This window comes from Pleurodeles waltl, chromosome 7 (genome assembly GCF_031143425.1).
Source record: "Pleurodeles waltl isolate 20211129_DDA chromosome 7, aPleWal1.hap1.20221129, whole genome shotgun sequence".
NCBI lineage: Eukaryota > Metazoa > Chordata > Amphibia > Caudata > Salamandridae > Pleurodeles > Pleurodeles waltl.
The window spans coordinates 989,679,508-989,823,686 of NC_090446.1; positions in this window are offsets into that span (position 1 = coordinate 989,679,508).

Sequence of the window (144,179 nt, forward strand, 5' to 3'; positions counted from 1 at the left end):
TGTATACATAGTTATGACCTGTAATGTGCTGCAGTCAATACACCAGGAGCCACAGGGGGGCACAAATATCTGCAAATAGACATGTTAAAGAGTACAATAAGGGGCCTTTGTAGTGGGAACAGCAGCCAGCCAGAGTAAATTCACTTAACAAAACAGCAATGGAAAGTGAGGTTACAGTGTCTTACCTGTGTGTCACTGGAAGTACTGTTGTATTATTGTTGCTCTGTTGTCCACATCCTCTTCCTCTGCCTCCTCTTCGTCACTGTCCACAGGCTCCACCGCTGCCACACGATCATCTCCAGCCTCATCCTCCTCCAGAAAAGGCACCAGGCGTCTTGTTGTGTAGCCATTTTAGTTGTACCTCCATGCACGTTATTTTAACACACTAGACCGCTGTGCACTTTAACCTAGATATGTTTTATTCAGCTTCGCTTTATTATTATTACAATAACCATTTTTACGGCCGTGTTTTATTCATCTATCTAACTGTTTTTGCTAAGCCAGCACTCTGTTGTCAAAAAAGACATTCTTGATCACTCTGAGCTTCGTTCAAGGCTACAGCTCGGTACATTGCAGGTGAACGTGGTAGAAGTTTAGTCTCCAACATTTGTAGAAAATACACATCATTGCATAGGGACATTTTCTCAGAACATCAGCTGTGTTATTATATAAACACTTCCTTCTCCCTTACACGTTAGAGGGAGATTCCAGCCAGGGAACCACAACTGTATGCTGATTGCTGAATGCTTCACTACAGATGTTAACGCAGACCACAGGCCTTTGCTCAGGTATGGGGGTTGATGTCTTCCCAGGGGAACCTGAAAGGCAGAATTAGAGCTTAACATGCTGTGCTCAATTATAACCTAGATAGGAAATAGTCAATCGATCATCGGGCCAATATGATAGCATTGTTTTTATGCTTCACTCTTCTCGTCACAATTTTAATACTGTCATGTTGTGTTGTCCTGGTTATTGCAGCTCACGCTTTGCTATCTAAGATGCTGTTGTTTTATTAAGCTCATTATTGAAACATATACTGCCTCTATTTGTCATTTGCATATGAGACTGAACTGTCAATGAGAGAACTGGATGCGACCTGAGTGACCACAACTTCCCTGAGAAGCCTAGTATGTCATGCGCTCAGTTGCCCAATCATCACTATCCTTTGGTAGAGATGAGACACTGCTGATTAGCCGGAACAAAACCCGGATTGGAGCGACAGGTGTCACCCGCAGTGGGTTGGACTCAGTCTCCCACACCAAGGGTAATTCTGCCGCTCAAAATCCAGTAGTCTCATTAGAATAATGAGAGTCTACACAAAAGTCTCGAGGCTAGGTTGTGCAACATGCAACATGCAACGATGATCTGGCAGACCTTCTTGGGTGAGTAGCACAGGGATCCACCTGTCAGATGGAGGTACCTGAACCTGGCCTTCAGGAGGCCAAAGGTGTGCTCAATGATCCTCCTTGTTCGCCTATGTGCCTCATTGTAATGTTCCTCTGCCATTGTGCTGTCATTCCTCACTGGGGTCAGTAGCCATGAGAGGATAGGATAACCAGAGTCACCTGCAAATATCGAGGTATACCTGTTAGCCAGACACTTACCCTTAAGGCCAACCCCACACCCATATACCAACATACACTGAGTGGGGACCATGGGCTCACCTATTAGCCACACCCGGTGCCTCTGGATTTGAGCCATCACATATGGGATGCTGCTATTCCTCAGGATATAGGCATCATGCACAGACCCAGGATACTTTGCATTCCCATGGGAGATGTACTAGTCCGCCAGGCACACTATCTGCACATTTATAGAGTGAAAGCTCTTTCGATTTCTGTACACTTGCTCATTTCTCTAGGGGGTGGGGAGGCAAAGGCAATATGTGCACCATCAATTGCACCAATAATGTTGGGGATATGTCCCATCGTATAGAAGTCAGCCTTCACTGTGGCCAAATCCTCCACCTGGGGGTAAACGATGTAGCTGTGCATGTGTTTGATCAGGACAGACAACACTCTGGTCAGCACGTTTGAGAACGTAGGCTGTGACATCCCTGCTGCCATTGCCACTGTCGCTTGGAAGGAGCCAATTGACAAGAAATGGAGCACTGATAGGACTTGCACAAGAGGGGGGATCCCAGTGGGGTGATGGATGGCTGAGATCAGGTCTGGCTTCAATTGGGCACACAGCTCTTGGATTGTGGCCCTATCAAGTCTGTAGGTAAGGATAATGTGCCTGTCCTCAATTGTTGCCAGGTCCACCAGGAGTCTGTACACTGGGGTATGTCTCCATCTCCTATTCATCCTCAGTAGTTGAACTCTATGGTGAAAAACGGTGAGCAGATCGTCATATTCAAACATATCCTCTGAGTAAAATGCCTTGCATGTTTTGACAGAAACAGTATGTTAACGTGTAGTCCTGTAAATGTGCCTATGTCTGCTGTGATGCAGTTAGGTGTCATGGCCTGTTCCCCACTGAAATGGCGGCCACCTGACCTGTGTGGAGGGACAAGTGGAAATTAGGTAATTCTGATGACGTTGTGCGCCATTGTGGGAGGCGGTCGAGGGCCGCCGTGCAACACCTCATTGGTTATCATTGGGCCCTATGGGTTCCAGTAGCCAATGGTGATGTATGCCGGCGGCGACGGTACGCACCGCAGCGGATGTCACCACCATTTTCCATCTGTTCAATCACTTGCTACCTGACCTTCAACAGGAGAGGACCTACACTGCAAGTGCTGCTGTGACCTGTGTCTGGAAGTGACCATGGCTCAAGTGTCTGGGAAAAGGGCCTCTGCCTTCACTTCAGAGGAGCTGGAGAGACTAGTGGATGGGGTCCTACCCCAGTACAGTTTTCTCTATGGTCCTCCAGACGAACAGGTGAGTACACTGTCAGCACGATGCATGGTGCATGAATGCATGGAATGCTGTGTGTGTAAGCCTCGTGTAAGGGGAGGTGGCTGATGGGTCCTGGGCAGAGTGCTGCATGTATGGTGGTCAATGTATGTGCGTAAGGGGATGGGAGGGATATGGTGGGCCATGAATGTAACAGGCCGGACGGTATGGCTGATCCCATTTCCTATGTATCATTGTCTGCAGATCAGCACCCATCAGAAAAAGGATATGTGGTGTGCCATTGCAAAGGATGTGCGGACTCTGGGGGTCTTTGACAGGCGAAGCACCCACTGTGGCAAACGGTGGGAGGACATGCACCTCAGGGCAAGGAAGACGGCGGAGGCCCAGCTGGGGATGGCTCCCCAACGATGAAGGGGTGCCCGTCGAACCCTGACCCCCCTGATGTTCAGCATCCTGGCGGTGGCCTATCCAGAGTTGTATGGGTGCTTGAAGGCATCACAGCAGCCACAAGTGGGTGAGTACAATTTCAGAATTTGAAAATTGCACGTGCTGAGGTGTTATGTGGGTGGGGGATGTGGGCCTATGGGTACCCCTAGGCCAGGACGAACATGGCAGGGTAGTTTCCATGTTGGGCAGGCTCTGATGCACTCCAGCCCCAAATATGCTAGTGGGAATCTACTACTGGGCAGGGTCCTGTGGGTTTCAGTTGTGCTGCTATTGGTGTTAGGCATTGTACTGCATGGCCTGGTGACTAGCATTGTAACTGATAGTGCATGGCCTAGTGCATAGGGCTGTTCCTTGTGTGTTGTGTATGCCAACGGTAGTGTTTTTGCTGGCATTGACCAAGTGTATCCTCTGTCTCTTCCTCCCCCCTTTTTGTTTTGTCACCCTGTCCTTGTGTGCATTAGCATCATCTGGTGGAGGAGCAGAGGCACCGGCGACGGAGGGAGCTGCATCCCATATGGCCCATGAGGCCGAATCCACCAACGGTGAGGGCACCAGTGGGACAGAGGGTGAGGGGAGCACCACGGCGGAGACTGGAGGGGACAGTTCTACCAGCGACACCTCCTCCGATGGAAGCTCCCTGGTGGTGGCAGACACCTCTGTGGCCACCCCAACTACCGGTTCAGTTGCCACCCCTTGTACCAGCACCGCCCTCCCAGTAGCACCTCAGTGTGTTTCCCGTGCCCCTTAACCCAGGATGGAGGGCATCTCCTTTGCCCCAGGCACCTCAGGCCCTGCACCAGTCAGCCATGCTGCCATAATTATGGAGTCTATTGACCTCCTGCGATCCATCTCTTTTGGGCAGTCAACCATAGTGAATGCCATCCAGGGTCTGGCAGGGCATTTGCAACAACCAAATGCATTCCTGGAGGGCATTCACTCTGGCGTGGCGGCCCAAGAGAGATCATTCCAGGCTCTGGCTAACTCCCTGATGGCAGCCATTGTCCCTGTCTCTAGCCTCCCCCTCCAACTTCCTCTACCCAGTCCTATTCCACTCAACCCCAGCCTATCCCAAGCACACCATCAGACCAGAATGCACCCAAATCAACACACAGAAGTGGGTCAGGCAAACACAAGCACCACGCTTAATCCCACAGGCACTCACACAAGCATCATCCAGATGCAGACACACCAACATCCACTGCCTCCACTGTGTCCCCCTCCTCCTTGTCTTCCACCTCCCTCCCAGTAGTGTCTTGACTCACACCTGCATGCAATACATCCCCATCCACTATCCCCATCACCATCACGCCTATCACTACACGCCCCTCACTGGCAGTCACCACACCCACATCCATGCACACGTCCCCTGTGTCCTCTCTCACTGTTTCTGTGCCCCCTCCTCCCAAGGTACACAAACGCAAGCACTCAGACACCCAACAGCCATCCACCTCACGACAGCATCCAGCCCATGCACCTGCACCCAAACACAGCAGACAGGCACCTCCTACCAACACTCCCTCTTCCTCCACTCCCAAACCTTCACCCTCTTCCATCCCCAGTGTCCCTAAAAAGCTTTTCCTCTCCATGACCTATTCCCTGCCCCTCCATCCCCGTGCCTTCACTTTGGGCCAGGGTGGTCAGGACCCAGGCTAGCACCTCAGCCACCCAGTCCACGGCCACTGTCGTTTCTGCAGCCACTGCAGTTGTGAGAGGCACCGAGAAGACACCCGTCCACCCAGCCAGTGTGCCAGCACCAGCTGCCAAGGGCAAAAAGGGAGCACCAGCTGGCAAAGGCAAGGAGGCACCACCACCTGGCAAAGGCAAGGCGGCACCACCAGCTGGCAAAATCAAGGAGGCACCACCAGCTGCTAAAAGCAAGGAGGCACTACCAGCTGCCAAAAGCAAGGAGGCACCACCAGCTGCCAAAAGCAAGGAGGCACCTCCAGCTGGCAAAGACAAGAAGGGGCCACCAGCTTCCAAGAGCAGGAAGGGACCACCAGCTGCCAAGGGCAATGACAAAGGCACAGACGCCGCAAGCAGGATGGATATGGAGCCTGGTGCTGGAGCAGCATCTGAGCAAACAACACCAGCCATGGCACTTCAGCTGTCCGAGGCTGCAGGGGAAGGGCTGGAGCCTCCCCCCACCACAGGCAGCACCGCCACCTGCACCGCTGCCAGCACTGCCACCAGCACCACTGCCAGCAGCCCCAGTGGGCAGCTGTCTGAGGCTGCAGGGGAAGGGCTGGAGCCTCCCCCACCACTGCCTGCACCGCCACCAGCACCGCCACTGCCACCACTGAGCAGCCATCACTGCCGGCGGACAGTGTGTAGTCGTGCCTCCATGGGCTGTAGTGCATCCTGGCCCCTGCAAAAACTGTAGGTGTGACACCCAGGTGAGAGACTCTGACCTAGCACTCCCCAAGACCTGCATCACAGGGCACAAAGCCCACTCCAGAACCAGTGGAAGAAGGCATCCACTCATCCCCTCCTTGCCAAGATGTAGCACACTGGGCACAAGGCCCCTTCCAGAACCAGTGGAAGAAGCCATCCACTCACCCCCTCTTTGCCAAGATGAAGCAGACTGGGCACAAGGCCCCCTCCAGAACCAGTGGAAGAAGCCATCCACTCACCCCCTCCTTGCCAGGATGAAGCACACTGGGCACAAGACCCCCTCCAGAACCAGTGGAAGAAGGAATCCACTCTCCCCCTCCTTGCCAGGATGAAGCACACTGGGCACAAGCCCCCCTCCAGAACCAGTGGAGAACCCATCCACTTGAGAGACTGTAGCCTTACACTCCCCAGGACCAAGCAGTGGACAGACTGCCCACTAGAGAGACTGTGGCTTTGCACTCACCAGGACCAAGTAGTGGTCAAACCACCCATTACAGAGACTGTGGCTTTGCACTCCCCAGGACAGAGTGATGGGCATGTGGCCCCCTCCAGGAGCAGTGGCGCTGTATCATCTTCCAACTGAGGTGCCCCCTCCCCTTCCCTCTGAACTGCCTGTGTATTTTTGATCTGATGCCCCAGCGGTGTTCTCTCCGTATTGAGGCAGGAGTAAAGTGGGGCCTTGGCCTATGTGATATGGCCCTGTGGCATTATGGACTGGGCAGTGTTCCTCCATTTGTATATATTGTAGATACTGTTTTGTGCTTTGAGGACGTATTGCTAGAACTCTATATTATTACACTGACTTTACTCACTTCCTTTTGTCCTTGCGTTATTCCTGAGAATTACGGGGTGGATATGTAATGTTGTTGCATCTGTTTGTGTGTATGTTGTTGGAGGTGGGGGTGTTGCATGTTGTGTGTGTGTCACTCTCTTTTTCCTCCCCCTCTCCCTTGTGTGCTAGGTGGGGTTCTCACCGTGGTCGTCTTCGCCGCCATTTGTATTCCTGGTGGAGGAGGACGTAAACCAGCATGGGGAACGCCTGTAGATTGGGCTCCATGGCGTTGTGGTTCTTCCTTGAGTGTCCAGAGGGGAGTTGTTTCCCTTCTGTGTACTGTTTCCGCCGTGCTTTTGATGGTGTTGGTACCACACCGGAAAAGCTGGCAGATTGGTTTGTTGTGATAGGGTGGGCGGTACATTATCTTCTGCCTGGCTGTTGGCGGTTACCGCCGCGGTGCTTGTTGCTACCGCTGTGGCAGTCAGTGTGTTAAAGTGGCTGTCTGTGTTGGCAGTTTCCGCTGTGGTCATAATTCTATTTTTTTTACCGCCGGCCTGTTGCCGGCATTACCGCCGCTTTATCACTGACCGCCAGGGTTGTAATGAGGGCCTTAATGTTATATTATTGGAGAGATAGGCATTGCAGTAGTGAAAAACTAAATCAAGAGTTTTTCACTACCAGGACATGTAAAACCTAAGAGTGCATGTCCTACTTTTTAAACACATTGCATCCTACCCTCTGGGTTGTCCAGGGCCTACCCTTCGGGTGATTTATACGCATTAAAAAGAAAGGTTTGTGTCTGGCAAAAGGTTTATTTGGCCAGGTTGAAATGGCAATTTAAAACTGTACACACAGGCTCTGCAGTGGCAGTCTTGAGACATGGTTAAAGAGCTACTTAAATTGATGGCACAACGAGTGTTGTAGGTCCCCTAGTAGCATTTAATTTACAGGGCTTGGAAACATGTAGTACCACTTTACTGGGGACATATAAGTAAATTAAATATGCTAGTTGGGGTAAGCCAATATTACCATGTTTAGAGGAGGGAACACAAGCACTTTAGCACTGATTAGCAGTGGTAAGGGCTCTGAGTCCAAAGGCCAGCAAAAATAAGATAAAAGAAAATAGAGGTGGAATGCAAAAAGTTGAGGGGAAGACCACCCTAAGGCTGATATTTGTAAAAGAATGACTCTCTTAATGATCTTCCAACTTGAGCAACTTTGTTTTCTTTGTCTGTTCAGCAGATTGTTTTAAAATGCACTTGTGAGAGGGTGGCCTGCTGGGCAATGTTCCAGAGCACATGCAACAGACGGTAACAGATTCCTATTAGTATTCCTTAGTGATAGAAAAAATGCACTAGAAGCTTTGCATATTACCGCAATCAAAGGACATTTCAATAATAAAAAACATTTAAAGCCACAAGCTGAGAATAGCTAATAGCTAATACTTTACAAACATACAAATAGGATTAAAGGGATGAAAAGTTATAGTAAACATGAAAAGCTTTTTTTATTGAAAAATATACCAGTGTACAGCGATGCTCTGACATTGATTATTGAAGGGAAAGCTGCCAGCCACATGAAGATCAGAAGGGCTGGAAGAAGACATTGCTCTCTGTCTCATACTGTTCTCTTATCGTGACAAAATAAGGTTTCTGTGTTTTCAAGGTTATGCAATTCTCCGAAAAACATCAGTATCAATTCTGCAGTTCTCATCTATCATAGAAAAGTGAAGTGGGGCACTCAACAGCCACACAGTTCTTCTCTGTTTTGACAGCAGCTGCATAGGTTGCGTCCAGGAAAGCAGGAGTCTTTTTAACTTTATAGGGCCTTCAGATCCAAACGCGCAAATTATGACTTTATTAACAACAGGCAGTTCATTTGCCTCAGGGTTCCCTGTGATCCCAGAAGAGACGGTTCCAGGTTGTCAGTGGACCAGACCCAGAAACCGTCTTCCCCAATTCAAGGGTTGACCTAATCTTTCTGCTGTTTGCCTGGTGGGTAGAGAGTTTTGTTATAGAGGAAAGAGGGACTTTTTTTTACTTCTTCTACAGAGACACGAGCAGATTCTAAAGCTCTGTCGGCCAGACATGGGCTTTTTAGTGTTTTAATAGATGTAGTGCTTAATTTGTGGTTGTTGTTTCCAGTGCTGAGCACCGGCACTTATTTGTGAGGGCCGGGCCTTATTCTTCTGCCTCACGCATTTGCTGCGAGCAAAAGACACATATGGGAAAGAGGGAGGAAGGTTAAAACGAAAAAGCGTCTCAAAGGGAGAAAGTAGAAAGCTGCAAGATGAGCTGAAGGGGCATGGGTGGCCGTAAATGGATTGAAGAGGCCCGAGATTGCTTCAGGATTATGCTGCCTCAGTATTCAGTGCTGGGAGATTTAATTACAGCAGCCTCGTGTTTAAAAGAAGGGCTATGAGGACCTGCACCTCTTTATTTACAAATAAAGCACTGAATAGATGTACTCAGAAGGTGATATCTATGAATCAGCATGCTATCTCAGTTACAAACTAGTTCACATATACATAAAATCATAATACACACAGCAGTATGCCTTTCAAAAATGGATGTTAAAAATGAAATACTATACTGAACTGAAGAAATAGTCCCTCCAAATTTACTATTTCTAACTAAAGTGCTTTAATAAATGCATCCTTCTTATTTCATTGCTTACATTGAAACGCCGTTAACAGCTCTCACCGCTGATGGCATCTGAAGAAGACGTTGATAAAGGACAGCATTAATAATGACGGCTTTAGGTATCGCACGTTTTGGATTTTATAATTGGCAAAAACGAGAAAAAGTACATTGCTGTGCAAAGAGAGGTGATATAACAAGACGAAATTTTAACATCAGCGTAGCCTCTCTTCGTGGAATCCATTATTAACTTTTACACAATTCTACTCCCTCTAAAGCAGGTCAGCAGATGTCTTCCATAATTATATTTAACTTCCACTATGTATTTTTCCATGCCTAACCCCATTTTAATGAGCAAATAAGCCCCTGCCAATTATCTTTTGAATTCACTTTGCTCAAGCATATCTACACGTCTGCCCATAAATCTTTCCCTTCATGCCGTTTTTTCCTTTCCGGTGATAGTAGTAGTGTCTTTGAAAACAACACCTCTAACTATCATAATTTTGTATATGATTGCCAAGGGATAGCAACATCCAGAACATAAACATATACTACTGTATGAATTAATTTAGCTTTTGTATTCAATGGAATTGTTATCCACAATGCAATAGGAGCACAATCAGCTAGATAGCTGATTTATGGTGAGCACTCTATGGTGAATAATGTTGCTAGATGAGGACTTGTTCACTTTTTGTATTTATTGACAGAATATTAAATACAATTACTGAATTGTTTGGAAAGAGACAATGAACATCAAATGTTCCCTCTCTTTTATACAACATATTACCAGTATTTATCTAACTGCTTCCTTAAGTCTCAACAAGAAGGTAACAGGGAGTGCGGCCGACACAAATATATTAGATGCTGTTATGTTCGCCCACATGATTGTCGAAACCTATTCGTGGCTGTGTCAGAGTTCTTGGATTTCTTCTAGTTATAGATGTCCAATAGTTAGTCTGATTACCTCTCATAGAGGCAACTTCTGGATAGAGAATATAAAAAGTCAGGACAACGGGTCAAAATTCAGTACAAAAAGTCAGTTTTACAGACACATCTGAGGAAATCACACAATAATATAAAAGTTGGTAAATAGATGGCCATGTAGAAGCCAAAATAAGCCTATATTTTATGGTTTGTATAATATATACCAGTAGTGAGCGAGCATTCACATGTAGCTGGACTTTTTTAATGGTGAAAACAGACACAAAGCTCACTGTCAGCTACACCAATCATGTGATCAGAAACAGACTACCGGCACTAACTGGCTAGGGTCAACTTTCTAAATATAGCATTTTCAGAATTGCAATTATAAATCCGACTTCACCATAAGTTAGGATTTTAAATTGTGATTCCAGAGACACCAAACATGAACTGGTTACTGCTTTCCGTTTGGAAATCACACATAAACATGTAACAAGGCAACTCTATTCCATTTCACTATCATGACATGTAAAACTGAAGAGTGCATGCCCTACTTTTTAAATATAAAATAATTAGAAACTGCAAACAGACATCTTCAAGTATGTTATTATCTAAAACCGTGCATGCCACAGTATGTGGGAAGTAAGTCCAGCCTCACCAGCACTCTGACAATTCTGATGTGGGCTACAGACAATGCAACTCATTTCAGGGATGTGTAGGCTGCAATATCAAGTCCTGAAAGCTACCACGGCACCCCTGCAAGTTAGTATTATATGCAGTTGCCTCAGTACCAGACTTTCCTTATGAATAAACTTCAATCAGTGGTACATGAGTTTTCAAATGTCCTTGTATTAATTTATTGAGGCAATCAAAACCCAATCATGTGTAAGTTGATATGTTTAGGCAGGGATAAGGGACAGGATAGATTACATTTTGCTTTCATTCCAGTCTGCCAACACAATGTGATATTTTTCTCAAATACAATTAAAAGTCAGGAGGTTTGTGTGCCAGCACTGGCTGCCTGTTTTTTAGGATAACCTTGTTGCTGTTATAGTGCCATCATAATTCACTGTTTATCTGGTCACTTTTCCAGAATTCCAAGCTAGGACACAAGTTTGAACATTTGGATACGACTGTCATGCATGGTTTTGATTAAAAAGCCATTGAGTGTGTGATTAGCTTGCTTTCATCCTTGTAAATAAGTTTCTAACCCAATTCCGAAGTTAGTACACGACTGCACTCTGCGCAGCCCATTGAATTACATACTGGAACACATTTCTCAAGTTATTTCAGGTGCAATATTAAAACGCAGGGGGTGTCGTCCTAATTCTTCTGATGTACAGAATGTTAACTGTCCTTGATTCACTATTTTCTTCATGTTGTGTGCGCCGTGTCTCTTAGTTTTTTGCCACATATCTATTCACTGCACAGATCTCTGCTCTCTCAACATCGGGAAGAGAAGAACATGAACTTTCTGATATTGTGGAACTCAAAAGGGGTCTAAAAAAGGTATGTAAAATGTATGTGATGCTTATTCGCTTAAAAGTCAGTCATGAGTGATCTGAACATGTGCTGACAATATTAATAGGACATTTTGTGACCTTTAACTCTTCCAAAGTAACCAGGACCAATCAAAAAGGCAGTTTTCAGGACTGCCTGCCTTTTCTTCTGTTCACACCACCAGTACTGCATTAAATCCACTTCTACCATATTTGTATCTAACAAGTCCCTTAGCCACACTGCAGTTGAACCATTAGGTCCTTTATCAAGTGGAAAACTGGCTCTTTTCTGGCGGTAAGTGTAAGGTTGAGTTTTAGGATCAGGGTCTAAAGCAGGATCTTCATATCTGTTTAGACGACGTTTGTATTGTGACTCCCTGGTTGCAAGTGTTTTGACCATTTGACCACTTTATGGAGAGTTTGCACGTGATTGCTTGACAATGTCATCTATTGGTTTTAAGAGTCACTGTCTCCCATCTGTGCAACCAGGAAGGGAAGGCTTCCTACGTTCAGGCTAACAGGAAGTGCATCAAGTTGATCCTTGATGTTAGAACGCTACATACCACCAGTGAGGGATCAAGGGGTACAGTATGTCCTAAGACCCATGTTGTGGAGGGTCCTGCAACAGGTTCAGTTACACTACAATCCACCAGTTGATACAGTAGCACAGATGCACTGATCTCACCTCATCATACTTGTGCTGTTTGATTGAAAGTAAAAAAAAAAATGAATGACCTGTTGAGCTATGCATGCAGGACATATGCTGAGGAGTGTGTGGGGGCAGAGGGATAGGACATCATGAAGGGCACTACTGCAATGGGGTAGAGTGCATTAGCATATGTAATGAAGTGGTATTTCGAGTGTGCAAAGCTAGAAAATAGTGGAGCGTTGAATAAGACAAGTATTTTTCATCGAATGGCATGAGTGCTAGCATACAGGAGGAGACTGAGCATAATGAACAAACCAACAAACCTTCGAATATTCCCTCTTCTTTCTTTCTTTTCAATGACCCTGTCATTACTACCCATCCTCTTCATGTCTCTTCTCTCCGAGATATAACCTTCCATAAGTCATACACTGTCAACCTTAATCTCAATTGTTGTGTTTCTGCAAATTGTCCACACCTCATTCCACAAACATCTTTCATTTAGTGAAACAATGCCCCTGCATCTAAACAATACCTAGTCTGCTGTAGCATATCTATTCATCCCAACAAACAGGTGCACGAACTCATGTATTCCTCCACTAATGATCACACTTAACTCCCATTAATTTAATCTACAGCAAAGCAACTGGAGTAAATACATGGAATGATTTCCCGAGCTCAAGTCTAATCTCAATAAACAATAATTACCAATAATTACTAACCTTGGGTCCCAGAATGGAATGCTTCTCACTTTAAAGTGCTTTAGTGCTGCGTGTGGTAGTGTAAAAATGCAAGTATAATTCTATTATTTGATCCCCAGTTAACGCACAGACATCTGTAGAGTTTGCATTAACCAACTTAGATTTCATAACATGAACAAGTGCATTTTCCACTGTTTAGTTGAACTAGCATTTATTTTTCTTTCAAAGAGTATATTTTAGATGCCCATACATTTTGTTTGCCTTTCACCTGAAGGTGAACAGCCTCAAAATAGTTACAGAGTATTTTGATTTATTTAGCCATGGGTTTGATCCCCTTCCTCACAATCACTCACCCCAGCCCATTGCACTCAGGATCACATTCAAATCAAATCAGGGTTTATAAAGCGCAACTATTCACCCGTAAGGGTCTCAAGGCATTAAGGGGGTCTGTCCTCTGAGCTCAAGTTGAAGAGCCAGATTTTAAGGTCCTTCCTAAATTGGGGTAGCAATGCCTGAGTTGCAAGGGCAGGGTGTTTGAGCTCTTTGACACGAGGTAGGCAAAGGATTTCCCACCAGACAAGGTCTTCCATATGTGGGATACGGTGGCTAGTGATTGTTAAGTGGAGAGGTCTGGTGGATGTGCAGAAGGTGATATGGTGGTTGAGGGAGGTGGGTCTTAGATTGTGAAGGGCCTTGTAAGCGTAGACAAGGAGCTTGAAGTTAATTCTATTCTTGATAGGGAGCCAGTGGAGGTCTCTTAGATGATTGGAAATATGTTTGCGGTGGGGAATGTCCAGGATAAGTCTGGAGGAGACATTTTGGATGTGCTGTAATTTCCTGAGGTTCTTCTGGGTGGAACTGGCTTAGAGGGTGTTGCCATAGTCAAGTCTGCTGGTAACCAGGGCATGGGTCACGGTTTTGCGGCAGTCCTTTGGGATCCATTTGCAGAGCTTCTGGAAAAGTCAGAGTGTGTGAAAGCAGGAGGATGTGATTGAGTTGACTTGGTGGGTCATGGTGAGTGATAAGCCCAGGATGACGCTGAAGTTGCGTGCATGGATTGTTGGGGCAGGGAGATGTCGAGTGTTGATGGACATCAGGAGTTGTCCCAGGCTGATGTGGATGGTCCCATGATGAGGATCTCTGTCTTGTCAGAGTTGAGCTTGAGGCAGCTGTCCTTCATTCGGGCGGCGATGGCTTACATCCCATTGTGGGAATTCTTCTTGGCAGTAGTGGGGTTTTCGGTCATTGAGGTGATCAGCTGGGTATCGTTGGCATAGGAGACTATGTTTAGTCCATGGTCCCTGACGATGGATGCGAGAAGGGCCATGTAGACATTGAAGAGTGTGGGGCTCAGGAAGGAGCCCTGTGGAGCTCCACAGCTGATCTCTCTAGATTCTGACCTGTAAGGTGGGAGTCTGACACTCTATGTTCAGCCAGACAGGAAGGAACGTATCCATTGTAGGGCCTTTCCGCAGATGCCATCTGCATGGAGCCTGGAGCAGAGGGTGAGGAGTGAGACCACGTTGAAGGTGGCTGATAAGTCCAGTAGGATGAAGGCTGCTGTTTGGCCACAGTCGAGGAGTGGGCTGATGTCATCTGTGGTGGCAAGGAGGGCGTCTCCGTGCTGTTATTGCTCCTGAAGCCTGATTGGGAGGTGCCCAGGATGTTGCTGTCCTACAATGTGCTTACAGAGCTGAGTGTTGATGGCCTTTTCAATGACCTTGGCTGGGAAAGGCAGTATAGAGATGGGGTAATAATTCTTGAGGACTCAGGGGGTTGGCCGTGGTTTTCTTCAAGATCGGGCAGATCTCGGCATGCTTCAAGTCCTCTGCAAAGGTGGCTGTCTCTATGGAACAGTTGAGGGTATATCGGAGCTCAGGTGCGATGGATGTGTTACCTTGTTGAAAATGTGGTGAGGAAAAGGTTCCGTAGGGGCTCTGGAGTGGATGCTGCTCATGAGGGTGCAGGTCTTGTCTGTGGTGAGGGAGGTCCAGTGGTGCAGAGTCAGTGGTGGTTTGATGGGACAGATCTGGGGTGTTGTTGGAGGGCTCGGAGGGTCCTGGGAACCAAAGCTGTTGTATATGTCTTAGATTTACCAGTGGAAGAAGTTGGTTAGCCTGTCATAGAGGTCTTGAGTTGGAGAGATGCTTGCTGTTTCTGATTGGGGGTTGGCAAACCTCTTTGACCACATGAAAAGCTGTTTGGTGTTGTGAGCGGTGGCGCTGATGCGGTCCTGCAAGGCAGCTTTCCTAGTGACTCTGATGAGGTGGTGGTGGGATTTGGTGGCCGCTTTGAAAGCCTCAAAGTCTTCCAGTTGGAATATTTTTTTTTATTAAATCCAAATCAATGCTGGAGAGAGAGAAAAAGAGAATTCTTCTAGTGGGTAATGGCTGGCGAGGACATGGGATCCCGATCAGGCCCAATTGCTAGCCTTTGGTGCTGAGAAACGTGTGCTGCTTAATGCTCGGAAATAACGCACAAATGCCGTCCGTAAATTTTTTTTTTATGGACAATGGATATCTGCCCCAAATAACAGGGAGTCCATATAAATAACTTACAGTTGTACATCCTACCAATAGTTCAAGTGCCCAGGCATTTATGGTTGGTGTGCTCGGGCTGTTCCGCATTCGGGCTACTTGTAATCGTGCAATCAAAATGACAGCAAATGTAAACAAATCTGAAATAGTCATGTTAGGAGTAATCCATTGATAGTTGTGCTGATCCGACAAAACACTCCCACCCAGAACTGACCTAGCACCAAACACCCAGCACACATATGGGCCCATTCAGTTTCCAAAAGTTAACATCTTGAACACAATGCTCAACTGATGCCCACCCCACTTAGCAGCTTTGGTAGGAGTTGTACAAACATCAAACAAATTCTAATACCGTTGGATTTCATACTTAGCAACTAAAGGTACTCATACCTAATGATTGAATCAGTATTTCCTAGGTGATCACCTTCCCTCCCACCCAGACCGTTTTCTATGCTCCACTTTAACGATAAAAAAAAAGTGATGATTGTCAGCAATATTTAATAGTCACTTTTTCTTAAAGGGCTACACATATGTCCAGGGAGGACTTCAGTTCCAGGCTTTCTCGTGTTTTAATTAAACAATCTCAAATTTGTAAGTAGGGGAAGATTTCAGTATGTGAAATATGAACTCATTTCTGATATGCTGAATGGTTTGAAAGGTACATGCTTGTATAACTGATAGAGAAACTGTATATCAATCCATTGTGAGGTACGAGGGATTTGGATAGTAGTGTCTAACACTTACCAGATGAGATTCTAGCCGTGGAATTTCCGAATCCTAAAATGTTTCAACATATCTTTTCACAAACTCTGCAGCTCTAATGTACATTTATATCTGATGTATTTGCTGTGCAAAACAGGGTGATAGGGTTCTAATAGCTTAAAGTGCTTGATCCACTAAGACTTCAACAAACATTGGTTCATGTTCCAGTAGGTTAAGGAGCTTGGGTCGTCATCAACACATTACTGCCCAAACGTCCCCATCCAACTCTTTGACCCAGCAGTTGAAAATACCTTAAGGCCCTTTGGGGTCTATGTCGTCCTTAGATAAAGGAAACAATAATACCATCTATTTGCCTAAACAACGCTGGTGGAAAAGAAATAGGTAAATCCTTAAACATATACAATAGTTTTGGCAAAATAAAGTGAAATAGCAAACCACACCCATCTATTTAATATTTTTAAGGCATCCATCCTTCAGCATTTAGTCAGCACTCTAAATATTTTTGTAAGTGTCTAGTTCTGCTGTGACAATAGGTCATCTGTGTAGTCCAGAAGTTTCAACTTTAATGGAGCAATTTTAATTTCCAAGTGTGAAATTAGTAGCCTTAAGAATGTTTTCATGTAGAGGGTGTATAGCCAAGGTGACAGAGGGCATCCCTGCCTGGTCCCTTTAGTAACTGTAAACACATGTGAAGAGATTCCATTACCTGACACCATCCCCAATAGACAGTGTGAGATAGTCGGTATCCAAGTGCGGAAAGGGGTCAAGACTGATTTGCATATGGCTGGGTCCAAGCTGGGGTGGCATGGTGAGCAAAAGAACAATAGATTTAACCCACATCTGTGACTGGGGGAGTGAAACTTTTCAGCACTCCGTATATCATCTTGTGTTGCTATGTTTTCCCTTGTAGAGACAGGATAACCACTCCAACAGATTAGGAGGTGGTGACTGGTGTCTCAGTCCCCATAGAAGTTCAGCTTTTACATTGCAGAAATGAATATTGAAAGAGCTAAACTTTGCCTGTGAACTGGCTCGATGTAATCTATAAATCGACACAACTCTGTTCAGGGGCTCAGCTCTATGTATACAGGGACTCTGCTCTGGTTCAGTGCAAGAAATAAACTGCAAAGAAACTGAACATTAGATCTGAAAGAGCTAAGCTCCACCCACCCTTGCACAAACTCTGATGTATCTGTACAGTTGTTCTGGACTGTGTATGCAGCAACTCAGATGTTTTGTTAGGGCAGAGCTGCCAACTTTGTAACTGAGGAACTAGGATTGAGAACTGATGCCAGCTCAACATCTCTGATTCTGGGAAAATCCGTTAAACTGCCAGTGCTAAAAAAAATTATGTTACCTTGTTTAAGGTCACTGGTGCTCCTGTGAAGTGCTCCATTACCTTCAGGTCGAGTTTGTGCTTTTTAAAACTGTCTAAAAAGGTCAATTCTATCTTTGAATATGCTCCAATCTTCAATAGGACTGTGTCTGTTTATGACAGAGACCCACTCTATCTACATGTGCAGGAACTAATTTTATTGGTGCAGGAACTCACTCATATCTTCCAGGCATTCCCCTGTACCTCTAGAAGTGGCAACCAGCTTTAGGTTTGGGTTACTGGGAGCAGCAACAATGGAAGTGGTGTATGGAGAGCATGACTACAGGGACAGAGAGTAGTATGAAATTATAAACAGTGCTGAAGCCCAGGTGAATGTCTATGGATGATGTGGTAAAAGTAAAAATACACTGTGGTACATGGGAAGGAAAAAAGTGGACCTGGGCAGAAAAGCAAAAGACAAAGAACTAATATGAACAAAGGCGGTTCCATGTAGGAGCCATCGGCATTTAGGCAAGGGCCAGTGGGAGGAGGGAGGTGGTGGCCAATGGCAGTTCTTGCCATCCTATGTGAAATTCAAGCTTTCAGCAGGAGTAAGAGATCAGGCAACAAAGCCTGATCTCTATTAGGTCTGGTGAATTCCTGATTTGGCTTTAATTATTACCCCATAGAGGAGTAGTGGAGCAGAGGTCTGCAGTCGGCTGCAGTTTGGGTGCTATAGTAACTATATTTTGACTGCAGATAGGTGCTTCTTTAGCATGCCTAGGGGTGATTTAGGAGATGGTCTAGCACAGGGGACCAGGCTGTGGCCAGTTACAGAGGTACATCTTTCAAGGGTGCGAGGGGAATCCAATTGTGGGCTGCTTTGGAATGGTTTAGGGTCCAACTTACTTGTTGACCCACAAGGGCTTCACTGGTATGTGGAAGTGAATGAGTTCACCTTTTTGAGCACTAAGTTCGGGATCATACTGGAAATCTGGGGTTACCAAATCACATTTTTTGGGGGGATGGAGCTTGAAAGGCCAGTCAGATGGGTAACCCTTCAGGTGTTGTATTGGAATGGATGTTCAATATACATGATATCAATATTTTGAAGTGTTTCAATATCAAGAAATGTAAGTTATGTATCTTTAGGAAAATAAATATGGCCCAAGAATGTTTGATTCTCAAAACCAAGTGTTTTGACCTCAGGTACGTCATTACTTCATTGCAAAAGATTGTTTAGTAATCCATGAGGATGGAGTATCCTAATATGTCTTTGATGCAGCCAAGAGCTTCTTTCCAGAATATAGTGATATGTGAGCAAGCCCACCATGTACAGAAGAAGTCCTTGGCTGCGCTCCACATCTCTAGCAAGCGGAGGATGCCATCTGATAGATGGTATGTAATCGGGTGGGGGTGTAGTATCTTTGTGTCATGAGCTTAGAGACTGTTGCTTGTTGGAGAATGCTGCAGAATGTCTTAGGTCATGCCACAAGTCTTCCCATTGTTTCTCTGTGATGCCTTGGGTGTTGGTGAGCTCCCATTTTCTCTGGTACAGGTGACTTGGGACTGTACAAGACTGCTGTAGCACTGTATATGTTTTGGATACGAGGCCTACGGTACCCTCAAAGTTTTGGACCAGAGTTTCAAAGTGGGTGAGAGCATGGGTAGCTGCCTGTACGTTGGAAGGTTGTAGTGACCAATGGCATAATTGAAGAAACAGCAGCTGTGTGGTTCCATGGAGACATAAGTCTATTTTACATTGCTTGAAAGACTTGATTGTGGCAAGGATTCTGTTCACTGCTATCTTGTCACTTATTTTGAGTACTGTCTGTGTTGGAGTTGCTATGTAGGTGCTTCGAGGTTTCAAGTGCCTCGGGAGCCACAACAGGTCCCATAGCAGCCTACAAGCCACCACCCTTTACATGTGTACCCAAAGTTTTTCGCTTTCTCTAACTGCCCACTCTGAAATAAATTGGAGATAGGCTGCCCAACAGTAGTCTTGAAGGTTAGGGCATGCCAAGCCGCCTCCAGATATTGTAGGATTGTCTTGTAGAGAGGGGGCCAGTTCAACCGCATCCAAGTTGAGAGGTCATTAGCAATGGTGAGGTCAAGATATCTGATGGAACATTCAGCCCAATGGAATGATGCTAGTGCTTGGAGGCTTTGAAGCATGGCAGAAGAGAAGGTAAGATTGAGCTCTTGTGACTTAAACATGTTAACTTTGAAGCTGGAGATAGTTTCAAAGGCTTGAAGTGCGTGGACCACAGTTGGAAGGGAGATATCCGGGTTGGTCAGGGCCAGTGGGGGGCCATTTGCAAAAAGCAGGACTTTGTGGTCTTGTCCTCCAAAAGGTTCGTCGGTTATTTCCATGGCCTGGCAAAGATGGATAGCTAAGGGTTCTACTGCCAGGGCAAACAGCAGGGGAGATAGAAGACAACCCTGTTTGGTGCCCCTAAAGATAAAAGGCCTGGGAGGAATTACAGTTAATTTGGATCGATGACGTGGGTGCACTATAAAAGGCCATAGTTCTGCTGATCATATTAGGGTCTAGGCCTAGTTTGACAAGAACCGCTTGTCCTGTCAAAGGCCTGTTTGGCATCAATGACAGAAGTAATGCTGGAATGCTATGTCTGTGGTCTTCTCTCCTATGTGGGCAAGCTGACAGAAGTTATCTGGGATTTGTCAGTGTTTTTTATAAAGCCTACCTGATCAGGATTTATGAGGCAGGCTAAAATGGCCTAAAGACGATTCACCAGCAATATTGGAATATATGTTTTCAGTGGTGTTCAGGAGGGCTATCGGGTGGTGGGAGGAGCAAAGGGAAGGGTCCTTGCCCAGTTTTGAAATTAGAGTGATCTTGGCATGTGACACTGTTGCAGTAAGGCCAGTGGATTGGGAAAAGGAGTTGAAGAGAGTGAGTAGATGATCACACACTTGAGGAAAAAAAGATCTGATAAAATGTGGGCATGAGACAGTAATGGCCAGGTGTTTTCCTCTTTGGAAGCATTTTGAGGGCCCGGCGTAGTTCCTCCATACAGAAGGGTGCCTCTATCTCATGGGCAATCGTGGTTGTCAAAGGCTACCACAGGCAATCCAGAAGGTAGACATTTATTACAAGGCAGTCATCTTACCCTTCAACATATAGGTGCTGGTAAAAATCACTGATGGCTTCCTGCTTTTCCTGCTCTCTGATAGCCCAGCCATCCCCCTGAGTACGAACCTTAGCAATGTGGGAACAAGCATGGTGTTGCCTAAGACTACGAGCCAAAAGGGAGCCCATCTTGTCCCTGCCTTCATAGAATTTCTGTTTAAGCGATAGGACCGATCTCTCTGCCTTGTTAGTGCAAAGCGTCCAAAGTTTTCCCCGTAGGATAGCCAATTGTTGCTTTCCACACGCAGTGTGGTGTTGTTTGTTGATTTGTTTGAGGGAGCAAATTTTTCCTGTAAGGTTAGCCTTGAGGAGAAGGACTTTGGGGGCTCTGGCAATGGAGATGGTGGACATAAAACCCCAGATGGTTGCTTTAAATCCATCCCAGAGCATGTGAGATGAAATGTGGTAAGGGTATTGTGTGTAAAGTAATCAGTGATAGCCTTTGCAATAGAGGCTCTATCTACAGGATCACGGAGGAGTTGGAGGGATAGGTGCCAGCATGGAGGGGTGCAAGGTTTTCCTAGGTGTGGTGTCCAGGTAAACTCTATATGTGCATGGTCTGAAATAGAAATGTTGTAAAGTTTGGCAGAAGTTACATTTCTGAGGAGGGAGTGAGACACAAACAGGTAATCTATAAGTAAATAAGCCTGGTGTACATGGGAATAGAAAGAGTGGTCCTTTTTGTCAGGGTGGAGATAGTGCCAGGTGTCTATCAGGCCAGCATCATTGAAGTCCTTTTTAAGTAAGGCGGACATAGCTCCCCTGCCTTGGAGGTGCGATTTATTCCTGTCTAATGCAGGATCCCAGGCTAGATTAAGGTTACCCCCTACAATGAGTTCCCCTGTTGCGTGTTGGGGTTGGTCTCTAAGGACTTGTTTAATATAGGCAACTTGAGAGTAATTCAGGGCATAGAGGTTGAGAAGAGTCAGCATGTTTTCACCTCTTTCTACTGTCAGCCCTAGAAATCTCCCCTCTGGATCTCAAGTGGCCTTTACCAGTTTGGAGTAAAAGCCCCCCTCACACAACAGATGTGTCTCCTGTAGAAAGATGGCATCTGGGTCCTGCTGAAGTAGGTAGGCTGATGTGTATCTTCAGCCAGTGGGCGCTATTTCTGCAGAAAGGAGAGACTAATTTTGTACCTGAATAGTACCTAAAGCAGTACACCTGACAATGTCTGGATAGATCTCCTGGCATTGAGTTGCCATCTCTGAATGCACTAGGCCTAATGCAGTGGAGGGTGTGGTCATAGACATCACTAAAAAGAACAAGATATTATGTGACTATTTGATTAGCCTTTTACGAAATATAATGGATGCAGTTTAAATGAAAAATAAATGCAAGTTAAGTTAGTCTTTGGGAAATGCTTTGTTCTGGTAGGAAAGCTTAGTTGATGAACATTCACCCAGAGAGCCACTGATTTGAAACGTCTATGGTGCACTGAGGAATAATGACATTAATAAAGTGCTATGAAGCCCTGAAGTCCCAGCCTGTCGTAGAAAGCACTTTGAATATGCAAATCGATAATTAAGAAAACAGAATTACACACAGCATAAGATAGCTGCCATTTAAACAATGGATTACAGACAGTGTATAATAATAGGATCCTCAAAAGCTTTTGGATGTACTGATTAACTTATTGCACACATTTTCATTTCTTTATCCTAATACACATCTAAGAGAAACGTATTTCTTCTTAGCTGTATGTCCCTCCTTTGCTTCACAGTACAGGAGACCTTCTCTTTCCCTTTCAGGCTGAGGCAAATCAAGTGCAGCATTACAAACTCGAGAGTAGTTGTTTTTCTAACACAAAGTATGGGACATCAGTGCAAGACATTCAAGAAGAGTTCTTCACAAATATCAGCAACATGTGCCTTGTCCCTGGACTTTCCCAAAAGTGTCTTTTTGTGATTCAAACCTCACATAATTGCTGTGCTCACTCCATTTGCAATCTCTTCCTCTCTCACTTTCTGTTTTTTCTATATTTTCCCTCCTCTCTACTACCCTTACAACTTGTCTCAGCCTCACTCTCCCACGTGCTTCCTTTTTTGTCTGTTCCCTCTACACTGCTTTTTCTGGCTCTTTGTTAATCTTGTCATCCTTCTGTCACCCTCAGCATCTTTCTTTCTGTTTCATTCCTTTCCCTGCCACTATCCTCGTGTGATGCTCTCTTCTCTCTCTCACTGTTCACTATCATCATTCCAACCTTCTCTCTCCCTCTATTTAAATTTCCCTTTGTCATCTTTTCTCGTCATTTCTCTCTCAGATTCACACCTTCTTCCACCCACCACCCCATCTTCTCCACTCTCGCATTTCTCTCTCCTCTCTTGCAGTGTCTTTTACCGTGCCCGACCCAAAGGTATGTTCACTTTCTCTCTGTCCGAGGATGCTCTCCACCATCTACACCCAGGTAGAAGGAGTAGCAGGCACAGCTGCAGGTGATGCTAAAGTGCCCTTGAGTACCATTTTATGAAACAGACATCAGCTCTCACGGTCCTCTGAACAAATCTGATTTTGGACATAACCACACGTAATCTGGAAACACAAGGCATGTTCAGCAGTGAATACCTTCTACCTGAGCAAGCCGGGTGTAATTGTGTGAGTATCTGTGTGTGGGGGAGGAGCAAGACATCAAAGTCTCCCAGCCTACTGCACACTAAACCCTTCACTCTCACACCCAACATATTCCAATACACAGTGGTGCTGAGAAACAATGTAGGTGTGAGCTGTAAATGTTGCATCATGAGATGAGCACTCTCACATGCTACGTTGTCAAAAAAGTGCTCTCTCATTACAAGCACTCGTAAAGAAAAAGCATTTAAATTTGGACATCGAACATTTTCACAATAGCACAGCATTCGGGCACCCAGCACTTTGGGCATGCCATCGCTGTCCAACATCAATACTTTCTGAAACATAACACCTGACAGCAACTGCACTATCTCAAGGTCAGCTCTTTCTCAACACTATAGGGGTCATTACAACCCTGGCGGTCGGTGTTAAAGCGGCGGTAAAACCGCCAACAGGCCGGCGGTAAAAAAATGAAACTACGACCGTGGCGGAAACCGCCAACATAGACAGCCACTTTAACACTCCGACCGCAACTGCGGTACAAACAAACACCGCGGCGGTAACCCCCAACAGACAGGGGGCGGACAATGTACCGCCCACACTATTACAACCCACCAATCCGACACCTTTTCCGGGCCGGATTCACCGCAAACAAAAACACGGCGGAAACAGGACTTCAAAGGGAAAACACTCACCTCTACACACCCAACGAGGAATCAGGACGCAATGGAACCGGAGCTCCAGATTCTGCCAGCCATTATCTTCCTGCTCCTCTACCAGGAGCACGAACGCCGGCGGCGAAGACAACGGTGAGTACTGCACCTACGACACAGGGGAGGGAAAAAACAGTGACACACACACGCAACAAGCAACACCCCCACCCTCACCCACTACAACACACACGCTAATACAGCATGATACATAACAGTTACACCCCCAAGCCCCCCTGAAAGAATGCAAGGACAAAAGGGAATGAGTCGAATAATTGTGATATATTCAATTACCTACATCAAAAATATTTACAAATATATGTATTTATACTATATACAATTATATACACCAAGAACACAAGTCCAAGGGATTCCACCATCATAGTCCGTGGATCACTGGACCCAAAAGGCATGGGCGAGGCCCACACTCAATACCCGAAGAAGACGGAGAGAACACTGCAGGGGCATCAGTTGGAAATAAAACAGGCACCTCAGGGGGAAGAGAAGGGGGGGCACCTCGGCTGGTTGAGTGCACGACGCCAGATCCACGAGGGGGCTCCATGCCCTCTGTTCAGTCCTGGGGAGTGCAAAGCCACAGTATCACAAGTCTCTACAGTGGGTGGTTTGTCCACTGTTCAATCCTGGGGAGTGCAAAACCACAGTCTCAAAAATCTCTACAGTGGGTGGTTTGCCCACTGTTCAATCCTGGGGAGTGCAAAGCGACAGTCTCACAAGTCTCTACAGAGGGTGGTTTGCCCACTGATCAATCCTGGGGAGTGCAAAGCCACAGTCTCTCAAGTGGATAACATTCTCCACTGGTTCTGGAGGGGGCATTGTGCCCAGAGTGCTTCATCCTGCCAAGGACTGAGGTAGTGGATGCTCTTCTCCACTGGTTCTGGAGGGGGCATTGTGCCTAGAGTGCTTCATCCTGCCAAAGACTGAGGTAGTGGATGCTCTTCTCCACTGGTTCTGGAGGGGGCTTGGTGCCCAGAGTGCTTCATCCTGCTCGTGGCGGCCTCAGTAGCGTCAGAGCTTTTGGCGCTCATTGTCCTGCGGTGCTGGTGGTGGCGGTGTCCTGTTCAGCGGTGCTGGTGGCGGCGGTGTCCTTGGCAGCGGTGCTTGTGGTGGTCTTGTCCTGTTCAGCGGTGCTGGTGGTGGCGGTGTTCTTGGCAGCTGTGCTTGTGGCGGCGGTGTCTTTGGCAGCAAGCCGTTCAGCAGGTGGCGGTCTTGTCCTGGCCTGCGGTGCTTGTGGCGGCAGTGTCCTTGGCAGCGGTTCAGCTGGTGGCGGTCTTGTCCTGGCCTGTGGGGCTGCTGGCGGTCACCTCCTGGGCAGCGGGTCTGCTGCTGGCGGTCTTCTCCTGGGCAGTGTGGCTGCTGGCGGTCACCTCCTGGGCAGCGGTGCTGCTGGTGGCGGTCCTGTCTGTGGCAGCGGGGCTGCTGGCGGTCGCCTCCTGGGCAGCGGGGCTGCTGCTGGCGGTCCTGTCTGTGGCAGCGGGGCTGCTGGCGGTCGCCTCCTGGGCTGCGGGGCTGCTGCTGGCGGTTCTGTCTGTGGCAGTGGGGCTGCTGGCGGTCACCTCCTGGGCAGCGGGGCTGCTGCTGGCAGTCCTGTCTGTTGCAGCGGGGCTGCTGGCAGTCGCCTCCTGGCCAGCGGGGCTGCTGCTGGTGGTCTTCTCCTGGGCAGTGTGGCTGCTGGCGTTCGCCTCCTGGGCAGCGGGGCTGCTGCTGGCGCTCCTGTCTGTGGCAGCGGGGCTGCTGATGGTCACCTCCTGGGCAGCGGGGCTGCTGCTAGCGGTCCTGTCTGTGGCAGAGGGGCTGCTGGCGGTCTTGTCCGCCGTGCTGATCTTCCCAGACTTGCAGGTTTTTCTGTGCCCCTTCCCAACCTTGGATGGTGTTGCGGCTGTCTCCACACTCCCAACTGGACCCCTGGGAGCAGCTTTGGTGGCTGATTTCTTTCCCCTCTCCCGCCGGGCACTGGGCAACTTTTGATGCTTGACAGGTGGGGGACTGTACATGCTGTGGCTCCCTGCCACACTGGCTGCCCTGCTGCCTGGTGCACTCCATAATCCGGTGACTACTGGCACCACTGGTCCCGCCGATGTTGTGGCTGAGGTGCTAGGTTGGGACCTGAAGAGTCGGGCCCTAGGAGACTGAAGGGGTGGGGGAGGTGAGGGAAAGAGGTCAAGGTTGGACAGGAAAAGTTTCTTAGGAACACTGGGACGGGTAGATGGAGGGGGTTTGGGAGTGGAGGAAGAGGTAGCGGTTGTAGGAGGGGTACGTTTGGTGACTCTGGGTGAAGGTGCATGAGCTGGAGGCTGTTGTGAAGTGGATGGCTGTTGGGTGGGTGTGTGGCTGCGTTTGTGTACCTTGGGAGGTGGCCTCACAGACACACTGGGAGAGGACACAGGGGATGTGTGAATGGCAGTGGGGGTGGTGACTGCACGTGAGCGGGGTGTGGTGGTGTGTGTGCTGGTGATGGATGTAGTGGCTGAGGATGTAGTGCATGCAGGTGTGAGTGGAGACAAGACAGGGAGGGAGGAGGGAGATGGGAAGGAGGGGGACACAGTGGAGGCAGTGGATGTTGGTGTGTCTGCATGTGTGTGATGCTTGCGTGAGTGCCTGTGGGATGTGTGGTGCTTATGTTTTCCAGAGCTTCCCTTGTGTGTTGAGGTGTGTGCATGCTGGTCTGATGGTGTGCTTGGGATAGGCTGAGGTACAGGGGTGTGGGTCTGGGTGGAGGAAGTTGGAGGAGGAAGGCTAGAGACAGGGACAAAGGCTGCCATCAGTGCTGAGGCCAGAGTCTGAAAAGCTCACTGAAGGGCTGCCTGACCAGAGTGAATGCCCTCCAGGTATGCATTGGTTTGTTGCAACTGCCTCTCTACACCCTGGATGGCATTCAAAATGGTAGACTGCCCAACAGTGAGGGACCTGAGGAGGTCAATGGCCTCCTCACTGAGGGCAGCAGGGGTGACTGTGGCAGGGCCTGAGGTGCCTGGGGCGAAGGTGATGCCCACCCTCCTGGGTGAGCGGGCACGGGGCAAAAGCTGAGGGGCTGCTGGGAGGGTGGTGCTGGTAGGGAGGGTGGTGGCTGTACCTGTAGATGCGGGGGGCACAGATCCAAGGGAGCTCCCATCAGAGGAGGAATCTGTCTCGCTGGTGTCAGCTCCTGTCCCCACCGTGGAGCTACCCTCGCCCTCCGTCCCACTGGTGAATTCGGAGTCCATAGTCTCACCCTCCAGGGCCACCCAGACCCCTCCACTGCGCGCAAAATCAGCAGAATGAGAGTGTACTCACCCCCTTGTGGCTGCTGTGATGCCCTCAAGCACCCATCCAACTCCGGGTACGCCACCGCCAGGATCCTGAACATCAGGGGGGTCATGGTGCGACGGGCACCACTCCCACGTTGGGAGGCCATCCCCAGCTGGGCCTCTGCCGTCTTCTTGCTCCAGCGGCAAATGTCCTCCCATCTTTTCCGGAAGTGGGTGCTCTGTCTGTGGTAGACCCCCAGGGTACGGACTTCCTTGGCGATGGCACACCAGATGTCCTTCTTCTGGTGGGCGCTGACCTACAGGAATTGTACAGGGTAAAAAGAGTAGTAATTACCAACTGCACCGTCACAGTCATTGTCCCGCATCCCTACCCTTGCCATGACGCACATGCACTCACCGTTGTTTCATGCATACCTCATTCTCACCCCCTATCTTTCATCCACCCCAGTCCACACATGCATTGCCCATACAGCATGCTCACAGTGTACTTACCTGTTTGTCTGGATGACTGTAGAGTAGCGTGTACTGGGGGAGGACCCCATCCATGAGTTTCTCCAACTCCTCCGTGCTGAAGGCAGGGGCCCTTTCCCCAGACACACAAGCCATTGTCTCTTCCACACTGAGGTCACAGCAGCACTTGAGGTGTAGGTCCTCTCCTGTCGAAGATCAGGTATCGAGTGATTGAACAGAGAGAAAATGGCGGTCATGTCTGCGGCGGTGCGTACTGTCACGGCCGGCGTATATCGTCATTGGCTCCTGGGACCCATAGGGTCCAATGTTAACCAATGCAGAGTTGCGCCGCGGTCTTCAACCGCCTACCGCAACGGTGTACAACGCCAGCACAGTTACCTCATATCCCCTTGTCCCACCTTACAGGTCAGGCAGCCGCCATTTCAGGGGCCCACATGGCTTTATTTTTCACTGCGTCACACATACCTAGGTGTTGCTGCAACACTATTACAGGCAAAATTCAATTTATAAATATTTTCAGAGTAAGCTGTGTTTACGCACCTCAGAGTTGGTTGACTCTCTGCTTGCTGTTCTCCTCCATAGACACCGTCCGCTGGGGCATGTGAGGAGATGGCGGCATCCTCCGGTGTACAGACCGCTGGTCGACAATGGAGGAAAGACATGTGATCATCACCCACAGGCTTGATCGTGCCACAATCCAGGAACTGTGTGCCCAGTTGGAGCCAGACCTGATGTCAGCTATCCGCCATCCCACAGGAATCCCCCCTCAAGTGCAGGTGCTGTCAGTACTCCATTTCCTGGCCAGTGGGTCTTTTCAAACAACAGTGGCCATAGCATCAGGGATGTCCCAGCCTATGTTTTCCAACGTGTTGTCCAGAGTGTTGTCTGCCCTGCTGAAACACATGTGGAGCTACATTGTTTTCCCTCAGGTGGAGGACTTGCCTACAGTGAAAGGTGATTTCTATTCCCTGGGACATATCCCCAACATCATAGGTGCCATTGATGGGACACATGTGGCCTTGGTCCCCCCCGCAGGAGTGAACAGGTGTACAGAAACCGGAAGAGTTACCATTCCATGAATGTGCAGATGGTGTGTTTGGCAGACCAGTACATCTCCCATGTTAATGCAAAATTTCCTGGCTCAATGCATGACACTTACATCCTGTGGAATAGCAGCATCCCTTATGGGATGGGGCAACTACAGAGGCACTGGGTGTGGCTATTGGTGAGAACACATACCCAAATCAGTGGGAATAGTTGTCTGGGTCTGTGGATGTCCCTATGAGTTAGTGTGTGTCTAACAGTTGTCCTTCGACATTTGCAGGTGACTCTGGTTACTCCAACCTATCATGGCTACTGACCCCAGTGAGGAATCCCAGGACAAGGGCAGAGGAACGCTACAATGAGGCCCATGGGCGAACTAGGAGGATTATAGAGCGGACCTTCGGCCTCCTGAAGGCCAGGTTCAGGTGCCTCCATGTGACAGGTGGTTCCTTATTCTACTCACCAAAGAAGGTATGCCAGATCATCGTGGCCTGCTGTATGCTTCACAACTTGGCTTTGCGACAACAGGTGCCTTTTCTGCAGGAGAATGGTCCAGGTGGAGGTGTTGTGGCAGCTGTGGAGCCTGTGGACAGTGAAGATGAGGAAGCAGAAGAAGAGGACATCGACAACAGGAACACGGTGATCCTGCAATACTTCCAGTGAGACACAGGTAAGAAGACAAACCTGCCTGCTACATCTAATTTAAATCTACTACCTCTCTACTGTCTGTCATTTTCACCCAGTGTATGGTCACTGAGTTGTCACTTTCCCTTACGATTTCACAGATGTGGGTCCCACTGTGTGACATCTGTTTTGTTTCCTCATGGACTAGAGCTGTGTGACATAGGTATGTTGACATTACATTTGAAAGAGCATTTTGGCACTGTAATTGCTAATACACTATTTCGAAATCACCAACAGACTCCAGATTGTTTTGTGCTGTAAGGGTGTTTATTTAAGTGCTCAATATTGGAGGGGGTTGTAAAATGGTGAGGGGTGATGGTGCAGGAATGTCCGTGGCAGAGTCCAGTCTATTAGTCTCACAGGTGCATTGTCCAAAGGGGCATAGGAAGTGGAGTTGGGGCAGTTTAAGTATGGACAGGGTGACAAGGTGGGACAAATGGATGACAATCAGGGTGGTCTCATTTCTTGGCGGGGGTCTTGGCATCGTTCTCTGTCTTTGTCCTCGATCTCAGGGACCGTTTGCAGGGTGGTTCTCCCTCTGCAGGGGATGGGGTGCTGGTGTGGTGGTCCTGTGGCGGTGCCTCCTGTCCACTAGCGCTGGCGGAGGTGGTGGGCAGTTCATCATCCAGGCTAGTGTCAGGGGCCCCTTGTTGTGCCACAGTGTCCCTCCTGGTGTTGACGAGTTCCTTCAGCACCCGTACAATGGTGCCCAGGGTGGAATTGATGGATTTGAGTTCCTCCCTGAACCCCAAATACTGTTCCTCCCGCAGCCGCTGGGTCTCCTGAAACGTGGGCAGTACCATTGCCATCGTCTCCTGGGAATGGTGGTAGGCTCCCATGATGTTGGAGAGGGCCTCGTGGAGAGTGGGTTCCCTGGGCCTGTCCTCCCCCTGTCGCACAGCAGCCCTCACAGTTCCCCTGTGTTCCTGTGCCTCTGTCCCCTGAACCGTGTGTCCACTGCCACTGCCCCCAGGTCCCTGTTGTTGTTGGGGTGGTGGGTTATCCTGGGTTCCCTGTAGTGGTGGACACACTGCTGATTGACGTGTCCTGGGGACAGAGGTATGGGCCTGCTGGGTGGGTGCTGTGCTGGTGTTACCAGAGGAGGAAGCCCTGTAGTGGCTTGTGCCAGTGTGAGAGGAACCGACGGTCCCGAGGTCCCAGATGGGCCGGGCTGCTCGTCTAGATCCAGTTGGACAGAGCTGCTGTCATTACTGTGGGCCTCTTCTGTGGGTGGAGTGGACATGTGTGGACCCTCCTGTCCGGTGACGTTGGGTAGGGGTCCTGCAGAGGGTTAAAAGCATGATTATTGCATCTGTGTGTGCCATGGTGTGCAATGGGTGGGTGAACGTGTACCCCAGTGCTTGCATTCTTGTGTGGGACCTTGTGTGATGATAGTTTAGGGGGGTGTATGGGTATGTGCAGTGGCCATGCTTTGGTGTTGGGTGTCCATGCTTTGGTGTTGCATGCAGGGCTTGGTTTTGGGATGGGTGGGTTGTGATATTGGGACATGTGTGAGGAGTAGGAGTGATGAGGGTGAGGGCGAGGGTGGGGGTATGTGACGGCATGCAGGTAGGGTGGGGGATATAGTAGTAAAGATTTGACTTACCAGAGTCCACTCTTCCAGCTACTCCTGCGAGGCCCTCAGGATGCAGAATAGCCAAGACCTGCTCCTCCCATGTTGTTAGTTGTGGGGGAGGAGGTGGGGGTCCGCCACCAGTCCTCTGTACCACAATGTGGTGTCTTGAGACCATGGAACGCACCTTCCCCCATAGGTCGTTCCACCTCTTCCTGATGTCATCCCTAGATCTTGGGTGCTGTCCCACTGCATTGACCCTGTCCAAGATTCTTCGCCATAGCTCCATCTTCCTAGTTATGGAGGTGTGCTGCACCTGTGATCCGAATAGCTGTGGCTCTACCCGGATGATTTCCTCCACCATGACCCTGAGCTCCTCCTCAGAGAACCTATGGTGTCTTTGCGGTGCCATGGGGTGGTGTGTGTGATGTGTGAGGTGGTGTGTGTTGTGATGTGTGGGGTGATATTTAGTGGTGTGTTGTGTGAGGTGCGTGGATGTTATGTGGGTGATGGTGCTGAGTGCCTGTGGATGCTCGTTTGTAGATGGTGGTGTCTCTCTCTGGCCTTTTGTCACCATTGTTGTCATGGGGGTTTGTGGGTGATGTGGGTGTGTGTTTTATATTGTATTGGGTGTGTTGGAGTGGTGTGTGTATGTGTATCAGGTGTGTGTATTTCGAATTGTCCAATGTGGTAGTGTTTTGTAAATGTGTGTGTATTTTGAGCGCGGCGGTGTGTACTGCCAATGGAATACCTTGGTTGAAAGACCGCCACGTAGATTCGTGGGTCGTGATAGTGTGGGCGTATTCCTGTTGGCGTGACAGTGGAGGATTTTTAATCGCCAGTTTATCACTACCCTTTGGTGTGGCAGACTTGTGTGGGTGTCTAGGTTTTGGCGGATTCTGGCCTTTGGGTCATAATGGCCGTGGTGGAATTCTGCAGCCGCGGCGGTGTGTTGGTGGTCTTATGCACAGGAGGAAGCGGCTTTTACCAATCAATCAATCAGGGATTTGTAAAGCGCACTACTCACCCGGAAGGTCTCAAGGCGCTCGGGGGTGAGGGGAGGGGGACAGCTACTGGTCGAACAGCCAGGTCTTAAGGTGTTTCCTGAAAGATAGAAGGTCATCGGTCAGGTGGAGGAGGAGAGGTAGGGAGTTCCAGTTCTTTGCGGCGAGATAGGAGAATGATCTTCCTCCAGTGGTCGTGCGGCAGATGCGAGGAACGTAGGCGAGGGCGTGGTTGGCAGAGCGAGGGTTGCGGGTCGGGGTGTGAAAGGTGAGCCTGTCGTTGAGGTATGTTGGACCCGTGTTGTGGAGGGCCTTGTGTGCGTGGATGAGGATCTTGAAAGTGATCCTCTTCGATACTGGTAGCCAATGTAGGTCTCTGAGATGACCAATGTTGTAATGACCACCTATATCTCTCTCATCCCAACTACTCTCACAACACTTGAACTCTCTGTCACACAGCTTCTCTTGGGAATAAAGAACTTGTTAAGTCTGCCAACTCTAATAAAATGTAGACCTTCAAAAAAGAAAAATTAAAGGTAGTAGTGCTACTGCCTAGGAACTCCAAGGACATGTGCAGTTACAGAGCACTGCTTCTGGCACTATTGTTGATGGTAAGGGGTAGAATTGAGACACCTGTCCCTGATGGCGGCTGTCAAATTCTGCTTGGAGCGTTTACACATGATAATTTTCTCAGCTTTAAATGAATTTAACTCGTAACTATTTTGGCCCTCTATTTTAGAATTGCATAATCACCTCAGCTGTTTGTAATGGTTTTTTTTGTCCTGAATTTTTGTCATGACTTTTGACCCTTTGTCCTGAATTTTTACATTTACTGCTCAGAATGTGCATTCTTGTTTAGTTGCCCGGGTAGAAAGCAACCAAGAGACAAACACATTGTGAAAGTATCTGTGTGAAACAGGTGAACATATGATGAAATGTCCAGAAATGATGATCATATCACACTGACTGAGTCCACCCCAGAATTCCATGGAATCTGGCGGAATTTTAATATCATTTAGCTTGATTCTGCGGAATAAAACTCTATGAATTCCGCCAACCCTTTGGTAAGAATCATTTTAGTAGAGTGTTACTTTAAGATATGAATATTTAAACTTATTGACATGTCACCTTTTACCCATAAAGTGGGAGAGAAAACAGGTCCAGACACTAAAATAAAAGTGGATCCCAATAGTGAATAAGAAAGTTAATAAAGGGGCCCACATTTGAACATTGGGGCAGTATGGAACTTGTAAAGACAGGCTGCACAGGAGTTTTGGAAAGCATGAGAGACTGCATGCATTTGTGGTTGCCGCAGGAACAGTTTGCGATAATATCTAGGAGATCAACAGTAAAACCGGCCCACCAGGCTATGGAATAGGACCACAAACAGCCAAAAACTATGAAAGACAGTTTTTTCAAACCAGCCTTTTTGCACTGCCAACATTCGTAAAGGCCAGTCCAACCTTGACTAGTTTAATAATGGATTTGTATCTTCAGGACTGGACAACTGTAGTGCTTTATACATGAGAAGGAGAATCGTAATACCTCAAGTGCTTCAGATTAATGTAGAAAGATCCTTACTGAAATTCAGCTGCTCAATTAAGATCCCTCTGGCTTAGTATGTCCGCATTGATTGCTGGTGTCTCAGTGGATAACATTGAAATACCAATGTCTCGTTCATAAATCAATCTGTAGTGGCATTGTGACCTCCTTATCCATACATTTCAAGATCTGTCAGCCTGCCTGCAAGTTACGCTCTGCTCGTCTTGGATATTTAATTGCGTTACAGAATATGGGTAAGATGGGAGAATGGGTTTTTTCAATATCTGAGGAAAAGCTTTGGCCCTCCCAGTGAAACTTTGCTTAGAATAAAAATTATTCAAATTTGAGTGAGCTGCGAAAACCTGCTTGTATGGCTACTAATTGCTGTCTTTTCGGTATTTGCTCAACATACAGTGATTTATTCAGTGACAAAATGGCCGCTGGCGAACGTAGGTCCATGTAAGAAAGCAAAATACAAATAAGCCAGAATGACAGAGCCTCACAGGATGCACAACAAAGTAAAAACAAATCACGTAGGTCTTGAAATGATGAGCTAAAATGCGTTTCATGTTAGAACTTGTCTGTATCTACGTAAATATATGTTTTCGATTTATTAAGCGCAAACCTAGCTACATTGTACGGAGCACCAGGCAGGAGTAAGCGTTTCATTACAGGGTGGGCCTGTGGTAAGAAGATGAGAGGTTCTTGGGAACGATGGAGGAGAACTTTCTTGACTCTTGGGGGCTAAAATAGGAAGGACCAATGAAGGGAATGAAGAAATGGAGATCACAGAGGAGGGGAGCAATTTAGAAAGGGTGTGAATGGGGAATATGAAGCACAAATATGCTGACCATATGAGTTGTGATGACGCAGAAACTAAGGTTTTACATTTATTAGCGCATAAACGTAGTGCCGCGATAATCAAGTGTGACTTTAACCGAACTAATAAAGATTGTACGGGGACAAATGTGCCCTCAGAGTAGTTCGCCAACATTTATAAGCGTGCTTTATATAACGTGATGTATTAGAATTGTACTAATCTGACATAACCATAAACGTGTGCCATGATTTGCTTGTTTGAAATGTTTCAACTTAGCATAACTTTAGTGGAGGCTTCGGCCTAGTTGCCTTGTCTCACGGTTTAGATGCTTGTGTTTTTCTAATGTGCTAATAAAACGTGTATTCTTGCTTGAAGCTGTACTTTTCCAGTGAGATCGGTTCACATGCTTATCTTTAAGGTTTCGTGCCAGCCTGGCATCTTCTTCTTTGCTCCAAGGTCAATCTGCAGGTGCAGACAATGGAAGCTCTGAAAGTGAGTTAGTTGGTAAAATATGTTGCAACTTACGTTCCCAACTCCAAGGATAATGTATGCCTAGGTAGAAGCTTGTGAATTGTTGTTTTTGATTGGACAATTTGAAGCCAACCTATGAACCCTCCAATGGAAGACCCTACTGGATTTGAACTGTTGTTTATTTAAACCTGGTGCACAAGAAGAAAGCAGCCATTAGCCATTAGCCATTAGCCATTTGCCATTAGCCATTAGCCATTAGCCATCGTCCATTACCCATTGCACCCATTGAGGACATTAGACATTGCAGACATCGCAGCCATTATGGCCCATTTTGCCGACCTCGTCATTTTGCCATCTTCTACGATGCCAATTGATGTTCGACGCCATTTTGAATGAGACTTTGATGCTTTCTCTAATCGAGAGAAAGAGACTTTAAGTAATTCTCGCCCTAGAGACTTTAACTTCGATTTGCCCCTTTGCATGAAGTAGTAGTTTTGTCCTTTTATCTTGCCGCTGTGAGGCAATTGCCCCGTCCACCCTGCCCCTTTGCCCCGTCCCATGCTGATCGAAACCGGTACCTGTGAGACGAAGACTTCCTTGAATGCTGATTGAATTTGGTAAATATGAAAGGAAAATGTACAATTGCATTGTGTTTCTTTTTAGGTAACCAACTGCTGATTTTTGATAAGAGCCCTAGTTAGGAGTTTTTCCAAATTAATGTTGCTAAATTGTTTTTGCATGAAGTCCCACATGCAGATGTCAATTTGAGGTTAGATGAGGATTCATTTGTTGCACGATGCAATTTGAGACCTTGTTATGCTGACTAATGTATGCAATTAGCCCATTACAGATTATAGTTTTAGTGGTTTGCGTTGCTATCATCGAATGCATTGTTATTTAAATGCTGCATAGATTGCATCTTTTTCGCCGTTATGGACAGCTATTAATGTTCATTTACATATATCATTTGGTGTTGAGACACATTTATATCGTGCTAGCTTTGTTAATATAGGGAAATAAATTCATTAACTTTGAATAAACTGGTGTGGTTATTCATGGCCGGAAGGTCATGGTTCGCCGAAATGTTTTCTGGATTAATTGTGAAGTGTTACGTTGATCAGGGCATTGCTTATGTTCGTTATTGATTATTGATTTGATTAAATTGACTAATCTCGGGTGAAGAGAGCCCCACTTGGTCAAAAGATTCATCGACACAAGAGCATCCAAATACAGGCAATTTATTAGGACGGAACGCTCTATCAGTAGATGGTAGCAGAGGACGGTTTCGCCCTTTGGGACCCCACTCGAGAGGGAGGTAACGGTTACGCCCTTTGGGACCCCACTCGAGAGGTAACGGTTTCGCCCTTTGGGACCCCACTCGAGAGGTAATGGTTTCGCCCTTTGGGACCCCACTCGAGAGGTAACGGTTACGCCCTTTGGGACCCCGCTCGAGAGGTATATGGTGTTGAATTAGATTTTTCTTGGGTAAAACAGATTGAGAGAATGATGATGCCCTAAGTCCCCCGCGACTTTCCCGGGATCTCGGAGCTTGGGAATGGAGAGAATGGAGGTGTGAAATCGGCGTTGGCGGTACTAGTGACGGTATGAGTGAAGTCAGGGTTTTGCGCTTGCACAGCTTATTGCCGCAGATTGTTTGAAAGGGTTGCGAGGATTTTAGAGAATAGCGGAGGTGCGACTCCGAGTGTGAGAGTAGGGAAGTCGTCGAACTTCATGTGCATGTGGCGCTTTGTGCAGAAAAAGGTCCACGTGGTTGTTGTTGTTGAGACGGGCCCTGCGAGGTCAAGAGACTCCGGAATATGTTGAAAAGTGTATGAGACACTTGTTTTATGTTGTGGTCTGGTCGGTTTAATAGGTTGACCGGGCGTGGTCAACGAGTCGGTACGTGTGTTAAGGGAGTGAAAGAAAACTTCGACTTCGGGCTTTGACAAATTCTAAGTGCACTAGAATAGATCATTGACAAGTTGAGAGCAGAATCTGCGGGTCAGCATTTGCTTGCGAAAGTGGGGACCGAGAAAGATGGAAAAACTGCTGAGGCTAGTGAAAAATCCCTAAGGTCCTGAAGCGGTTGTGTTACCCTTCCTGTAGTAAACCGACAGATCTGTTTTATTATTATTTGGTTGCTCGCGATACATGCCAGAAGTTGTCACGAGAGGAGCTGAGTGAAGGAGGACTAGCCGCGAGGCTTTGTCAGCCGCAGTGTGTGTGAGTGTGACGTCACTAGGAGCCGCGCTGGGATAGGTTGGTTGCAGAGAAGGGTCGCGCACGGATTGGACGCAGTCCGTGGGGCTCGATTGGAAGGGGAAAGGCAAGCGAAGAGTATTCCGGGAATTAAAGTCACTTATTGATTACAAATTTTGTGAAATAAAAGACGAGAAAATGAAATTTTTGAAAGCATTAAAGAGTGCGATGAAGGGGGAGTCTTACATTAAAGCGAGCGTAGGAGAGGAGACGCCACCCGAAGGTACACCAGCTTACATTGTAATGGAGGAAAGGGGGGTAGCTCCGTGCCTTTGGCTAAAGCAATGGCACAAGCTGACAGAGAGACATGGGAACGTAGCGTTCCCGATCCATGGGACATTCAATATAAGGATCCTAGAGAATTTGAGATTTGCGATGTACGACATGAAGGTACCTCCAAGGCCAGCACAGTTTGAGGCTATAGCGATTTGGGAACTAATGGCTAGACAGCAACAGCAAAAGAAGTTCGAGAACAGGATAAGAAAGGTAGAAAAGACACTAGCGGACGCTAGGTGGGATAATGCACAGAAGGTGTGGAGGTCAGATATATTGCAGGGGATAAAATTGTTTCCCGCAATTGCTAAGGAAGAAGAGGCGACAGGCAAGAAAGCTACCTGTAAGACAAACAGGAGGTGTTCCAAAGAGAGAGAAGACGAGTCAGAGGATGAGGAGTTCATCATGCAATTGCTGAACGACCGTCCACCACCTTATGTAGAGAGTGAACGAGGTCCAAGTACCAGTTCTGCCCCTCCGGCACCGGTACAGAATAATGAAACTCCGAATTCAGAAACGCCATCGGGATCTAAGGACCCGAGTTTACTGTTCACCCCGCAGATACCGCAGGTTAGGAGAATATATCCAGATGTGCCTATATTGAAAACAGCAGAAAATTATCAGCCGCAGGTCCCAAGGTACTACAGCAGTGACAACAGTACGGGAATGATTCTAGATCCAACCGTAATGGGAGTACAGAATGGTCGCAACCCAACATTGGCACAAGCTGAATCAACCCAGTTTTTGATGCCTCAAAAGCAGATGCAGGGGGGAACCGCACATGCTCAGATGACGGGGAGTCAGACGGGCATGCCGGCAATGATGACCCATAGTGTGGGAATGAACATGCCTCAGAACATGGGGAATGGACAGAACCCAGATGCGATATCCCTACCCATTACTGTAGGTCCACCGGTACCTTTGTACATTCAGCCTAACTCAGGTATGAGCGGTCAAGGATCAGTGGTACAGAATGGGACGGAAAGGAGGTGCATAGAAAACACTCCAGAGACAACTCCGATAGCGGCTCAGCCAACTGGATCTGGGTCCTTGATGGAGTTTAGTCCCATATGTGCTCAGTCAACAGTGGTGAGGTCGAGTTCCCCACTGATGATACCGCTATCATCGAACACTGAAAAGTTGCCGCAACCATCAATGGCAGCCGATGTGAATGCTACACTGATGGGGTTGAATGCGCAACAGCTAACACAGTGGTTCAACAGTCTGAATTCCACACAAAGCTCAGCCGGTGGGAAGGGAGAAGACTATCTGAATAGGGTAAGGTTGAACATGGAAGTAGAAGAATTGGTGGAAGGGACTATGGGTTTGAATAGGTTAGAGTCCTACTCGGAAGAAGAGCTGAGGTATCTATGTCCCAGGATTACGAGAGAAGTGAACAAGGTACATAGAAGGTTGCAAGAAATAGCTGACAAAAACGGGGTTGAGATAGACAAGACAAAACACTTGAGCAGGAGCTATAGATTGGATTTCGGGACCACAGACTTTGAACACATGAGGTCAGCAGGCATGAAAATACACCTTAGAGAATTGCTGCAGAGTGCACAAGTGTGGAGGTGCTTAGACAAATGGGAAAGCAGATGGGCAAAGAAAAAGGAAAAGAGGAAAGACAGTGTCCCAGAGCATAACGAGAAAAGATCACAGAGTAGTAATGCAATAACCATGTTACCAATGAGGGAGACAGCAGGGGGAAAATTAATACATGTACCGTGGCACAGAAGCGACATTCAGTCTTTTACGGATGATTTTCCCAAACTGAGAGAGAAACCGATTGAATGGTATCAACAGACTGATAGGTTTGTGAAGCTTGCAAAATGTCTTTGGGAAGACCTGAACACCCTCTTTGAGATTGTGGTTCCGGCAGATTTGTGGGAAGACTGCAAAAGGGCTGTAGGTTGGCCGACAAGTGAACCAGAGAGAGACAGGGATACGGGTGCACCATCACCTATGGTAATGAGCTTGTACTATAAGGTGATTGAGCATTTGAAGACGAAGGTTCCCGCGAAAAATGTGGATTGGCAGAAGATTGATCGAACTGCCCAAGAGGCTAAAGAGTCGATTCATGGTTACTATGAGAGGTTGTTTAAGGCGTTCAAGAACTACAGTGGCACGGAAACAATAGAGGCGAAGGAAATGCTTCATTTTGTGTTTAGATTCGTGGAAGGGCTGAGACCAGAGATAAGTCAGATGATAAAGACGCATTTGATTTGTTGGCAGTCGAAACCTATTGATGAGGTGTTGAATTATGCGAAATACTGTAGCGACGAAATTGAAGTGAAACAGAAAAGGTTGAAAGAGAAAGTGATGGTGATGCAACTTAAAGCAGCTCAGACAGGGTTGCAAGGGTTGCAAGGGTTCCCACAGCAGATACCGCAGCCACAGCCGCAGGGAAATATGGTGTTTCAGCCACAGGCGAGAGGCAGAGGCAGAGGAGGCTTTGGGAGTAATGGTCCGGATTTGAACACTGTTGCGATTCCGAATGGTGTGCAGGCAATGAAAAGGGTGATGCCGTGTCACGTGTGCGGAATCGTTGGGCATTGGAAACGCGAGTGCCCGATGGTGGTGCAGGAAGGTGCAGGTGTTGGTCAGCAAAACTATGATGTCAATGCATTCCAGACAATGAGGGGACCGAAAATGAGAGGTCCAAACGCAAATTTTCAGACCATAAATCAGCTGCAGGGATTACAGCCCATGCAGCCGCAGCAAATGCAGATGCCCCGTATGCAGATGACGCCAATGCAGCCAATGCAACAGCAGTTTCCTATGGTACCTAATCAGCAAATGCAAATACCCTTGGCACCAGTGAGTCAGCAGCAAGTGATGGTTCCTCCACAGGTCTCGGGTCAGGTGATGAGTACAAATGACACAATACAACAGTTCCCATTACACAGTGAGAATGGAATAAACAATGTATGGGAGAGTGAAAGTTCAGATGAGGAGGAAAATTGTGTGCTTGCAGCATCTTTGGAAGTTGATCAAAAGGGTCCATATGTGGAGGGAAGAGTTATGGGTCATAGTGTTTCATTCTTGGTTGACACAGGAGCCACACGTTCAACTGTTAGGAGCATTGAAGTACCAAATTTGCCACTCTCAGGGAGAACAGTTCAAGTAGTGGGAGTAGCAAACAGGCACCTGACGAACCCAATCACAGATCCAGTACAAGTCAGAATTGGTAACTATCAAGGGTTACATAATTTTGTGGTATGTGACTCAAGCCCGATAGCACTGTTAGGGAGAGACCTATTGTGCAAGTTGGGATGTTCGATTATGTGTTCGAACGATGGAATTAGAATTCAGACGAGCAGTGATGGGGAAGAAGAGGACAGTGTAGAAGGGGATGAGATGGAAACTGTCGATGAAGAATATCCTCTGATTAACCTTTTTCCGATGATAACTGAAGCAGATATTCCAGCTGAATTACGGGAAACAGTCGGAAAAGAAGTGTCGGATATGACAGAAAAAGAGGTGGGATTGGTGAAAGGAGTGGAACCAGTGAAAGTGACAGTAAAACCCAATGTAACCTTTCCCCAGACCCCACAATACCACATGTCACAAGACACCCTCATGAAAGTCGCCCAACTCATTGACGAGTTTGTAAAACAGGGAGTATTGAAAGAAGTGTTAAGCAGTCCATGTAATTCACCAATCATGGGACTAATAAAGCCGAGTGGAAAGGTCCGAATTGTGCAGGACTTGAGGAAAATAAATGACATCATAATTAAATGCTGCCCTGTAGTACCGAATCCAGCTGTGATAATGTTTCAAGTCCCTTGCGATGCCGAGTGGTTCTCAGTCATCGACTTGTCACAAGCATTCTTTTCGGTGCCTCTTCATGAGGATAGCCAATTTCTCTTTTGTTTCAAATTCTTAGACAGAGTTTACAGTTGGTGTCGAATTCCTCAAGGGTTTTCTGAGTCACCGTCAATTTTCAATCAGATTCTAAAGAAAGACTTGGAAGCGTTAGAATTGCCATTCGAGTCAACCCTAGTACAGTACATTGATGACTTACTGATTGCATCTAAGACAGAAAGTGGCTGCACAGCCGACACCATTGCTCTGCTGAACCATTTGGGAAGGAATGGACACAAGGTGTCTCCTTCAAAGTTGCAGTTCTGTCAGAAGAAAGTGAAATATTTGGGTCATCAAATAGAGAAAGGGTCACGGAGAATAATGAAGGAAAGAATAACAAGTGTACTTCAAATGAGTCCACCAAAGACGAGGAGGGAGGTGAGGACGTTTTTGGGGATGGTGAGCTACTGTCGCCAGTGGATTCCCAACTTCTCAACTCTAGCAAAGCCTTTACTGAAACTGACCCAGAAGGATGCCTTGGATGAAATTGAGCTGAAAGGAGATGAGATGGATGCTTTTATTGAATTGAAAGAATGCATGTGCAGGGCTCCAGCTTTAGGTATGCCTGATTACACAAAGCCTTTCACATTGTTTTGTCATGAACGTGATGCATGTTCTTTGTCTGTCTTGACCCAAGCCCATGGTGGCATAAACAGACCAGTAGCGTATTTTTCAGCTACTTTGGATCCGGTCGCAGCAGCACTGCCAGGGTGTTTGCGCGCCGTAGCAGCAGTTGGTATCAGCCTCACTCAGAGTGAAGGAATAGTGATGGGACACCCATTAACAGTCATGGTCCCTCACTCAGTTGAGATACTTTTGACCCGCTCCCGAACGCAACACATGACTGGAGCAAGACTCACAAGGTATGAAACAATAATTCTGGGCTCACCGAATGTGCAGCTGAAAAGGTGCACTACGTTGAATCCAGCAACCTTGCTTCCCGGTGAAAATGCTGAAATTGAGAACGCTGAAGACGTCGAGCACGACTGCCTTCAGGTGACTGAATTTTGCACAAAACCCCGACCTGACATTAAGGATACTAAGCTTGATGAAAATGACCAAATTGTTTTTGTTGATGGGTCATGTTTAAGAGATGCATTGGGAATATTGAAAGCAGGATATGCTGTTTGTACTGTAACAGGTGTCTTGGAAGCGTCCTGGCTTCAAGGAGTCTATTCCGCACAAGTAGCAGAGCTTGTAGCCCTTACAAGAGCATGCCAACTGTCTACATTGATGAAGGTTACCATTTACACTGATAGTCAGTACGGGTTTGGAATTGTGCACGACTTTGGGCAACTATGGTCACAGAGAGGTTTCCTGACCTCTTCAGGGTCCCCAGTGAAAAACGGGGAGAGAATAAGGGAATTGTTACACGCCATTCAGATGCCAGCCGAAATTGCAGTGGTAAAGTGTAGTGCTCATACAAAAGGACAGGACTATGTTTCCCTGGGAAATGCATATGCGGATCAGGTCGCAAGATTTTGTGCCTTGAACTGTATATTGCTCAGGGATGAATGGAATTTGATAAATGAGCCAGAGCTCGAACCAGCTGAAGCATTTGCCTTGAAGGTCGTGGATACAATGGATGAACTAAAAGCATTACAGAATAGCGTCAGGGAGGATGAAAGAGCTTCCTGGATTAAGTCACAATGTACAAGGAGACCAGATGAGTTATGGGTTTCAAATGAAGGAAAATTTGTTTTACCAAATAGTCTCTTATCGCAGCTAGCGCGGTTCTATCATGGGCAGGCTCACCTAGGGAGAGATGCCATGATAAGATTGTTCAAAACTGATTGGTTTAACCCCAGATTCCGTCAAGTTGCAGAAGCAGTTTGCCATCGTTGTGTCATTTGTCAACAGATGAACCCAGGAAAGGGAACGGTTGTGAACGTGAGCCACATTGGCAGGGCGGGTGGCCCGTTCAGCAGAATGCAGATGGACTTTATTGAGATGCCTGTGCATGGAGGTCTGAAGTATGTGTTGGTGATTGTGTGCATTTTTAGTCACTGGATTGAAGCATACCCCACACGTAGAAATGACAGCCTTACAGTTGCAAAACTATTGTTGAGGGAGTTGATACCACGTTTCGGATTCCCGATCTCTTTAGAATCAGATAGAGGAAGTCACTTCAATAACGAGGTGATAAAGTTACTTTGCGCAGCGCTGAACATTGAGCAAAAACTGCATTGTAGCTATCGCCCTGAAGCCTCAGGACTGGTGGAACAAATGAATGGTACACTGAAATCAAGAATGGCGAAAATATGTGCATCGACAAATTTGAAATGGCCTGACGCATTGCCTTTGGTGTTAATGTCAATGAGAAACACCCCTGACAGAAAGACTGGATTGTCCCCGCACGAAATTCTCATGGGCAGGGCCATGAGACTTCCTGCAGTTCCCGCGAACGCGCTTTTGAATATTACAGATGATATGGTGTTAGACTACTGCAAAGGTCTGGCTGACGTGGTTCGCTCTTTCTCTCACCAGGTGGAAGCAACCACCTTGTCACCGATCCAAGGTCCAGGACACACACTGAAAGCAGGTGACTGGGTCGTGGTAAAGAAGCACGTGAGGAAGTCGTGTCTGGAACCCCGTTGGAAAGGCCCTTTCCAAGTGATCCTGACGACCACTACCGCTGTGAAGTGTGCGGGAGTTCCCAACTGGATCCACGCCAGTCATACAAAGAAAGTGTTGTGTCCCACAGATGAGGAAGTTGAAGCGCTGAAACTGCCAGTACCTGATAACAAAGTGCCAAGCGCTGAGACAGAGCAAAACAGAACTAGAAGCGAACAGGCAGAAATAGAGGAGAGAGAAATATTCTCTGAGGACGAAACAACCGATTCACTTGGGGAAGACCAAGGAGAAACCTCAGACAGCGACGAAGCAGCTGAAAGTGACAAAGAGCCTGAAGAAAGTAACGGTGACAAAGGGCTCGAAAGAGGTGAAGAAGCAGGAGAGCCTGATCAGAGGAGGGCTTTCCCAGAAGCAGACGGTACAGAAAAAGAAAAGGAAAACCTGATTGACTCCCCAGAAGGAGGGGACAAGGCAGAACAGAACGAAACTGTTCAAACTTCTTCAGAAGAGATCGCAGGTCCATCAAATGGACACAGTGCAAAGAGAAGACCAAGTATATCACCAGTAAAAGTAAGGACTAGAGAAAGGTTGAACGACGGTGAAGGGCCAAGAGTGAAAGAGAAAAGAAAGGAAGTGTCTGTCGTGATACCAACATCAAGTGAAGAAAAAGACTTGGCCAAAGAGGAAAGTACCAGTGAGGCAGAATCAAAGAGAGATGCAAAATTGAAAAGGAAAAGGATACCAAACAGGAGATATTCCGGTCCAGAATGGGCATATGTAGTCAATGACGATTGGACCGGCGAATTTGTATCTCTTAGCCTCGAGAACGAAGAAGAAGAGATACCAATAGAAAAGAAAAGTTTTATGGACACTATTGACTGAAAAACTGATAAATGACATTGCTTGCTATAATCTAACGTGATACAACCAGCTGAGACATTGCTAAACCGGATGAGACATTTGCTAACTTGATAAGACTTTGATAACCTGATTGACTCTTAAACCCGATTTGAGACAACGTTGCTAACTGATAAAAGACTGAGTTAATGCTGAATTGAGACAAATGCTGCTAACCGATAAGTGACTGGGCTCCTGAAGAAAACTGTGTGAACATTGCGCTCGTTCAGCTTTGTAACTATTTGCTAAATCGTTTCTTTTTTTTTTAGTGCTTCTAGCTCTCTGATTCTATACAGATCATGACTAAGTACGCTACACAAAACAGTAGAGTGAAATATTGTAAATATGCGTGTATAGGCTTGATAACTGCATGTGTACTAATAATAATGGCAATAGTGCTTGCAACGCGTGGTAAGGGTGAGAATGAGAAAATTGATGCTTCTACTTCTGCTCCTGTTACTGTCACTGAACTAACCGCATTGAAAAGACTAGAATTAGATGAGAGACACTTGCATGATAAGAAGGAACTTTCGTATAATGTTTTCTATCGCCTGCTAACAGAATATGTTGAGACTATGGATGCGAAAGATTGTTATGTGTGTACACAGATACCGACATCGGTAACGGAAGGGGTGACTTATCACCACATGCCTCTTACATATGGGATTACATGTAGTTTAGTAACTTCTAGATTTTATGGTCAAACTAACATACAGTATTTTTACTCAAATTATGATGTTACCTTTGCATATGTTCCTATAATAACGCAACTAAGCCAGATTGCTAAAGATTGGGATGCTAAAATAATGAGGGAATTTTTCGAGCCAATGCAACCTTTTGAAACAGCTCACGCTCATAGGGAAAACCTTACCTGCTCGCTCTCTGCAGTAGAAATAAGCTTCTTAGATCGCACAGATGATAGAAGGGCACAAATGAATGCGAAATTAGAAAAAGAGCTAAGTAAGAGGACTTCAGTAGATAATTATGCTTTTGCCGCAATAAAAACACAAGGAAAAATAGCTTTAGACGCTTGGAATGTAGGGAAATTTTGTATATATCGTGGTGAATCTTATTATGATAACATTTTCGTGGGAGCGAGTGAATGTAAACATACGTTTATCTTTAAGGCCAAATGGACATTCATGCTGAACGGACTTGACCCTGTCATACCTGGTGTATATTACATTTGTGGGCATAATGCCTATTATCGTCTTCCAAAGGGATGGTGGGGGAGATGTTATTTGGGTATAGTGTTCCCAAAGGTTTATCAACTGGATGACCTATCGGTGATTACAAAGACGCCTGGATCTCATCGTATCCAGAAAAGAGAGACCGCAGCTGCTGTGGTAGGAGATATATTTGGAGCCATGATTCCTTCATTGGGAGTTGTGTTGAATTCCATCAAAATAAGAAAGTTGTCTACTATAGTGGATAACATGTTGACAAAGTTTTCAGGTGCTATAATCCTGATGGATGCTGAACTTGCAGCAGAAAGAGCTATGACTCTTCAAAACAGGCTTGCCCTAGACATTCTTTTAGCAAAGGATGGCGGCGTTTGCAAAATGCTTGGTGCGCGTCACTGTTGCACGTATATACCAGACAACAGTGTGAAAATTAAAACAATGCTTGCAAATCTAACAAAAGAGAGTGCAGACTTGAAGGAATTGAAAGAACCAGGAGTTTGGGAGAAGGTTGGAAAGGGAATTGCTTCAGTGGGAAATTGGCTTGGTGGCATTTGGAATGGAATATTACTAAAAATAATACAGGGAATACTAATAGTACTAATTTGCATCTTTGGGATTTGGGGAATAAAGAGGGGAATACTAATGATCATGGCAAGAATTAAAAGAAGGAAGGAAGAGAAAATAATGAAAAGAATGGCAGAAGAATACAAGGCAAGAACAAGGGGAACTAAAAGGCAAAGAGAACTGACAGAATTTTAATGGAATAAAATTTGTGGGAATGGTTTTGTGTGATGACAAATAGTCATCAGAGGAGGGATTGATGACGCAGAAACGAAGGTTTTACATTTATTAGGGCATAAACGTAGTGCCGCGATAATCAAGTGTGACTTTAACCGAACTAATAAAGATTGTACGGGGACAAATGTGCCCTCAGAGTAGTTCGCCAACATTTATAAGCGTGCTTTATATAACGTGATGTATTAGAATTGTACTAATCTGACATAACCGTAAACGTGTGCCATGATTTGCTTGTTTGAAATGTTTCAACTTAGCATAACTTTAGTGGAGGCTTCGGCCTAGTTGCCTTGTCTCACGGTTTAGATGCTCGTGTTTTTCTAATGTGCTAATAAAACGTGTATTCTTGCTTGAAGCTGTACTTTTCCAGTGAGATCGGTTCACATGCTTATCTTTAAGGTTTCGTGCCAGCCTGGCATCTTCTTCTTTGCTCCAAGGTCAATCTGCAGGTGCAGACAATGGAAGCTCTGAAAGTGAGTTAATTGGTAAAATATGTTGCAACTTACGTTCCCGACTCCAAGGATAATGTATGCCTAGGTAGAAGCTTGTGAATTTTTGTTTTTGATTGGACAATTTGAAGCCAACCTATGAACCCTCCAATGGAAGACCCTACTGGATTTGAACTGTTGTTTATTTAAACCTGGTGCACAAGAAGAAAGCAGCCATTAGCCATTAGCCATTAGCCATTAGCCATTAGCCATTTGCCATTAGCCATTAGCCATCGTCCATTACCCATTGCACCCATTGAGGACATTAGACATTGCAGACATCGCAGCCATTATGGCCCATTTTGCCGACCTCGTAATTTTGCCATCTTCTACGATGCCAATTGATGTTCGACGCCATTTTGAATGAGACTTTGATGCTTTCTCTAATCGAGAGAAAGAGACTTTAAGTAATTCTCGCCCTAGAGACTTTAACTTCGATTTGCCCCTTTGCATGAAGTAGTAGTTTTGTCCTTTTATCTTGCCGCTGTGAGGCAATTGCCCCATCCACCCTGCCCCTTTGCCCCGTCCCATGCTGATCGAAACCGGTACCTTTGAGACGAAGACTTCCTTGAATGCTGATTGAATTTGGTAAATATGAAAGGAAAATGTACAATTGCATTGTGTTTCTTTTTAGGTAACCAACTGCTGATTTTTGATAAGAGCCCTAGTTAGGAGTTTTTCCAAATTAATGTTGCTAAATTGTTTTTGCATGAAGTCCCACATGCAGATGTCAATTTGAGGTTAGATGAGGATTCATTTGTTGCACGATGCAATTTGAGACCTTGTTATGCTGACTAATGTATGCAATTAGCCCATTACAGATTATAGTTTTAGTGGTTTGCGTTGCTATCATCGAATGCATTGTTATTTAAATGCTGCATAGATTGCATCTTTTTCGCCGTTATGGACAGCTATTAATGTTCATTTACATATATCATTTGGTGTTGAGACACATTTATATCATGCTAGCTTTGTTAATATAGGGAAATAAATTCATTAACTTTGAATAAACTGGTGTGGTTATTCATGGCCGGAAGGTCATGGTTCGCCGAAATGTTTTCTGGATTAATTGTGAAGTGTTACGTTGATCAGGGCATTGCTTATGTTCGTTATTGATTATTGATTTGATTAAATTGACTAATCTCGGGTGAAGAGAGCCCCACTTGGTCAAAAGATTCATCGACCCAAGAGCGTCCAAATACAGGCAATTTATTAGGACGGGACGCTCTATCAGTTGATAGCTCTTTCTGATAATGAGGATGTGAGATGGTCTACACTGGTGTTCCATATTCGGGCTGGGCTGCAGGCATGAAAAAAAGCAAATTCCTCCTTTCAATTTCTCATTGCCAGCCTGCAGATTGTGCTACTGCTACTACATATTGTAGGTTTTCCCTTAGTGCTTAAACTCCGTTTTGAGGCATCAAGGGGTTTGCAGGCCCTGAAGTACATTTCCTAAATGAAAGACTTCACCTAACAGAGAAGAGGCATTGCTGCCGGACCATCTTTATCTTGTGTGTGATTGGAATGTTGCAGCTGAGGTTGTGTTTGATGAAAGTCTCAAGTTCAGGCTTCTTCTGAATCATTTTCAGGAAGGATTGAACATTCCTGCTTTTATGGTGAGGCACTCCTTTAGACTCAGTATAGTTTGTAGTGGTCGAAGATTGAATCTCTTGTCTCACTTCATCTCCCTTTGCAGGCATGTCACACTGCCAGAAGCATCACCAGCTTTGCAGAGGGGCTCAGTGGCCTACCGTATAGTGTGTGGACACAGCTCTGAGTGCCCATTTCCCATCTGTTGATTCTGAAGGATAGGTCTTTCCAGTCTGTGTATACCCAGTCATTTAAGATGGTGACCTGGGCTGCCTCATTATACCCTGACATTCGGGAGCACTATGCTCACTTCAGACTTGGATCACTGTAGAGTCCTCATTGTGATTTGAGGTTGGCCGTCTGTCCATAGCAGCATTCTCACAATGGTGGCCACCTGGGCAAAAAAGGTCTTCGGACCAAATGTGGACTATTTTGTAGGACTTCAAACACCTGGGGAAGCATGATCATTTTAAACATTGCCACTTCACCCAATAGGGACAGCGGAAAGGTGCTCCATCTTTTCATCTCTCTTTCCAGCCCTTTGACCAGTGTCTCTAGTTTTTTGTCATAGTAGGATGCAACCACTCTAGTAATCCAGATTCTTAGATACTTGAACTAATGGAGGTCCACCCGTAGTGGCAGTGGCAGGTCCCCTTCCTGCACTCATCCCTCACAGGGGAACAGCAGGGATTTCTCCTAGTTAATTGCAAAGCCTGAAAATTCAACAAAAACCCAGAAGACATCTGGTACCTGGACGTGCGCTTGATCAGTCTTTGTCAGATAAAGCAGGATGTCACCCACGTACAGTGTTATCCTCTCTTCAAACCTCGAGCCTCCAGTCCACCCCCAGATCTGGATGTCTACCTTCTTCCATTCTGCCAAAGGTTCCACCACTCAGGCAGATAGGATTGGTGACAAAGGACAGTCCTGTCTGCCCCCTCCCCATGCAGAACTCTCTAGAGAGGCAGCCATTGAGTTTCAGTCTAGCTTGTGGTCTTTCATAAAGCTGCTAAACCCACCTGATGTATAGGGGCCCAAACCCCAACTTTGCTAAAATTGAGAATAAAAAGTGCCACTCCCCTGAATCAAAAGCTTTATTGGTGTCCAGTGAAATGATGTCTAACTTTCCAGGTTTATCCTCAGCTTCATAGATCCATTTATGCTTGGTGAGGTAGTTGGTTCTTCCCTCATGCCTTGCCACTTCACGGTATTCTCCTAATTTCAGATCGAGGTCAAGCTTCAGCTGTGACACAGGGGCTGCAATGTACTCTCACTCAGTCCTCTTCTAGTGCTGTCAATCTCCTTCAACACTTTTTCTCCCCTTTCTCACCTTTGACATAATTACACCCCTGGTCATGGCCTTTTAGTCTTCCCACAGCATGATTGCACTTTTCACTGTACTCATGTTTTCTTGGAAGTAGAGCTTTGTGGCCTTGTAAAGCATCTTCACCACTTTTGTATTTGTGAGGTGTCAGGTTGACATTTGCCATTCTTTAGGCTCCCGTGCTCTAACTGTGATCAGAGTAATATGTAGGTGTGGGTAGTGATCTGTGATTGCCCACACCAGATATTTGGCATCAGAGAATCTGACCAGGGTCTCTTGTGGCGTGAAAAAATAGTTATCAGGACAGCATGTCATGCGCATGACAGTAAACACAGACCATGGTGCTTTAGCCAGTTCCATGCTCTTGTGCAAATAGCTGAAAATAAGCCTTTCCTTATGAACAACTAACAGCTTCTCTGGAAATATGAGCATATATTTTAAGCCCAGCTGGCACAGCACTATTTTCACTGACACAGATGTCCCTCTCTGTCTTTGGACCAGGGTTGTGTAGTCCGGGCAAACATTAACCTTCAAGCGCATCTGTGCCCCATGGGGCATGTTTCTGGAATGTCTGTAGGATATTATTCTGGTTCCTAAAGTTCATCAATTGAACTATGATCTGTCAGAGGGGTTATTCCCAGGGACTGGGCCTGTGCTGGCATCCTTTGGGCCCTTCCCACTGAGAAGAATTGTAATGGCTTGCCCTGTAACACTGTTTTCACCAGGCAGGCCTCCATGAATAGTTTGACATTTGTGCCCTCTGTCCTCTCTAGGACCCCCACTACCCTTACATTATGTAATCTAGACCACCCTTCTGTGTCTGCCAGGTGGCCAGACAACACTTTCTGGTCCTTCTCCATGGTTGCACACTTCTGTGTGATGTGCTGCACTGTCAGGTGAATTGGGGCTTCCTGGAGTTCTGTCTCCCTGACCTGCTTCACCAACTTCTTGTGGTCATCATACAGTAGTCACACTTGGTTCACCACTGCAGCAAACTGGGCCTCAAGGGTCATTTTAGTGTCTTTAATGGCTGCTAGGATCGCAGCTGTGTGCGTGGCCAAGGGTTCTCCCATCTCTGCTGTCTCCACCCCCTCACGTGGTCAATCCATGCCCTTCTCTGTCCTGTCCCTTGCCAACTGGTTCTTCCCCATATTTCTCAGCACAGACTGTGGACCAGCCTTTTGTGAGGATTTCAGTATCTATCATACTGCATATAGGTATATAAGCCCTGATTTAGAACTAGGCGGACAAGTTACTGTGCAGTCCTCTGAAACCTAAATCCCATAGAACATAATGAGATTTAGATTTTGGTGAGCGGGATATTGGCACCATTGTGACGGAGTAACCTGTCCGCTGAGTTCTAAATCAGGCCCATAATGTCTACAACAAAACATGGACTGGTCCCCACGTATCGCTAGCCCCTATTTCTTCTGGGCTCCTTTTCACCTCTTCAGTGTCCTATGAAGGTAAATTGTGACTGCTCCCGGGGGGCAAAGATGACAGTACACCCCTCCCGGATGTCACCGTAGCGCCAATGACCTAGGTGCTTTGTGGGCCACAGACTGGTCAGCGTGAATCCAGGTACAGCGCTCCCTGGCATTTGGCAGCATGCCATCCCCGCGGTCAGCTCTACAATATGCAGTCTGTCGGTGGTTGCTACACCTGGGATAACCAAGGCAGGCCACAGAGACAGGCGCACTGTTTCCTGGCAAGTTTCCCACAGAAACAGCGAGGCTTGCTCACCCACCCACGTGCCACCCTGGCTGAAGCCGTCCAGGTCTCCACTTCTCCAGGGCAGAAGATCCCACCTCCAGTATCGAGCGCTGTGCCCACAGGGTTCACTGACCCGTTGTTTTGAAGGTCTGCAATTCCTCCTACCAGCAGGTGCTTCAGGTTGGTCTCTTTTGGGGTACCGGCATACCTCTGGATTCCTCTGACAATCGAAGTGTCACCACAACTCCAGGCCCCCATCTTGGCTGTCCCGGGCAGTCTCTGCGATCACCACTTTCAGCTCCCCAGGCATTTATTTCCTGTCAAAGAGGAGCCTGAGCTCCTGTCAAAGAGAAGTCTGAGCTCTAACCCACCATGCAGACTGGCTCATGGTGGCTCAGGACATTTGACTCCGGGGCCTCATCACTGACTGGAGATCAGCAGAGCGCATCAACCTCTGTTGCCAGTCAGGCCACGCCCCTAGAACATGTAAAGTTAAAAATTATTCATGTAACTCCCAAAATGTGAAGTCTGAGGTGGGGACGGAAGGACTCTGAAATGGAAAGGAAAATTCAGGGATGCTGCCCATAGGCTGTTATGTTGGAAGATATTAGTTGGGTCCGAGCCCCCTCATGAAGGACTTTATGTAAAAACATAAAATAAGTGGAAAGTAGAAATGAAGGAAGATACTTTCTACAGTTGTAAATTGGAATGAGATCATGTCATTTTGCATACCCAGATTGTAAGAAAAAGCTTATAAAGCCTCTTGCTCTTTAGCCTATATGTTAGTGACGATGTACCATTCAGCCAATTGGGAATCGTGTGAACCCATCAACGACACCTGGAGTTGCGTGTCTTGCCAAGTAGACCACAAATTATTCTCATCATTCACAAATGAATCTTAGGGAACATTCGTTCAAGGTCAAGGAAAAACATACACAAATAACATCCTTGATAATTTTGCCCTGTCACAAACACAATAAAACATCACTTATATGCTTAATATTTTTCTCTAAATAGTCATGCAACTAAAAGTTATTTTTTCATCCAAGTAACCGTTTTTCCCTTAACAATTCTAGGTAAGTGACTAAGGAAAATGTCCAGAAATTCTATGACAATCAGCAAGCAGTTGAACAGTAGATGGGTGGCGTTGCTCTCCCCTGTAGAGATAGAGGAAAGGCTAATGAACCGATGAAACATATAGAAATGAAGGCATGAAAAGGTCCAATATTTGATACAAATTGTACCTGGTTAATGGTAATAACCAACACCACTCCATATCAATTTCCAATAATGACTTAACCAATCTCGTTTGGTATGTAGGCATCAGATTCCTCAAATTAGGCTGTTCTGAGAATATCCTTCTTGCAACCCTTCCCTGACCTCGTCCAAACTGCAAATTTGCTATCATTTCCTGAACGATCCATATCACTGAACATGTGTACAACAAGAGGGCAAAATACATGATACAGACATGTAGGAAGTCTTCTACCGTCTAGATTTACCAACAAAAGAAAGAACATTCCTGTATCAGAAGTTAAAGTAACTAAGTTCAGCCTGCCCAATGTTCATATGGTCATTCTTTAGAATTAGTTAATGAAATGGCAAATAAATAACAGGCACAAAATGGAATCCCACATGCCACACTTTTATCTAAGCCTGAGGTCATCATGAGGCACCATGATTACGGTACATTTAAAACTTTTTAATGAAGTCGGTCCATAACTGTTCTGCGCCTCACTATTGTTTGCTAAATAATATAGGTTGAACTTTTATAAGGTACCTGGACCTTAACAAATCACGCTACAAATCGTTTCTAAAATGACATAAGATGAAAAGCCGATCAAGCACTGACACTGTTGCCATGGTGACAGCTACCACTTATCCTATAGCTGGCTCCTTGAGATAGGTTCTATCGTGTTCAACAATCAAGAGAAAATAAAAGGCAAGACACTGTGTGCCTGCCATAGATTTATAAAAAGTATTCTAAATTTCAGTGAGGACAGTTTGGTCACGATAATTTCAGGTATGCTTTTCATTTCATCTTGAAAGATTCCGTTTTTACCACCAACAGAAAGAAAAAGCATCGAATGAATATTTTAAGAAAAATCCAGTATGATTCATACTGTCATTGTTGTGATTTATTGCGGCAGTTGCACTTTAAGAAATAGTACCAGGGGACACTTTTGATTAATTAGGTGGGTCTTAGTTACATTTTTTCGATCAAATGCATTATTGTTAAGGTTTCTTTCAATGCAAAAATATTTTTATTGCTGAAAGCTGGATGCTTCGGATGCCTTCATCATAGTCACCTGTCCTTACTCCTCTCTGTGATATCATTGTTAGTAGCTGCCACACCTCACTTAGGCCCTCATTCTGACCTTGGCGGTCTTTTCGCAAGACCGCTGAGTTACCGCCGCGGTGAAGACCGCCGACCGCGGCGGTGTGCCGCTGTGCGCATTCTGACCGCTGGGAGCGTTCCGCTGGAAAACCGCCAGCAGCCACACTGGCGGTCGGCGGGAAAGTGGAGACTGGTCAACCTCCACCGCCACGCCAGCAGAACACCGCCCACAGAATTACGACCCACATTTCTGTGTGGCGGTCTTCTGTTGGCGGTCTTCTGTTGGCGGTCACGTCCCTATGGCTCCCGTCGCCTCCCGGAGGACCAACGCACAAGGTAAGTTGATCGTCCGTGAGGGGAGGGGGTGGGGGGGTGTTGTGTGATGTGGGCGTGCATGGGGGTGTGCGTGTGAGTGTGTAGAGGGGGTGTCTGAGTGCGTGTATGCGGGCGGGGGGTGCTGCTGTGTCTATGGGTAATGTGTGCTGTTCGGCAGGTGCGCATGTCGGCATGTATGTGTGCGGGTATGTGTCCCCGTTGTGTATGTGTGTGTAGGGGGTGTGTATATGTGCATGTTGGGGGTGTGTGCATGTCGGGGTACATGTATGTGCATGTCGGGGTGGGGGTGGGGAGGGGGTTCGTACCACCTCTGGGGGGTGGCAGGGGGGTGGAGGGTGTGGGGGGAGGACTCGGGTGGGTAGTGGGGGGTGGGGGAGACCCCTATCAGTGCCAGGGAAGGAATTCCCTGGCCCCGATAGTGCTTACCGCCATGGTTCGCACGGCGGTTCCCGCCCGCAAGAAACCGCGGCGGTAGGCAGGGTCATAATACCCTTGGCGGTCTTGGGACGACCGCCGGGCCGGAGTGCGCAAACTCCAGCCCCGCGGTCATGACCGCCGCGGCGGTCGGAGTGGAGAAGTAGCGGTCGGTCGCGGCGGGGACCGCCGCGGTCAGAATGCCATTTTTAATACCGCCGGTCTGTTCGCGGTCCGACCGCCGTCTCTCCGCCGACCGCCAGGGTCAGAATGAGGGCCTTAGAGTTTATCTTGTCACTTTCAACCCCATTTCAATTATCAAACGGCTTCAGTTATTCTCGCTACATTAGGGAACAAAATGTAGGCATTACATGTCATTTGACCAGTCATACTGGGAGAAAGACAATTATGAAAAATGAATTTAACTGGAAGAGGCATTTAAAAAATAATGATCAGGAAACCCAAGATTTTTTCTACACTTCCACAACACCCACATTAATAAATACAATTAAATGACCTGCCAACAATTGTTTTTCTTTTGTCCCTATTTTTTTATGTTTTTTTAATGAAATATAGTATGATACTTTGAACAGACTTCTACTGGTGTCAAGCAGTTCCTTCTAATGAAACTAAACACTCCATTGTTTCTTTCTACTGTATTGTTACTTTGGTCTCCATAGGTGGACAATGTCTTACCCCTATTGTCATGGATACAAGCTGTCATTGTTAACACAGCCAATTTAAGACCTTACTAACACATCTAGGGCATTTTAGATTTGTTTTACCTACTGTAAGTGGTTATTTACTGTTTGGGGAAGTGGCAGATCCTGCCCCGCCAAACAGGTAGTTAATCTGCTTCACTTAGCAGCATACTTCTGATGTTGGGGACTCAAGTGGTTCCACATCCTGAAACATTTGACCTATGGGCAAATCCACCATAAAGTCACCAGGTCAATGTGCATGAAGGTCTGTGCTTATTTGTCCAGCCTGAGCCGCTATGAAAGGCATAACTGTCGAGGACAAGAAAAACAATCCTTTCCTCTGGATCTGAAAGAGAAGACTTGAAGCTACGGATTGAGGCCACACACAAGAAATACTGTTGCACTCTTTTTATGTAGCTAGAAAACATTTCTGTGGAATAATATCAATAAATCAGTTATAGCAGATTATTTAAATACTCCAGTCAATTCACACAGTCGAGAACTTCACAAGTTCCATACTACTTAGGCAAGATTTGCCACAAATATAAATTGACTATGTGGGTGCAATCAAGCATGCTGTCATCAGCACACAAAAAGGTCTGAAAACTCTAGTTTTACATAATTAAATAAATCCATCATTTTCAGGCCCGACTCAGCATGACCCATGACCAATTTTGTCTAGTCATGATACAGATGTGGTGAAGAGAAATAATCACTGGGGTAACCTCCATTCACATATATGCTATACTGTAAAGCCTCAACATATTGCACGTGTGTTTACAGTGGTGTTGAGTAATCAGGAAACCCTAACTAATTGCTCAAGGCTAGCTAGGTAACTGAATGCTTGAGCCTTCATCCAAGGACAGTGTGGTGTAATATCTCAGCTAACCAAGGTAACTACATTAGGGCACACTTAGGGGTTGGACCTAACAACACTATCTGTAACACAGCCAGTGATGACAGTGCATTGATACACACACTGAAAAGACCTTCACCTCCCCCCAACAACATTGAGGAGCAAACCAATGATTAAAAGCTGGGGTGCATCATAGGGCACATCTGTATACCCACTGGTTGCTCCTGCGAGGTGTCATCTTACATTTTATAGGTACCAATATTAGCACACCTAATGTAAGCTTTGCAGCAGAGATAATACACCAGAAAGTTGCAGGGTGAAGACACAATCATTAATTTAGTTATCTAGACCTGAGTAACTAATTGCAATTTCCCAATGAGTCAGCACCACAGTAGACACAGATGTGTAGTAAATTTGGGCTTAATAGTATAACAATATTTTGTGGTGCCTGGCATACCACAATTTTTCTATTTATATCTTCTGTCTTATGAGGGATAAGGGGCAAAGACTTTCAGAGTATACCTACATACCTATGAGGTCCTACTCATATGACTGACACAACAAACTCTGTGCTCAGCACTATGGAACCCCCTCTCAAATGCTTGCTCGTTAGGTTCTTGTAAAGGGAAGTCTTTACACATGGCTGTTGAATTTATTTTGCATAGCCAATGATATCTTAGGTACACATAGAAAGAGTTCAGCATGTGGCACACTGAATCTACAATTCCCAGCAATGCTTTCTTGATAGTTGGATTTCGAAAATAGACCTTGAATAATAGGGGTTTCTGTTCCACCTTTGTGGTTTCTTCTTGTGACTCACGTAGCCAAGCATAAACCTAACCCAAGGCCTCATGTCTAACTTACCTGACCTTAACCTACACTGTCACTTACTTGCCCCATAGCCGAGATAAAAATTATTTGTAGAGCATTATTTGGGATGAAGGGTGTAGTATGGAACTCACTCTGTAGTCGTACTGAGGGTGGGACTCAAGAGAGAGTGGAAAGAATAAGCACAGAGCCATTGGAATTTATAATGACATGCCACTAGCTGTCCCAAAAGAAATGCTACACCTCCATTAATGTTCCACATTATAGTCAAGTAAATTGTGCACCATTAATTGAATGTGCCATATTCAACAATTACAATATATATATTTTTATTTGGCACCTCATGCATGAGGTAACAGGCGTTAAGCATGTGTTGCAGGTGTCACCAGATTAAATATTATTAACTTTTCATTATTTTTAGTAAAAACATCTATTTTTGATTATGATGGTGATCATGGATTAATTCAAACTGAGCACTGCAACTACATTGTGGGCTTATGTATAGGGAAAAATGTGCCCTCTGACCAAGGATCATATCTAAACAATTCAAATGGCCCTAGGGGAACGGCATTGTTGTAGATACTGAACAATGGGTTGAGTACTACAATTCATCATCTTTTTTTTCCTCTTAGGATCATCTTGCTACTCCTGACAGAAGACCTGTTACTGAGGTCAACTTCCGGCAGGACACGCCTCCTGATAATGGAGGCAATCGTGGAGGACTACCATTGGTTGGAAGTGCTCCAGGAGGAAAAGGAGGCAGCTGCTTCCGCCTCGGGCCACCAGCTGTAGGGACACCAGAAACAAGATTGCCACAGACGCAGGCAGCCGAGGTCCTCAGCCACATATACCAGCACCCACCACTACCAAGGGCTCCAGCAAATCGTGCAGCACCCGGGGGGAGTTAAAGCACCTCCAGAGGAACTTTTGCATGGGGTGTGAGGGTATGTTGGCTTTGAGTAAAGGGGTGGCCCTGTCATGGGTGGAGAGGTTGGGAAGGACAATTGGAGACCAGGTGTTATTGAGGCATGGTGGGTTTGGGTAAGTGTGTGGGCCTGTTGTGGGAGGAGAGCGTTCGACTTATATACATTTTTGTTAAATTAAATCATCAGATTTTTGTTTCTCATCATGAATATCTGTTTTTGCACTACGGGTTAGAAGAATAGCATTATACACAGTTAAAGTTAAAGAGGAAGCGCTACCAAAGCAGTGACGACAGAGGCTGTTCTTCTCAGCACCTGTGCCATTGCAAACCAATTGTCCCATTTTTTCCATCACTTTCCATATCATGTTTTGAAAATCTCACTTCTTGATTACCCTTTTCATTGATAGTTTTATACTCTACTTACCTCATCCAGTCCAGAACCACCCCTGCAAACAGTGTTGTAAAACAGATTATGAGTGTCCATATACAACTCTCCCACCCTTGCTTGATGTGGCTGAGTAGCATCCACCCTCCCAGTGTCAGTAATATTTTTATACTACTTACTGCCATTGCCCTATCCTCTGTAAATAATGAATGTTAATGAGGTCGGTCAACTTACAGCAAAAAAATGCCTCCTTCCAGAAAGCTTGTTTTCTAACCTGAATAGATAAAGCAATAGGAACTAACTCTCCTATAATTGGTCCTTACCTCAATGCAGGGTTTTGAAAAGGGTACTTCTTAAGTGACTGCTAGTGACGGTGAGCCAATGGCATTAACAGAGACAGCATTACTGGGTTTGCAACAGCTCATCGTAAATCAACCTGGTGAGGTGAACTAGTATAATACAGCCACCATCTAGACTAAAAGAAAACAGAATGAGTAGAAAATGTAGGACTACCATGATAAAACAACTATTAGCAGCACAGTGTTGAGTTAGTTACTGAAGTACACATAATCAGTCTCTCATGCCTCAGGATGAGTCAGGAGGACTCAGTAGAAGGTTACTTCAGTAGAAAACATGAAACCTAGATTGCAGGGAAAAAAGTGTACCTATCCTCAGACACACATTGATACAATTAAGCCTCTGCACTATGATGTCGATGTTATTGCTGGATAGGAGGGGTAGCTTGGGCAAATGTCAATTTTAGTACTAACCAGCTACTGTAACAGCAATGCTTTACCTACATCTGCTCTTCAAGTGTGAGATCTGTTAATGGTGGGAATTAACACACAACTCAATTGAGCAGACAACCTGGAGAAAGGCGTTTAGAAGTTTTATGAATGGAAGGGTAGGAGGAATTAGGGAAAAGTGAGAGAGAGAAAGAGAAAGAGAGAAACACAACATTCATCAAGCCAATGAGCTCATCACATCTGTTATGGAAGGAAGAGGATAGTTCAGTTACTAAAAGCAAACAATCCTCAAGACCCAAGACTCCCAAGTTATCTAACTGATTTTTTACCTATGGCTTGAACATGCAAAAAAGCGAGAACTTGAACAGTTAAAAAACATTGCATACTTGTAAAAGAAAAATGATACTGTATACAAATAGATGGTGCATCTGTATACTTCTGGAATTATGCGTCTTGTTTGCAGGGCTGACCGCAAAGCTGGAGTACTGTGGAACATTCTTCTTATAGACAAGAAGGCATTTGGAGTGCAAAAATAATCCGTCAGTATTGGAGAACCAAGGTAAGCACAATGGTGCCTGAGGAGGCTGTTGCAGTGCTATGCCACTAACTAAGGAGTGACCAGAACCAAACTCTTACAACCAAACAAAGACAACTAGCTTGATGTAGCTGGCTAATCACTGTAACAATAACAACATGTTGCTGTCTGCAAAGTAACACAGACAACAAGTTGATCACTTAATTAGAGTTTGCCATTTGAGTCACTGCTCTGCTTTCTTCTAATCAACAATCAAGTCTGCAGTAGTAGTTATTTTTTAGTCATCTTGTTTCCCATTGAAACAGGTACTAAGCAATGGTCTTTCTTCTGGTCATTGTCAACTGATATTTAAGATTTATTTAAACCAAAAAATCTAGATCCATATTGTTGACATGAAAATGAAAGGATTTTGAGAATGAGCATAAATCTAGTTTTGTAAATAAACTGACTGGCCTTGGAAGAACCTAAAGGTGATGGACTCAAGGGGCCAAATGTAGGTACAAAGCTCGAGTCCGAGCGACTCGCAAATTGCAACACGCAATTTGCTATGCAGAACGGTGTCTCAGACACCGTCTGCGAGTCGCTATGGGGTCGCAAAGACCCACCTCATTAATATTAATGAGGTGGGTCGCAAATTGCAGCCCCATAGCGACAATGGGCACTCACTGACATGGAGGCTTGCTGTAGTCAGCATACCTCCATGTCCGTGACTGCTTGCTAATAAAGCAGTTTTTTTTTTCAAGTGTAGCCCGTTTTCCTTAAAGGAAAATGAGCTGCACTTAAAAAAAAATCCGAAACCTTTTGTTTCGGTATTTTTTCAGGGCAGGTAGTGGTCCCTTGGACCACTACCTGCCCTGAAAAAATATTTTGGGGCCCATTCACAAAGGGGAAGGGGTCCCATTGGGACCCCTTCCAATTTGCGAGTGGTTACCATCCACTTCAAGTGGATGGTAACTGCGACTCCATTTGCGACCGCATACGCGGTCGCAAATAGAATTGCATACCACTGCGAGTCGCAAATAGGAAGGGAACACCTCTTCCTATTTGCGAGTCGGAAATGCATTTTGCGAGTCGGTCCTGACTCGCAAAATGCATTTCTGCATAGGAAACTCCGGTTTGCGACTCTCAAACGGCAATTTTTGCCGTTTGCGAGTCGCAAACTGGTTCCTACATCTGGCCCAAGGTAACTAAAGGAATATGAATGTTTAAATCCCATCATGTAAAAAGCATGCATAAAAGCAGAATTAATCCCAAAGCAATGCATTATCAATTGTAGCGTACATGCCCTCCCATCCACTACAGCATGTTGAATGATTTATTTGATAACAATTTGGCATGACACCTGTTCCAAGTGTGTAATGTTCCTTTGTCTCTGCCTTCACCGTGGATGCAATATGCAATATACGGCAGTCTCAGGGGCATATTTATACTCTGTTTGTGCCGAATGTGCATCAAAAATGTTGATGCACATTCGGCGCAAACCTTGCCCCGTATTCAAACTATGACACCCGACTCCGCGGATGTCAAAAACCTCCGTGTGTGTAATTTTTTGGATGCGGGAAACCGCCTTTCATTAATGACGTGCAAGGTAGGCATTCCCGTCCAAAAAATGACTTTAAGGCCTGTGCGCCTTATTTATACTCCTGCATAATTTTGACGCACAGGAGGGGGCGGGCCTTAAAAAACGGCGCACAGCCTGATGTGCGCCGTTTTTTAATGCCTGGGTGAGGGCAGGCGTTAAGGGACCTGTGGGCTCACTTCCATGGTCTCAGACCATGGAAACAGTCCGGAGGTGCCCTCCCTGCCCCCAGGGACACCCCTTGCCACCCTTTCCCACCCCAGGAGGACACCCATGGATTGGGGGACCCATCCCAGGTAAGTACAGGTAAGTTGAGGTAAGTATTATTTTTACATTTTTTAAAGTGGCAGGGGGGGCCTAATCTGGGCCACCCTACATGCCACTGTGCCCAATGGCCATGCCCAGGGGACAGAAGTCCCCTGGGCATGGCCATTGGGCAAGGGGGCATGACTTCTGTCTTAGCTAAGACAGGAGTCATTTCAATGGGGGTTGTGGGTCAAAAAATGGCGCAAGTCCGGTTTGAGACATGATTTTTGACTCAAACCTGACTTGCACCATTTTTTGACGCACATCCCCTATTTTCCCCTATGCCGGCGCTGCCTGGTTTGAGTCTTTTTTTTTTTTTACTCTGACCAGCCCGCAGCGCCGGCTAACATCAATCCTTAAATAAGGCACCCGTATGGCGCATAGGAATGGCGTTAGCCGGCGGTACATTTTTTGATGCAAACCAGCGCCGGCGCTGATTTGCGTCAAAAAGTATGAATATGGGCCTCAGTTTTTAAATCATTACTGTCAACCTAGCAATGGATTGAAAGAAGTATAGGGATGGGAGACATTGTGGGGCATATTTCTACTCTGTTTGCGCCAAATGTGCATCACAAATTTTGACGCACATTTGGTGCAAACTTTGCCCCTTATTTAAACTTTGACACCTGAGCCCGTGAACGCCAAAAGTCCGTCATGTGCATCATTTTCTGGATGCGCGAAACCGCCTTGCGTTAATGACATGCAAGGTAGGCGTTCCCATCCATAAAATGACTTAAACACCCGTGCGCCATATTTATCCAATTGGGCAAAAATCCAGCACGGCCGGGAGGCGGAGGCGGAAAATGACGCACAGCCTGATTTGATTAAAAAAATAATGTCTGGGTCAGGGTAGGCGTTAAAATGGGGCAAACACACCAGTACTTAAGGAAAACACACAGACGCAACAGCAGAGCTCCAAAAGGAAGACATGGAGGTGCTATTCATCCAGCATGCACGCAGACACAGAGCACAGGACCAACAACAACAGCTTCTACAACACCAGAAGGGACCCCAAAGGCAACGCAGAAGGCAGGAGAGGATATTCAGCACCAGGACAACCCTTCTGAGACTCTGGCAACAAGACATCATCCAGAGAAACAGGCTAAACTGGCAAGCCATTCAGCAGCTGCTGTGCAACATTGAGCCAAATTTGGCACCCAGCTTGCAGACACCCCACACCATTCCACCAGAAGCCAAGCTGCTAGCTGTACTCCACATGTTGGCAAGTGGCTCCTTTCAAACCACTGGTGCCCTGGTTGCCGGGATCTCACAGCCCTCATTCTCTGCCTTCCTACCTAAGGTACTGGATGCCATCATCTCCCTCACACCCCGTCACATCAGTTTCCCCAACACACAGCAGAAGCAGCAGGAGACCAGGCAGGGCTTCTACCAAATCAATGGCTTCACACACGTGCTTGGTACCATTGACTGCACACATATACACCTTGTGCCTTCTGCTGCAACCAAACATCTATACCGCAACAGGAAGCACACACACTCCATCAATGTGCAGGCCATGGTTGATCACCGGGGATTGATCACCAACATCATGGCCAAGTATCCTTGGAGTGTACATGATTCATTCATCTTCCGCCACTGCACCATCAATCAACACTTCCAGGATGGACGATATGGAAATGGCCTACTTGTTGGTAAGTACAGAAACCTACTTATATACACACTGCACAACAACTCTCAAGGACAAACAACACATACACCACTACATTGACACGTGGCCAGGAACACACTGAGGTTGTGACACCGCTAGGCATGTTTGATATCCTCACCCATTTGGATACACACCTATGGATAAATGACAGAACCAAATAACAACAGATGCCACTCCACGGACACAAAGGAACAATTTAAAACAACGCAATGACAATGACATGGCCTCTACTGGCAGTACAACTTGGAAGATTAATCTTTCAAGGTCACATCAAGAACACTCAATCAAACACCCTTCCAACCAATAAGTACTGTGTTAGGGGTGTGTAATGTGTTTTGCTGCAGGTCAAACACCATGACACACATAGCATGATGATGACTACAATGAAGGTGACATGGAATCATTGAGGCTGTACCAATATATCACATCACTCCTGCTCTCACATTGCCCACCACCAATAAGCAAGTGGACTGTGCTAAGAACACATATTGATGTGACAATATTGAAAGTGCACATTCCTACACATACGGATTGAGACAATTTCACACACACACAACAGATGTACAGGCATACAGACCTTCTGACACTCAAAATGACAACCTCACAACCAAGTTAGCTGGCTGAAATAGAATATGTTTAGTAGTATAGGTACACGTTAGAACCGGAGTCGACTTGGCAAGGGCAGAGAAATAAGTCTGCAGAGAATTTGTCACACGTGGGATATTTGTGCATAGTCGATTGTCAACACGTCAGTGCTGACAACGTATGGAGATGTGTTGTACATTGTCACCTAGCCAAATCTAAGGGCCTCACTGATGTTTAACTAATTCTATTGCATATGTTAAATTGGATGTGATGTCGAGGCCATATAGACGCAGCCATGTTACCACCACTGTGGAATTGATTCGGTGTATGGAAGTATCATGTCACCGCCAGTTAAGACACATGGACACCTCTTGCACATGACATAATGCAAGGGAGTACACAATGTACTGCAGCTCTACAAAAATACTGCTGACATCCGATCAATCAGCCAAACACCAGTACAAATAAGGAAACAACCCAACGCTGATGGTACATCCTAGAAGCCTAGGATTCCACACAATAACACAAACACAGATGAGTCACAGACAACACAAGAGAGCAACTGCCATGCAAAGTGATATTCATGGTGCAAGCAACGTCAACATTTTCTCACTCATTTTCTCTTTCAGCTGATCAGGGCTATGGGATCCAGCCATGGATCGGAGACAACATATTGTCCAACATTTCTTTTAACTCTACTCATCCATCACCACTGTCTAACCATATGTCAAGAAACACCTATCCTATTCATTTTATCATGGTCTGGGTAATCATTTTTGAATAACATTATCCCTAACAATCAGAATCAGAGTGTAGCCTCATGGAGCATTGCAGAAATACAGAATAGGATACAGAAAAATCCACATCATATTTGATGGGTATGAATGTACACCCAACTTCACACACACTGACACCTATCCTGTCCATTTCACACTTGAAGGGCAATATCAGAGGAGCACAGCTATTTAACACATACATGTTGGCAACATAGTTCATTGCAGCATATGGCACACAACTAAGACACCATCATTCAATAAGGTAACAAAATGCCTCACACATGAGGCAGTGGATGTGCTATTGCATTGGTAACAAGAAGGTATGACCAGACCCTTGACATCAGTAAGTGTTACATCAGCTATCCTTGCAAGGAGTATGTGTGACAAGAATTCCATATTAGAGCAAATGGATGGCACGAGTGCCCCTGGTATGACTAGCATTGCTCACAAGACATCCCCTGCACATGCCATCACAGGTCATAAGTCCTGCCACTGCCATGTTCCCTGTCTCACCCCACCCTTCTTCAGAGTGCCTAGGAAATGGAATATGTGTACCTAGATAATCGCTCATCTACACACACCCAGACTCACATTCTGAATCCAGTGTGCTTCCCACTTTGAATAATGCACTGCCTTGTAGTCTGTAGGGCCTGTAATCACCTGTACATTGCTTCCCATGTGAAATGTACTGTTTGCCCTCTTAACTTGATTTTCACCTATAGGACTAGTGAGAGACTGAAGCTGCACACACCTGTGAGCACCTCCATGAAGACCAGCCATTTGAACATCCACTGCCCTTGCACCTGCCTGGAATGGCATAGAAACTGCCATTATAAGTATAGCACTGTACTGCATTGCCGTATAAATCACTTGTGTAACACAGGCCTTGGGTTATTGTGTTACGTTCCAACACACAGGACAAACACAGTTTTCATTTTCCACAGTGTTGCTCCAGCTTTGACCAGTCTCAGTCTGCTCACTGTGTATTTGCTTTGTTAAATTTTTGTTCCTGATTGACCCTGCATCCTGTTAGCCTGACTGGTTCCTGTCTTTGTGTTACCATAAAGGTTCCCTGTGGATACATTTGTCTCATAGTTGCTTTCCCAGCCCTTACTTTCCTCCTGGGGTACTGTGTCAGGCAGGTCTACAATGAATACTCAAATACATTGTATAGCGTAATCAGTTTACTTATCGTATCATGGGGTGGAACTTGTCTTTAAATAGCCTAATCATGGCCCATCCCTTGTCTGGGTTTCATGTATGTATGAGTGACAAATAGTGACAGTGTACCATGGCCGTATGCATGGATTGGGTATGGTGCCTCCAGCACAACAAACAACATCAGATAATGTGCATGAAATGTCAACACATGTTAGTATCCTGACAGTCCACACGCTGATTCACATTGCCCCCCAACATATTGATGAGGCTTGCTTGGTAAATAGCTGTGAGATTAATCAGCACAGAGGCACTGATGTTCCCGGCTGCAGTGGGAGTTTTAGAGGCCACCCTGTGTACAAATGCTGTGACGAAACCTGCCGGTTTAAAATTCCTGATCCATTAACTTTGTCAGCACACCAAGGTTGCCCTGTTGTCAGTCTCATAACACGTCTGCAGTGCCAAAGAAAGACTATCCCCATGTGTGTTCTCAATTCCTCTTCGGCTTTCTTTCAATTCAGCTGTGAAGGATACTTTGTAAATGCAGGAAATGGCTCCACAGACTCATGACTAGACCTGCATGTAACTGTGACAACATGGACCCCAATCATGACTCAGACAACACATGGCCCCCACACTTGAACCGGACACCTTTGTGCAAATAACCACTGGAAATATGTGCACACATGCTGCTTTGTCTGCTGGCACTCCTCTGCCACAGGAGAAACATGGCTCCTTTATATGACTCAAACTGTGGCGTAACATGACATTTGTGGATTGTTTTTGGGACTCAGTGTCACAATACCGTACCCACATAGCATTATCCAGTGCTTGACTCATGGGTAGTATACAAACAAGTGCCTAAGAAGTAGTATCCAACTTTCCAGGACATGTGATGGCTTAGTCTTGGAACATTGCAATGATCAACCGTCTTCTATCTATCCTGTGCATGGTTTGTCATTGGTGATGCTTATGTCCCAAACAACCTAGGAATTTCACACAGCCTTTGTTGCTACGTATATGGCAAACACATTTCCTTTCTCATTTCCACACTGAATAGCATCTGATGGTTGGACACATTGACTCCACATGCATACAAGCAGATTTGAGAAAATGTATCTTGTGATGTTCACACGGTGGGACAGCTACATTAGTAAGAGCCAATTCACACACATTGACATGTAGGCATTGAGTTACTGTATTGAGTTACGTAGCCTTGCCATCCTCTATTGACGCGAAACATGCTCAAACTGGGTAATACCTATTTGTATTCCACACGTTTGGCCATCTATTGCGTCAGTGAAGAGTGCAAATCTGGTACAACAACTAGAGGATCATGGTCCGCAGTAGTATGATCTGTATGATCTGTCACATGTGCCCATACACCGGAATGCACAATGTAGGTGACAACAGCCTATCTCTGTATTGTCACACCTGTCATGTACTATTACAAATGAGAAATGACCCAAACCCAGTCAAAGACAGAAATTTTGATGCCTACACGTCAAAAAAGTTGCACATGTGTCAAAAAACGACGCATATGTGTTGAAAAATGATGCTCATTGCCATGATACATCCATTGGCCCTGAGCGGTAATTCTCACACTGTACCCCATGAAATTGGTAAAGTATGAAAAATATTTGAAAATATGGATCCGGGGTAATTTCTAAGCATGTGCGTAAAAAAAAAAAGATTCACAGACTGTAAGCGTTATGATATTTTGATGCATAAGAATAAAAACGCACCACATTTGAGGCAGCAAGTGATGTAATAGGATATTTTGTTTACATAATTGGTACAATGGGTGCACTTTCACTTTCACTTTTCAGTCTGTTATATGTCTTGACTGTGTGGCTGTGTTTTGACTTTTCTCTCTGTGCATTTTGTGATTTTGTCTCCTGTGTGGTCTTTAAATTGTCTTTTGGTGTTTCCTAAGTGTATGTGGTATCCTGTGTAAGTGTATTTTTTGTCATTTCTGGTGTATAAATTTTCTTTGTACTATTGGGAGTCTGATGTGGGTAGTGTTAGTTTGGGGATAGTTGGGCTGTTTTCTGTTAAAAAAAAATTTATTTCCCTCTCCTACTTTCCCTTCATTCTCCTCTGTACCCTTGTATTCCCTTTTTTTTTGCAAGCATGTTGGGTAGGCCTCGTCTTGGCAGGATGGGAGAGGAGGAGCTGGGGGTATTTATTTTTCTGGTGTGCCACTTCCTACCTTTAATGATAGAAGCAGGTGGGCGTGTGATACAGGGGTATCACACAGACTCAAGGAGGCTCCAGTGGGCAAAGGTCCTGTACCATCTCAAGAGAATCTACAACACACTGTGCAATGACCACCAACTGAAACACCGTTGGGCTGACCTGGTTGCCAGGGAGCAAGACCTGCTGGACTACCTGGGGATTATGATTGGTGGCCCTGTGGTGAGTACAATTCAGAGTAATGTGCACATTTAAGTGCTTTGTAGTGACAGTAGCAGATTTGTTCAAATGCTGCAGGCAATGTTTTTGGACATGTGGAATGCAAGTTAAACATACAGTTGCCGTGAGTTATACAATAATTCCTACACATTACCGTCATTTGTTGACGCAACAGCTGCACTAACTTACAAAACACAACAGGAGCCTGTAAATTAGTGCTGCCTTCATGTCAATAGATGATGCAAATGTGGCTCTAACATATGTTTTATGCATGGTCTGTGAGTGTACCAGGAAAGACATGTTTTTAATCCAGATTTTTCAAGAAATAATGTGTCCCTCAATTATTTCTGATACATGTCTGAACTGGATTCTGACACATACGTCACAAGTTATAGCTGACCTCAGGTAACATCTTAGACTGATATTTGGTCTTTGTTGTGCCACAATTAAATTAGGGATGGATGCCAAAAGTAATGCACACAGGTTCATATCTAAATGTTTGGTGCAACTTACCATAGCTGTAACACATAAGATGAAGCAAATGATACAAAATGTGGGGTAACAACTATCCCTGGACCTCTGTACATTGTACCTGTGTGTTTTACATTGATCTTAATCACAATAGCTGGGTGACTGGTATTGTAGTCCTCCAGGAAAGTGGCTGTGCATGTCTCTCATGGATACACATGATGAGAGGAATACACTCCATGAATGAGTCTGCAAACAAATGATGGAGCATGCTTCCCACCACATGATAGTTAGGGCCACTGCATGTGTGCAGATATGTGTGTATCATTCACTGGAGTGCCCGGGTCTGTACATGTTTGAAGTAGTAGGTGAGATGCAGTATCATCATGTCTGAGAGGCTTGACTTACATTTACACACAGTAATTGTATTTGGAAGTGTTGTACAGTGCACAGACTTTGAGCACATTTCTCCCTTCCATGCTTTACAGGTGGACCTGCCCCCTACACTATCGGAGAGGTGGCTCGATTTGCGGACCCAGACATCTCCATTAAGTTTTGATATTTCTGTTCTGTATTGTGTTTGCTGTTGTTGTGTGATTGACTCCTGTGTGTTGGACACACAGCAAGGTGTGATGCGCTGGTCAATGATCGGATTTGTTCCTTGAGTGGAGTATCATTTTTTTCCCAAGTTTGAGTTGGGCAATCATTAGCGTATAGTCATATTTGGGGATTGTAGGGCAGCCCTCTAGGCAAGGCCATGTGAATAGGGTGACTTTTGTGGATCAAACGTAAATTCAGAAAATGTAGCAGAGGACCATATTTGTGATTTAGTCAGCAAGTCAGACCCTGATTCTCACAGAATAGGGATGCCAAAGTCTTACCCACAGACTTCAGCTTCCCTATTCACTAATGAACATGTTTGACTGTACATGTGACTTCCTAGCAGCATGTAGCTACACATGTTGTGCTACGTGTATGAGGCACTTGAATACAGTGGCCTAGGTGTGCATGCAGCTCATGGCCAGATGTGTGCTTGCATCTATCTGCTTGTTGTAAGTCATGTGTTACTGGTAGGAAATGATGTTGACAATTGTCAGCATTTCCAAACATAAGTGTGGATGGGATTGTCCAAGGTTTGGGTGTATCCTAGTTGGACATCCACCTTACCTGTGGTGGACTGCCCAAACCCATGTACAGCTGTCCAAAGCTTCCTGGGTGTCCTTGATGTTTGAAAGTATTTGTTGCTTGTCCACCCTCCCCCCCCCCAACTCAGGCACAGGCGTAGGGTTGTGAAACGTGTACCTAGGACTGATGATCCAAGTTTAGTACGCAGATATGTAAATCTGTAAGTCACTTGTCCAAAACTAGGATACCCACTCATAATTTGCAACTGCATTCTATCCTGACAATTCCATTTACAACTCGCAGATCTTGTGGCCCTTGATTGTCATCCAGAAGGTAATCATTAGGTGGCCTGTCACATATTGAGGACGTGCAGCATTTCTTTATGTGACAAATGGCTGAACAATGATGCATAGGTCATTTAAGTTGTTAGCCATCTTTTGGAGTATTGCTGTGCTGTTTGATAGGACATGTGTAGGCTGCATTGGCATATACTTCCTCAGGGACAATCAGTGATCTGTATGATGATATGTGCTGTTTCTGGTACATTAGATGTATTGTCTGATTTACTTCTGGAGCCATATCACACAATGAAGTACCTAATGTTTGGTTTTAATTTATTTTAACAGCTGCCAATATGAATCCCATCCTGATTCGAGAGTTTCTGCGCAGGGCTATGCGTTATCGCCACATTCTGGATGTGAAGTCTGATTTCCGCAACATGGCAAGGCGTTATCGCCATGAAAGAACCTCCGGAGTGTGGAGAGCATTTGCCCAAGGGGGCCCTTCGGTGTCCACCACAGCCGCCACCACCAGCACCACCACTACCACCTAGGTGGCACCAACCTTAGCAGGCACCTTTGCTGGACCGTCAACCTCCACTGCTCCAGGACCTGTCACAGCACCACCTGTACCTCCTCCTACAGGCATGGCACCGACAAGGGGACACACTTCTTCAACTGGCACCCAGACCACCCCTGCTGCAGTCATTGCCCCAGCAGATTTTCAGCGGATGCAACGGAACTTGGACCGTATGTTGAGGAAAAATGCCAGGCTGCAGCAGGAGGTGGCACAAGTGAATGGGAGGGTGTGTGCCACAAAGAAGACCCTGCGGAGGGCGAACTTGTAAACATTTTACCCTCAGCCATGATTCCCTCCCCTCCCTCCTCTTTCCTGGTTCTTTTCATTAGTGGGTTTAGGGGGCTTAGTGTTAGGTTAGAATAGGCTGTTAGTTTAGTTAGTAGTAGTGGGGGTTTGATACTTTTAATGTCGTTTTTTTATTATGTGTGTGTGGTGATGTTGGGGTTTTGGAGTTAAAAAATGTTTTATATATAAAATATAAGAATATTAAAAAATATATATTTGTTTAGTATAAGATAGTATGTGTTTAGGTTAGTATATGTTGTCCTCCATGTGTCCCGTCTTATAAGGGGGACAGGGGGCTGATGTTTAGATCGTTTTGTTAAATGTGATAAGTAAGTTGAGCTTAGGTTAGTTAGGGCCAGTTGTGGGTAATGTGTAGTTAGGATAGGTTAGGTTAGGTAAGATGTTTCCCCTGGTTTTAGCTTCTATTTTTACTGTTTAATAAATATTTAGGTAACCCTATATAATATATCTCACATGGTTGGGGATCAGGGCCTTGGCATGGGTGAACAGTGTCTCTTTAGTATTAGCTTTTGTGTCCCATCCTGTAACCAAATCCCAATTGAGCTGTTACATTGGCAGGTACACCAAAGCTACTTTGCTAAGATTCTGCCATCCATTGCACCCACCACTCAAGGTTAATATGGATCCCAAAGTGTTGTTAATGTTTTATGTATGTTTTCAATCTCACATACTTTGCTACCAGAATTGGTACTGAGGACACTGTGTTAAGTCTGCCTGCAGCCTGATGTCCAAGCAAATCCTTATAAGGTGAGTGGTAGTATGCTCTCATGTAGTATGGTATACATAACTCACACCTATCATTTGTTACAATGTTCAGCCCGGTTACATATTTGTACGTACACTCATACACATCCATTCATGCAGTATGGTGTGTGTTAGGTACAATTTGGGTCAAAAGTCACATACGTAAGTTTTGGCTTGAAGAAAAATTTGAAGGCAATAACGTTTGGCTTAGACATCCCTCGAGGAAGCGTTATTCTGTCCAACACAGCATTATGGTGTATGGTTTCTATTTTCCTCAGAATTAACCCTTAGGAAGGGCAGATGATGGTACAATCCAGACCACTGTACATTATCAGCCAACATTCTTTCAGGTCAGTTGTATTGACAATCTATAATCATTGACCTGAGGTAAACATCACTGATGGCCGTCATGGTTGATATGTCACATTACACAGAGACAAAGTTGTAGTGCTATTTATTTGAAAGTGCTGCAATGCTATATTTACATTGTCCATGATTGTTAGTCCATTAGTATGACACCTTCCATTGTGATCCTACACAAGTACAAAAGGACATTCCATTGGACATGCTGGGGTGAAGTGTCAGATAGTGCAGAGGGACAGGATTTGCCAATGAGTTAGTGAGAGACAATCACAGGGCAGGGTGTCAAGATAAACAGTGGGCTGAAGAACAGTGCTTGAGTGCAGTTGTTGCAAGACTGGCATGTTACAAAGCACAGGACCTTGGTAATAGGTGGCCATGTGGCAGGGACTAGTGCTACCGGTTACTCTTACGGGTGAAGGTGATCTGTTCCACGTCTTCATCTTCTGATGTGTGTGTCGTCTCCTGAGCCCTTGGTGGTGGTGGTTGTGAAGGGGCAACACACACCTCAGTGTTTGAAGATGTGGAGTCAGACATCCCGGTAGCTGCCAACTGTGGAGCTATTAAGGGCAGTACAGCAGCAAGGAGGAGCTGCTGGTTCTTAAGTATAGAAGCCACATCACTGTGGTAGGCAGGCAGGTCGGCCCTGAGGGATTCAATATTGCATTCGTGCACGCGTTGACGGGATTGTTGTTGTAGAGGGTGTGTCAACTCTGCTACAGCTGTGCTGATTTCCTTCAACCTTTTTTCAAGTTCCTGCAAGATTGATGTTCGCCCTTGCATGGCTGCAGCCTGTTCTGCAGTTGACATCATGCACGAACACACCCCCTCTAGGCTGGCTGCCATATTTTCCATCCCCACCCGCACCTCCTTGGCCAGCTCCCGCTGTACTCCAACTACAGTTCTCTCAAAGCAGGTGCCAGTGTTGTCAGAGTCCTCAGCAGGGTTGGAGCTGACAGGACGGACGATTGGGGTGGTGGGTGGTCCCTCTGTGATGGCTGCTACTTCTGTGCTCCTCCTTGTGACTGAAGGTGGGGTCTGGAGGGTTCCAATGACATCTTGGAGGGTCTGCTGGCTGATGTCTGTCAGCTCGTCATCCATGTCATCAGGGTAGTCTTGGAAAGGCATATCCGCAGGAGACCCATCGTCCTCTGCAATGAGATATTGTACAATTACTGTGTCTGTGTTGTGGGATTTGTAATGTGATGTGCCTGCCTTCCCATTAGTTTCACATTGTGATATAGGCTCCTGTTCATTGTTCCTGTCTTTCATATTAGCATTCTCCCAGGCCTATACCCCACCTGCATGTCACACGTATTGTGGTCAGTTTGAGGACTTGTCAGCATCACATCCTCTAGGTGTAGGTTCTGGCCTATTTGTGAAGTGCCACCTTCTTGTCCTACTCAACCCCCTGTCTACTTCCATTCTCATGGTGAGGTCTTTTACTGGCTGTGGGTGTTCTGATGGCACTTGCACCACACTGAACAATCTGGAACTGACCCAGTCTCAGATATTTCACATCCACCTATATGTTGCTGAGACCTAGCATATACTATGTATTGCATTGGCATGGCACAATACGGGTGTCAGCATTGGTAGTGTGTACTGCTGATGTTGGGAAATGTGTGCTACATTGGATTGCACTGATGGTCCTAGCAGTGTTCCATTTCCTCCTCTGACTGTGCAGGTGTATTTCACTAGCCAGTTACATATGTCCTCCCCCTCAATGCTGTTGTCTGAGCAGTATGACATTTGGGATGTTGCATGGTGTCATTGGAGCTATTGTGACCCAGGCATAGGGTGGACCCTGACATATGCAGCATGGGTATGACTTTAGTGCTGTGCATCTCATAATGATTATGACAATGGCTGATGTTTGTAGCAACTATGGACATTCACATTTGACAGGATTGGAACATTTGTACTGATTTCAGGGGATTGATAATGTTGTCATCCTGAACCCTCTAATTTGGGTGTGTTTGATCCAGGGGGGTGTTACTGCCATTAGATACCTGACCTGCACACACAGCAGAGGTGGTAGTGGCAACTGTTGTCAATGTTAAATTCCACTTGCAGATATGGCCTGAGATTGTTAATTGGGTCCTAGTTCGTGTAGGAAGAATACTAGCTGACATGTGACAGCAGGCCAGTTTAACGGTGTACCCTACCCTCCTGGCCTGGCTTTACCTTTCCAACATCCTTGGCATGGCAGCATACACCCATGCAAAGGTTGTTGGTGTTGTGTAGTACTGTGCCCCAGGTTTCCTATGAACGGGCCATGCCCCGTACCGTGCCCCTTTACCCATGCCACTCCCTGAATATCATGACTTACATACATTGCAGTTAACAATTAGGCATTTTAGTTCCCCATGAGACTTACCCTGCATCTGTGTTGTCTCCTGGTAGTCTGAGCTGTCCTGTCCTATCACTGTGACAATCTCCTCAGGGATGACGGCTGCCACCATCTCCTCCATGTGGTCCAGGGCCTCCTGCGGTGCTGGACTCCCACCTCCAGTCTGCAGTGCTGCCTTCCTGTTCTGGCCATCTTTTCTTTGGTCCTGCGCTTGCAGTCATGCCAGCGTTTCTTGCACTCAATGACTCTTCTCCGTACTTCTGCCACACTGTTGATCTTGTCAATAATTTGTTGCCATATTGCCTCTCTCCTACCTAATTGGCAACTTTGAGGTGACAAACAGTTGGTGCTGGTGGTCAGTCACCTCTTTCACCAGAATTTCCTGCTACTCTGCACTGAAGCGACACTTCTTTTCTTCTTCTCCCTGTCCTGGGCCTTGTGTGGGTCCTCCTGGCTGGTTCCTGGTCCGTTGTCATCTTCCTGGGGTCTGTGCAAGCATCTGGGATCCATTTTGGCTCTCCTTAGCACATTTTGCTGTGTTTGCGCTGCTTTTTGACGCAATTGCGTAAAAAAACAGCACATATCCGGTTTTCGACGTCGTAAACCAGCTCACAGTCATTTCCGCTGCATTAACGTCATTTTTCTTTATGACATGACGCATTGGTTTGAGTAAACAAAAATGACTCACACCTGTGGTTTGCGGTGCTGTGCTACAAAGTATAATTTTGACGCCCGAATGGCGCAAATAAATAGCGTTAGCCGGCAGTAAAAACATTTGCGCAAAACTGCGTCAGCGCAGTTTTGCATCAAAAAGTATAAATATGGCCCTTTGTTCTTTAACTTTCTTTCAGGGAAGATAGGCTTACTATTTCAGCAGACTGTCACTGTTTGCTCATTTCAAAGCCAAGTGTTGAACCAAAGGTTGAATTAGACTTTCTCGGATCTCACATCTCAGCCAACCTGGGCCAAATAATTGATGTGTTTACCTTGATTGACTATCTGTGCCATGCACATTTAACCTTCAATTTCAGTTTAATATTTACAGTAGACACTTGCTGTGCCTGCACCGCTGCACATGACTTAAGTCTTGCTGAATGAAGCCAACCAAAATTCCTGTTGTTCTTCTTCTACATCAGTTGCTTTACTGATGATCCAAGTCTTGTAAATTAAGAGATCCATTTCAGCAAAAGGAATGAAAGTGGCCAAAGTAGATCCAGTATCAATCAATCAATCAATCAATCAAGGACTTATAGAGCGCACTAATCACCCGTTAGGGTCTCAAGGCGCTAGGGGGGGAGCTACTGGTCGTAGAGCCATGTCTTGAGGCATTTCCTGAATGTCAAGAGGTCTTGTGTCTGGCGAAGGTGGAGCGGTAGGGAGTTCCAGGTCTTGGCGGCTAGGTGAGAGAAGGATGCGGGGGATGGAGGCGAGGGCGAGGCTGGCAGAGCGAAGATTGAGGGTGGGGGTGTAGAAGGTGAGTCTGTCATTGAGGTAGGCTGGGCCTGTGTCATGGAGGGCCTTGTGTGCGTGGATAAGGAGTTTAAAGGTGATCCTCTTTGATACTGGTAGCCAGTGAAGGTCTCTGAGGTGGGGGGAAATGTGGTCGCGGCGTGGGATGTCCAGAATGAGGCGGCCGGATGCGTTCTGGGTTCTTTGCAGCTTTGTTAGGAGTTTGGTTGTTATTCCTGCATATAGGGTGTTTCCGTAGTCCAATCGGCTGCTGACCAGGGCGTGGGTGACAGTTTTCCTGGTTTCGGTGGGAATCCACTTGAAGATTTTGCGGAGCATGCTGAGAGTATTGTAGCAGGAAGAGGAGATGACATTGACCTGCTTAGTCATGCTGAGTGTGGAGTCCAAGATGAAACCTAGGTTCCGTGCGTGGGTGGTGGGTGAGGGCGCGGTTCCTAGGGAGGTGGGCCACCAGGAGTCATTCCAAGTTGAGGGGTTGGTGCCAAAGATGAGGATTTCTGTCTTGTCTGTGTTTAACTTGAGGTGGCTTGATTCCATCCAGCTGACGATGGCGTGCAGTCCGTTGTGGAGGTTTTTCTTTGCAGTTGTAGGGTCTTTCGTGAGGGAGAGGATGAGCTGAGTATCACCTGGGTAGGAAACTATGTTGATGTGGTGGGTTTGTGCGATGTTGGCGAGGGGGGCCATGTAAATGTTGAAGAGAGTGGGGCTGAGCGAAGATCCTTGGGGAACGCCACAGATGATTCTGGAGGCTTCTGACAGGAACGGTGGGAGGCGGACTCTCTGGGTTCTGCCTGAGAGAAATGACGAGATCCAGTCGAGTGCCTTGTCGCGGATTCCAGCGTTGTGGAGGCGTGTGCGGAGAGTGTGATGACATACTGTGTCGAAAGTTGCGGAGAGGTCCAGGAGGATGAGTGCTGCTGTTTCTCCTTCAACCAGCATGGTCCTAATGTCGTCTGTGGCAGCAATGAGTGCAGTCTCGGTGCTGTGGTTTCTGCGGATTGGGAGGGATTGCTGTCTTCCAGGAACTGGGATAGTTGGCTGTTTACGATTTTTTCGATGACCTTGGCTGGGTAGGGGAAGAGGGAGATCGGCCGGTAGTTCTTGGGGTCGTCTGGGTCTGCCTTTGGTTTCTTCAGCAGGGCGTTGATTTCTGCGTGCTTCCATCTTTCTGGGAAGGTGGCTGACTCGAAGGAGCTGTTGAATGTTTTGTAGAGTTGGGGGGGCGATGATAATGTTTGCCTTATTGAAGATATGGTGTGGGCAGGGGTCCGATGGTGATCTGGAGTGGATGGAGGCCATGGTGGTGGCGGTGTCCTCTATGTTGACGGGGGTCCAGGTGTGGAGGAGGTGGGTGTTGTTTGAAGCATTGGGCTTTCGGGTGTTTGTAGTCAGCTGGTGGGTCTGGGGTTTGAAGCTATTGTGGATTTCTTCTATCTTTTGACGGAAGTGGGTTGCCAGTGAGTTGCAGAACTCCTGTGATGGCGGGGGTTCGTTGGAGCAGGTCCTGGGGTGGACAGCTCATTGATGATGCCGAAGAGCTCTTTACTGTTGTGAGCGTTGGCGTTGATTCGGTTTTTGAAGTGGGTCCTTTTGGTGGTGCGGATCAGTTGGTGATGTTTGCGTAGGGCGTCCTTGAAACCGATGTGGTTGGAGTTGGTAGGGTCAAGGTGCCAGGTTTTTTCCATTCTGCGACATAGCCGTTTGGATTCCTGTAGTTATGGGGAGAACCAGCTGGCCTTGATTCTGTGGGAAGTATTTGGGGGTTTTCTGAGCAGTGCGAGAGTGGTGGCGCAATCTTCTATCCAGTGAAGCAGGTTGGTGGTGGCTGTGTTGGGGTCTGGGGTCCCATGGGGTGGGGCATGGGCGAGAGTGGAGATCAGTTGATCCGTTGATATTTTGCTCCAGTTGCGTCGGGGGGGGTTGTATGCGGTGGTGGTGAGTGACTGGTTTCTGGTAGGAGAAGTGGATGCAGCGGTGGTCTGTCCAGCTGAGTTCGGTGGTGTGGCTGAAAGAGACGTGGTTGCTGGCTGAGAAGATGGGGTCGAGTGTGTGGCCTGCGGAGTGGGTGGGTGTAGTGACGAGTTGCTTGAGGCCGAAGTTGGCGGGTTGTCGATTAGGTTGGTGGTGTAGATACCGTTGTTATTTTCTAGGTGGAGGTTTAGGTCACTGAGGAGGATGTAGTCTGTTGAGGCGAGGGCTTGGGAGCTGATGGCGTCGGCGATGTCATCGCAGAACTGCAGTCTGGGTCCAGGGGGTCTGTAGACCAGTGTTTCTCTGAGTGTGTTGTTAGCTTTGATGTGGTTTTTGAAGTGGAGGTGCTCAGCGGAGTTGATGGTGTTGTGGGAGTTGGTGGAGACTCTTATGGTGTTTTTGTGGACTATGGCGATTCCTCCTCCTGGTCTGTTGATTCGGTCTCTCCTGGTGATCTTGTAGTTTTCTGGTATGGCTATGGCTACGTCTAGTTCCGAGATCGAATTCATCCAGGTTTCGGTGAGGAATGCGACATCGGGCGAGAATGTGGTCAGGAGGTCCCAGAGTTTAATTGCAGGTTTGTGGACGGAGTGGGTGTTAAGTAGGATGCATCTTAGGCGGTTGTCTGTTTTGAGTTGGAGTTTGGAGGTTAGGTTGCAGGTGAAATTGCAGACTTTGCAGGAGAAGGGACTTAGGTTTGAGAGGTAGAGGGAGTGGCAGAGGGTGATGTCCGTATGTATGTTGATGGTACAGCTGCCTGTGGGTCTGGTGTAGGTGGTGTAAGGTTTGGTTTGTGTTTCTTTCAGGGTTTATGTTGTTTGGGTCAGTGTGGGTGTTTGTGTACACTGTGTGTAATGTCTAATGTATCTGTGTGTGTGGATGGTTGTGCTGTGGAGGTGCTGTGTGCAGTTGTGGTGCCTGCGGATGTGCTGGTGCATGTGTGTGGTGGTTGTTGTGCACATTTGTGTGGTGGTGAGTGTGGTGTCTGCAGGTGTGGTGGTAGTGGTTGTTCATGTTTGTGTGGTGGTAGAGCTTGTGTCTGCAGGTGTTGGATCTGGCCCTTTGTGCAGGGTTATCCCCAAACGTTTTTCCTTCTTCCTCCTATTTTTTCTAAACTGTTTTTGTTGGCTTTAGGACTGTTGGCACTTTAACACTGATAACTAGTGCTAAAGTGCATATGCTCTCTGTCTAAATTTTATTGGTGATTGGTTTCTCCATGATTGGCATATTTGATTTACTAGTTGCCCAAAGCAAAGAAGGTGCTACCCACATGAGTAGCCCTGTAAACATGTCTCAGACCTGCCACTGCAGTGTCTGTGTGGGCATTTTTAAACTGCTGTTTTGACCTGGCAAGTACACCCACTTGCCAGGCCCAAACCTTCCCTTTTACTACATAAATGTTACCCCTATGACAGGCTTACGGTAGCCACATGGGCAAGGTGCAGTGTAATTAAAAGGTAGGACTGGTACTGGTGTGTGGTACATGTCCTGATAGTGAAATACTGCGAAATTCTTTTTTGCAAGGATTATCTCATTCAAATCTTAACAGAGGGATTGCCTTGAAGTAGCTTTAAAGTGCAATTTCCATTTAGGAGCAAATAGAGATCTAAGTTTGGGGGTCTCTGAACTTTCAATTTAAAAATACATCTTTTTGTGAAGTTGGTTTTTGAATTGTTAGTCTGGGAATGCCACTTTTAGAAAATTGGCATTTTCTTGCTTAACAATTCTGTGCCTCTGCCTGTCTGTGGAGTACATGTCTTGGTCAGGATAAGAGTTGGGCTATATGTGAATTCACTCATGAAGTCACACAAAGGGAGCTGAGGTGTGCCCTGCATTTCCTGATGGATGTTCCTGAGCTAGAGGGTGGGAGGAGCTGACACTTGCACCTGAATAGGGCTGTACCTGTCCTCACACAAAGCAGCCTCCAGCCCCCTGGAATGTGCCTGGGGCTAGGGCAGGAAAAGGCAGGGTCTTGTGCCCTACAAAGACTTCTATTTGAAGTTTTCCTACTTCAAAGACAGAAATGGGTATACGTACTGGACTTCTGATATCACATCGTTGGAACCCTTCTGGATTGAGAACATTCTGCCAGGAAGAAAAGCTGGATGCTGTAGGGGGGACTGCCACTCTGCCTATTGCTTTGCTGTGCTGGTCTGCTGCTTGATGCTTCTGTCCAGGGAGTGAAAGGACTGAACTTGCTTTCTACATCCTGTTTTCCAAGGTTCTCCAGGGGCTTGAACTGAGCTTGCCTCCTGTTCAGATGCATCTGGGACATCAAAGACTTAATTTGCCAGTGCCTGGGCTTTTCTGCTGAGAACTCCCACTTGCCAAGTAGGCCCTTGGAAGTGTGAACTGGTGACCTGGAGGAGAAAATCCACATATGGATGTGCTACTGCTGAAAAATAGATGCAGTGCCTGTTCCACAGCTGGAGAATCAATGCAGCATCTGTCTCGCGGCTGCAGAATCAATGCAGCACCTGTTTCACAGTGACTCCATCAACATGTCATGTTAGGATTTTCCATGCATCATCCCGGGGCATCGATTTTTCATCAACTCTGCACCACAGTAAGGAACCGAGGCTGAATGTACAGAAACCAACACATTGACTTTCCTGCGAGGAAAGAATCTAAGCATCACCGCCCCTCCCAGTAAGGAACCACCTTTCGCTTCTCCTGTGAGGAAAGAATCGCTGCATCACCTATATAAGAAGTAAGGAACCAACGCATCATTTTCCTTTTTGTCACCTCACCTCCCCTGTGACCTCCCCTGTGGCCTTCATTGCCTTTATTTTTTATGCATCCCAGATATTTTGTGCTAGAAAGGTGGAACCGTTGATTCCTATGTATTAAGACTCATTTAAACCTTTAAAGAGTGATATATTTACTTGTGGATGTTGGAGTTTAGTTGTTTTTGTCTTGTTTGATTCCGATACATAATTAAATATTTGCTATTTTTCTAAACTGCCGTAGAACACTTTTGTGGTGTTTTCACAGTGCTATTGTGTGTGTGTGTGTGTATGTACAAATGCTTTACACATTGCCTCTGAGATAAGCCGGACTGCTAGTGCCAAGCTACCTAGGGGTGAGCAGTTGTTGTCTTAGTTGTCTGACTCTCTTACCCTGACTAGAGTGAGGGTCCCTACTTGGACAGGGTGCAAACCACTGCCAACTAGAGATCCCATTTCTAACAGCGGGTGTGGTGGTTTCTGTGCATATGGGTGCGATCGTGGGTGTGATGTCTATGGTTCTGCATGTGGTGCTCGTGAAGGATGTGGTGTCTGTATGGTTGTATGTGTTTCTTGCTGTGTCTGTTTTTGTGTGGATGTGCTGCTTGCGTTGTTGCAGTGGATGCATGCAAAGGAGTGAGTGTGCTTTGGACAGGGCTGGGAATAGGGATATGGGATCGGGAGGGATGGGAGTTGGGTCAAGACGTTGGGGTCAGTGGGAGGCTGTGGCCAGTGAGGAGGCCAGACCTTGGAATGTCTTCTGTAGGCCAGACATGGACCTGTGTATGCCATTCAGGTAATCCAGCATTTGTGTCATCTGGTCTCCTAGTCCCTGGATGGCATTCAGTAGTGCAGTCTGGCTCACAGATAGTCTGCAAGAGGTTGATAGCCTCCTCACAGAGTGCAGCCTGGGAGGCAGAGGTGGGGGGAGGTGCCTGCAGTGAAGGTGATGCTACCCCTTTTATGTGGGTGGGTATGGCCAACTGAGGAAGCAAGAGGGAGAGGGTGGAGATGGGAACATAGGTGTCAGACAACAATGCAGGTAGCACTGTTACGGTAGGATCCACCATCAGTAGGGAGAATTCTCCTGTGAAGGCCTCCGAAGATGACGATGTATTGCTGGTGGCCTCTATACCAGTCCCCTCACCCTCTGTGCCACTGTGTCCCTCGATGTCTGTGGTATCTGCACTAGAACGACATTGGCCTGTTTCTTCCCCACTGACATGGCCAATGTCACCTTCACCTTGCCCAGATGATGCTGAAAAAAACAGATACAACAGTTTGAATATTCGTGTAAAATAGAACTAAACATGAACTTTGCACACAAAACATGTACCAAGTACACATATTTAAATGGTTTCAGGGCTGTCAAACATGGCTTCTTTATCATCAGTATCTCATGCATGTAGGGAAGAATTCCACAAACCATTTGCTCACAGTCCAGAAATTCCCAATGCCAGCTCCGATATGAAGTATGCCCTTGTCTCTTATCCACTTTTATTTCTCTGCAAGAAATGTTTTATGCCTCTGATTTCTAGAGCTTTGTTGTTTAGAATACTGAACTTATGTACCCAAAACTCACAGCAGCCAGAAATACATCCGTACACTGTGTTTAAAAGATAAAATAATTTGCATCATGTACATTCACCAAACATACATACATGATATCAATATGTGTCCACAAATACTGTAATGTTGTACCAACATTTCTATGAACTGAAAGCCTACTTCCTTAAGTAACTAAAGTATAATTCAATTGTACCACATATGTGGAATATGTGCTAAACTAGCTTAGTAAAGTATTACACACTATGTACATACCTATGATGTTGAAGATATTTACTAAAATATTTTTGGGTGGACTGACAATTGGCTCCAGCTGTATGAGTAAATACATAGGCCCTGAGACATTTCTGGCCCACTTCAGTACAGAGCAAAAACATATTCACATTTCCAAACGAGTCATGTTTTGGGCCTGATATTGACTTTTCAAGAAGGATTACCCCAACTACGTGTGATGTAATGTTCCATCTGCAAATGTCCCTTTAAGTATCACATTTCTCACCATCATTGATTTCTCATCTGGATATAACTAGGACCACTAAAATGTTGTTTGGGGTACGTGTAAATCTTTTACCAATATGGATACATTCAGTCTGTTTCAATCAATACAGTTTGACTCAATAATTCATGTTGGTTGACACAGAGTGGCTTACATTCACATTTTTGAAGGACCAAGGCTTCATGCCAGTCTGCTAATGTCTATCTAAGCTGACTTAAGTCTTGCTGTGAAACCATATTTCTAACATGTTTCAGAAAAGGAATGATGCAATAGTACACATGTCTTAGTCCTTTTGGGCCAGATACTTTTTATCATATTGTCGTTGTACCAAGTTACCAAGGTATAGTCTGAAACATCAGCTGTATCATAAGTGCTTAGTATGCCATGTCACCAGTAATAGGGCCTACAGTACCTTCTCACATTTGTGATGAAGCATCACACCTGACATAATCCTTAAATGGGACTTGTCTGTTACAACTATCCCTCATAACATAAAAAATACAGATACCTCTTTTTTCGCATGCAGACATGTGTCTTCTCAAAACATACTTGGCTTGTGATAAGGGATCTAGCAGCAACCACCTTTAGCACAAATCAATACATCAAACACAGCATCAGACACCGTCTGAAAAACGTACACCACCAGAAATCCTTGTGTGCGTTGGATGTGTGTCAACCATCATGTTGATGCCATAGAGCATTGCTGTGAATAAAAAATGTGAAACAATAAGAATAGCTACAAACAATAACTCACCCCCTTGATATTGCTGTTGGCCCTCAACTGTCCATGAAGTTCCTGGTAGGCCACAGCAAGGATGTGGGCAATGGGGGGCTCAAGCTGTGGCGCACACGCTTGCGTCATTGGGAGAACTGGCCAAGCTGGACTTCAGCTGACTGTCTGGTCCAGCGTCAAAGTTTGTCCCACCTCTTCCTGCAATGCACGCTGCACCTCTTATGGACTCCAAGGTCCACACCTTCTTGATGATAGCCTTCCAGATGTCCAGATGTCACACTTTTGATGGGTGTAGACCTGTACGAATGAGAAAAAATAACAACAAAAGTGGTTTTTAAGTGATTTTGTTTCTCTGTGGTCAATTTTGTTACATCTCTCACATGCATTCCCAAAACAGTCAGTAGAGATTATTTTCAAACATTTAAAGGTTCCTATGAAACACTAATTTTGCAGTGATCTTTTGAGTACCCTCAACAATTTCTATCCCCTCATGTTATGAATGCAGGCCACAAATGTGATCTAGGCCAGGGATTTGAAACCTTTCCTGTATTGAGACCCACTCCTGATTAGCCCAAATCATTGTAATCTACTAAAAGCCAAACAACCTGTATATTGTTTGCACATAACCCCATGCACAGTTACTTTGGCTTCATGTCTATCTTCTAAGAGCCAGATAAGTGCACCACATACAGTGACTAAGGGTAGCATGGAACTACTGCCATGTGTCAGTGAGAACATGGATTTGGGTGGTGTATGAACAAGTGTGTGTAGTAATGGGACATACTTGTATAGATCATTGAGAGCTGGTGTCATTTAGACTGGCAGTACAGGAAATACCTTTCCCCATATGTGATACCATGACATGTTTAAAATATACAGATACTGTACATGGGTTTTAATTTCACTTGACAGAAGAGGAACAGAATACTTCATAACTTTAAAGATTTTTCACTCATTTTGACAAGGGCTATATGTTTTCTTTTATAATAGTTTCTACTGGCCACTGTAAGTAAGGGGCCTGCAGCTTGTCCGATGAAATCTGGAATTGTGAGTAACATGAACCGAAAATTCAGTTTATTATTTCAGGTGACCTTCCATTTCACAGTACAGACAATTCTAACATTGTCAAGCAACATTCTGTACCCAGTTAAATCATTGAGTTCACTACACTCCAATCATGACACTTCACACATGAACAGAAAGGGACAAATAATCCTTTGTACAGAGGAGGAAAACGTTTATTTGACAAACATTCCTCACTCAAACATGTACCTGTTCATCAGGGTTCCCATAGAGCTGTCTGTACAGGGATAGGACCTCCCTGGTGTGAAGTTCCAATTCCTCGGGAGAGAGAGAGAGAGAGAGAGAGAGACGGTATGGGCCCTGTCATCTCCTTTGCCCAGCATCCTGGCTCCCAAAGGTCACTTACAGCAGCAAAATTCAAGGAGGTGTTGTAGGCTGCAGTGTAGGGAAGCAAATGAGCTTTTTTTTGGTACGCCACATACAAGTACACGGTGTACACAATCTGTGATGGAGAAGGAAACAGCCATTGGCTTTTGTGCGTTGCCGTCACACACGTTAGCATAAGTCTGTGCGCATCGTGGCGTGTTACACCTACTACGGGGTCAACTTCCGCCAGCAGCCATTGGAGTCCCAATGTTCTAATGTGAAGATGTATTTTTAAATTATTTGTGTGATCCCAGCACTCAAATTGGTGGCTAGTTTGTATACTAATTTCAGATATGAACTAGGTTGATTTTGCCAAAACACAACACATTAAAAGGTAAACCATGACTGTGTTTAACATCAATAGTGCTGCCGTATGTTATACCTCCATTGAGGGTACTTTGATATAAAATGTTAAAATATGTGCAAATAATACATTAGAAATATGTTATTTGTACATTATTAAAAACAATCTGACATGCAAAAAATTGAAATTTGAAGTTGGAACATTTTAAAACAACTATATGTACATATAACACAATGAGAAGACTAATCTTACAAGGACAGATGTGTGTTGATTATGAAAGTATTGTGTGACCAATTAAAGTGATAGTCTGCTTTCTTTATATGCAGGCATTTGAACCCAGGGATGGGTGGAAGATGACAGCCTCAAGTCTTTAGACCATTTCCAGACCTTGCCACCAAGGACGAAAGAGACATCATAAAGAAATTTAGAGCGAATAGGCAAACTATTGGATTTATGTCAGCAGCTGGAGCCTAATCTCCTGCCTCAAAATAGGAATACAACAGCAATAACAGCAACAGTGAAACTCATGATAGTACTTGATTTTGTGGCCACTGCATCATTTCAGTACACTGTGGCAGTATCTGTTGGCATGTCACAGCCAACTTTCAGTGGTGTGCTACAAGAAGTCCTCGCTTTAATGATGAGGCACATCAACAGCTTTATCCGGTTTCAAGACATCAGGATTTGGCCAATGTGAGGGGAGATTTTTATGTTTTGGGTGGTCTAACACATCTGGTTGGAGCAATTGATGTCATACATATTGCCTTGGTGCCACCACACGACATGGAACAGGTCTGCTGAAATCGGAAGAACTTCCATTCCATCAGTCTGTAAGTCATCCTCTTACCGGCTTTGTACATTTCATGTGTGTATGCCCCCTTTCCAGGGTCAACACGATTCCTTCATACTACAGAACAGCACCATACCTCTGCAAATGTCACAACTTAGACTTGAGAGGGCCTGGCTTGTTAGTAAGAGAAATATGACTTGTGGATCATTTGCATGTGCTGCTTAACTTGCTCTTATCACGTGTGTGCCAAGTAATAGCATACTGATCTCCCTTCACATTGGCTAAATCTTTAATATGTGTTCAGTGTATGAAGCTGTTGATGCATCTCCTCATAGTTGGAAGACCTTTTTGTAGACACCACTGAATGGTGATTGTTGCATTTCACCAGATACTGCCACAGTGTACTGAAATGGTCACATGGCCTCAAATGTGGTAACTGCCATGATGTAGACTATTGGTGTTATTGATGTAGAGTTCTTATTGTGATGGCAGGATGTGTGGCTCCAGCTGAGGTCATGAATCAATAATAGTTAGCCTATTTAATTTGGTTTTATGAAATATTTCAGTTCTTCCATGGTGTCAAGGTTGTGGAGTGTCAACATCTAAATGGCACAGACTGTTTAGGTTATACATGGTTTGTTGAAACCATCTTTGATTTTGTCAAAGACTTGTTACCTAAAATGTAGGACACCAATACATTGTGATTTCATTGTTTCTTTTTCCATCTATTTTTTAAATGTGAAACACATAACCATGTTGGTATCTATTATTTGTTTTTGAGTCATATTGGTTGACAGGTTTAAGAAATGATGATGTATGGAAGGTATGGAAAAGAAATTACCACAATAAATACTACACCAGTCTTTCACCTTGTTTTATGTGCTTTTATTTTGAAAAGAAAGTAAATGAGTGCAATATCTATGAAACCAAAACGAAAATAACAGGTATAAAAAAACTAAAGTCCATCATGGTGAATTAAATATGGTGCACATTTAAGAGCCCCTAGTGCCATTCGAATGCCACATTAGTATAATTTTTTTATACTAATGTGGCGTTAGAAGGCCAGAAAACACTGTGCCATATTTACAAAGTGGCGAAATGCATGCATTGTGCTACGTTTTAAACCTTTGTGCAACGTTATAGCTGCACCATGCATAATGTATGCAAAGGGAGCTTTCCCCCATTAGGGGGGCCAAGAAAATAGGGCAAGGAAATCTAAGAGACTTCCTTGCACCATTTTTTCTGGCACTTTTAACACCTGCTCAGAACAGGCATTAAAAGGAGGCTTCTATTGGTTACAATGGGCCTCTGGGTGCTTTACAGGATTAGTGTCATCATTTTTTACGCTAATTCTGCAAAACGCCAGACTAGCTTAAAAAATTCTGACACTAGTATGCTAACTGCCGCCATGGTGCGCTGTATTTTCAATATGGCACACACATGGTGGCATTAGGGAGAGTGCTAAGTGTTACAAGAAAAGTGGCCCTGCAATGTGTGCAGCACCATTTGTCTTAAATATGCCCCTATATTTAAAACATTTTGGAGTCCAATGTACAAAACACAACTGTCCTCACAAAAGATAAATGTGTCCATGAAATAGTCATTTCAGAATGGGAGACACACACAGAAGGAAATTCTGTTTGACGACGTTTGGAGGTGGTGGTGAAAGTCTTGGCATCCTTTCTTGGTGGTCCTGATGATCGTCCCCTCTTGGGGGTGGAGGGACACAGGTGCAGGGACTCTCTGCCTGTGTCAGAGCTAGGTGTATTTTATCCTGATGTTGAAGGCCCACAGACAGGGGTGGATGATACAGGAAGAGCCCTGATCATATGGTGATAGATGTCACACAACATCCCAGTCAAGGAGCACAAATTGGAGATGTGATTCTGCATCTATATGCTCTCTCTGCATCTGCTTAATGTCCTGGATCTCTGTTAGGACCAGGCTTATCATGTCTGTTAGAATGTTGTTGTGTTCCCACAACTCGGTCAAAGGTGGTATGGGGGACAATTATGCCAGTGGCCTCAATTTGCTGGCCCACACATTCCCTCCCACACGCATAACCCCTCTATCCTGTGCCCTTGAGGCAGTATGGCCCATCACACTGGTTCCTGGCACCACTGGAGTTAGTGGTAGTGGCTGCTCAACAGTAGCCAAGACTGGGGGGCACAAGATGGGAGTTGTGTTCCTCTAGACACAGAAAGTGGATGTATTCTTAGGTTGCATTGTAGTAGCAGCAGGGTGGGAGGTGTAGGTGTGGACCGAGTGTGACTCACTGGGGCTGTCTGCCCAGACAGACCAGATGGACTAGGCAGCTCCTCATCATTTTGACTTTCAGGAGTGGTGTCCTCACTGAAGGCTTGATGCTGACATGGAGTGGAGGTGTCTTTCATTGCAGATGATGGTCCACTGGCCCTCAGTGTTGGACCAAATATGAATTACAAACAATATGACATTAAAGGTCAATGTAACACCTCAAATGTGTTTCAGCTACAAAAGAAAAAACTTTAAAAAAATAAGATTAATGGAATGTTTAGGCCTTTCTCTGATTTTTGCCATTTTACACCTGCAGATTAATTTACACAGATTAAAATTTCAGTAACAATGATGGACAGTTGTCCTGAACTGTAAAGTGTAAATTCGAAAGCAGCCTCTAAAACAAAGTATGGTGCAATTTATTGGATTTAATTGCATTGTTCATCTTACGAACACTGCAAAGTCAATTGTAATTGTATCTGCATAGCACGCACTACCCCTGATGAGGTGTTGAAGAAGTGCTTTTCATTGAGTAGCATGCTGCTCCGTAAACCAAAAGGATTACTGGTGGAGTAGTATAGGGAAATATGAGTATAGTATTAACTCAAGGAAATATGAGTTAATTTGAGAGGTGGACATGTGAGTCTGTTAGTTGGATTGAATAGAATAATGAAGGGATAGAAGAGAGAAGAATCCAGAAAGTGTTATTTGGGAGATCATAGCAGTAAGTTGAGGTTTGGGATAAGACAAGGAGAGATGGAGAAGGGAAGAGTCTGTAGAATGGTATTAGGGAGATCATAGTAGCAAAATTAGGTTTGGGATATGCCAAAGGAGTGATACATTGGGGAGAATTTAGTAGGGTTGTTTGGGTTGTTAGGGAGATCATAGTAGTAAACTGAGGTTTGGAGTGAGCTAGGCGATGTAGAGGAGGGAAGAGTCTAGGAAGGATTATTTTGGAGATCAAAGTGGTAGAATGAGGTTCAGGATGAGTCAGAGAGTGGAGGTAGAAGATGGATTGATAGAGGTATTGGGTTAGACCAAGTAGAGAATAATTTGTTTACCTCTTATTTTTTTTCCTCTTGTACAGTAGGACTAAAGTAATAAATATATAGATACATGATTACATGGAAATTGAATATATATGTAAGGAAGATAATATATTGAGATTTAAAGTTATATCTTATAAACATAAACTTTCAAGTAATGCAGTATTTGAAGCTAATTTATTTGTGTACTTTTTGTAACAACAATTTTATCTTTTCCTCAATATTCCAATAGTGAAATGTTTGTAGATAAATAGTTAAGACAATATTTACCTATTGCGATAGGTAAACAAAACAGAGACTCATAAGCATTTAATCAAACAGCTCACATAGAAACTATGCAATGACCGACGAACATGTTGAGCGTAGAATAATAAATATATATATTTGTGTGTTTGTAAATATATATGTAATATATACCTTTGTTAAACAGGTGTATGTATATTTATTTTTTATCTTCTTTTTATACATATTTGCACAAAGAAATGCACATATTTAGATATATACATCTAATCAAATTATGAATGTTTACATACAAAAGGATATGCAGTGCATTGCTGTTTGAGTATGGTGGTTATGTAGGAAAGAGCAAACTCTTCTGTAGTCTACCAAAGAAAAAATAATAACCATGGATCTTATATTTGGGGGTAATGAATTCCATAGTTTGGCAGCTGGAACAGAGAAAGAGGTACTACCTTTTGTCTTTTTCTTGTATGGTGGGGTTTTGAGGCAACGAGGTTGTTGAATGTATTTGGTGATTTTATTCCTGATGAAAAGTGGTCCTGTTCCATGTATTACCTTGTGGGTGATGCAAAGCAGCTTGAAGGTGGATATTCTGGAAACCGGGAACTAGCGTAGAGTCCTCAAGGCAGAGGAGATGTGGGGTTGTGGCTTTAAATGTAGGAGTAGTCTGGTAGTAGAGTTCTGAATCTGTTGTAGGCTTTTCATAGTAGAGATGATCCATGATAGAGGCCATTGGTGTAACCCAGTCTAGACAGAATGAGAAAGAGTAGCCTTGACCTTCTGTGGGAACCCAGGTGGGGGCAGGTGCATCACAACGTTTTTATGGTGATGAAGCTTAATCTTGCTAATTTATCTGTGAGAAAACTGGGCTGTTTACAGAAGCCCCCTAACTTTTTGCCCCCATTTTCCTAGTGTTTTCCTGACTCTAATGGTCCCTGGGCAGTCCTAACCAGTCCCAGGGCCTGTTCTCTGATCAAAATGATTATGCAAATTAATCTCATTATAATTGGCTATGTCAACCTACCTAAAAGTCCCTAGTATATGGTAGAGTATGTAGGTTTAGGGACCCCAGCATAGATGGTGCCCCCATAGGTGCACTGCAGAGGTGCCAAGTGTCATTTTAAAAGCAGGCCTGGCTTGCTGGCTGCTTTTAAATTAAAGTTAACACTAAATTCAACTATGGAATTAAAAGTACTTCGATAGTCTTAAACTACCTTATTTTTACATATCCGTCACCTCTCGGGCTGGGTATTATGTGATTATAAGCAGTTACTTTATAAAAGATGTTTTATAAGCCCTGGTGATGGAAAATAGTCAAATTAATTTTGCCTCAGTGCAGTGAATAAGCTCCATAAGCTAACATGAGGAGTCATTATTTTTAATTTATAACATCTCTAGAGGAGTTAGATATTTCACGTTTGGTATCAAACATATTGTTATGATAAATCCAACATCTTCCCATTGTTGAATTTAATATTACTAGTTCACGGAAAGAGTTTTAGAATTCTACCTGAAAGTTGCCAACTTCAGCTCTGTAGTGCCTTTCGCTGATTGGCCAGCCTCTGGCAGCCTGACCGGGCTGCCTTGATGATGTGTGAAGTGGCCTGGGCTGAGGACAAAGAAAGTGCCTGGGGGAGGAGATCAGCTTCAGCAGATGGTGAAACAGGATGGGGAGAGCAGCCAAACAGGGCTTCAAAGGAGGGAAGGACATTTGGAGCAGCTCAGGACCTCCCCCATTTCCTGCAAACCCAGACAACTAGGTGCCCGCTTGATTAAATTAGGAGAGGGCAGGAAAGGGGTGTGTTAAGGAATCTAAGCCAAACCAGTGGGTGGACGCTGCCAGACCTAACCATCCAAAATTGAATTTTGCCATTTTGGATTTTTGAGGAATCTTGCTCCCTGGGATTGATTTTTGACATACTTCCCAGGAAAGTGCTCATCCAAGAGGGTGGTAGCCTGACTTTGATTGGACAGTTGGACCCCCTGCTTTCCACCCCAGGAGCAAGGATAAATATAGCAGAGCTGCACCCACACCTCAGTTCCCTAACCAGAAGAAGACAAGAAGAAGAAGAAGGACTGACCTGCTGGACCCCTGACCTACACCTGGACACTGCAATGTGAAGGACTGCACCAGCTTCACACCTGGGCTTCACAACAAAAAGGACTTTGCCTGGCTTCAATTAGTTCAAGAAGAGACTCCCAGTTTTCTACAGTTAGAAAACAGCTAACCAGAGACCCCTGCATCAAAACATAAAGAAACTGACCAGCAGACCACAGTCCAGTGCTCATTTTTGGATTTGAGTGAGGTGCATTCTGGGAGTTTGAGTCCTAACCTTCGAGCAGCAACTCAGAGCTTCTGGGACCCTGGAGTGAGTTGTGGAACCCCAAAGGACCTGCAAACACCTTCTGGAAAATGATTCAGAAGTTTGGAGAAGATTGGAGAATTTTGGGAAAAAAACACCATAAAGGGACCGACTCAACGTTGTGAGTCAAGTCGGCTTCCATTGCCTGCCACCTGGGCTGACTTGCAGGTTTGTCCCGCTGAAAAGTTCCGCAGCCCCAGACTTCCAGGATTTCAAAATAGGCAAGCTTAAACGTTGACTCGAAACCGGCTTGCTGTGGAGGGTCATCTGATGTCAGAGAAACAAAAGTTCTCAAAAAGTGACAAAGTCTGAATGTAAAAAGGTAACCGGGGCTTCCCATGCAGTGTATCTGATGAGGGCTCTAGGGACATCGGATCCAATTTCAAATACGGCCCCAGACGAAGATTTCCATCCTCAAAATTCATCTAAGTCCAAAGGTAGAATTCTTCACTGAGGTCTCCTTAAACGCATATCCGAAGAGGGCTCCAGGGAGGTCAGGTCAGATTGGTGACTTCGTCCAGGAGAAAAAGACTAAGGGCCTGATTTATGAAAAGTTTGCACAGCCTTTGTGTCATTTTGTAATGCAAAAGCACGGTAAACTTACAGAATATCACTATATTTTGTAAGTTTACGCCGCTTTTGCGTCAAAAAATGACGTGCAAGTGGTGCTAACTTTTCATATTTCAGGCCCTAAGTCTGCAGGTAAACTTTTGATCGAGGCCTCCCTGTTGCTGTAGCTGAGCAGGGCTCCATCGCAATTAGTCTCAAATTTTGACTTTGTCCCAGTCGAGTGCGACCAGATGTCCAGATTGGCACTTTTAGACCTATATTCATACTTTTTTGTGCCACATTTGTGTCATTTTTTTACACAATAGTGGCGCAAACTTACAAAATACAATTATATTTTGTAAGTCTGTGACGCTTTTGCGTGAAAAAATGACACAAAAATGGCACAAAAAAGCTATAAATATGGGCATTAGTTTCTATGCGCTAAAAAACATTCATTCTTTAAAAATTCATATCTCTGGTTCCCATTATCCGATTTTAATCATTTTGGTGTAATTTTAATGATAAAAGTACAGTATTTTTATAAATTGTTGTTGGATTTTTATTATGTTTTACTTATTTAATTTTTGTTGATATTACATGCTTTACACACCTGTCTCCTAAGTTAAGCCTGGGCTTAATTTGTTGAGACCTAACTGGATCTAGCGGGGGTTAGTGGCCTAAAGCTAAGTGTAGGTACGTACCTACCTTTACCAATGAACCACTTTCCAACATTGTCCACTTGGGAATTCATTGCTAACATGGAGTCCGTGATAATTCCAAGGTTTCTTACTTCCTTAGATAGTTTTGGAGGTGGTCCCAGATTATAAGGCCAGACGCAGACTGGGTCATAATTTTTCCACTCGCTACATGTGAGTATTTCTGTTTTGGAAGCATTCACTTTGAGATGGCTCCAGGTCACCCTCTGATCAACAGCTCTGAGGCAAATGAAAGTTTGTGATTGTCCAATATCTTTGGGGCATTCAAGTTTAAGGAGTATCTGTGTGTCATCTGTATAGTTGTAGCATGTGACCTGAAATTAATTGATCATTGCCGGTAATTACTTCATGTAGATGTTGAAAAGCATGGGTGAGATGATTGAGCCTTGAGGGACCCCTGCTTCTGTGAAGCATGGTTTAGATGCGAAAGGGGGAGTATGGATAACATTTGTTATGTTTTGAAGGTAGGGTGTGATCCAGTTGAGAGTAGTCTTCTCTATGCCAGCTTCCTAGTGCCTTTCTATTAGGGTAGCATGGTCAGCTATGTCAAAGGCAGCTGAGAGGTCCAATAAAAGTAGTGCAGCAACTCCATTGGTGGTCTACTGTGTTTTTAAGGTAATCCCAGATGGCGATGAGGGCATATTCTGTGCCTCTTCCTGGGCGTAATCTAATTTGGTAGTCTGAAAGTATGGATTTGTGAATTGTGACTGGGTGAATGCTTCTCTTTCTCTCAGATTTGCAATAGATCTGTAGTTGTTGGTCCAGGTTTGTTTTCTTTAATAATGGGCATATGTATACCTTTTTTAGGTCTTCTGGAAAGATTTCTATAGTTAAAGAATTATTGATGTTTCTTCTTACCGGTGTGGTAGCAGAGTCAGATAAAAGAATGTTTTTTAAAATGTGTGGGGGGCAGGGGTCAGAAGGGCAGCCATAGGCCTGCTTGCTTTGACTCATAAATTCACTTTGTGATATTTATTTAAAGGAATGCAGAGGCAGGGTTGGCTTACACTTGGAGAGGAATTTTGGAAATGGGTTGGTGCTGATAGTTTTCCTTTGTTTCAAATAGGAGTCCAATGTGTTTGGTTTTAGTTGTGCTATGATTTGCCAGTTTGTCTGTGAATTCTTGGGTAATGGGGTGAGTTCCTTCTGTGTAGGAGGCTGGCCTGGTTTGTAGTGGGTACCTATGGTACTTATACCTTATAAGAGGTCCAGTTATCCCTCATTACTGTTGTGTAGGCAGCGTCTAGAAGCCAGGCTCTCTAGAGGTAGCTGTGGATGAGCAGCCAAGGCTTCTCTAGGAGGCATACAAAGCTCATGCAATACCACTGTAGTCACACAGTACTCACACACATGAAAGAAAATACTCAGTGTTACAAAAGTAAAGGTACTTTATTTTGGTGACACAAATGCCAAAAATACCATAGAGACTTAGGAGGTAAGTAATACATACATTATGTTCACAAGTATGCAAAAACAGGTGTAAAGATAGTTAGAAAACAGTGCAATTAGTGAAAATCACTATAGTCAGAAATGGGCCTAGGGGAACACAAACCATATATTAAGAAAGTGGAAAACAAATGTCGGTTTCCCACCTGGGCAAGTGTAATGTGTAGAGGGGAGCTGGGAGTACTAGATAACTCGAAAGGTAAGTACTAGGACCCACCCCAGTGCCCAGGATAGCAGCAGTAAAACACAGTAACTTTCCCAGAACACATACAGAAACGAGAAAGATTATGCAAGAACCAGAAGAGACTGCAAGACACCAACAGTGGATTCCTGGACCTGAAGACCTGTGGAAGAAGGGGACCAAGTCCAACAAACACAGAAGAGTCCAAGGACAACAGGAGCCCCTGCTAACCTGGATGAAGGGGCAAAAGAAGAACAACAGGTGGAGAAAAACAGTCAGTATTGTGACCAGGAAGACAGAGTCAGATTCCTGGTTGGTGCAAGTGATGTCCCACGCTGGATGAAGGACTACAGTCTGGTTTGCGTCACTGAAGTCCACCAACAAGCCTTGGCACAAGCAAAGCTCACAGTTAGTGGAAAATAGCACTGCCCGGAAGCAGGAAGGACCAGGTGGACTTTACCCTGGAAGGGTAGTCTAAGGCGGCTCTCAGCAACCCAGAGAGCCAACAGAAGACTAGGCAGCATGCACAGCACGGGGACAAAGGAAGGTGCAAAAGAGGTCCATGCAGCACTATGACAAAGACGCCAACGCCGAAGGAGAACCACTCTGGAAGCTGTGCATCACAGGATAGAGTGCTGGGGCAGGAGCTGCAAGATGCACAAAGAACTTTGTGGAAGAACGGCAACAGGCCTTGGCAACTGCAAAATACTTGGAGCATGGTGGTACTGTCTTGTGTGGGGAGGCAAGCTCTTACCTCCACCAAAGTTGGACAGTAGGACGTCAGGACCATTAGGTCCACTTAAGTCTACCACCTGTGATGCGGGATCCATGCAGCTCAGCAAGAGAGGGGATCCATGCAGCCGGTTGTCATTGCAGTAGGTACCTGCTGAAGCAGGGGAGGAACTCCTTCACTCCAAGGGAGATTCCTTCGCTCTTTTGGTGCAGGCTGAAGATGGGCTGTCCTCAGAGGATGCATGTCTGGGAAACAGTTGCAGTTGCTGGCAGGAGCTGGAGATGCAATGTTGCAGAATGTGTCTTGCTTCTTTGTTGCAGTTTGTAGAGTTCCTGGAGAATCCAGATGCAGTTTCTTCATTGAGAAGCTGAAGTGGAGGATGCAGAGGATTCCTGCTGGAGTCTTGCAATCCGAATCTGAAGAACCACCCAAAGGAGAGGCCCTAAATAGCCCTGTAAGAAGGATTGGTCAGCTACACAAGTAATCATCTATCAGGGGAAGGCGCTGACATCACCTGCTTGCACTGGCCACTCAGATGCTCCCAGAGTTCCCTGCCAACTTGGAATCCAAGATGGCAAAACCCAGGGACCCTCTGGAGGTGCTCTGAGCACCACCCCTGGGGTGGTGATGGACAGCAGAGTGGTCACTCCCCTTTCCTTTGTCCAGTTTTGCACCAAAGCTGGGGCTGGGGGTCCCTGAACCGATGTAGACTGGATTATGCAAGGAGGGCACCAAAAACGCCCTTCAAACCATTTTTCAGTGTCTTATCCTTCCAAAGCCTGCAACACCTATTTCCAAAGGGAGAGGATGTAACACCCTTCTCCCAAAGGAAATCCTTTGTTCTGCCTTCCTGGGCTTGAGCTTTTCAAGCAACAGGAGGGCAGAAACCTATTTGTGAGGTGGCAGCAGCTGGGGCTGCCTCGAAAACCTCAGAAGGCTGTAATGGCAGTACTTGGGGTCCTCTAAGGAGCCCACAGATTGCATGGGATCATACAACATGCCGGTATGATTCCAACATGTTTGATACCAAACATGCCTATGTTTGGAGTTCCCATTATTTAGTTGGGCATAGGCAGTGACCTATGTCCAGTACATGTGTAAAATGGCATCTCCACACTCACAAAGTCTGGGAAAATAGTCCTGGACGTTGTGGGGGTATCTCTGCTAGTGCAGGGGTGCCCTCGCACACAGGTACTTTTCACCCTGCCCTCAGGGCGGGAGGACCTGCTATAGGGGTGACTTATAAGTGACCTGGTGCAGTTTAAATGGCAGTGAAAGGGTGCATGCACCTTTTCATGCAGGCTGCAATGGCAGTCCTGCAGGAGCCTTTGCTTGGGCTCCCTATGGGTAGCAAAATATATGCTGCAGCCCATAGGGATCCCCTGGAACCCAAATGCCCTAGGCACCTAAGTACCATATGCTAAAAGGGGGCACCAGTATGCCAATTGTGTGTGAACTACTGGGTTACCAGTATTTAACAACCACATTTAGGGGAGAGAGACCATAATCACTGGGGTCCTGGTTAGCAGGATCCCAGTGAACACAGTCAAGCATACTGACATCAGGCAGAAAATGGGGGTAACCATGGCAAAAAGAGGGTACTTTCATACATACACCACCAGCAAGACTTTGTTATCTAAATATGGTCGGTGCAATGCGCAGTCAGATGGCAATGGAATAATACTCTCTAGCATTGGAGTCTGTTACATCAGCTATCGGATAAAGCTAGCGCAATGGAGTTCACTTGGTCAATGCGGACAATGATTGAACAGCCATAGTTCTAAATATGGCTGTCGCAAGACCGTCCGCTTGACGGAGTACTTGGGACCGCCACTGCAGTGGAACGGCGGTATTAACGTCAAGATCTGAATCAGGCCCAGGGTGTCTAATGTGTTGGCACCTCATGTATTAATTCTTTTACAGATAGTTCTTTAGCATGCTGGAGGATTTTCAACTGCTTTCTAGTTTTGAATGAATGACTAAAATGAGTGCTATTGCTTCTGCAGGTGACCAGTGTGTTACTGCCAACTTCTTCTTTTTTGCGATAGTCCTGCACAGCTAGATGGATGCAATGCACTAAACACAGGACTAAAATATCCAATACCAGCCATGTCTTTCACTATGTTAGAGTCATCGCCAGTTGCAACAAATCCAGTTGTGAGACCTCCGGGTTTAAGCCATTCACGGACCTTGGTATTAGGCTCTTCTAAGATGGTTGTAGCTGTATGCAATATCTCCATGGTGAACATTGCAAATGTTGCATGCTCCTGAATGTCCTGAAAATCATCATTTGCGGTGAGACCAGCAGCTACCTTTTGCCTAACTCCCTGGAAAGAAACCCAGTGTGCAGTGATGCACATGTATTCTGAAGCTTGACAACTGATTCACATGTCCATTCTGAGGTGGATAGACTGAACAGCGCTCTGCTCCATAGTGTTGCCAACCAATCGCAGTACTTCATAATGCAGTTCTGGCACAGTCACTCTGGCTAAATGGCTCTGGCTGGAAACTTTCAATTTTGGCAAAGAATCTCCACAAATTCCAGGCAATCCCATCCTCCCACAAAAGAAAAAGGGACGAGGTCAAGGACTAACATTTTAGTCAGCTTTGTGTTGTAGAAACAGGCAATTTTCCATGATTCTGGTGGTACAGTGATTCCTTGTTAAACACAGCCTTAATATTATCCTGTTGACTTCGCCACAAGCGACCTCCAGGTACCAGCAGTGATTGCCTAGGAGCTTTGGGATGGAAGATGCTGTATTCTGCTGAGCCTTGTGCCATGCAGAAGTTGCTGTGGATGAGTACTGCATACTTTGGGGGAGGCTTACAGGGTAGCTTTGTGTGATGTTACTTCTAGCATCCTCTTATTCCTCCACCCTGACATCTGCGTTCTATCACTTCAGCTGCTGGTTGTTGCTCACCACTAGCAGGTACGCTTTCAAGGTGCTCTTCCCGCATGATTGTTTGTTGTTTTTGCAAATTGGAAAGTTGGGCTCCGGTAGCGTAGTGCCCACCGGGCTTACCACATTGATCTTTCTTGCAGCAAACGGAGCATGTTGCAATGTTATATTCATGCAGGGTAAGCATAAAATAGTTCAAACAGGAGAGATGAGATTTCAGATAGTACAAAAGCCTAAAGAACTTGTTGTGTTCCCTTTCTGTAGGACATTCTTTAACTGTTGTGGGGTGGTGGCTGAAGGTTTCTGGGGTCTTGCAAATATGGAAGCCTGTGGTGTTGCTGGAACCGCAAGCCTCTGAGCAGGCTAAATGGAGGTGATGTGTACCACCTCTGTGTCAGTCTGCACACTGATGTTTGTTCGTCATCATCATCACCACCTTCTTCACTTGCAAGGTTGTCAAGATCTTTCCTTTTCTCTTGTCTCTCGGACCAAGACGGCACTGAATCCTTGTCCAGATCATCAGAAGGGGAGTTTGGAGAATAGGGTAAACAATGTCTTCTTTTGCTTGTTGGAGATTGTGAAGCTGATAGAGGAAGAGCAGTCTTTTCAACAATACCTTGAGGGTTTGATGCCAGTGGTAGCAATAGGCTTCTTCTCCTCTCCACTGACCACTTTCATGACAGAAACCTCCTTCTTTAGGCCCATCTTCTTACCGTTAACAGTTAGAACTTAGCACTAGGAGCAGAAGCACTTAGCAGTGGAGGACTGCTACAGTGAGCTGATTCCTTGATAAACTTCTCTCTGCATCTGTACTGTGTATAATGTCTCCTGCAGCACCTGCAAGCAAAGCAACAAAACAAATGTCAGTGAAACACAGGCAATCAGAATAATCGACCCAATGTAACACAAGTAAAGTCATCATCATCCTCATCATCCCAAATGCTTAACAATAGTATACCCCAAAACATGCATAAAATATTTTTTACATGACAATATTACACAGAAAAGGTCAGTTTGTGTCTCTCTTCTGAGCCATGGGGGATGCCTATAGGAGGCATGAGGTGCATGGAAATAAATATAATTAATTAGATTAACTGTTTGCTGGTGTCTCACTGAGGCCCATGTGGAAGGCAGGCAAAAATTGAAAACCATGGAATAACTAATTACCGGTGCCCCTCTGGGACCCATGGAGACTCTATGGGAGACAGGGGGAGGCAAGCACAAATAAAAATAAAAACATCACATAAGTCCTGGAGTCCCACCAGGGTCCATTGGGACTCTATTAGAGGTAGGGGAGGCAGGAAAGGAATCAACACATTTTCAAAAACAATAAAACTACTGCAATCAGCAACAATCATGCATTAATATATCAGGAAAAAAGAAAAGAATAACAAAAATGTCATAGGCCTCTTCTCACTATGCACCTAGAAAATGTCTTTTAAAATTGGATTAGGGGGCATGGCCGAAGCAGCTAAGATGGCAGGCACATTTTAGTGCTGCTCCCGCAACCTCCCTGACTGTCCTACCTAATCCGGCACCCTGGGTCCCCCTTCTTGCCCTTGGAGGTGATACTGTACACCTTATGAGAGAGATCAGGGGTGAGACCCCCACACTGTCACTTCTGATCCCCATTGAGCCTCTGGGATCTACGCTGCCTCTAACACACCTAAAATGACAGACACCTGCGGCAGCAACTAAGGAGCTGTACACTGAGGGGGAAGATCAGAGGTTCCCAGGACCCCGACTTTTGAGGGTGACACGCAGCTGAACTCGCACACTGGAGACATTGTTCTCCTTTCAGACGGGGCCCACAGCATGGCCCATGTGGCTGCAGGGCATTCGTCCCCTGTCGACTGGAGTTGGCAAACCGATTGGGGGGCCCGGCTGCTTGCACCCTGTATTGGTCTCCATTATCCGTGTGGCAATACAGCTGCTGCACTCTGCAGGCCGGGCTGCTGGGGCCTAGCCCTGACCTGCCAAGTTGCCCAGAATGTGGCTGCCTAAGGAGTGACTGGGGCTGCTGTGATGCCTTCTAGACCAGATAATGGACACATAGTCCAAGCCCCGCAGCCGGCGTGACATGGATTCTGATGTGGTTGTTCTTAGCAGAGCCGTTAACATTCAAAGAGATGAGGAAATTTAGCACCGGCCAGGGGAGACCATCGCTACCTTGTCCCCTGCTGTGCTGTATTCACCCCTATACATGCAATCTTCCCCCAGCCCAACTCTTGTGAGCCCCTTGTACCGCCAGCTACCGCATCAGCTAAAGGACCCAGATTCCTGCTGTTGCTGCAGGACTGTGGCTGAACCACACATCCCTCGGCTGCCCCCTGTGATGCTGCCTCTCCACACTATATTCATTTTTAGAAACAACTTGAGGAATACAGGAATACAAATTTATGATTTATGATTCCAGCTCAGACCCAGCCCTTTTCACCAACTGTAACACTTTGCCTTCCCTGCTTGACCTGACTCTGTTTCTGACAATAAGTGGGACATTGATGGTCTATTGCGGAGGTGCAGTGAACCACTTGAGACACTTTTGTGGGCTTTTAGCTGCCCCGATCACCCTGGAGTTTTGGAAATCATTGACACAAATGGACAGTAGCTGTAGGAGGACCACTGATTTGTGACAGAGGACAACTGGCTGTGGCTGTCCCTTTGGCTGCCTTCCCCGACTGCTTGTGTTGCTTTTCTTGAGGCAAGCGGGTCATGGATAAGTTGTTCGCACCCTCCTGTGGACTAGCAAACTCTGGCTAAGGAAAGACTGCCTGCTCTCCATGCCCCTGGCCTGCCCACCTTCATCTTTATGAACTCCTGTGTGCTGTGGCGGATCCTGCTTTATCCTGAATTCTCCTCCCTCCACCTTGAATCAACATGGGTAAAGACAAACCCCCTGCCTCCACCTCCCAATCTAAAATAAACAAATAAGAGAGTGCCTTACGGAGACCCTAACCTGCCACTCCCTGCGTCCTTGGATGTACACCACGTTCTCCAAGCAATCCAGACGTCCAAGGAGGTCACTGCATCCAAAATTGGTGAGGTCAGCCTCAATGTCACACTATTGCGACAAAACCTCAGAACTGTGGCTGGTTGGAGGTTGAAGACTGTGCTCCTAAAGTGGAAGATGAATCCTCTGATCTCAAGCCCATGATGGCTGCTCTAGTGATGAAGCTTTGCACCCTAGAGGTCAGAGCAGAAGACATGGATACCTGCTCCCAGATATGTAACCTTCACCTTTGGGCTTCCCGGAGGGAGTTCAATCCCTTCATCTGACAACCTTCATGGAGAAGTGGCTTTGATCCTGGATGCCGAAGGAGTCACTATCGCCCTGCTTCGTGGTCGAATGGGTGCATTGCTCACTGCCACAGTGGCCTCCCCCAGGGCCCTCCATGACAGTTGATCATTAGACTCCTAAACGTTTGTGATCAAGATGCAGTCCTCGGGGAGGTCAGAACTCACAATCAGCTTCTCCACCAATCCTCTCAAATTATGATCTCTCCAGACTACATGAAAGCAATGCAAGCAAAGCAGAAATCCTTTGACACCATTAAACAGAAACTCACAGCAATGCCCATCCTCTATGCACTGGTCTTTCCCACGAAACTTCTTGTTGTGCATAAATCATGCTCTCAATTCATTGATACCCCTGAGGCTGCTTAGGAGTGTTCCACTGACCAACGATTGCTTCGTAAACATGACCCCCTGAAGGGAGGCCCACAGACCATTGCCAGAATTCCAAAGCCAATTGGTGTCTGATTCCAATCTCAACATCATCCCAAATCCAGAAACTAGAGGGGGGAGCCGGAGAAGTCTCCAGCGGCCTCGGTGACTGAACATAACAACTCTCAACCTGAATTTGCAGATAGAACCACACCCCTGCCTTCCCAGACTTTAGTCAAATGTGGGGCTGGGTTGGGTGATGGGTGGGGAGGATTGTTCCATTGGGTATTATGTTTCATTTTTGCTTGTTTTCCTAATTTCCTGCTACAAAGGGATGCTTATCTGGCCTTTCTACCTACTCTGTAACCCTGCTGTTTTTGCTTCCATCAGATGATCCCACTTACTCACATGGAAGATATCCTTGTCATCTGAAATGTAAACAATGTGCTAGACCATATTAGGTGCACTTGTGTCCCTACATACATTCAATGCCACCACTCTGAGGTAGCTCTGTTGCAGGAGACCCATCCCCTCGGCACTCACTACCCCTTCCTATGTAGATTTGGTTACAACCAAGTCTTTCATTCAGGTTTCACCAGAGGTTCTAGAGGGGTGGCGATACTCCTTCATAAGTCCTTTCCCTTGGCAAACACCAAAATATTTCATGACCCATTGAATAGATATGTAGGGGTGGTGGGCGGGAAGCAGCCTCAACCACGACTCCTGAACAACGTATTCGTGGACAACAAAAGCAGAACAACGCTTTCGTTAACCGCAACTTCCTTGTTCGGTGCCTTAACCACGCATGTGCTGAACAACGCGCATGCGTGGTTAAGGCACAGAAGAATGGAGTCGGCTTCAGAGGACAACATGATCAGGTAAGTGGGGCTGGGAATGGGGCTGTTTTAGGGGCGGGCAAGGTATTTTTCGTTTTAGGGGCGGGGTGGGGAGTCAGGTATTTTTAGTTTTTGGGGGTGAGGGTTGAGGTGGTTTAAATTTAGGGGCGGGGTCGGGAATTTTTTTGTTTTAGGGGCGGGGTGGAGGGGGTCAGGGTATTTTTTGTTTTAGGGGTGGGGTGGGGGCTCGGGTATTTTTACTTTTTCGGGTTGGGGTGAGGGTAGTTTAGGTTTTAGGGGCGATGGTGAGGTATTGGGGTGGTTTTAGGGGCAGGGGTAGGAGTTGCGGGAATGTTAGTGGTGGAGTGGGTGGTTGGGGTGGTTTTAAGTTTTAGGGGCAGGGTGGGAGTTGGGGTGGTTTTAGGGGTGTGGTGGGGGTTGCAGTAGTTTAGGTTTTAAGGACGGGGTGGGGGTTGGTGTGGTTTTAGGTTTTAGGGGCAGGGTGGGGGGTTGCGGTAGTTTAAGGGGCGGGTGGGAGATTGGAGTAGTTTAGGTTTTAAGGGCATGGGTGGGGGTTGGGTTGGTTTTAGGTTTTAGGGGTAGGGTGGGGGGATACAGTAGTTTTAGGGGCGGGTGGGGGTTGGGGTAGTTTAGGTTTTAGGGGTGGGGTGGGGGTTTGGGATGTTTTTGGGGGTGGGGATGGGGAATCACGGTAATTTAAGCGTGGGGGGGTTGGGGTTGTTTTAGGTTTTAGAGGCGGGGTGGGGGTTGCAGTAATTTTAGGGGCCGGGGTGGGGTGGTTTTAGGTTTTAGGGGTGCTGGGTTGCGGTAATTTTAGGGGTGGTGGTGGGGGGTTGGGGTGGTTTTAGGGGCGGGGGCGGGAGTTGCAGTAATTTAGGGGCAGGGGTTGAGGGTTGAGGTGGTTTTAGGTTTTATGGCGGGTGGGGGTTGGGGTAGTTTTAGGGGCAGGGGTGGGGGGTTGGGGTGGTTTTAGGTTTTAGGAGTGGGGGTGGGGTGGTCACGGTAATTTTAGGGATTGGGGGGTCAGTGGAGTTGCATGCTGAAACCATGCATGCCATTCCGTGCATACCTTTGTTGTGTAGCCATTTTAGTTATAGCTCCATGCACGTTGTTTTAACACACTAGGCCTCTGTGCACTTTAAACTAGATATATTTTATTCAGCTTTGCTTTATTATTATTACAATAACCATTTTTACAGTCTTGTTTTATTTTCATTTATCTAACTGTTTTTGCCTAGGCCAGCACTCTGTTCTCAAACAAGACATTCTTGATTGCTCTGTGCTTTATTCAAGGCTGCAGCTCAGTACATTGCAGGTGAACGTGGTAGAAGTTTAGTCTCCAACATTCGTAGAAAATACACATCTTTATGTAAGGACATTTTCTCAGAACATCAGCTGTGTTATTATATAAACACTACCTTGTCCCTTACACGTTAGAGGGAGATTCCAGCCAGGGAACGACGACTTTATGCTGATTGCTGAATGCTTCGTTACAGATGCTAACGCAGACTACAGGCCTTTGCTCAGGTATGGGGATTGGTGTCCTCCCAGGGAACCTGAAAGGCAGAATTAGAGCTTAACATGCTGTGCTCAAATTACAACCTAGATAGAAAATAGTCCATCTATCATAGTGACAATGTGATAAAATTGTTTTTATGCTTCACCCTTCTCGTCACAATTTTAACACTGTCATGTTGTGTCGTCCTGGTTATTGCAGCTCACGGATTGCTATCTAAGATGCAGTTGTTTGATTAAACTCATTATTGAAACATATACTGCTTCTGTTTGTCATTTATATATGAGACTAAATTGGAAATTAGAGAACCGGATACGACCTGAGTGGCCATGACTTCCTTGAGAAGCCTAGTATGTCACGCGCTCGGCAGCCCAATCATCACTATCCTTTGATAGAAATGAGGCACTGCTAGTTAGCCAGAGCAAAACCCAGATTGGAGCAACAAGTGTCGCCCGCAGTGGGTTGGACTCAGTCTCCCACACTGCGGGCGATTCAACCGTTCAAAATCCAGTAGTCTCATTAGAATAATGAGAGCCTACGTGACATAGCGCCGCCAACGTTTGGTCAGGAACTAATTTTTGGGTCCTCCGGAGTATCTCTGTCTCATTATATATAATGACACCTCAATACTGTATGCGGAGACGTCCGTGGTACTGAGGATTTCCACCCCAGCTGCGTAGGCTATCCTATTTGCAGCTGGAGGTTGTTCAAGCTTGAACTTTAAAATGAAAGCCCTATTTGGAGTACCTTCTCTGAACGTATAGTGTCACTACAATGGTGGATCCACAGCAGGTACAAATAGCGGTTAATATGAGACAACCTCTAACTACACATTTATTAGTGAATGGCCTAACAGCCCATGGGGGGTCCAGTCACATTTGTGGTGGATGCTCATGCAGCTTATAGAACGGAACTTTTTTATTCTTGGGTCACATTTCCAGCAGTTGGTGGGAATACAAATACATTTCATCATTATACAGTTGCAAATGCACCTGGACAGTACAGAGCATATGCATATTTAGAAATACCTTTATCTTATCAAGAACATAATAATTGGCTTGCTGGTGCCCTACCACACACAATTTTACCAGTACGGTTGGGCCCTCTAATAATGATGGTTCTACCTGGCCTTTATTGGCCACCTATACACCACATCCTGTGGTTGCAAATTTATTGGTAGCTGAGGTGCGTCCCTTATATACTGAAATAACAGGGATATGTAGACGATTAGTACAATTCGTAATGCAAACATTAAATACAAACCCAGCACGTGCTGCTCCGGCACATCCACATGCAGTAACACAAGGTATAAATCCTGCGACTGTACATTCGATTATGGGTAAAGTATCCTCCAAACGAGAGGAAACTCCGTTTTGGTTAGCACAAAGGATTAATGCACTGGATGCAGTATTTCCCCATACGGGACCTCAGGATAAACATAGAATATAAACAATGTGCTTGCCCTTTAGGATGGTCCCTACAGTAGATAACTGTAATACCTGGGGCACAGTATTTGCAGTGCTCTATACACCCGCACACGGTACACTGACACTTGCCAATTTACCTGAGGTGTTGAAACAAATTCAACATGAATACGGGGCTGCCCCGGCCCTAGATTTGGGGATGCAATTGATGGGCAATTTTGCCACAGTATCCTTAATCATTCTAAGTAATCTTAAAGGAGAAGCGGTAGCTCTTGCAGTGCGCATGCGGCTCCGTGACATTCCTCAACAGGATCAGGAACGAGAGCTGCCAAATATTATCGCAGAGATTTATTCTAGTATCGGTAGAGACAGTTTAGGGGCCAGACCTTCTAAACCATAATTTCAGGGTAAATCGAGTAAATATTACCCCAAGCAAGCACCTGAGGGTAATAGGAAATGATGGGATAAAAAGCAAGAAACACCTAAAAAAGAGAGGGGAGAATCTCCACGTATGGAGACCCCACAGAATAGATATAATCTCAGAAATAGACATAATATAAAAACGCCTGATAAATATCAATCTATTGATACCCGGCAATTTCGTTCCTTTCAGGACTCATCGGAAAAACGAAATTAGAGAGGTGGGCAATCAGAGTGAAGGGCAGAGTACGTGAAACCAAGATAGGAATCACAACGCTCTTCTGAGTTTTCTGTTAAAAAGGAAGAGAAACCCGCCCAACAAAAACCACAAATTGAAAAAGAAAAAGGTGGCAGCAGTCGCAGTCCGACATGCCACTCAGGAAGAGGGTCCTCTTGAAGAACAAGAAATGTGCTCTAGCATTGCTAGACAGTGTGGCAGAGGTCACAATAGTTCGCCGGAATCTTCTAGAGCATCTGGAGGTGAAAGCAGCTGATGACTTTCTACAAGTAGAAACTGCAGACATGCCTACTGGGTAGGGTTACCCTGATCAAAATGATGGTGCTGCCATGCTTCTTATACGCCCTACAGAACTTCCCACATTACATCCCTGACACTTGGTTCTATGAGGTTGTGGCACTGATACACTTATTTCTCTGGTGGGGTCGTCCTCCTGTGATTGCACATGCTAACGCAAGCCGTCAGTTTACGATGGTGGAATTGACACAGTGGATGTCTGCCTCTGCTATTGGGTATTCCATCTTCTGGTTATTAACAACTGGCTGTCGGGAGGCTGGGACAATCCAGCATACCGACTGGAGGTTGGTGGACTGGGTCTAGATGGGGTGATGCATTTTCTTTTTGGCTGACTGCTTCTTCTTTCAATCTCAGGGGTTAAAATCATATTATTTTAGATATTGCCAGAGGGCCTCTGTTTTCTGGGTTAGGATGGCTCCTTAATGGGCCAGACCCATCTTTGGCAAGGTTGCTGGCTACAATAACTATGCAAATGAAGGGTTACTGCAAGTGAGACCTCTTAGGGATTACTACAGTAGCTGACATATGGTGATGGTCCACTGTGTATTTGTTCACTGACCTTCAATCTCAGTTTTCACTTTCTCATACACAATTCCACAAATACCTCCAAGTACAACACACTCTTGGTTGCTGCACCACACACCTACTTCAGGACCTCCAAGACTGTAACTCACTTGAAGTAAAGTAATTGATGGGAAAGATGGGGTGTGGTGATATCTCCTAGCTATATTGCACCCTGGTGAAAAATGCCCCGAAAACGCTGGAGCGACTGTGTCAGAAATGGAAGGATTGGGTTGGAGAGCTGGAGGAGGTTGAGTGCCATGAAACATGCATGGCCCTCTAGGAACTAGCAACATCAGCCGGCATGTGTCAGATACAACTGCACTACTTACACCAGACCTGCAGGCCTCCTTGATGTATAAGTGTGGCCGGCCCCCTTCTTTATTCCTCCTGCATGCTCTGTCATGCTCCCACAGCTGATTTCTTTCACATGATATGGCAATGTCTAAAACCTGACCAACATTGGTCTATAATTGAAAACACACTCTTGGCCATCCTGGAAACTCCAGTCCAATAGAGTCCCAAGCTGGTGCTACTGGAAGTGATAGAGTACATGGGAGGCCCTCGAGGAGATAGGGCTTGGTGGGTATGGTGACCTTTGTCAACAAAAGGGACATAGCACAACTCTGGAAATGCCCTGACTCCCCAAATTTAAACCAATGGTGTGCTGGCATCGACTGGTGCACCCGGCAGGAGGAATCAATTTATAAGGCTTGTGGGTGACCCAAAAAAATCTCAAAAATATGGGGTAAATGGTGGGAATACTACAGTTTAGATTGTAAACTAGAAGGTATATAATCTATGGCTGAATGAACTGTGGGAGATGGGGGGAGAGGTAGTGGACTAGAGATGGGGATTGCACTTAACAACGGAGACTTGTTAATCACATGTTTTCTATTGAATGCTATCAAGCCTTCTTTGAACCCTCAATGGAAAACTCAATAAAACTTGTTTATCAAAAACAAATTAGATTAAAGGGATTCAAGCACACATTGGCTGCACAAAATAGTGGAATCTAGCTCATCCACCATATGGCAGAGGAAGATGGAGGCATGGAAGACAAACAGGCAACCAAACGCATATACACTGACTGGCTCCACAAAATGGTGGTCACTGCATGGTCAGCAAAGAAGGAGGCATATAGAACAAAAATAAAATGACCACTGTGACCACACACACTGGATAATCAAATTGGCCACTGCTGCATGGCCAGCAAAGAAGAGGCATGGAGGACAAAGAACAGATGGTAAACACACACACACACACACAGACTACACAAAATTGCCAATGCCACGTGGCCAGCAAAGACAAAGACATGGAAAACAAAGAAGGCAATTGTCCTAGCCTTCCAGGACCACCCACTTCTCAGAGAAAAACATTTTGTAGCATTGCAGGGAAAGAATTACAATGAAATTATCAGCAACGGGCACAAGCAGACAATGCATTTAATACCCAGCTATACACAACCCCCAAAATGTTTTACATTTCATATAGCATTACAACACTGAGAATGTCAAACATACATCAAGGGCAGACTAGACCCCAAAAAGTAAAACAACATCAAAGTAAAATATTAAGCAAATCAGCATAAAATTTAAAAAATCCACTCCAAAAAATGGAGAAAAGATATACTAACAATAGACCTACATTATCAAAAAAAGTGCAAACATTTCCTCTTTAAAGAAGTTATTCCCACATGCGCCCTCCTTACTCCAGCCCACAACCCAGCACACCCACCAACAAATTAAAATAAAAATACACATAGGAAAAAAATACTGGTGCATGTCCTGACTCAAAAAAAACCATTTCCAGTTGAACTTACTTGGTTTCTCCCAAAAAGTTAAGTTTCCACTTGTGTAAATAAAGCAAGGATTGGATAAAGCAGAGGGGTGAGCCTTCAGAACAGGAAGAGGAAGTTGTTGTATGTATGTATCCTCTCGCTGAATGTTCAGCAACCATACAATCTTTCTTCTGTGAAAACATACCCAAACTGTCCAATCCGATAAAATATCAACTCCAGTGCTTAATTTGTAAATAAAAACGTGCCGGTCCTCAAAGCCGTCCTCTTAAACACGCGGCTGCTGCAATTAAATGTGGGAAACGGAAAACTGAGGCAGAATAATCCTGAAGCCATCTCGGGCCGCTTTAGTCCATTTACAGCCACTCCCTGCTTCTTCAGCTCACTTTTGCAGCTTTCTGCTTCCTTCCATTGTGAAGCTTTTTCGATTTTCTCTCCCTCCGTCTTTCCCATATGTGTCTTTAGCTCGCAGAGGAATAAACGCCAGCCTTCAAAAATAAGTGCCGGTGATCAACTCGAAAATGCATTTTGAGTTGATTTTCCAGCCACTCGAGTAAAAAACGTGTTGACCACAGACTGTCTTGGTTAAAGTACTGCAGCTCACATTCGAAATTACCTCTGAGCATTCTGGTTGTATTCTCCAAAAGACGAACGTGAGTGTTTATGCTCTCATGTTGTTTCAGGTCTCATCGCAGTCTGATTTTCCCCAAACAGGAGAATCGATTAGGTGACCTGGAATCATGGTTTTACAACCCCTAACTCAGCATCACAAGAATAACCATGAATTACCAAATTATTCCAGTTACTCCAGAGTAATTAAAATTACGTCTAGGCCTCATTTTGAATATCAACCTGCGCATAAACCGAACGCACATTATTGATTTTTACTTTATTGTCAAGATAAGTTGATTTGAAGTTAGAGCAGTAAATATATACTTACTACCTATGCATGCTTACCTTGAGGTTGTAGTGGTAGTCTGTAGCATGGAGTCAGTATACATGCAGTTCGATATTATTTTAGTTGATATTTTGAATGCAACTGAACTATGAGTCATCTGTCATCTAGGCTTCTGGTATTTGATTGCTAGTAAGAAAAGAACCAAAGGGGTTGGTTCAGGTGGAAGATTTCATTGTAAACAGACACAAGCGGGAGGACGGATGGATGGATGGATGGGTGGATGGACGGACGGGCATATAGATAGATAGAAAGATAGATAATGCGTGCAGGCAGACTGACAGACAAAAATCCACCATACGACTCTCATCTCTCCTGAGCACGTGTCTGACAGACTTACCGAACCATGAAGTGATGTAAATGTTTAGAAACATACCGTAATAGCTGCCTCCCCCAAGCAGTATATCTGCATCTGTTGAGTCGTAAAAATGACAGACTACCCTGAACCTTATCTCATTGGGGAGAATTTAAATGCAAACGTTTTTTTAAAGTATGGGCAGGAATTATTTAACAACCATTTTTTAAACAGACGTGTTCCAATACAAATACAGGGCTGGGTTTTTGGAAATGTGTCTAAACGGGGAATAAATCCTATAAATTATGTGCATGTGTGCAGAGCTTAACATGCATGTCTCTTACCCCAGTCCTATTTACTGGACCACTCGGCATTATACTATCATTTTCTGAAAGGCTTCTCTCTTCTATTCCATTAGACTGAATTTTAAGGGAAAATGCTTACGATGCAGTGACTGTACAGACACTGCAAATGCTTCTGCCTTGCTATTCTTGTTTTTTATAAATGTACAGTTGGACTTTGGTCAATCATTCGGTTTCTTGCACAAATCTTCCACCACACAGAAAAATCGCGAAGGCTGGGAAGGATCACTGCATTTTGGGCCAGAGTGAAATATTACTGATCATGTAGTCTACTCACGAGAAATCTGCTGCCCGACAATTTCACCCTAATGGCTTATGTGTTTTAAGCCCTTAGGTAGTCAGTGGTTTGGTCTTTGAAGTCCAGAAATCAAGCCTAATGCCACGATGCGCAGTAGCCTGATCTTTGTAAGTGGCCTAATTGTTTGGAAAAATGTCCTGGGGGTCGGTGCCTAACGAACAGGGAAACAGGAATCTGCTCAGATTTATCTGAAATATATTATGTATGAGGCGTTCAAACAAATACGCACCAGGCCCTATTAAACGTATTAAAAACCATGTGCCTATTTCGGCAGGACCCCTATCTTACATTGGCCTCCTTGGTAAAGTGATCAGGACAGTGACAATTATTTCTCTTTACTCTTTCTCAGTCTCAACATCTTTCCTACTCAGTGATTTTGTCTACTGTACCTTTCTAAAGCACTCTCTATTTTTATATACCTTTCCCTAGCACATCTCTCTCTCACTAGCTTCCTAATTTGATTTACATGTTTCTGTCCTTTCATGTATACCTTTCGCGGAAATATTTGTATTTCCACTTGACCACCTTTCCTCTGTCATCTCTGTCTATGTAACTTTTCTCTATTTCACGCTGCCCATACCTCCGTATCATGTTGAATCTTAACTTTCTCGCCCTCAACAATCACTAAATCCTGCCCTTTTCTCAACCACATTTCTCTACCTACCCCTTTTCTGACAATCTCTGTCACCTTTCTCTACAACTCTCTACCTCTCTTTCTCTCCCCTATATAGATTTCACTCTCGTGCCTCACCCATATCTCTTTCTTTATCTCCCTGCCTCTGTAACTATGTCTACATCACTTTGTACTGATCCCTGTCTCTATGTTTTCTCTAAAGCACCTCTCTCAACCTCAACTCAATTTCAATACATATCTCTCTTCCACACATCCCTCTACCCATCTGTAGTGACGTCACCTTTCTTTACCACTCTCTGACCTTAGCCCTACACCTTTTCATCTCTACCTTCCTCCCTCTACCTCTGCCTCCTCTACTTGACCCATCTCTCTCTCTCTGCACTTCACTGCTCCGTTTTCATCTCATCTCTCTGTATCCCTTCACCATATATTGTTTGCAACAATTCTTTATTGAACAGTTTTGATAGTTCTCGAAATTAAAATGAGCAGAATCTTAACGATTAAGTATATCCAATGCATAGAATTGGGTATGTACAACTATCACAATAAAATATAAGAGACTATGTCGTAAAAACATTGTTTGTGATAAGAAAATTAAAATAGTTTGATTTTCTTATGATTAAAAATAGTATTCTTAGAACATGTGATGCTCAAGTAAAGTAAGATATGTGAAAGCAATCATCAGCTTATAGATCCTATCCAACCCAGGAAGCGTTTCCGTTTCCATCTAGTATAATCCCCCAGCTCAATATTCTTCCTCCTAATTTCTTCATTCTTCTCAGTCTAGTGTTTTCCACCATATTATACTTGGTATTCTGAAATGGATTCCTATGTTTCTCCTGTTCATCTTCCCATCACTATAGATGGATAGCCTTTCATGCAAATACCTATGTTAAGTGACCAGATGACGCTAATAGGATAAACTGTAAGATCAGTAATATCAGAAAATTAGTGTATCTTTTACGTTTGGGTTTGGTTGATCTACCATTATATGGAATTAAAGACATCAATAAGCATTCATTCACTTCTGTCGGATATGGTGTCGATATAAACTGAAATCTATTTGACCATTAAACAAAGATACCTTTCTCACATGAAACTATTTAGCACATCTCTATCGTCCATTCCTACAGTGATGGGTAGGCCACCAGTACTGTAAGATACCCAATTTGACCGTCACCAGGGTTAATGCTAGCCATCTGCTACTGTGTTTGTTTAAACCAATTAAAACAAAACATATCTTTCAAAAGCGTTAAGTGAGCTGAAGGTGGTATGTGTAAGTGAGCGTATTGTATAGATGGCACCAGATATCAGTCCAATATGTCTCAAAAGTGGGAATTGCCAGGAGATCTTTAAATTGTTACATCTGGGTTGTTTACTTCCCCAGCATTCGTCATGGGGTCTTGTCATGTGTAGTTTTGATGGGGACCAGTGCAAATCATTAAAGGCTTTAAAACATAGAAACTGCAGTCTAGCTTCCGTTACAAGTTTGTGATGTGTTTCTAACAAATCAGACCTATCTTCATTGAAGTAATCTCCCAACCTATGCAAACATTTTCCCTGTTGTAGGTAGAGGTAAATGTGACTGATTAGTAGACTACATAGGCCAGATATCACTCCTTTGTAATTCTTCCATGTTTTAAGGTAAATTCTGATTGGTGATGTGTGTTACATCACCCTTCCTGTGCCAGGTTTAGTTAGACCCATGACATCTGGTGTGCATTCACCTTCTGGGGGGTGGAATACTTTTCTTCTCCAAAGACCTAATCTGATCTCGTTTCAATCTCTCTTTATGTCACTTCCTTATCTCTCTCTCTCTCTCTCTCTCTCTCTCTCTCTCTCTCTCTCTCTCTCTCTCTCTCTCTCTCTCTCTCTCTCTCTCTCTCTCTCTTCTCTCTCTCTCTCTTCTCTCTCTCTCTTCCCCCCCCCCACTTTGCCTGGATGCTTGGCTTCCTTTCCTTGAATGTTAATTGCTTTGATGTTTGCCTACCACTACGTGGCATCTTGTCCAGCTGGGTGGTTATGCATTTTGGTTGTTTTCCTTGAATACTCCATGATTAAAGATAGAGCAGATAATGCAATAAAGTTTACTTGTTAAATATTTATTAGTGCATCAATGGCATAAAGATTGCTGTGGTTGATCTGCGTATGTGTGACAGGGTGGGCAGCATTGTTCTCTATGTGTTGTTCTCCTGCCAGACATCAATTTCAGGAGGACACTAGTGTAAAAAAAATCTATAATATTAATTGGGCAAATGAGATGTCATTTATAGAGCATGCTTGGGGTTTCCAGTTTTGAGTTAAAACCAACTTTAACTGACATAACACCAGATAAAGAAATATTTCCTTTCCAGTAGAAACTGTAAAACATCAGATTTTTCTGCTGGTTTGGTACCCTCTGGTAATAAATCAGTAGAGGTGCAGGCTCTGTCTCTAAGCACTTTTCTGTGGTAGGTACTCCCTCTATGACCCCTTGGGCCACGGTAAACAATGCATTATGCCCTTTTGACCATGTTATAGGTCCATGGGCTCCGCAGACGTACTTCCATTCCCCCTTTGGGAGCATGACTCAACACATGTGAATATTGCTCAAGTTTCACTGAACATTGTTTTCTAGTGGCGAGTAGATGCACAACTGACCTAGGAGTAGGGTCTCAGTCCAGAGCAAGAGATAACACTATGAGCTCATCCTCCATCACAGAGAGCGGGACAGAGTTTTGCTTTCTGAAAGCTCCGGTATTAAGATTATGGCAAAAAGATCACAGAACATGAGGATGCCTCTAAAATCAATGCCCTTCCATAAAGTGCTGTACATAACACTCCTGTTGTTAGATTTCCATGGAGATGTTTTGAAAAGCATTCCTATAGAAGCTACATCCTTTCATACTGAAGGACAAGGACATATTTAGCAACAAAAGAACAGGCACAGAAGAGATCCACACACCGGTGTTGTTGCAACTAAGCTGCATGCAGTGCATATATAACTTCAGAAAATCAACAAGTAAGCATATAAGATGCACAGTGCATCTTAGAAATATGAAGAGACAGCCAATGCTCTGTTTTCCATATGTTCTGGAGACAACACAATTAGCACAATAAAGGTGCATGATCTCGAAGTGATCCTGCACAATGAAGTAGACTGATGCATCCCCAGAATTACAAAGTTAATTTTTCAATTCTAATGCTACCATGTTAAAATGAAGCTTGGAAACTACGATGCCGACAGAAGACCCACGGCTTGACTAAATCACTTTGTACCAACAACGGTGAAGTATTTAATGGGATCATTCTGAACTGTGCTTGTTCTTTTCTCCAAAATGGAAAATGCACTAGAAGATGAAATGCTCTATAGAACACGGGGGTAAAGTGCCTTGGACAACTCCCTCACATGCCTGGAACGAGCACAGTCCCTCAATTGCTTTCAAACAAAGAAAGGCCCACATGCTTGGTAAAAAAAGATCCTTAGTAGTCCTTGTGCTGGCTTTCAAATAAATATGGTATCCCAAAGGCATGGTCAAATAGTGTTAAATAAACTTCATTCGTGGTGTGTGTTGCGGAAGGAAATAACTCAAGGCACACCACGGGTCATGAAATTTCTTCATTACCTCAGCTGCAGAGTTTTCTGTCACTAAATAACGTATAGCTTACAAACTGTCTACAAATTCCTCAGCAGGCAGCTCCCCTATGATTATGTAAAACAGGAATATACCCAGATCAGGCAGTATTACCACATTTATTAGCCCTCTTCTTTTCTGGTACTTAAATACAATGTTTCGCAATAACAGAGCACTGGACATCCACTAAAACATATCTCATGTCCGATTTTTGACAATAATAGAGCAACCTTTTTCCGAGCGGAAGTGCGGCCCGCACGCCTCGATTACCCGTGGTTGCGGCGGCGTGGAGGCCGAGAGGAGCGCTCTCCACCGGGGAGCTTCTCGCATTACGCGCGCTGCGGGGGCTTCACATTTCATCCACGGGAGAGGTTGAACTGGGGCTGGTAGTCCCCGGCTTGACTCCTTACGAGTCGCGGATCAGTCTACATCATTTACAGGTTTGGCAGCGGGAGACGGTGAGCCAGCCACGGGGCTCTGTGTGACTGAACTTGGGAGAGCTGGTACGAGAGAACCCGGTGCCGTGTCCGGACGTTATTCCTTTGCCTTTGCCTGACTCGCCGGGTGTTCCTGGCAGCACATCCCGCTGCTCGCCCACTGCGGTCCGCCGCCTCCTATTGTTTCCTTCTTGTGCTGAGGCTCCATCCCGCCACTCCAACTCAGCAGAGAGCTGCCCGGGACGAGGGCACGAGCACTTTTTGGAGTTCACGCACACAGTAGTCTCTGTAACTCGCCGATAACAGAACCCACAAAGAAAAGCGGCCCCTGCTCCCGGTCACGCTGCTGTGAGTTACCAGCCCCGCCTTCTGTGCGACAGGTTCCTCGCCTTCCCTGACTGGACTACATAGAGCAAGTGCCTCTGTCTGAAGACCATGGGCAAGGGTTATTTGTGCATCGTTCACCTGTTTCCAAGTGCCACGGGTAGTGTTTGCTGGGATCTACACGCGTTTACTACTGGAGCAGCTGGGTGTTGAGGGCTCCTTGGCTGGGCTATCCAGTGCCATTTGAACACTGGCGGGTGTTTTACAGGAAGATTATGTAAACAATATGTAAACAATATTGTAAACAATATAGTACTGGAAAGGAGCCTTACATTGCAGGGTGAACTGGAAAGAGAACGTGCAAACCCAGGTAAAATTGTGAGATTATCGTGTAAACAAATGACTAGACGATCAGGACCTTAATTAAGGGAGAGGCAGCACGCTGGGAGGGACTGGCTACGAGTATTAGAGGCTACACTGCCTGCAGCGGGAGGGTAAAGGTCAGTGTCAACTCTCCTTTTAAGTGCTAGGCTGTTTTGAACTCACCTGAACCCTTGCCATCACTGCCACCGCCACTGCCAAGAGTCCAGGGCTGCCATTACCGCGCCAGCAAGTACCATCTCCGCGTCGCCGCCCCGGGACTTTAACTCCCGGTAGTCTCAGTGGCGGCGCGCGGCTCTGACGCGGCGCCAGCGCCAGGAGGCGCCTACAAATCGCCCAGAGGCCAGCTTCGCGGGACGCGCCGGGCAAAGCCCGGGCAAAGGGCGGGCCGTCTGTGGCTGTTCGGGGCAGGAGGAGGCAGGGCAGGGCCATGGACTATCGTCAAGGTCCTTTGATATAGAGTACCCTGGTCCTTGGGCTGACAGTAACGTAAGCAGCTAATAATATTAATGTTTGTTTTGTGTATGATATAACCGGCTGACGTGTATTGTTGTGGGGGCACTTTGATAAATAGGCAACCAGTCAATTCATTGAGGAATATTTCCACTAGATAATCGACGACTCCGCTGTTTCCATCATGTCCAAACTGAGGTCCTCTAAAATGGCTACAAATAATGACTCAAAGACCTTGGATAACTATCTTTTTAAAGTAGTTAGTAAAATTAACAAAGATAGGAGATCATCATTAAGTAGGGTTAGTCCAGAAACATCTCCCATAAGGCAGTGCTTACCCCATACATCAATGTCTCAGAGTGTCTCGGCTATTTCCAACAATGAGAACAATGAGAACGATTTAAATACTGATGTTTCAGTGGTAGAGCAGGTTTGTTGTTCCGAACCTATTCAAGTACAGGATTGGACATTACCATCAAGGTCTCCTCTTATTCAATCTCCCACTAGGAGAGCGGTACGTGCCTGTAGGAAGGGGCCTGTCAAGAAAGCAGGATGTCGGAAGCCAAAAAAAGTTGGTCTAACAGCTACCAATAGGGGAAATGTCCCTGAGCCCACCAATATTATTGAGGGGACTAGTCTGCACTCTAGTCAAATTGATCTTTTGGTTACAATTCTTGAATCTAAATTGGAAGTACTGATCAGTCCCCTGGTGGCCAAGGTAGAATTAGTGCTTCTTAGGGTTACTAGACTGGAAGGCCTTGTAGAATCCTGTCTGACTCGGTCCATTGTTCCACTGAGTACCCACTTAGATTCAATAGGTTCTATGGATAACCGCCCAGTGGGTTCAGTTACACACTCTATAGTCAGTAATAGGGTGGAGGGCTTGGGGGCCACTGTTCAGGCCCTACCGACTGTAAGTGTGCCGACCGCCTCATCCTCGTCTACATTGCCAGTAGGGTCGGCTAGTGCACAAAACACATTTAGTCAACCACGATCAATACAAAGGAGTACTCAGGACACTATAAGAGGGACAGTCATTGATAGAAGAAGTATAACTAGGCGACATAATTCTATTAATCTCCCGCCAGAATGTGCACCATATACTGTGGTTCTAACAAATGTCCCAGAGGTTGACTTGTGCTTGAATGGTTCTGGGGTAGAAACGTATCCTGCTCTTAAAAACAAGACGCTTGCTTGGTTGAATAAGAACTGTGGATTTCCTTGTGCCCTTGCAAATGACATTTTATTTACCTGTAGAGTTAGCTGGATTGGTAATGGCCCTAAAAATAGAGGTGGAGACTGTATTATTATAAATTTTAAACACCCACAACACGTGGCAACAGTGCTTCTGAGAGCTGCAATTTTGCCAACTCTAGAAAATGCGGTTCTTGCTAGACCTCTTGGCTTCTTTTATAATCATGGGGCCAATACTCAATGTCGCTCGTCGTATGTGCAAGGGCAATGTTCAAATGAGAACGGAAGAGGTATGGATGCCTGTACCCCGAATGTATTTGTGAATATGTCCCGGTCTCAAATTAGGGGGGAGCCAAGTCGTCATCAGTTGTCTTACAGGCAGACCGTTAACACTTTACCTCTTCACAATCGGTATGCTGCCTTATCTTCTATGGAGGAAAATGATTGACTGCCAAATGTCGTGGGAAATTCTTCCCAGTCTTCATCATCGTCTATCAAGATTGCTACATGGAACATTGCTGGTTTAAAGAGCAAGTCTGGGATAGCCGAATGGGAAAGGACATTAAAATCTTTTGACGTCATTGCTTTACAAGAGACTTGGGATCAAACGAATAGCTTTTCCTTTGATGGCTTTTGTCATTTTTGCATTCCAGCTACAAATAGTGTGGCAGGAAGACCTAAGGGGGGAGTATTAAGCCTTTTCAAACTGGATATGAAAGGTACCTTAACTCAATGCCCCTCGGGCTCAGTAAATTGTCTAATTGTTGAGCTTTCCACCCAGGATAAGGGTAAGATCCTTTTTATAAATTTTTATAATTCGCATGCTAATGATTGCACCAGTCAAAACCTGGATGACTTGGATACATTTTTGTCAGTCTATAGTATAAATGTTAATACTTTTGAGTTAATATTACTAGGGGACTTTAACATACATCCATGTACCCTACCATGCATTAGGAGGGATGAGGAAGGCCCTCCCTTTTCCTCAACTGCTCATCCAGAACATACTAGGCAGGGGGATTATCTTGAGCTTTTCCTCGCTAAATGGAATTTATATGAGTCTGGCTGTGGAGACGGGAATAGTAGGTCCCCTACGTTTAAGGGCAAAGAAAATGGTACTATTATAGATTATATTTATTTGTCTTCTTTTTTGTTAAATAGTGTTTTAAATTATTGTACTGAGGTGTCAGTTTTTAGTGATCATAATCCTGTTGTACTTGTTTTTAAGAACACTGAACTGATTTCTCTCAAATTAGTCGCAGAGAGTGGGGGCTTGAACCTTAAAGTTAAAGACCAGAATCGTAGGTTGAAGTGGACAAAAATAGTCCCTGAAACTTTTTTTCAGGAGGTCTTATCTAAAGTGGAGGATGAAATCTCTATATGTCTAGCGGAAAATCCAGATCCTAAGGAGGTTATAGTAGCATTTGATCAGATTTGCTTAGAAATTAATCGTAGTCTCCAGGCTAAATCTAGCCAGAAGGCGCTAGAGGGCAATAGATGGTTTGATAAGGAATGCTCTAAAGCACATGGTGTACTACTTAAGGCATTAAAAACTATTCCTAAAGATCGATCAAAAATAGTAAATGCTAGGAAAGTGTATAAAAAAACTATTCTAGAGAGGAAAAGGACTCTGAAAGATAACGCCTTGGCTCAAATCTTGGATCCAGATACCCTAAAAAACAGTGGTTTATTCTGGAAAATAATAAATCAGCCCTTTTTTTCTGATGAAACTAATACTCCTTTAGAGGCAAACATTCCAGATGAGGGCTGGATAAAACACTTTAGTCAGATATACTCTAATATTGGTCCTCCTGGTGGAATTTTAGTAGATGTAGTTGGGGAAACCTCCCCTGACAAGGATGCAGTTATTTTTGCAGTTGCAGATGTTGAAAGGGCTATAGACCTAACCACAAAAAACAAAGCCCCGGGCCCAGATGGGGTACCTGGGGACGTTTTTAAAAGTTTTCCAAAATTTTGGTCTAAGGTATTATGCAAGGTTTTTAATAATCTTGCATTTGATAAAATCCCGTCTTCTTGGAAGAAATCTATAATTATACCAGTGTTTAAAAAGGGTAATAGGCAAGACCCATCTTGTTACAGGACGATTTCACTGATTGATTCCTCAGTGAAAATTTTAGGTCGAGTTATCTTAAATAAATTGAACGATTGGTTAACAGAGAAAGGGGTCCTAGCAGATGTGCAGTATGGTTTTAGACCTAAAAGGAGTACTATAGATCAAGGCTTGAATTTGTATTTATTAATAGAGAAATACACGAAGGCGAAGGAGGGTTCCATGTATCTGGGGTTCATGGACCTCTCGTCAGCCTTTGATCTTGTAAATCGATCTAAATTATGGAAAATCTTACTTGACATGGGACTGGACAAGGCTCTTGTTAACCTCTTAGTAGATTTACATACTGACCCAACAGCTTCTGTTAGAGTTACTACTGCGTGGCGATGCACTAGCCACTTTAACTCAGAAAGGGGAGTCAGGCAGGGGTGCATTCTGGCTCCCCTCCTTTTTACTATTTATATAAATGCCTTGGAATCTACACTAAAAGATGCTACCCAGGATATCCCATGGATAGGAGAACTCGGTATTCCGGTTCTCCTATACGCGGACGATGCTGTCCTGCTTTCTCGTACTGGTGTTGGTCTTCAACGATTATTGGACGCCTTTGAGGTTTTTATGACTTCCCTGGATTTAAAGATCAACGCTAAAAAGTCCCAGATTATGATCATGGGTAAGGGTAATACAAATAAACTCCCCAAAACTTTTACTTGTGGGAGGCAAGAATTGTGTAGAGTAGCAATATTTCCATACTTAGGGATCACTTTCGATGAGAAAGGCTCCTGGGGCCCCCAGATAAAAAATAGAAATGTTGCCCTTGTAAAGTCGTCTTCTGCTCTTCGGGGTTTTATGAATAAACTCGGGGCGAGGCCAATTGTTAGTTTGCTAAAAATTTATGAAGCAAAATGCCTTGCAATAGCAACGTATGGAAGTGCGATATGGGGCTATTGCTCTATGGAAAGTATACAGATCACGGAAAATAAATTTCTAAGATCGGTTCTCTCTCTTCCACAGTCTACTTCCACACACATTGTCCATACTGAATTGGGTGTGGGCTACATTTCCGACTTGATCAAACTGGCCCCCGTTCTAGCCTGGCTAAAGATCTGGCTGAATCAAGAAATTCCGCTCAACCACTCCATTTTAAAAGATTGCCTGCAGCTGGATAAAGTAAATAAAATAGCGTGGCTAGTTTATATCAAAAATTGTTTTGTTAGATTAGGGAGATCAGATCTTTTTTATTCCCCGGAATCAATAACTGTTAAAGATATTGGACTGATTAAAAGCATGATGAAAGATCTGTTATGTTTAGAAAGAGAACAAGTTGAATATGAGAAACCATCGGTGCGGGCCAGTATCATTTTGAGTACTTATGTGGGCCCTGAATTATATTTGTCTATTGTAAATCAACCTTTTCACCGGTTTCTACTCACACGCTTTCGTTTTAACCTGATCCATCTAACTCTTGGCCATTTTCAAACCTGGTCTCCTCCGGAAAAAGGAACGCCGTGTAATTGTGATAATTTTTCGATCCAGAATACAATGCACTTTCTGTTATTCTGTGACCATTACGCGGCCTTAAGAAAGAAATATTTGTTCCCAATTTTAAAGGAGGAGGGGTTTATACAGGTCAAACCTGCCCTCTTGTTCTTACAGTTATTGCAGACCCCTAGGATTATGTTCCATGTTGCTAGTTTTTTAGTGGGAGCTATTAGGGTTAAGAAAAAGAAGTTCGCTATCAATCCGATTATTTTATTGTAATGAATTGAGTGATTAATTAACTTTTTATAGGAAATGTAATTTCTGCGAATCTGGGAGAATATTAATGTTTTACGTTAAATGATGTTTTTAGGATGTTTTACTTTACTGACCCCCCTTTTTAAACATTGTAGATAATATGAATTGTTGATTGCCTGTAATATTTGATTGTACTTTTTTTATGCCTTTTTATGATATTTATTTATCGAAATAAAGTATTTTGACTGACTGACTGAGAGCAACCTTTTATCTGCTTAATGTTGTACAAATATGTTCCCACCATGCGCATTTTGGACATAGTGTAGGACCAGTCTGCTAGAAAGAAGAGTTCGAGTGCTGAGAAATGAAACAGGCAGGGAGGTGAGGGAAACAATGAAAAAGTATCTCTGAAATGGAGCAGAGAAAATAATTGGAAGCTGTAAAGTGGGAAGAATTAACAATAGTTATCAAAGAGGGAAGAAAGTAAATAAAAGCGATTTTCTTTAAAAACACTGGAATAGCACAATTCCCCTGATTTGTATGAAGCAAAAAAGGGTAAACACTATTTTTAACATTGTTTAAAACAATGGAAAACACTGATAATGTCCAACCAGAATTTACAATAAGTTGAAACTGGGAACAGGAAAGCCTAAGCATATTCTATTCATGACAAATGTTTTAGCCACTGATAGTCTGGTTTTGATAGTTGCAGAATTGCAATGTTATATGTTGTGTTTACTTGCCATGCTTACCTTGCTTCCGTCCTACAGGACTGAATTCCCATGCTCCACCGCATGGCATTGACCGCAACCAGCAACCAAAGACCCACCATTCCACATCTCACAAGACATTGAATAGCAATTGTACCCACGAACAGTCCCCCACCAACATACCCACTTGACCTCATGGGCTGGCCCATCACATAGGAATAAGAGTGGCCATGATAAAATCAAGAGAAAGGATACTGTATGATGTGAGAGGAATCACATTTAAACAAATAAATCAAAGCAGACAAAATTCACTACAGCACTGGTTGGTAAATGGGAACTAAGCATTCACATAACACAGCGAGAAAAGGAAAACATGGGAACAGATGACACAGGACCAGATACAATGTTGTTTAGAATTCAAGGATGTTTTCAAGGAACCTGTCTTGGCTAGCCCAAACAGCTATTTCCATATCTAACGAAAAGATCAAGCTATTCTACTAATACATCCACCCACGGTTGGTCGAAGAACAAATACAAATTGGGTAATAGCAACTCACACCACCCCTACCCCATTCACCAACACACAGGTAGTGCACTAGTCATCCTATGCAGTATGGAGTCTAGTGAGTTCCAAGGCATTGGCTCCACTTCATAACTGATTCAGGTTAGGTGGGAGGAAGATCTTCTCCTTCACTAGGATGCATCTTGCAGAAACAACACAAACGTACAAACTCCACATGGTTTAAATGACAGGTCACAGGACCTATCCTACATATATATCCCATCTTCTAGGGAAAAACCTATGCTCATTCCATACCACACCTGCTGCTACAGAAATAACATTCTCTCATGTTGCCTCAATCCATGTGGGCAGGCCCATAACCACAAGCACTGTACCAAGGTGTTAGGAGACAAATTAACTGCCAAACTTGTGCAATGTAACCAAACAATACTTAGTAACAGTCAGAAACAGCACTGAAACAATTTTAGAAGGAAAATGTACGTACTGTATCTAGTATAATCCCAGGTCAAACAGGATTACTTTAGAAGCCATTCCAGAGTCATTGGATGATCATCCAACTACTGTAGGAGTCATTTTCACATCATCAGACATCATCAAGCTCTTGAAGTCATCAGCAGAGTTTAGAAACATGAGCCTGATGATTTGTGGATGACTTGAAAATGAGTATCTGATGACTTCACAAAGTGTGAATTTGCTTGATGACTTCAGGATGATTTAAGAATGAGTATCTGATGACTCCACAAGATGTGATTGTTCCTGATGATCAGAGGATTAGCACTTGATTACTTCTCAAGATTAGTTGTTTCTGATGATTTGAGGATGATTTAAAAATGACTGTCTGATTACTTCATAGGCACCAAGAGGATTAAACTGGCCCTGGTGATTTGAGTAGGACTTACTCATTACTTCAAGAGCATTTCTCTGTTTTGGTTTTATTTTTGTTAGAAACATTAAGCTTTATTCTTAATTTCACAACTATTTGTTGATTAGTGAACAATGAACACCATTTAGCAATTTCACAAATTTCCTTTTACATGCAGATAAGCATACAATGTTCTTGGAGAACTTTAGAAAGGTGAGTCACAAGTTAACATTTTTATTGACTTCTTTTTTACTTTTAAATTGATTTTATAATGGATAAAAGCAAGCACCCTGTGTTAAATTAGCAATATGTATTATCAATAAAGATGTACATTGAGCATCTGCAGGGTCATTAGATTTAGGTGGCATGTGGCATGAAAAGGCATATAATGCTTTTTGTTCTGTGCTATGTAGTAACCTTCACCTATTAACTGTCAACTTCACTTCTTATTTTAAAGTTTAAAATGGGTAACTTCAATGTCCTTTTGAGGAATCAAAAAATATTTCTACTATGAGCTTCACTGGTGAACTGATGTCACTTGCCAGCTGCCCCCAGTTAGTGAGCCTACCACTGGCATGTCCTCTTATCAGAGCCTGACCCATCTACCCTCCCCTCCCCCCCCCAGCAAAGCCACTATAGCTAAGCCCATCCACCTTCCCCAAAGTTAAAATCACATACCCCAGGTCCTGCATTACCACCATCATTGTCCAGTCGTATACCTCAAAATGACACATAGTGGGATAACCTGCAGCTGGAAAACAGTCTAGTGTTCACGACGCAAGTGATTTAAACCTTGTCTATGTGAACTCAGGCATAGCTGGGAATCTTTGCCCTCCTTCACAGAAGGTAAAGTTTCTCCATTTTGGTGCACAGAGCTATGAATACAAAGTATATGCCGAAACTATGCACGTTCAACAGATGTGCGTTTCAGTTCGGTTGCTTTTCATTAACGCAATTTTTAAACATGCTATTTATAATCTTCTATTCTACTTTCAAAATAGTTTCAGAACGTTTGAAATACTATCTGAGATGGAAGCTTGCCAGATGAACCCTTCACTGCTGGTGACAATATTAGGTCATGAGAATGGTGCCACTGAAAGCGTTAACAGGTTTATGGCTATAGCTGCCTCCTGGCTAAAAGGAGGGTAGCCATTTGATGGGACAGGGATCCTGTGCCTGCCATGAAGGAATAGATGCAAGGTTTCCAAGTCTATGCATGATGTGCTAATCGAATCTAGGTTTTCTTTTAATTCTGGGACATACAGTCCCATTTTAAAATGGAATAAACAGGACTACAACTAAAAGAATTCAAAGAAAAAACCTGTACTGAAACAGCACATCACACATACCTGGGAAACTTGGCTATGTGTACTGTACTAACTTGGTCCAGGTCTACTCCTTTTGTTTTGACTTACACTTCTTGATCCAGAGATATTTGGACACACCAAAGAGGATATATATTAGAAATGTCAGTTACCTGTAAGGACACTATAGAGCATAGTAGATTGGGATAACGGAATCTGCAGTGTGGGGAGGGCCTTTATAGATTCCCTTTTCACAGTAAGGAATAGACAAGGTCAATATGACTACCTATGCTGGCTCAGCCTGGTTATAGAAGTACTTTATACATGACAGTAGGCTATAGGTGTGTTGCATTTAAAAAAAAGTAAATGATTGTGCTTAAATGTACCTGTCTCTGTTAGGGAGTTTGATAATTCCTTTATTGCCATTTTGAGTTTTTAGTACCCATTTATTAAACAAAGTAAAAAAGAAAGAAATTAAAAAAAAGAAAGAGACACCTACCTAGTGGCTGAATTTCAAAGTTTGAAATTTGAAATTCTGAGAACAATCCTAGCTTTCCTTAACGCTCAAACTGTGTGATCCTAGGCAAATTCTTTATATCTGAGAAGCTCCTGTTTGTTCAGTATTGCATACTTTTCACTTTCCAATATGTGAGTTCCTTATGTGTGCTGTAGAAAAACATCTCATGTTTCATTTAATAGTCTTTAATGTTACCCCAGCTATTATAAGAAACGAGCCACATAGGGCACATGAACTTTGACATGCCTCTTAGTTTAGTAAAATAAATATCATCAGAGCCGGCAGGAATGTTTCTCAGTTCATGCTTGAATAATGTGCGCTTTTAATAGATAGCAAGTATTCTGTTTTACTAAGGTGAGACCTTCAGCATGTTAAAAAAAATATATATTGTCTTGCATTCTGAAGACACCTTATTTTATTCTAACATGATCTTTTTTACATGCTCATACATGCCGATATTTTAGAAGTGAAAATGGGATATTTTTGAAAAATAAAAAACGTGCGAATGTATTTCCCCCCATTTAACTTCTATTCGGGGCGAGGCAATTTCTGCCGGGAGACGGCCAAAACAAAGGCATTTTTGGCTTCAAAATTCGGGAGCCTCCCACCTGAATTGGGTGTACTAGCATATATGCATGCTGGCATGCCAAATATTCAAGAATCTGATCATGCATGGGACCTTAGAGCCTGAGCCAACACGTAATTCAGCTCTCTGTGTTAACTTATTGGATTGCCCACCTTTACATTCCATGGGGTAAAAGGACACTGTTTGCGATTGCCAATGCTTGATGGCCGCCAAGTTACACCGTATGTGTGTGCAGTCCGTTTTCTATTTCTCACATTCCTACATTATCGTCTTGGAGCGGAAGCGGAAGCAGAGTGGTAACAAGCAGGGTTAGAAGCAGTGAGAGGGAGGAGTGAAGAGAAGTTCTGCTGCACGGACACTGTGCAGATTCGGGCTGAGCTCACTAGGGAGGGAGAGAAGAAACCATTGCTCTGTTTTGTCGGTATTTTTGGATGGTGGGACAGGGGGAGGAGGCGCAAAGGGAAGCAGGTGTGATTTTTGCCGCCTCCTCGCACTTTGAATTCGCGTAAATGTCGCGCTTTGTTTCAAAGCCGGGAGCCCGCCATTCTTTGTGTGTGCGGCGCCAAAATGTGCTTTATGTGAGAGAGGTGAACACAGGGTCCCATCTCTCCAATGCGCGATTTAAAAATTGTGGCTTTCTTTGTAGAGGAATGGAAATAACCTGTGAATTAGTGTACATGAAGGTGGGGGTTTCGTTGGGACACTGCTAAATTTGCCCCTTTCCAACGCCAACAGTAAAATATCGGTTGTTTCTTTTTTTTTATCAGTCTGCAAAGACCCAGATGTGATGCTACATAGGACTTTAAAAAAATCGTGCATTGTAAATTGTATCCGGTCTGCTCTCTTTTACTACTTTTATTAGCCAAGGATCTTTAGCTCAGTGTTATAACCCTTTTAAAAGTGCTTTCTAATTATATTTTTTGTTAAAGTATGTAAAGAATGTATAGGTAAAGGCAAAAAATACCGGCTTTAGATAATCCTCGATATCTTTAAACCTGTCACGTGGAAACCCTAGACAGTGTTGCGAATGTGGGAATTCCTTAAGGAGTGTATGGTCACATCTCAGCAACAGCGGTGCAGACTCAGCTGCATTTTGTGCTTTATTAGTTCAAGAGTGCATGTTGAAACCTCTCTGAATTGGATTGACTGATTTTATTTTGAAAGAGGTGGTAGATTTTTCTTCCTCCCCATCTCACCTCACTCCTTGCCTTCACTCTGCCCTATTTCTGTGTTTCCTCTTTGTCTCTGTTTCAGCATAATATCCCCATGTAATTTTTAGGGTCGAGCCTGCGAGTGCATGCGCTAGCACATGCGTCTGGCTTGCAAGACTCTCTTGTGTACAGTAAAGTGCTTGAAGCCCGCCTTTCGCTTGCAATTTGTTGGCTTGTGTGGCACTCTTCTTTACAGCCTTGTAATTCGTTCACTTCAGGCCTGGCATCATTTCCATTCCTCTTTGTGGCACAGGGACCAAGCACTGATTGACTCAACTTAATCAGTGCCCGTCTGCTGCTCCTGACGTGATCAAGGTACTATTTTGTTCTTTTTAACTTCTAGTGCCCTGCAAACACAAGACTTGGACTCCAGTCCAATTCACCCCACCCTACTCCAATCCAAACAATCCATTCCAATCAAGTCCACCGCTACCCTATTACCCTCACTCAAATCAAATCCACCCACAGTCCGTCCCAGTCCAATACTATCCACTTTAATCCACCCCACTCCAGTCCGCATTAATCCATCCCACCCCACTCCAGTCCAATCTACCCCACCCCAATCCAGCACACTCAATCCAATCCACCGCACTCCAATCTACTCCACCCAAAATATTCCACCCCTCTCCAGTCCACCCAACTCCATTCCACATCACGCCAATCCAATTCACCCCACCTCAGTGCAATCCAACCCACTCATCCCCAATCCAACTCACCCCACTCCAATCCATACCTTCTAGTCCACCCCACCCCATTCCAGTCCAATCCGCTCCAGTCCAGTCCAACCCACTGTACCCTAATCTACCCCACCTCATCCCAGTCCACTGCACTCCAATCCAGTCAGCCTACTCCAGTCCACTCCAATCTACCCCATCCCAGTTCAGGCCACCCCATCCCAAGCCATCCACCCCAGTGCACTCCAATCCACTTCAATGCAGTCCACCCCAATCCAACACATTCCACCTTACTCAATCAAATCCATCCAACTGCAGCCCACCATGCCCCAATCCAACCTACCTCACTCCAGTCAACCTCACCCCACTCCAAACTACCACACTCTACTACAATCCACCCACTCGATCCCAATCCATTCCATTCCACTCTAATCCATCCAGCCTGCCCCACTCCAAACCATGCACCCCACCCAATCCACTCAGTCCAACCCACTCCAGTCCAATCCACCTCACTCCAGTCCAGTCCTCTCAATCTAATTCGCTCCAGTCCAACCTAATCCACCCCACCGAGCCCTATCGCTCAATTCTAAACCACTCACCCTAATATAATCCACCCCACTCAATTCCACCCTGATACCATCCCCATCACCCCATTTCAGTCCACCCCACTCTACTCCAATCTACCCCATCCTCAATCCACTTCACCCCACTCCATGACACTCTGCCACTAAACTCTACTCCCCTCTACGCCACTCTATTCCTCCTACTCTACTTTATGACATTCCAACAAATCTACTCTATGACACTCCACTTCCCAACTCCACTCTGACACTACGCGCCGCTAACTTTTAGCCATGCTGACCAGCAACCACACTGGTGTACAACATTGCCAAAGCCCATAGCTCTTGTCTGGGTGAAACCTATTGGCTTTGCTAATGCTTGTTCACCTTCCAGTATTTCCCTTCCGCTCTACTTTCACATGCTCCTCGGTCTGCTCTTCTTCCCTTGCCTTTCTCCTCTTTTCATTCTTATGTTCCTCTCTAATCTGCTTTCCCAATCTCTGCTTTCCCTAGTTCTCGTCACATTCTTTGTTTGCCATATCTACCTTTGGCTTCAGACCTCTCCTCCTTCATCACTCTTTCTTTTATGTTTTTCCTTCTTGCACATAACTTTCATGGTTTCCACCTGTCTCCTTCTTTCCTTCATCACCACTCTTTTTCCCTACTCTTTCACCTTTATAAAGTGTTTGTAGATTGGAATCCAGGCCTAGTAGATTAGCACACAATTTTGTGCAGTATTGTTTTCACCAGAACTGTTTGTTCGTGACTCTCCTGCCGAAACAAGCAATGGCAAAGCCAAAAGGTCTTGCAATAATCCCCAGCGTTTTGGGTTTCACTGTATTTGTTTTATCATGTTTTTTGCCAAACATGGTTAGGCAGCTTGACAGGCACATATGAATACAAAACAATTGTCTAACAGCAGAAATATTTTTCTTCTCCAAAAGCCCACAATGCCATATTAGTCCCTGGCTCTGAAGGAAAATTAATTTGTGTGCACACACCACTAGATCAACATTTGTTCACTCATGACACTGTTCACTCACCATTTAATTGGTGATACCACCTACATTGACTTACAACCTACTCATTACAACTCTCCCGCACCATTTACTATTCAGCACTCAGTACAGTTCAGAACCCAATTGCCACAACGTCTGTTTGCGCATACACCACAGTTTCCCTACATGCAGAACTAGGTAGCATCTTTTATCCTTCCACTCATATGCATTCCTTGCAAAGCTACTTTCTTACACAATTCACTTATCAATCTTCTACAACAACTTTCATTATAACTCATTCACGCTACCACTTGTTCAAGGCATTTACCCCACAAACTTCACACTTAGCCTTGACCAACAAGGCTCATCTGTCCAGTCTAGCAGCACCTTCCACTCACTTTTAACACCACTCCTATGTGTATCACAACAATATTTGCTCATCTCACTCATTCACCATAGCGCCCTCACAAAGCACCACACAGCCACTTGCAGCGCTACACAGCAAAAACTGATAACCCACTCACAGAACTAATTATTTACACCATTGACTCACATCTTTCACCAGTTGAGACATTAAACACACAAGATGCAGTGTCACTTGCCTCCATTACCCAGACACTGACACCTCTCAACGCACATTCAGTCACATGCAATACCAGTCATCCCTTTAGAACACCACTGTGACACACACTTGCAGTAGCACTTACTACACCGGTCAATCATTTGCCTTCGGGCAGTTGCAACAGTACTTGCTTTCAGCACCAAACACTCCCACTATCACACAAACACAATCATTTGTCCACTCAGTTACCTCTCTTCTCAACCACTGATTTCACCGCTCACAACCTTACTTAGACATCTGTGTTCCTTGACCATTCACAAACCCTCTTTCACTACATGCATGTCCAGTAGCCATTCACCTCTGCTGCTTAACTACTAAGTCATTACACCTCTCCTCCCACTTAACACCTTTTAATTGAACCGCTCTCCAGCTATATGAATCATTCATTCTCATCTGTTAACACCAGTCATCCACACCTCTCTTCAGCAACTATAGCCACAATCATATCCTTTTTACTCACACCAGCAATGAGCAGCAGCCTCTCACTCTCCAACCCATTCTAAACTTCACTCTCCCATGCAATCAGTCACTAACTGCTTTTCACTTTTCAATCTTTCCCTTCCACTGTCCTTTCTGTCCCCATTAATGCTCTCCTTTATAGTTCCCATTTTCTTCCTTTTCCTTACCCCCTTTCCTTTCCCCTCATTCCACTTTTCATTCTCATCATGTTACTTTCTTCAACTCCAGTCTCTGCATTCCCCAGTTTGCTTTTCTCTTCTAATTTTCTCTCTTTTGGCTCACCCTCCAATCTCTTCTCCTTGTACTCTCCCTTTTTATCTGTTTTTCCTTCTCACCTATACTTGATGGTTTCCTTCCTTCCTTATCCACAGTTCTTCCATACTCCTTCACCTGAGAACGTGTTTGCCCATTGTAATCTAGGCCTGATCTGTGAGTGCAATGATCATAGGATAAAGCTTACTGCTTTGCAATGGTCACAGCTGGGCTAAGAATTGTGACAGGTCGGGTGGGATCTCATGTGGTCTTGCCCTGTCCTGAAATTTAAAAAATCCTGTTTCATGTAGCACAACTAGGCAATATTTTGTTCCCACACAGCGCCTACCTCTTGCAAAATTGATATTATCAGTCTTTTACAACAACCCTCCATTATAACTGTACATGCAACCACCTGTTCAAAGCATTCACCCCCAACGTAATTTCGCTGTGTGCAGCAAAGCTGTCATCCACATGCCAGCAGCACATTCCACTCACTTATAACACTACTCATATAACTGTCTCACAGCACTAATTGCTTATCTCAACATAACATCCTCACAAAGCACCATTCAATCACTTTGAATACTACACAGCAACATCAGCAGAACTGATAACCCACTCTCAGCACTGATTTACACCATTGACTCCCCATCATCTAGCTACACGAGTTTGAGGCACTAAACACATACAAGATGCATAAGCACCTTCCTCCATCACCCTGACCCCTCACAACACACATTATGTTGCACCTAACACCATTTATCCTTTTAGAACACCGCTATGACACATGCTTCCGGCACCACTTCCTACACCAGTCACTCATGCCATTCACTTCAGGCAGTTGCAACAGCACTTTCTTTCAGCACCAATCATTTAGACTATCACCCAACACACAGTAACGACCCCAACAACTATCTCATCTCAGCCACTACCTTTAACCACTCACCACACTATGATGTTCATATCCCTTGACAAAACCACTTTCACTTCACACTTCTCCAGTAGCCACTCACTTCTCTCACTTTACTGCTCTGATGCTACCACCTCATCAGAAGAACCACTTGCCTTCAGCTACATGCATCATTCATTCTCGGCTAGTCAGAAACACCAGTCACTCACACCAGCAACACAAGCCACAATCACATGCTTTGCTCACAGCAACAATAAGCTGAATCCACTCAAGCAGTGTCTAACTTGCTCACGCCATTCACCCATCTCAACTATCATTCACCAATGTAATCATTCACATGAGCCACTCAATCACATCTCACCCATAGCTCTGCATAACCATATTTGCCTCACATAGCATTACCAAGCCACTTGCAGCTTTTTTTTTTTTCACATCACAACTTGCAGTCTCATGCATGCACAATTACGCACTCAACACCACTCCTGCACTAATGGTGCTAACCCTTACAGTGATTGTTGTACATCTTCCATTAACAAAATTACTTTATTGGAGTGACAAAGATCAAAATGAAATAATCGAGGTGAGACAAGATTAAAAGAAGTGAAATATTAGTGATTCTCCAGTTTGTGTAATAGCTTAACACACCCGTGCAATTAGGTAGAGCACAAAACACTCAAAGTAGTAATTGTGAAATTGCCCCGTAGTAACCTAAAAGTATCTTGAAGTCCTCACAGGTAAGGCTAGGTAAATTTTCTATTTCCAAGTGAAGTTGCCTTTTCGTGTTTCTTCTTCTGTTTTCTGTGCACGCATAACTTAGTGAACAGCTAAAAATATCCCATAGTGATCCATGTAATGCTGAGGGTAAGCGTGCCCATTCCGCCAATCACAATCTGTAACTGGTGAGCAAGGCCAGTGCTAGGGTGAATGTCTTCCTACAAGTCAATCAGAAGAGACTAACCACATCCTTTTCTTACATTAATTCTGAATTTCTGCTTTCAGACAATCCTAATACTTCTCTTGGGTTAATACTTCTCTTGGGTTAGACCCTTCTGATTGGATGCTAGGTACCCATTTAGAGTTTAAGTTTTTTATTTGGGGACAGCCCATGAAGCAGTTACTTGTATTTTTTTGTAGCCATGAACCGCTCTGGAGACAAAATTAAAAAAATATATGGAATTCTTAACTTCCACGGTATGTCAGACAAAGTTTACCCATTTATATTAGAAATCATCTTAGAGCAGTGGTTCTTAACCTGTGGTCTGGGGGGAGAATCTTACTCAGGGGGTGTGCAACTACTTTAAAAAAAGTAAAAAATATTAACAGACTAATAAAATGTACTTAAATAAAGAAGCAAAATGTACAACTGTAAATCCTCAAATTTATTTGTGGGAGCATTGCAAGTGCATCAAATAGAATATAGTATAGTATAGTATGGTCGATGAGTGACCTAAATTGATTTGGGAAAGCACCAACATTCCTAATAAAATGTTGATTTTGTTTATTTGTGAATGAAATAAAGTTTCATCATTTGTGTGTTTGTTTAGTAAATGCCTGTTTCTGTATTTGTTGTGTATTATTTTGCGGTTTAAATCAGAAATGCTTAGCTGGGGACCCTGGTTTCCAGTGATGACTCATTGGGGTGGGAGGGGGGCAGATTCCAGCAATAATGCTGTTGGTTCCACGAGTTCAAGTAGTGGGGGTTCCACAGAAGTCAAACGGTTGAGAACCACTGTTGTACAGTAATACATCCCCATCTTGAAATCATCATGGAGTAATACAGTCAGATGCTATCTTGGGGGTAATGCATCTCCATCATGAAGTCATCATTTGGCCTCATTTTAAAGTTATCCTGGTGCCACCCTGGAGTAATGCAGCCTCATTTTTATGTCGTCACAACATCATTCTGTAATAATACAGCCCCATCCTGGAATACTCCTAGGATCATCCTGGACTAATCCACTCGAATCCTGAAATCATCCTACAATAATAAATGATCATCTCATGTTTTTCATTGAAGCAATCAGGAACCCATCCTTGAGTAATCCAGCCTTATCCAGAAATCATCCTGGGGTCATCCTGCAGCAGTAAATGATCATCACATGTTTTTCACTGAAGTTATCAGGAATCCATCCTGGAGTAGTTTCCGTGATGACTCTAGAGTCATCTCATTTAAATATTTCGCCCTATAGGCATACTTCAGGATGGCTTGGGATGACTTCCCCAGATAATTACATGAATAGCCCAGCTGAAGTCATCAGATGACTTCAGAATGACTCCAGGATGATCTTCCTTTTTGACTTGGGATGCTATAATGCTGACAACGTCTGTGCCGGGTTCAAACGATAAACAGGGCTCTGACGAGTCCCGTTTACTTTCTGTTGATACATACATAGTCCGGGAAATATGAATTAATTGTAACGTGTATTGCACATTAGAATGCATTTATTTTGGGAAATAAAAACATACTCATGTGCCTGTGATGCACACTCCAATGAATTAAAAATGTTATCCTGCTGTTGAACTAACGAACATCCTTGTTGCAGGTATCTGCCAGCTTAAACGTGAAAGATCTCTCTCTTTCCTGTTCTAATGCATTGAGGGCCTCTAACCGATCTCTTTCTTTAGCCTAAGTGCCTTCTGTTAAATGTACATTTTTCATTTCCATGGCTATGCAGGAACACTATTTCTTGTTTGTTGCCTTGGCTCCTTCTGATGTCCGTTTCAGAACTCAACAAGTATTGATAAGACCAATAGGTCTAGCTTTGACTGCTGTTTTGCTTTTACCCTTGATTGTATTCTTTAGAAGTTGTTCTTGTAACATGCACATGCAGGTGAACAGGTGGCAATCTTTGTATTGCATGTGTGATAAAATTTTATAGAAACAATTTTGAAAGAGAAGATAAGATAAACTTACATTTAGCAGAAGGCTCTGTGCTCTGTTCAGAGATCAGGCAGGAGGCCTTCCTGCATTACCAATACCTGACACAGTGTAGCAGGACCAGCTATCAATATTTTTCATTGCCTCCCATGTTCATTATCCTGGGAAGTCATAGGGTCCTGTGATGTCACATCCTGTGATGCCATTCTGGTCAAAGGGTGTGCAACTACAATGTCACTTCTGCTATTCCTGAGTTTTTCGTGATCGACATCCATGGGGGGGGCAATCACAATCGCTGAAGCTTTTGAAGAGAACTTGCCAGTATTCAACAGCTGCCTAAAAACCAGAGAAGAGACCACAGCCTTTACACATTTTTGTGTATTTTGATGATGTGATGTGTAAAATGAGCAAGGGGGTGTGGCCTGACACTGATGGCAATGGCGGCACAGTGAGGAGCTCACATCCTGAGAGCCCCCATCAACTGGAATCCTGACGTGCAGCCTGCCTGAACACTGGGAGGAGCAGTAAATACTTATGCTAACAATGAGTGAGACTCTCTCAAGATGTACTGAGTGGTGTTGAGAGCTCTGGATAGGCCCGGCCTGGCTGTGTGAGGGGAGCAGTGACCCGCATGAAGCACGATGACAGCCGCCACCCCATGGAGGGTGGCCGCGGCCGATTGGGAGAGCCTGGATCAGCTGGGGTGACTTAGTGGCTAGTTGCACCCCTGGCTTGCGTGGCCAGAGCCTGCCGGGACCAAGAGTGGAAGCTGGCTTGGTCCTGCCACTAACTCCGGGGCCTAGAGGACAAGACGCTGGATAATACCACCCGAGACGAGCAGGGAGGAGTAGGCCTGCCCTCAGATGCAAACAGGACTGCATGGCTGCCACAGCTTGAACTGTCTGCACAGAACGTAAGGTGTTCGAGGGTGCAGACAGGCAGCAGCTGGAGCGGGTGATCCCGGAGAAGGAGAAAGGTCTAGAGTGCGAGTGAGGGTACTTTGGGCCGGAGCTCCTGCTCAGCAGCCCTTGGTAGGTGGGCCCAATGCATCACTGGTACAACTGTGACAAAGTTTAAAAGTGGGGGAACCCTCCCTTTTCAGCTTGAGCCGGGGACCCACGTAATGGGAGACAAACTTTGAGTGCTGGAGGGAGGTTTGGGGAACCACTGACCCCCCCATTCGGGAGGGACACACACAAGCCTGCTGGGATTCAAATAACTGTGGGAGCAAGAAAACCCACCCTGAGGACAATATCTGCCTGGGACTCCAGCCCCCCACAAGCCGGATTTGGACCAATCGGACCCCCCACAGGCCTCATGCCTGATAATGTCCAGCACTCTCCTCAGTGAAGGGAAAAGCAAGATGGCCCCAGAACTTGTAACCTGGGGGAGGTGAAAGGGGCCCGAGTCCTCAATGGGGGGCTCCTGAGCGGCAGCCCCACTCCCGCCCATCAGTGTGGCCTGCTGGGCACTCCCTATGGGGCCAGTTCCAGAGACCTTGTGGAGGCCTGGAGCAGTGCCTGGTTGAGGGCACCAGGCACCAGAGCAGAGCATACCTGGGGAACCATACAGAACTAGCTAGTTGCCGTGTCAGCGGAGGGCTGACTATCGGTCTCAACTTGGGGTGCCACATCGATCGATCTCCTGCGGCCAGGGGAGGAGAGAGCAGCAGAGAAGGTAGAAAACAGAGCTGTGTTCCTGATCGCTGAGGCAGACAGGTCTGTCTGCTGGACCCTGAGCCATTCCTGGAAGTGCTCCGTCTCTAACTGGTGGAAATTACCATGGAGAAAACTGCAAAAAAGAAGAACCCCCTCCTACCCGTAAGCGAGGACATGAGCACCGAGATGAGCTCACAGCACCACCCAGCACTATGAGATGTGTTACAGGCCATAACAGCCACTAGTAAGTAATTAGAAGCAGAAATAGACACTTTGGGGGCGGACCTGAGTTTACTTAGAGATGACCACCATCGACTGGCAGAGTGAATGACTGTCATGGAGAGAGAAGTAGTGGAAATACCGGCTGTTGTGGATCTGAGAAAGGGCTTGGTGGAAACTAAAATCAGAACCCTTGAGCTCAGAGCCAAAGACTCAAAAAAGGTCCCATCAAAGTAACATCTGGATAGCGGTGCTACCGGAGTGAACAAAGGGAGACAATTTGATAGACTACTTGGAAAAGCTAATTCATGCTGAACTCCTGCAGGAGGAGCTGTCCCAATTCTTTGCACTGGTTAGGCCATCACTCTCTGGGGGCCCCCTCCATGACTAGGGGTGGCAAAACGACTGTTCTACAAAGATCAGGACTTTATACTAGCCCAAGCCCGACAGAGGGGATACTTGCTGATTGACAAAAGCAGAGTAAACATTTTTCCTCACTTCTCCCAAAAAGTACAGAAACGTCTTTCACCTTCAATGATGTCAAGAAGCGCCTTTGCCAAATGGGGCTGCAATATGGAATGATATTCCCAGCTCACCTCCAGGTTAGGGCTGCCGAAGGAGTTAGTTTCTTTCACTCCCCCCTAGAAGTATGGGACTGGATCGATAACCACCCACATCCGGGACCCAGCAGCACATCAAGGGCATGGAGCCCCTCCGGGCCTCGGATAAAGAGGAGAGCAGGACCACACAGCACAATGACTCCAACTGAAGAGGAATGCCAAAGAGAACAGCTGTGAGTGATTGAGGCGGCGGCGATTCAGATACTGGTTCACCATCTGTGGCCTAGGAAGACTACGCAGAGACCTCAGAGTCAGATTCATCCTCCAGTATCTCAAACCCTTCAAGTACTCTGTTACCGCACATTACACCTGGAACTTCAGATGACAGTATTGAAGGGCCCACCGAAGACCCAACTGAAAGACTGCTCATTGCTGAGAGAAACTTCCAGCACAACTCTGCACCCCTCTTGGGGATGGAATTCTGCTATGTCTAACAATCACTTCTAAGGGTTACAGGATTGCGCTCCGGACTCGGCATCCAAGACTGAGCATCCCCCCACACTTTGTACTCGCTAATGCTTGTTTTGTGGGAAAGCCCACATCTAAGGTTTGGTTACCTACTGGTTTGGACAGGGGGTGTGACCCGATTTGCCCTGTGGATGGGGAGTTTGTTGGGATTTGGGGTGTTGTTTAGTCGAGGAACTCAGAATTGCATCCACTGGAGTACTAATTTGCCAGCTCCGAAGGCTCCTGGGGCAATCCTAAGGGGTGGAGGAGAGAAAAGGCATACTCACATCCACAACACAGGCAAATCTCATGGCCCTTGCATCTAGGTATAAGATTGTTTCCTGGAATATCAGTGGAATGCATGCTATGTCGAAGTGGTACAAAATGTTCTTGTTTTTGAATAGACGAGGCATACGTACAGGGTTCCTTCAGGAAACTCACATCACTGCGCAGGAAGGACTGGTGATACAGTGTAGGGGGCATGGTCAAGCCTCCTACACTAATTACTCTGCCTTCATGAGGGGGGTCCTTATAAGCGTGAGAGCGGGGGTCCTGTTCCAGTATATGACCCATGTATTAGACCCTGAAGGGAGATATGAAGCAGTGAGCAGGAGACTGGAGGGAAGAGTCCTGACCCTCTCAAGACCGTCGGGGTCCCTGGGGATGGGGAGTTTGTTGGGGATTGGGGGTTTGTTTACCTGGAGAACTCAGAATTGCATTTATTGGAGTACTAACATGCCAGATCGAAGGCTCCTGGGGCAATCCTAATGGGTAGAGGAGAGAAAAGGCATACTCACATCCACAACACAGGTAAATCTCATGGCCCATGCATCAAGTTATAAGATAATTTCCTGGAATATTGGAGGAATGCACGCTATGTTGCAGAGGTAAAAAGTTTTCTCGTTTTCGAATAGATGAGGCATAGACATAGCGTTCCTTCAGGAAACTCACATCCTCTCACAACTCCCAACTCACATGAGAGCGGGGGTCTCCTTCCAGTATATGACACATGCATTAGACCCTGACAGGAGACATGTAGCAGTGAGCCGGAGACTGGAGGCTACAGACCTGACCCTAATCAACATCTACGCACCATCTATGCTCCTTCCTCTCAAGACCGTTGAGGTCCCTGGTACATTGCTTTGCCCAATCCACGGGGGAGACTTTTACTGCATGGCTGACTTGGACATAGATTAATTACAGTCCCCGCTGTCCGACTCTCAAGCTCTTAGAGCAGCCCTGACCTTCTTGTATCGGCAGAGGGCCTGGGGACTGGGAGACTCACAGCGCCCGGTGCACCCCTACACCGTTGATTATTCGCACTTCTCCAGCCTACATAATTTACATGTGAAGCTTGACACTTTCTTACGCTCCCCGGATGTTTACAGCATGGTATCAAAGACAGACTATTTGGCTCGCACGATCTCGGACCATGACCAGCTCCCTCTCAACCCTGCATGGCATTGCTCTAGGTCCAAGATACCTACATGGTGGCTAAACCTGAGACCCTAGAGGATCAGGCCTTTAGGGAGGAAAGACACAAAATTTAGAACAGCTTTTTTAAGCTAATGAGGGGACTGGGACAACCAATCAAACTGAGTGGGATGCTTTTAAACCGACACTAAGGGGGCAATGCCTGGCAAAGGGGATGGGTATAAGGAGGATTCTATTGAGAGAGGTCCTGGATGCTCAGGAGGAACTCCACCACGTATAGAGGCAGCGACCAGAGACTCCAGACCTGCACCAGCCCTTACTGGATAAGAGAGAAGAGGTAGCAACTAGGAAGGAGAGACTAGGTTGCTATGACTGTAAGGGATACAAAGCATGCATGCATGCAAAGAGGGTCCGATCTAGCTGATTGTTGTTCTGGTTGGCCAATGCCACGAAAAGAGGGACTCCCATTTTGGAAGTATAATTAGAAGGGAGTGATGACGCAGAAAAAAAAGGTCCGACATATATTCATACATATCGTATAATCAAAACATGTAATGTAGTGTGATTTTAGTAAAGAAAATAATGTACGAGGGAAATTGTGCCCTCGGGGTAGTTCGCCATCATTGTAAACGAGCTTTATTAATCATGAAATATTGAAAATGTAGTAATTCGTCATAATTGCAAATGTATGCCATGATTTCTTGTTTGAAAACTGTTTTGCTTAGCTTAAATTTAGTAGAGGCTTTGGCCTAGATGCCTGGTTTCGAATTCTAACTGTGTGTTCTTTTTTTTCCTTGAGCTAATGAAATATATATTCTTGCTTGAAGTTGTATTTTTCCAGTAGAGCTGACTGATACACTTATCTCCAAGGTTTCGTACTAGGCCGGTTTCATCCCCTTTGATACAAGGTCAGTCTCTGCAGGTGCGGACAATGAAGGTACAGATAGTAAAATAATTGGCAAACCATGATACAATTTGTGTTCCAAGGCTCCAAGGACAGTGTATGCATAAATGAGCGCTAGTAAGAGACAATTTTGATTGGACAATTTGAAGCCAACCTATGAACCCTCCAATGGAAGACCCTGCAGAATTTGGAATGTTTCTTACTTAAACCCACCGGACAAAGAGAAGTCAGCCATTTTCCTCGATGCCAGATTGAAGCCTGATGCCAGACTCCATTTTGGACGACACCCTGATGCCCTTTTCTCTATCTGAGAGAAAGAGACTTTAAGAATTCTCCCCCTAGAGACTTTAACTTTGATTTGCCCCCGTCTTGCCCATGCAGTAACTTTGCCCCATTCTCCTTGCTGCTGCAAGGGAGCTTGCCCTTAACTTTGCCCCTTTGAAATTTGCCCCATGCTGATCAACCGGTACCTGAAGGACGAAGACTGTTCTTGAATGCTGATTGTATTTGGTAAATATGAAAGGATAAATGTATTATGCATTGTGTTTTTTTTCCTTTTAGGTACCAACTGCTAATTTCGATAGGGTCCTAGCTAGAAGGTTTCCAAATTTGTGTTGACTAAATTCGTTTTGCATGAAGTCCCACATGCCAATGCTAATTAGAGGTTAGTCGAGGTATTCATTCAATGTACCATGCTAAATTGAAATCTTGTTATGCTGACCAATGTATGCAATTAGTCAAATACAGTTAGTCATATTGGTGATTTGCATTGCGATAACTGAGTGTATCATTTTTCAGATTTTACGTAGATTGCGTTTCTTCCGCCGTTATGGACAGCTAGTAATGTTCATATACATATATCAATTGGTTTTGAGACATATATACATCGTGCTAGCTTTGTTAATATAGGGAAATAAATTCACTAACTTTTAATAAACTGGTGTGGTTATTCATGACTGAAAGGTCATGGTGCGCCGAAATACCAACTGTTATTGATTTCTGATGTGCTGTATTGATCTATTAATTGAGTATTGATTACTGACTACAATAGTTATTGATTATTGATCTGAGTGACTCGACTATTTTAGGATGAGGAGAGCCCGACTCGGTTAAAAGATTCACCGACCTCCAACGTGTCCAGGTACAGGAAATTTATAAGGGCTGGACGCGTTATCAGTAGATGGTAGCAGAGATTGATGGTTTAGCCCTTTGGGACCCCATCCGAACAATAGACAGAGTCAAGTTAGAATTTTCTTTGATAAAACAAGTTGGAGAGATGATGATGCCCTAAGTCCCCAATGACTTTCCCGGAATCTCGGAGCTTGCGAATGAGGAACATGGAGGTATGAGAATGGTCTCAGCGGTTCTAGTGACGATATGAGTGAAGTTAGGGTTTCGCGCTTGCACAGCTTATCGCCGCAGATTAATTGAGAAGTTTGTGAGGATTTTAAGGGGGGTTAAAAGATATTAGAGGAGTGTTACTCAAAAGGTGTGAGAGTAGGGAAGTCGTCGAACTTCACGTGTGTGTAGCGCTTTGAGCAGAAAAATTGTCCACGTGGTTGTTGATGTTGAGGCAGGCCCTGCGAGGTCAAGAGACTCCGGAGTATGTTGAAAAGTGTATGTGACACTTGTTTGATGTTGTGATCTGGTCAGGGTTAATAGGTGGATCGGGCGTGGTCAACAAGTCGGTATGAATGTTGCGGAGTGAAAGAAAACTTCGACTTTGAGATTTGACGAATTCTAAAGTGCACTAGAATAGTTCATTGATCAGTTGAGAGTAAAGTTTGCGGGTCAAATTTTGCTTGCGAAAGTGGGAAACCGAGAAAGATGGAATAACTGCAGAGGCTAGTGAAAAATCCCTAAGGTTTCTGAAGCGATTGTATTACCTTTCCTGTAGTAAACCGACAGATCTGTTTTATTCTTTTGGTTAAGTGCTCGCGTTATATTGCAGAAATTAGTTTATGAGTGAAGCCGAATGAAAAGAGGACAAGCCAAGGGACTTTGTCAGCCGCAGTGTGTGAGTGTCACGTCACTAGGAGCCGCGCTGGGATAGGTCGGTTGGTGAGAAGGGTCGCGCACGGATTGGACGCAGTCCGTGAAGCGCAATTGGAAGGGGAAAGGCAAGCGAAGAGTATTCCGGGAATTAAAGTCACTTATTGATTACATATTTTAGAAAAACAAAAGACGGAAAGATGAAATTTTTCAAAGCATTTAAGAGTGCCATGAGGGGAGATGTTTATATTAAAGCAAATGTAGGAGAAGAAACACCGCCTGAGGGTACACCAGCCTACATCGTCATTGAAGAAAAGGGTGTAGCGCCATGTCTTTGGTTGAAACAATGGTGCAAATTAACAGAGAAACATGGAAGTGTAGCGTTCCCTATCCACGGGTCGTTTAATGTAAGAGTTTTAGAAAATCTGAGATTTGCGCTATACGATATGAAAGTACCTCCAAGACCAGCACAGTTTGAGGCACTAGCAATTTGGGAGCTAATAGCTAGAAACCAACAACAAAAGAAATTTGAAACAAGAATAAGAAAAGTAGAAAAGACACTAGCGGATGCTAGATGGGACAGCACACAAAAGGTTTGGAGATCAGACGTATTGCAGGGGATTAAATTGTTTCCAGCGATTACTGATGAAGCGGAGATGGAAGGAAGGAAAGCCACCTATAAGACAAACAGGAGTCAGTCCAGAGAGAGAGAGAGAGCAATAGAAACTCGAAAAGGGGAGGCGAGTCAGATGATGAGGAGTTCATTATACAATTGCTGAATGATCGCCCACCACCATACGTGGAAAGCGAAAAAGGCTCAAGCATTAGTACTGCCCCTCCAGAACCAATACAGGGTAATGTAACACCAAATTTGAGAATATCTCAGAGGCCGAGCAGCTCCGACATGCCTTTCTCACCACGAATACCACAGATTCAGAGAATGTACCCAGACGTGCATACATTGAAACCTGCTGATAACTATCAGCCACAGGTTCAAAGGCACTGCTGTGATGAGCATAACATGGGAATGGATTCCGATTCAATGGCGCAGGGAGGACAAAACTATCAGAGACCGACATTGATTCAAGCTGAATCAACACAGTTCTCGATGCCCCAAAAGCAGACACAAGAAGTGCGAGTAATAGAAAGCCAGTTAGGTATGCCAGCAGGGATGAATCACAATGTGGGGATTAACATGCCAAAGAATTCGGGGAGCAGACAGAATCCAGATGCAATATCTCTACCTATCACTGTAGGTCCACCAGTACCACTGTACATACAGGCAAATTCAAGCACCAGCGACCAAGGGTTAATGATACAGAATGGGACAGGGAGAAGATGCATAGAAACCACTCCAGAGACAACTCCGATAGCGGCACTGCCAAATGGATCTGGGTCCTTGTCGGAATTTAGTCCAATTCCAATTTGTGCTCCGTCAACCGTGGTGAGGTCACAGCCACCACTATTAGTACCGTTAACCTCACAGACTGAAACATTACAGAAACCGTCAGTGGCAGTTGATGTAACTGCTACACTGATGGGACTGAACGCGCAACAGTTAACACAATGGTTCAACAGCCTGATCTCCCCACAGAGTACATCAAGCGGGAAGGGAGAAGAATACCTGAATAAAATAAGGTTGGGCATGGAGGCAGATGAACTGGTAGAGGGAACAATGGGTTTGAACAGATTAGAATCATACACAGAGGAAGAACTAAGATACATGTGCCCTAGGATTACAAGAGAAGTGAGCAACATACATAAGAAGTTACAAGAAATTGCAGACAGAAATGAGATCGATATAGGTAAGACTAAACACCTGAGCAGAAGTTACAGGTTAGACTTTGAGACAAAAGATTTTGAACACATGAGATCCGCAGGGA